The sequence below is a fragment of the Mytilus edulis genome, chromosome 14 (genome assembly GCF_963676685.1).
Source record: "Mytilus edulis chromosome 14, xbMytEdul2.2, whole genome shotgun sequence".
Taxonomy (NCBI): Eukaryota; Metazoa; Mollusca; class Bivalvia; order Mytilida; family Mytilidae; genus Mytilus; species Mytilus edulis.
This window is the reverse complement of record NC_092357.1, coordinates 18,332,798-18,452,698: the sequence shown is the minus strand read 5'-3', so window position 1 is coordinate 18,452,698 and position 119,901 is coordinate 18,332,798. Positions and strand designations below refer to the sequence as shown.

Sequence of the window (119,901 nt, the reverse complement as noted above, 5' to 3'; positions counted from 1 at the left end):
CAGATATTATATTCAGAACGTGAACATGCTTAATGAGAAATGTATACTACGATGAAATAAATTGAATATAAAAAAAAAGATGTGGTACTATGATTGCCAACGAGACTCTCCACAAGAGACCAAACGACACAGAAAATAACTATAGAGGTCAATGTACTGCCTTCAACAATGGGCAAATCTCATATCGTATAGGCAGCAATTAAAGACGGGTTAAAGAGACCGGGTTAACATCCCTCTTATAGAGTAACATATATGATAAATGCATATTATTTTTACAAGCACTATATATCAAGAACTGCATACGAATAGGCAGCCACTCAGCTATAGATGGCCCTAGGATTCATTTCTGTTATATCACAATTACTGAAACAGTAATTCGATTGAAGCTACAAAAAAAAAAGATGATGATGCAGAATATACGAATTCCATCAGAGAATAACACCAACATATATCATCTAGAGGTCACCTCATGGTCCCAAACACAGTTGATACTATGTGTGTATATACGATCATGTTTTGGCTAATTATAAAGCATAATATAAAAGTGCAAGTATATTACGTCGACATAATGTGATATTAACGTTGTAGAAACGTAATTTTACGTTTTACGTCACCACAACGTTAATGTATGATGTTGCGATAACGTGATATAAACGTTGTTGTAATGTCAGGAATAACGTTGTAGAAACGTAATTTTACGTCACCACAACGTTGATGTATGACGTTGTGACAACATCGACATAACGTGATATAAACGTTGTTGTAATGTCAGGAATAACGTTGTAGAAACGTAATTTTACGTCACCACAACGTTAATGTACGACGTTGTGACAACGTCAAGAAAACCATACACTTTTACGTAAATACAACGTAATAACCTGACGTCAATGCGACGAAAACATGACATTGTCACGACGTAATTATGACGTAACATTGTTAGCTGGGTATAAGCAACAAACTGATTGGGGAGTGCGCCTTTTCAGAGGTAAATAAACTGACTCACATCACAACAATTAACTATCATTGTATATACATGTAATTATTATTATGATTTTTCCTGCTATTATGACTACATTGTGTCCTCACTTTTCCTGTTGCAAACGCATATATATATATATAATAATTTCATTGAAACATATAATCTAACGATAAAATATAAAATAAATTATAGGTTATGATTATTACTGTCGTACTGAAATGACAAAATTGTTTCATATTTATGATAAAATGGATTGACCCTAGCAGGGAATCGAACCCCATTCTCCTAGTATAAAAAAAAAATAGGCGTAATTACCAATATACCACCAAGGTTTCCAATCCATTTACAAATGCAATAAGATTGTCACTCAGTTTGAATTTTAATCATCATTAGAAAAACAAAATTTATCAGCAAAAAATGTATGCATTTCGTATGATGTACATGTATGATGAACTGTGAGTCGCAACAAGACTATTTACAAATTATTCAACCAATAAAATAAAAAATAAAGGCCTTAAAACATCATATTTGGACATATATACTTCTAAATTTGCATTTATTATAAAAGTGAATATTATTTAAACTTGATAAAATATAAAATTATTAAATTTCAGGATGGTTGACAGAAAACCAATACAGTGACAAGTTTGAGGAACTTGAAAGCTCCATATTAAACGAGAGATTATGCTTTTTCTATCCAAGCCTGCAAACAAAAAAAGGGACAGATTACTCTAAATCAGCATTAGTCAGACATGAGTATTTTCACAAACGCTACAATAACCGGGGGAACATTTACGATAAATTTAGTTAGTAAAGACTTACCCGATTCTCCTTGCAACATGCCTAGTACGTCCACTGCCATTGACAAATTCAACTGACTGAAAAATGCAGCCTGAAATGTGCGTGTCAGCTGAACTATTGACCTCAAAGTCAAAGGAAAAGACGTTGATTTATAACGTTTCTGTTATTTTGTGACTCAAACATTGTTTTAGTTAATAAATTTGTTAATTTCTGTTTTAATTTAGAATTTTAAAATTAATACAACTTGTCAAAATTAAACTGGTTTGAACTAGTTGAATACAAATCAACAGGGAGGTTGATGGAAGAGCCTACACACATACCGTAACCTTATACACAGCAAACATAGAAATTACCGTAAATGTCCTAATCAGAATCGAAATAATTGATGGCAGCTATACTTTATTGTATTTTTAACATGGGTAGGCATTATATTCGTGTTATTTTAGCCCTCGCTATCGCTCTGGCAAAAATAATCACGAATATAATGCCTACCCATGTTAAAAATACAATAAAGTATAGCTGCCATCAATTATTTCTTAAATAAAATGCAAAGAAAGTCAAAATAAAAATGCTCTTTCTAGGATACTGTGGCACCGTATCGTCATTTTTGTTTACTCAGGAACATCTCATTCTTAAATTTTTCAAGGGGAAAATATAAAGGTAGCAAAATTATTGTCGTGGCTAAATAACTCTTAACTGACACAATTTCAATTGTCCAACCCATCAACAGACTTTATTCCCATAATTTTCACTAAAACGTGGTATTATTCACGTTATTTTACAATTATGAAATATTTACTAATGTCAATATATTTTTTAGAACCACAGTACTATTTTTTGTCCTTTAAATGATATCTAAATTTGTTTGTTTCGCCTTTTATTAAAAAAAATTGCTATGCGTATAAGCATAAATACTACATACTTGCGCGACGCCTTTTAGTTTTACTGAAAACTGCACAGACTAAGAAATGTTTTTACAAGTGCAAAATGTTCTATGATAGAGATATCATTTTGTCAGACACTTTTCTTTTTTCGATTTGGTTCTTATAGCATGCCAAAAATCTGTATATTTAATAGAGTTTAACATTAAATTAAGCGTTTTACTCTTAACAGACGTATAACCAACCCGATTAACAGACCAATCGCCCATATAGCCGCATACTCAATATAGATTAACCGATCAATCTCTCGGTAAGCCGAGTGTCGGCCGTGCATAAGCAAATTAGCTGTAATAATTTTTTGTTTGATGATATAATCAAGATTGTTGCCTGAATGAATGCCGTGCAAATGTTATAGATTATGAGGCACATTTGCTTTGTACATTAATTATGTAAAAAAGTGATTATATGCAAAGAATAAGAGACAAAAAGTACTTGTAGAATGCAGTAATAATAACTAACGAATTTACAAACTTTTTAGAAATGATGTCCAAATTGGCCATCATCATCATAATACAAAGATAAAAATTAATGGAAAAAAATCATATACAGATACTGTACTTCTTTCATGTATCAAACTGATAAAAAAAATACTACCGAGAAGAAAGGCCCATGCTTTGTAATGTACTTACGGGATAAAAATAACGAATAATATGTTTTTAACCATAAAAAAAAATATGTGGACTTTAACGGTGCTTTTTTGTGGACTTTAGCGGAACTTGTTATTGTGGACTTTAACGGCGTTTTCTTGTGGACTTTAGCGGAGGTCATTTTGTGGACTTTAACGGAAAGTTTGTGGACTTTAGCGGCGTTGTGGACTTTAGCGGAAATTAGTTGTGGACTTTAGCGGTGTTGTGGACTTAAGAGGAATTGTGGACTTTAACGGTGCCACATAGCCTTTATTTTAATATTTAGTGAGCAGTTTTCATGCACTATAGTATACAACTGACATACTGTAGAACAATGGCTCAGGCACATATGTCTTTAAAGCAAGAGCAAACATACACACAAAAGTTACTTCAAATAATTGAGGGAAAATTTTAGTGCAACATATTGAACTGGTGAAAAGATGTTTTGGAACATGTTGTCAATGAGCCACAAAAAGAAGACAAAACAATTAAGCTCTTATCACCACCTTGTTTGAAAGAAAGTTACTGTTTATTATAGTTTTTTCTGTAATTATTGTCATGACTGTATAAAATAAAACCAATTATATCAAATTTTTAAAATCAAATATAAAAACGGAACATTAGGTTGATTGCTGTCATAAGTGAGAAAAAAAACACATATGTAAGGTATAAGAAATTGAGTAAGTTAGGGTATGTGATCCAGTGGCAAATATTACATGCATATCAGAGCAAGAGCATCTTATTACGGAAGCGTATTAGCGCCACACATTTTTTTTTTATTTTTCTTCCTATGTTTGCGTTAAACGCAAACCTTTGCGTTATAACGCAAACATTTAGCGTTATATCGCAAACCTAGGAAGAAAAATTAAAAAAAAAAAATGTGTGGCGCTAATACGCTTCCGTATCTTATTGCTGCATGAACATTGATGTATTAAAAGCAAATAAGTGTTCTATTATTATTTGCCTACAAAATAACATTTACATTCAACAAAAAAATAATAATAAAAGACAACAGAAAATATGGTTAAGAATCAATACTTTGGTTTGTATAGGCTCTAACCAAGCAAAAATAAAATAGTTTTACTTACTATACGTTTTACCTAATATATTATATATCGTATATCAGATACATGTATTCTATCACAAAGTGATATTACTTTGAATAAATTTCTCAACTCTTTTAATCCAAATAAAGTAAATATATTGTTAATATTTTGTTTAATGAAGGTACATGTATGTATTTCTTCAATTTGGAGATTTGAAAAAAATCGTTAAAAGCGGTATTCATCAGATGAAGATGTTTTAAAAATATTATGTATGTCTTGGAGACATGTAAAGCATAGTTCATAAAACTCACATATCAATAGGTCATGGTGGTAGGGACAAAATGGTATTAAAAGTACGCAAATAGAAAGTGTGCAAATGTTTCATACAAAGCTTTAGAACTTTACAAGGAACTTTGAGAGGAATGCCAATTAAAAAAAACGTTGAGCTGCTACAGTAAAGGCATTGTCGTGAAGTCTATAATAAGCAAAGATTTCAATTTTCTGAGTACAGGTTGATTTGATACAGACATGCATCGAAAACCAGGGCAATTATGTAACAGTAGATGTCGCCCAAACTTGCCAAAAATAAGTAAATTCACAGTGGTCTAAATATCCGTTTACATGCCTTTTACTCATTATCATTATACACTAGTTCTAGCTCATAGTGTTAGAATAAACAAATATATTTCAAAATCATTAGTGATCATTAGTTTATTTTTATATTAAAAAAAATACATTTCTAATAGCAAGTTATACTTAATTGTAATCAGGGATTTTACAAAATCCCTAGCTCTATTTCAGTGATTTTGTAAAATCCCTAACAATTTCAGGGATTTTACAAAACCACTGAAACTGTTAGTGATTTAACAAAATCACTGATTAGTCCAGTGATTTTGCAAAATCACTGATTTTACAAATTCCCTGTAACATATACACATTGTATACTTATATTGTATTATGAATAAGACATCATATTCTACTTGTGTCTCGTCCATTTTACTTGTGTTTTACAGCAAATAAAATGTGTTTAATCTAAACTAATGTTTGGTCGATACAAGTTATGATCATTCTTTAAGACAGAATCAAATTGAATGATTATAAAATCGTGACTGTAGCAACTCCTCATATATATTTTAATACATTTTGACATAGCTAATCATATCTCATGAATTGTTAAGACATTGTCAGCCAGAAAGTTAAATATGATGGCTATTTTGACATTCGGCAATCCTCGGTAGAATCGGCCGAGTTGAGACGAATGGCTATTTTGAACGTCTCTACTTGACACCAAAATTAAAATCTGTAGAAGTTTATATAGTTTTATAGAGTGGTGTTTTCAACTATGTTCTTCGAATGGTACAACATGTATGAATAATATTTAACTTGACAAGCAACAGGACTGCTCCATTATATTTTCTACAATATGCAATGTAAATAAAGTGCACAGAAGATACACTTATTACTTAAAAAAATCCACAGTGAATTCAGTGTGCACGTAAATCTGCATGTGCATTTGGCGCCGATTTAAATGTTTAAACCTGCTGCATTTGTTTGCACCTGTCCTAAGTCAGAAACCTGGTGTTCAGTGGTTTTCCTTTATTGGTGTGGTTCATGCGTGTTTCTTGTTTCTCTTTTTTATATAGATTAGACCGTTGGTTTTCCCGTTTGAATAGTTTTACACTTAGTCTAGTAATTTTGAAGCCCTTTATAGCTTGCTGTTTGATGTGAGCCAAGGCTCCGTGTTGAAGGCCATACCTTGACCTATAATGGTTTACTTTTATAAATACTGACTTGGATGGAGAGTTGTCTTATTGATACTAATCATCTTCTTTTATATGACAGTTCTTGTCCATTCATTTTTGATGCGTTTTGTTATTTGATTTTGCCATGTGATTATGGACTTTCCGAATTGATTTTCCTCTAAGTTCAGTATTTTTGTGATCTTACTTTTTATCTACTTGACATATTTAAAGAACAGTATGTTGGGCAATATTATTATAACGACAGTATTGTCAGTATTAATCAAGATAGATGGCAATGCTTAGATTCAAAATTTCAAATTTATCTAGAGAAAGAGAGGCGGAAGATTTAAAACGGAAAAGTCGAAAATAAATTGACAACGCCATGACAAAAATATGAAAAAGACCAAATGGCAGTATACAACACACAACGCAGAAAATAAAGACTGAACAAAACAAACCCCACCAAAACACCCGAATTAGAAAACATGAATTTGTTAAAACTGAAGATTACACGATGCATGGTTTATGTATGTGTAATAGTTTATTGAATACAAATATGACCATTGATAAATTACTATAACTGCATTATTGAGATGAAAAAGCACCTGAAAATAAAATAAAAATATAATTATATAGCAAAATGTAAGAAATTGTAAACTGAAACAACAGGATTTGAAATAGATCACAATTACAGTACAACGTTGTTCTTTTTCGTTTGAAATGTTTAACATTTGGTTACGTCGTTAAGTTTTGTATCTTTCTATAACGTATGGGTTTACCTCATTGTTAAAGGACGTACCATTTACTTTAGCAGATGGTCTTACTGGGAATCATATACCACATCTCTTTATTTAAAAACATTAGAAGATTCGATAAAAAAAAATGAAGGATGGGTACAAAAATGTCTGCAAAATTTTAAACATTTTTTTTTCATTACAACTTTTATTTATAATTACACTATTAGTTGTTACGTTATGATATGGCACAAAAATCAACCAAAAGAATCGATTTGTTTTGGCCCCAGTTTTTTTTTTAATGTTTACATCATTGAAAAAGCTCCGAATTATCTCCCTTTGGTGCAAAAATGCCAGGTTTTTGCATCAAAATTAAAATATCTTTTTAAACTCATCGGTGACATATATAATTTACTTAAACTAAAGAAATGTTAGCGGTTTCTGTAATTTAGTTCTTTTTTTCATTTCGATATTACATGACTGTCCCTCTATTTCTTCTATTAGTTAAACAGAAAAAAGTACTTTAACAACTAGAGGCTCTAAAGAGCTTGTGTCGCTCACCTTGGTCATTGTGCATATAAAAAAGGACACAGATCGATTAATGACTAAATTGTGTTTTGGTGATGGAGATGTGTTTGTAGATCTTATTTTACTGAACATTCTTGCTGCTTATAATTTTCTTTATCTATAATGAACTCGGCCCAGTAGTTACAGTGGGAAACATTTTGTAAAAATTTACAAAAATTTACAAAATTTATGAAAATTGTTTAATATTGACTATAAAGGGCAATAACTCCTTAAGGGGTCAATTGACCATTTCAATCATGTTGACTTATTTATAGGTCTTACTTTGCTGTACATTATTGCTGTTTACATTTTATCTCTACCTACAATAATATTCAAGATAATAACCAAACGCTGCCAAATTTTCTTAAAATTACCAATTCAGGGGCAGCAACCCAACAACGGGTTGCATGATTGGTCTGAAAATTTCAGGGCAGATAGATCTTGACCTAATGAAGAATTTTATCACGTAAGATTTGCTCTAAATGCTTTGGTTTCAGAAATATGAGCCAAAAACTGCATACCCTATGTACTATTTTTAGCGATGTCGGCCATCTTGGTTTGTGGGCAGGGTCATCGGACACACTTTTTCAACAAGATACCCTAATGATGATTGTGGACAAGTTTGGTTAAAAATGTCTTTATAGTTTCAGAGGAGAAGATTTTTGTAAAAGATAACAAAAATTTACGAAAAATTGTTAAAAATTTACTATAAAGGGCAATAACTCCTTAAGGGGTCAACTGACCATTTTGGTAATGTTGACTTATTTGTAGATCTTACTTTGCTGAACATAATTGCTGTTTACAGTTTATCTATATCTATTATAATATTCAAGATAATAACCAAAAACGGCAAAATTTCCTTAAAATTACCAATTTATGGGCAGCAAACCAACAACGGGTTGTCCGATTCATCTAAAAATTTCAGGGCAGATAGATCTTGACCTGATAAACAATACCCTTCCCCCCACCAACCCATGTCAGATTTGCTCTAAATGCTTTGGTTTCAGAGATATAATCCAAAATCTACATTTTACCCCTATGTTCTATTTTAGCCATGGCGGCCATCTTGGTTGGCCGGGTCACCGGACACATTTTTTTAAATTAGATACCCTAATGATGATTGTGGTTTAATTAAATTTGGCCCAGTAGTTTCAGAGGAGAAGATTTTTGTAAAAGTTAACAGACGACGACAACGACGACGGACGCAAAGTGATGAGAAAAGCTCACTTGGCCCTGCGGGCCAGGTGAGCTAAAAATGCATGCTTCTTTCGAAGGCCGATTGTGAGCTTAAAAGAACGGTGACCCCATTTTTTTATTTCATTTTTCTTTGAGGTATATGATTAAGTTCATTTATAGAAAAAAAATCGCATACATCTCTGTCTTTCTTTTTTTTATCAGACGGAAGTTGACGTTTAGTTCGACTCTGGGGCTGTACTACCTCCGCTACTTCCGCTGCTGCTGTCGTTGTCGCCACAGAACAACAAACAAAGAACCACTGCACCAAAAACAGCTTGAAAAAAGAAAATAATCACACATTAAACTGTGTTTGGGCTTGGTTACATAATGATAATATAGACCATCATATTTGATGGTTGTTTATTTACAATTATCTTATCTACAAAAGGAGTTTGTATTAAGTAAGGTCATTAATTTTGCTATTTTGTAGTATTCTATAACAAAATTGGTATAATTTTCAATAATAAATCTAAATAAATTAAAAAATTCAGTCCCAAATAGCCGAGTATAATTGTTTCTACGGACAATATTTATTATTGCTACATGTTAGATTAATTACTCATTAGAATTTTATTTTTCTTAACACAAGTTATATATGACGGTTATAAAATTTGTAAAATAAACATTTATTAATGATGAATTCTTAAAAATCCTTATTGAATCATGCGATACTATTTCTTCAATATGTTTGTGTGTGTGTGTGTTTTTGGTGAGGGATTGTTCTTTAAAGTTTCAAATTATTCTTGCTGATAAATAAATAGTAATTATAGTAATAGTGAGAAATGTGAATAATGTTTTAAGTGAAACATATTCAATTTGTTAATTTATAAAATGTTCTGCAACAGTTTAATGGACTATTAAAATATATCGTAGAATAAGTCTTACTTTTTTCAACCCAGGAGATGCCGCCGGATGGTAATACACCTCCAGTGGCAAGAATACTGTTACCATCGTAATATTCTGGAATCTGTCCTTGTACCACACTTATCATCAATCCCAAGGTCAAAATAATTGGAATAAAAAAGGTCATGATGGTATGATTTTTTGTACAATCTGAAATTAGAGTCATAAATGATGCATGCATTTTAATGAATAAACTATGGTCGACACATGCAACTGGCCATGGCCGTTCCAGAATTTAAAGGACTATAGGTAATTTAATTGCTGGTAACCTAAAATGAAAATAACGTCTCGTCATTGATCGAATTTGCATTGTTTAGGACGTTTTTTGCCAATCACTACGGTTTGGTCTACATACACTTTTGAGAATATTTCCCAGAATACATTAGATTCTGAGTTCGCTCAAAGTCGTTATTTGTAACAGCAGATATAAAAAATCATTATAAACCTGATTGTAGTTAGGAATGAACATTGTTATTGTTCGTTAGAAACAACAATGTTCATTCCTACAATTCAGGTTTCTACTGCATTGAACTAATTTTAAATCACTTCAAAAGATAACCTTATCCTAAACAAATTTTGGTGTATTGCTCAATTTATGTTTATTTTTGTATTTCACAGTTTTACACGCCTCCGGGAGCGTGATTTTCTCGCTGTGTTGAAGACCCATTGGTGACCTTCGGCTGTTTTCAGCTCTTTTGTCGGGGTTGTTGTCTTTTTGACACATTCCCTATTTCTATTCTCAATTTTATTAGTCCATTAAAATACATTTTTTTAATGTTTTTAGTCCATTAAAACACTTCTTTCTTGCAGTAAAAATAATAACCGTTTAGAAATATGTTGCCGTAAAAAAAATATAAAATTAAAAAAAGATGGGCTGTTGAAAAGTGTGGAAGGCATCTCTGTGACTTTGAGATGAAGAACAGCAATACAAGCGCTCTTCCTTTGCATTTTGTGTGTTTTCTGCTGTGCATGAACTGATTTTGTGTCTTGGATGAAAAATCCATATCCTTTGTTTTACTATTGCATTTGAGATGTTAGACTAGTTTTGACTTGACAAATAAGTCAGTTTGAAAAATTAGGACTGCATTATTAAGAATGAATTATTACAGTGGATAATTATCGTCTTACCTACTTAAGTCTATCCAACTATCCCGTGACTTAATAAAATGGACAAACATCCCAAACCTTGTGTGTATTAATATCTTCCTATTCAAGTATAATAAATCTTTATATTTGTACATAACGGAACCAAAAACATCCCTTTGGCGAATAGTTTACTGGGTACAAGTATGTTATGTGGTCAGTCTTGACCGCGCCTCGTTCCATCAAAATATCACCTTATTCGAACGTTAGGCCTTAAACTTGACAAACATATTAAACCATCTTGAATACACGTTTCAGCAGGAGAGTGACCAAACGTTCAGATTAATCTAGTTATTTTGCAACATATTTGAGGGCCTTGGTCGAGTAGTTTTCATTTGTAAACTCTTTTAATTCTTTAGACAATCTTCTTTATTATTCATGTTTTTCGATCATTCTCTATTTTCTTATATGTATAAGCTGGGACTGTTATTCTATTTTAGTTTAATAGTCCCACGTATAAACACCCTATATATTTTTTTTAATTTTTTTTTTTTGGAAAAGGGGGGGGGGGAGAATGGTGGGGGCTATTTTCTCTCTTCTTTATTTTGATTTTTTTTTCCAAATATTTTTTGTTCTGTTAATCCTATCGAGAATCGTTTCATTATTAGTAGTTTTTAATCCGATCTATGACTTCTATATATATTTTGACATAGATATGATCCAACTTCAGAGGCTGATCAAATCGGCAATCATACATTGTACCACATAACTTCCGTAAATGTCGGAAAGCCAACAATCTTGCTTTGGAATTTGAAAATACAGTTTTAAGGGCTAGATAATTTTATACCATCATTGTTCTAGGGCAAGTTAAGGGATGAGTTCAATTGGGAAAACTCTGTAAGTTCCGCGTCTCTACAATTTGTAAATTGTACTTATTTCTATTCTATAGCACATGTTACATATTTGTTTTTCATTCGATAACTTGTACATAAATTAGGCCGTTTGTTTTCTCGTTTGAATCTTTAATATTTGTTATTTCGGGACTGTGTATAGCTGACTATATAGTATATGGACTTTGGTCATTGTTGAAGGTCGTACGGTAACCTATAATTGTATTTTTCTTATTTGGTCTCTTGTTAAGAGTTGTCTCGTTGGCAATCATACCACATCTTCTGGGTTTTTTTTATACAAATTAACGAATATTTGGCCAAACATGAAAAGAGTAGAGAAAAATAGGCAAAGTTCAATAATGAATAGAGGAAAATGGTTTAAAAAAATTACAGAAATAATGAAACGAAGGACCCAGTCTCATCCAGATCCTTAAAAATGACAATTTGTTGAGAGGCGGCAAAACACAATTTTGTTATGTGACCGTGACGTCATCACCGTTTTTTTATTATTTACTCCGAACATTGGTTTTTTTTCGCAGCATCAAGTACAAGAAGGTTTCCGAGAGCTTTTAACTTAAAAAAATATGAGGCGGTATAAATGACAATGAGACAACTCTCAACAAGAGACCAAATGACATGAAAGTTCACAACTAAAGGTTGCCGTACGTCCATTAACAATGATCAAAACCAATACCGCACAGGCTTGTATTACAGGCATATATTTTGACTGATTTGAATTTTGGAGTTTTAACCTCAATTTTAATCACCGCAGTTAGGCTATTTCGTTGCGGCTAGTTTTTATTGGTGGTGGAAGCCAGAGTACCCACAGAAAACCACCGACCTTCGATAGGAAAATACAGGCCTAGAAATGACAAATGTAAAACAATTCAAAGTATACATTCAACGGCCTTGTTTATGTTCAAAATGATGAACGAAACAAATATGATAAACAGCTACAAACGACAACCACTGAATTACAGGATCCTAACTCGGTACAGACACATACTGAATGTGGCGGGGTTAAACTAGTGTGAAGGCCAAACGCTGCCCCTAACGTGGGACAGGGACAGTGCTGTAACAACAACAAACTACAAAAGTCAGTTGAAAAGGGGGAAAACTCATCCGATCGATACAAAGCAAAAAACATCTAACTCATAGAACACATGTAAGGCATTAATGCATCCCCACAAAACAGAACCACAAAGTTAGTACAGATCTGAGAGTACTCGTAGTTACTGACAGCTAGTTCAAAGCCAATAACAACTTATAAATACTAGTAGATAGATAGTTCTTGATCTATTGATGATATTTAACATGTGTTGCTACGATATCTCTTTTTGACTTTGAGATATAATCCAAAACCACTAGAATTGCAAAAGTTTTCTTTTTGTTGAGGTCACGACGTTATGACTTCTCCTCAGTCTTAAGTTTTCTATGTTGTATAAAAAGAAGATGTGGTATGAATGCACCAAGCCCAACAAGACAACTCTCCATAGGAGACCAAATGACGTCGCAATTGTGTTTTGTTTGCCATTGGGTTGTTGTTGGTCATTTTTTTTTAGTCGTGGTGTTGTCACTTTTATTTTCGACTTGTGAGTTTGAATGTCCCTTTGGTATCTTTCGCCTTTCTCTTAAGCTAGGATAGGAGCACAATGAGGATTATTTGTAGAGGACAGAACAATTACCACTACTACGTTTCAATAATAATAGGCAGGCCTGTGCAAAGGTTTTAAAGAAGATTTTCGAAAAAGGCAACTTTCGATGGCAGACGACGACGGACGCTATAGTGATGTTATAAGCCAGTAAAGCCCTTTTAGGACTAGCGAAGCTAACGAAAGAACAAAAATCCTTCAACTTTGAAACATGACCCGTTAGTATTTCCGTCATTAGGAAAACATGAACTTTACCGTTATTGTTAGAAAAGAAATGCGTATGTAGAATTGTTGCATTTACTGTACAGTGTGAAAGTGTCCATGTTTAAAGACAGCAATAGCTGCTCTTTCTGGACGGTTTTTAGATATCAGTGGCCTTGTATAGCATATCATAATAAAACAATGGATTCCAAAGATTTTTTATAAACATTTTTTGTTCTAGTATCTAACAATTTTTTATATGCTTTTATAGTTTATAACCACTAAAAGATGAATAGTGATTACCAATCATGTACTGTCCGGTATATCCTTCTAGGACCTTAACGAGTACTTTATCGTCCTTTTTAATTTCGAGAACAGCATTCTGACTTGATGATATGTGATCCGCCACACTATTTGCTCCCGTGTAGTTTTTTATTATCACATTTCCGTTTAGAGCCAGATAAGTGACGAAGTATTTGTGATTATGAGTTAGTACGGTCCAGGAAAATATGTAGATACCATTTGAAGGAGCGGTAAATATCACAGTTGACTTATCGTATCCGTTGCCTATATTTGTCACAACTGTATGGTATACTACAGTAGATTTCGCAGGAATATTTATTAAAGCAGATATAGTTTTAGCCATAAACGCAACTTTATCTTGTGCTGAAAGAAATTGAAATTTCTATTATTATATACTTTGTTAAAGTTGACAATATAAATTGTGTATTAAATGATGCATAAGAGAAAAAAACAAAATTAGAAAAGGAAATAAAAAAGAGAATAGAAAAAAACCTAGATGCCTCCATAAACAATACACCGGTGTACCCGGAACTAAGGAGATTCTTTCATTCTTATATTAACTGATGTAGGGGCGTAACGCTGATTGATCTTTATCACGTGTTTAGCCCCGCCAATTATGTATGTGCCTGTCCCAAGTCAAGAGCCTTTGATTCGGTGGTTGACATTTGTTGCTGTGTATCATATTTGTTCTTCGTTCATTGTGTACATAAATAAGCCAGTTAGTGTTAGTGTTCTTGTTTGAACTGTTTTTCATTTGTCATTCGAAGCCTTATATAGCTGACTCTGTGGTATGAGTTTTTCTCGTTGTTGAAGGACCGTAGGGTGACCCATGATGCAATCGTTGTTAATGTCTATGTTATTTGATATCTAGAAAAGGATCGTGAAAGCATACCTATATTTTATATAGATTAGACCGTTGGTTTTCCCGTTTGAATGGTTTTACACTAGTAATTTTTGGGGCCCTTTATAATTATAGCTTGTTGTTCGGTGTGAGCCGAGGCTCCGTGTTGAAGGCCATACCTTGACCTACTTTAATGGTTTATTTTTATAAATTGTTATTTGGCACTCATACCACATCTTCCTATATCTGCTACTATAGGAAATTTAGCAAAATAATACTGTCTGTCATGGACAAATTTAGCAAAAAAAATACTATCTGTCAAAATGGTTCAATATTCTGATCAGTATCAGAGAAAATAAACATTAAAAATAAACATTTTTAAACTACACAAGGTAGTTTACTCCTCAACATTTCAATGCAATTACAAATCATAGTATACAAACAGGATTTTTCCAGATTTGACAGAATATACAACATTTCTTTGAGACATTTCATTCCATTTCGATGATTCAAATGGCTTTTACAGTTATATATATATGGTGTTAGCATAATAATTAATCAGAAATTTTGCGAAATGAAATATCTACAAGAATTTTTTTTTCGGATTGTGAAGATTGACCGAATGACAGTTGACTTGTGGAGACTTGTCTCATTGGCAATCATAGTTACGTATCAAGTCATCTTATTTTTTAAATTTAAAAATATCATACCTGTCACAGAATCTCTTCTTGAATCTTTTCCTGTACAATCACATTTTCCATTATTGTCCTCAACGAGTTTAAGTTGGTATTTGATACTCTTCATAAGACCAGCATTTCTGGAGCAGGATTTATGTACATTTACCATAAGTGTCATAACACATGTCAGTAGGATAACTTGGAATAAACTAAAAACAAGGCTTGACGTTTATTTGTGTATCACATTCATAACAAGTTTGAGCTCATTATTGCAATTTTTGTGTCTAAATTATGTCTTTGTCAACCAAAAGTTGTTTTATAACATTCGGGTATTAAAATCATGAACTATCAAAGACATAGTTTTAATCAAACCGAATTGCTTATCATACGTGTTGATTTCTAACAAACTAAAAGTGCATTCTGACGTTTCTATCTGTTTCAAAATAGTATGCCTGCCAAAAGAATAGTATATAAATAACGGAACTAAACATGCAGAAAAAAGGAACTTTTTTTTTAAATTTTAGATAGGCCTATAGTTCATTGAAAAATTGGCGGGATATGATTCTTTCTAGATTATTCTTAATTTAATATTGGCACCATTTTCAAAGACTATAAAAAAGAACAATGTGTTTATTAGATTACAATTATGACTAAATGTAATAAAATAATCAAAAGAAAAGTCAATCTCCCATACAGACAGAGTTATCGTCCTTTCCTCCTCAATCTTTTTATAGCATTATGTAGAATATCTGACACAAAGTTTAAAAAAAAAGAAGAGGAGCAAACATTTTTATGCATGTATACAGAGACATATATGTCTCTCTGATGTATATGATATTTTAATAGTTTGGAATCTTCGAAAATTATTGAGAACGAGGAACTAATAAATAAGCGCACTCTACATGATGAAGTAATATATATCAATCAAAATTTAAACTTATGTTTTCCTACGAAATTCATCTTGCTATAATTTGTCATTAAAAAAAACCAAATATTGAATAACATAAAATTTGTAATATTCTTTATATATATAATTTACAACGTGGCTTGTGCGACTAGTGGAGAAAGACCTGGGCACACTTCCGAGGCACAATTAGATTCCATAATATATCAATGACCGGTCCGCTCGGGATAGTATTACACTCAGATTTGGTAGTTAATAACAAATACAATTCATTTCTAGTATATTCATGTTGAACTTTACATGATGCAGTAAACGCGAAAATAATTGAAATTAACGGAAAACTAATAAAAAATAACGGATTTTGGGAAAAAGGGATAGGGCTTTAAAAGTTGTCCTGTCCACAAGTACCTATGCTCATTCATACTTTATGCTTATAAAAAGAGATATCTACATTCAATTACACTAGTGTATGAACCAGGCGGTGGGAAGGGGACAAGGGATGTATTCCCTTTACATTTGAAACTCATACAATACCGATATTAGATTATAAAAGAAAACTGTTTTCTTCAATTTCAAAAGTTTGCTCCCCACTTTCCAGTCCACCCCTACTCCACTGTGTTATATGAATACATTTAGTATTATGAAAATTGGACAACGAAAAATTACTTTGGAAAAAAATATAAAACAAACTACCATACCTCATTTCGATATGTTGATTCGGTACCTGGTCTTGTTCGGATCAATTTCCTTGCATCTGTTTTGATGATATTTGGGCAATATATCAAGTTTGTTTAACACTATTGCCACATATGCTCCTATGTTAACACGCAAACTTATCATTTTGGTAATGTAGAAGTTGAAATCAATCCGAAGAAAAGGAAGTAAAAAATATGCCTAAAATTTGCAAATTTATTAAATTCTAGTAAGTGCAAATCCATGAAAATATCCTGCACTGTTGAGATAAGTATTAAAGAGACCAAAGAGAAAAAATGAATAAAGTCTATCAATGATCCGTGTTGAAGGCCGTACTTTTACCTATACTTGTTTACTTTTTTCTGACATTGTGACTTGGATAGAGTGTTGTCTCTTCGACACTTAGACTTTAAAGGAGTTGCAATTTCTTGATAATAAAAAAAAAAAATATGTCAAACATCTCTTACAAATTTGATTTTCGAATTGTTCTATAGGGGGGGCAAGGGGGGTCCCAATAACAGCAAAACAGCAAATTGATTTGGCTCATAACAGATAACAAGGAATTAAAATGGACAAAAACAGATAACAGTAAATGAAATATTAAAATAATATGATCTTTGACAAATCAGTATTTCTTATTACAGATATAATCCTTTGTAATGCATTCCATTTTCTATGACTGTTTTTAGTATAAATTTATGTATCTAGAATGTGTTTAAATTACAACTCAATATATTATAATATTTTTATACGCTCGTTAACGGAACGTATTATGGTATACTGTTGTCCGTCTGTTCTCAACATGTCGGACATTAACTCAAAAACTCTTTAACCAATTTGCATTAAACTTTGGGAAATTGTTTATTTCTATTGACGTAAGCTCCTTTTTTGCTTTTTTTTTTTTTTTTTTTTTTTTTATAAATTTTAGATTTTAAGTTTCTGGGTAATGGGTTTTTATTCAATAAAATTGGTGGGTTTTTTTTCTTCAGTTTTCTGATAATATTTCAAAAATGCTTTCACAAAGCAAGGAATTTTGGTGAATTGTTTATATCTATTAACATGAGGTCACTTTCAATTTTTATAAATTTTAGATTTTACGTTTCCGAGTTAACGGGTTTTATTAATTAAAAAGGGGGGATTTTCCAGTTTTCAGACATTAACACAAAAATGTTTTCAGCAGTTCTCATAAAACTTTGCTGAAATGTTTATATCTATTATTGTAAACTCCCTTTCGGTTTTTATTAATTTTAGATTCTATGTTATTACGTTAAGGGATTTTATTCATTAGAAAAAGGTGGTATTTTCTAGTTTTCAAAAATAACTCAAAAATGCTTTCAGCAGTTCTCATGAAACGTTGGTGTATTGTTTATATATATTGACCGAAGCTCCCTTTGTTGCTAATAAAAAAAAATGACCTAAAAGAGTTTGAATATTCTGACTTTTTCTAAATGACCATCTAATGAGGTGTGTGAATTTTTCTTAATAAGACTATGAGGCAAAGTGGTATATAGGGTAGAAAGATCAAAAGCACCAATTATAAGCATGCAATTTATCAAGTACTTCGAACGAATTTTGACACTCCAAAAGCAATTTATTCCACTTTTTCAAAGGCCTTATTTGAACAATTTTTTAACATGTTTTTGATTGTACATGTACCAAGTGTACTAGTAAATAGAATACATAGTTTAGTAGGGAAACAATGGCTTGAAACGAAATAAATCTTTGTTTGTGATGAGTTATGTGCAGCTTTGGACGCAAGTACATGTTTGGAACTTTCATTGTACAATGCATTTGGTTCTGCTTTACAAAGAATCACAGAACTGAGTCTATGTACCATATTATATAAAAGGTTAAGTGGTTGTTAGGACCTAGTCCTTAATTGAGATCCTTGTCAGATATTCCTGGCCATATGTTTTCCTTTTTGTCATATTAAGAATTGTTTTAATTTAATATGTTCGTAGGGGAAACACGGAACATTATTCTCATACAAAAAATTAAGATAATTCTAAATACACATTCATAAAAAAAAATGGAATTTATTACAAAGGATAATCATAAGATATACTTGAATTGTCCTGGACCTCACTTCTGTGATGGGTATATGTCAATGGAATCCTTCTCTGAATACGGGACAAACATATTAGTAGTGGTAGACCCCAATGTCCAATGATCTTCAATTTATACCGAATATTGACTAATAAAAAAAATGCTAACATTCCAATTTTCAATAACAGTTAACAGAAAATACATTATCACAATAACAGATAACAAAAAAACTAAAAACCCAATAACAGCTAACAAAGAATAAGACAATAACAGCTAACAGCAAATATATTTTCAAAATAACAAATAACAAAGAATTAAATTGCCCCATAACAGCATAACAGTTAAACCCCTTGCCCCCCCTCTTCTATATTCGCACAAAAAAATCACTAGCAATAATTTTGAAGTTAAAACCAATTAGTTCTTTTACCTCCATTCGCAAAACAAAAAAAACAACAACATTCAAGTCTTTGATCTAGTTGCAAAAGACGACAACCCTTCTTTAAACTGTAAATTATCAAATAAGACAAACCGAAGACAGTCTAAGGTTGAAACACAAGTGTATATTTAACGGTCCAGGAAATAAGTTTCCCATAAGTATTCAATTCTCATATCTGTTCTTATGTATGAAAACCGCTGAATTCTTTTTGATATTTACCTGAGAGATCCTAATTTTAAACACAATTATAAAGACTTTCAAAGGTATTTGATAAGATGAAGCAAACATTTTTTTTTATATGATTCATGAACACGAGTGATGTACTTTTAAATATATCTAACAAACAGCAATGGTTAAGTCTTGGCAGCTCAATCGAGATTGGTATTTGTTTTCCCACAAGCTCGCAGTATCATTGAGTAAAGTTGGAACCTAGAATAACTTTGTTCAGACTCACAATAATGTCTTCTGGAAGAGACATCAACGTTTCAGTCTAGAACAGAGCAATGCATATTCATATGAATTAAAAAATTTAAGGTCCTTAGTTCACATACCCAACGCCCCCATCTGGACACTGGACAAACAAAATCTCACAGCTAGGACATATCCTAGTCCTAAGTGGGTTTATCAAACATGTCATAACTGCTTCCTCTAGACGGGGTTTAGATAACAATGGCCATGTATATAAATAAATATCATAAAATAAAACCATTGAATCATAAGATTTTTTTAATAAATATCTATCTGAAAATTGTGTTTTTATTTTATGTATAGCTTTTATAGTTTATAACCACTGAAAGTTGACCAGCTATCACCAAGCATGAACTGTCCGATAAGATCATCCTGGACCTTAACGAATACCTTATCGTCCTTTTTAATTTCAAGAACAGCTTTCTGAGTTGATGAGATGTGCTCTGATCCAACACGTCCTCCTGTGTAGTTTCTAGCTATCAGTTTCCCGTTTAGAGCGAGGTAAGTGAAGAAGTATTTTCCAAAATGAGTAACAACGGTCCAGGAAAAGTTGTAAACACCATTTGAAGGAGCAGTAAATGTCCCAGTGGATTTGTCGTATCCGTTGCCTAAATTTGTCATAACTGTATTGTATACTACAGCTGATTTGCCAGGGATATTTACTAAAGAATCTGAATTTTTAGCCATAAACGCAACTTTGCCAGGTTCTGAAAGAAATTTAGTTGAAACATGATACTTTATTTGCTAAATTAAAACAAATTGGATAAGACGCAAGTAAATCATAGCTGAAAAAGATGTGAGTTAAAATTAATTCCTGAATATTGCATAACATGGAATATTCTGTTTATATTTATTCATAACTAGTGCTGCATACATGTATGTATACGTATTATCGTCTATAAATATATATGAATTATTTACCGCTGGACGTTAAAGATCACTAAAAGAGGCTTCAAAGACTCTGAGTCGCACACCTGTAATGATTTGCTAATATCTTTCAATAATGTTTTTTTTTTTTGCTTTTCAATATATATATCATTTTGTGGCTTAAAATGTAATATCAATGTTCTTTGTATCTGCCATATTTTCTTGAAAAAATAAGGGATCAATTTACAATTTCGGTCATAAAATTCATTAGTAGATTTTATTTTGCTGTTTACAGTTCATCTCCATCTATAATAATATGAGATAATGCCGAAAACTGCAAATTTCATTAAAATCATCAATTCAGGGGCAATAACCAAAAAATCAGATACCCGACTTGGATGAAAATTTCAGGGCAGTTAGACCTTGACATAAGGAATACTTTAACTTTTGTCTGATTTGCTCTAAATGCTTTTAAAAGTTTTAAAGATATTAGCCAAAAACTGCAATTTACCTCCTATGTTCTATTTTAAGCCATGGCGGACATGTTTTTTTTAACGAAACAAAAAAAAGATCACATTTTCTATAGAAAGGTGAGCTAATAAATCAATCATGCACGTATACGTATTGTAAAGATGAGATCCCTTTTAACTTTTGGCCCATTTTTCGTGATTGCACGTGGCAAAACTAGTTGATAATTAACCCCATCCTTACCTGGGACAGTGGTGAAACACCACAACATAAAAACACACTATAACTAGAGGCTCCAAGAAGCCTGTGTCGCTCACATGTTATGTTTATTTACAATTGATGCATGAAGTAATGCAACCGTTATACTTTTGCTCTAGTTTAAGAGATACAAGTCAAAAACTGCATTTTCCCCTAGTATATTCTATTTTTAGCAATGTCTACCATGTTGGTTGGCAGACAGGGTCATAATACACATTTTAAAAACTAAATACCCTAATGCTTATTTGTTGCCAAGTTTGGTTAAATTTGCCTCAGTTGTTTCAAAAGATTACAAAAATAATGAAAAAATTGTTAAACTTGACTTTAAAGGGGAGTTACCCCTTATGGGGTCAATTGACCATTTTGGTCATGTTGACTTATTTGTAGATCTTACTTTTCTTAACATTATTGATGTTTACAAATTATCTTTATCTATAAAAATATTCAAAATAATAACAAAAAAACTACAAAGTTTCCTTAAAATTACAAATTCCAGGGCAGCAACCCAATAACGGGTTGTCCGATTCGTCTGAAAAATTCAGGACACATATGACCTAATTAACAATTTTACCCCTGTCAGATTTGCTCTAAAACATTAAATCGCAAAAATACTGAACTCCGAGGAAAACTCGAATAGAGAGTCCCTTATCAAATGGCAAAATCAAATGATAATACGACACAAACGAAAGGACAACAACTGTCATATATCTGACTTGGTACAGGCATTTTCAAATGTAGAAAATGGTTGATTGAACCTGGTTTTATAGCGATAAACCTCTCACGTGTACGACAGTCGTATCAATTTCCATTATATTGACATTGATGCATGTCAAAATGTCACAATTGGGGTACAAAAAAAACCACGGACCCCACCAAAAACTAAGGATGATTTCAGGTGCTACGGAAGGGGAAGCAGATCCGGCTCCAAATGTGGCACCCGTCATGTTGCTTATGTTGTTACAAAACCGGTAAATAGTCTAATTCGGTTGGTAACATTCGTGAAAACGGAAGGGGATGATTGTAGTTACGACATGGGGAACATATCCGATATCATCTGTATAACGAATATTCCATAACGTTCAACCAACTCGTGATGGCGTCCGTAATATATACGAAGTGATGATTACAACTTCACTAAATGCTTTGGGTTTTTAGATATAAGCTAAAATCTACATTTTACCCCTATGTTCTAGGGCTCCCATCTTGGTTGGTTGGCTAGGTCATCGGACACAGTTTTAATCCAGATACCCCAATAATGATTTTAGCCAAGTTTTATTAAATTTGGCCCAGTAGTTTCAGAGGAGACGATTTTTGTAAAAGTTAACGACGAAGACGGACGACGACGGACGCCAAGTGATGAGAAAAACATCAGATCGATAGAAAAACATCAAGCTAAAACACAAACAGGACGTGGCACGGTGGCAGGATATATATCAATTATCCATCCCTTACAACAAAAAAGACAATAAGTACAGATCTGAGAGTTCTGTTTCGTTAAGATTTGGTCTCTGGTGGAGAGTTATCTCATGTCAATCAAACCCATCTTTTTCTTTTTCTTATATGCAGTGTAAAAATATCATACCTGAAACTCTTCTTGCACAATCACATTTTTCATCATTGTCCTCAACGAGTTTAAGTTGGTATTGGATACTCTTCATAAGACCAGCATTTCTGGAGCAGGATTTATGTCCCGTCACCATAAGTGAAAGAACACATATCAGTAGGAGAACTTGCCAATGGAATACACTGAAAATGAGGCTTTATGTTATTTAAGTAAAGAATGCTTCTTCTTGTAATTTTACTGGGTTGTAAAAGCATTGACTGAAGCATATTTTTTTTCAATCTAAAAGTGTGCACATGGTCAACGCATTCAATTCTTATTGTTACATTATTTTATTAGGATCGTTAAAACACCATTTCTATTAAGATTTTTTCTTTATTTACCTTTGCACATTATTTGGGAAGCTCGTGTCATCATGAATGTTACATTTCATTTTGAAATAAAGGTTAATTTAAGAAGGATGCGAATTACTGTTAGCCAATCAAAATAACGTAATATATTGAAACATTTACATGTAATGTAATTATAGAGAAGTACATCCATAAAAAGTGTGTGCTCATTATTGCATTACTTTTTTTAAAGCAAGTAATGTTTTTGTCAATCAAAAGTGTTTTTTTTTTTATAACATACGGACAGTAAAATTATAAAAACTGCCAAAAACATAGATTAAAATAAACAGAATTGTTTATCCTGTGTTGAAAGACGTCTGCATGGTACTGTCAAAATAACAAGCCTTTCAAAAGAATGGTATAAATTGATAGTAAATAAATAACGGAAGTTCGGAAGCTATAAAGCAGAAAAGGGGAAGTGTCCGTGTCCCTTTTGTAAGCCGCTGAAAATTTTTTGGGAAATTTTTCCCTCTAGATGATCCTAGATATTTGTTGATATAACATTGGCACATTTTTTCTTTCCGAAACTATAAAGAATATCATTCTTCTTCCGTTAACACCCATATATCACAACCACTGATAATAATCATACTAATAAATAACAAAAAAAGAGTAAAGTGCAATACCACACGACAGAGCCGAGGGCTGGTTTAATAACAACCATTAAATAATATTTCTTGTATACAAATTACGAATCAGAACGAAAAGTCATCATATACATATATATATATATATACTAGTATTTCAAGCTTTCAATACACACAATCATTTGTAAATCAATCAATCTCTTGCATGATACAACATATCACAGTCAGGAATCTACTTCGTCAAAATTATCTCCCCATTACGCCAGTTAATTTTCACAATCGTAGAAATGGAAGCCATTGTAGGGATGACGCGCTGCCAATTTTGCTCTTGAAACCGATTAATTTATCCGCATAGCATCATTACGATCCTTATATGTCAGTTGTATTATAAAAGACAAATATATCTACTGCTAATGAGCATCAGTTAATGAACTTGTCTGCATTGATTCAACTTAAAACTATAATTGTCTAATCGGTTGTCAGGTGAAATTTTAAAAATTTCATAAACATTTAAAAAAATTCTAATTAAATATTTCGTGGAAGGGCAGACTAGATTTTTTTAGTGGTTGAAGACTATAAACCTAATAGTTATCACACACAAAAAAATGATTTTTTTTCGAAGATATGCATTTTCATCATCCAACTTGAAAGACTGTCGTCAAGTACTTTTAGTAAAAAAAAAAAGAAGCTATTTCACCTACTCTGTTTTTATGATTCATTAGATAGGTATTTCACTTGACCCATATATTTCATCTTTTGGTACTGTGATTTTTTTATGTTATAAAGTCAACCAGTAGCTTTAATATATAAAAATATTAGAGTCTGAAGCGAGATGATGTATCAAATATTCTTGCTTTGTACGTTTTCAAGACAAATATTCAACTCAAACACACCCTAACATAAAAAGGTGCACTCGATTTTCTCTTTTCGATACAATTGTTACTCATTTTTTAGAATTTTTTCTTGAGTCACATAATGGAAGGGCAGAAACGAAAATTACTGAACTAATAGATTAATATGTTATCCGTCCGTGGTAATTTTTTCAAAAAAATCGGAGGTTATGCATTTTCTACATCCAACTTGATAGATACCCATGTCGTTGACTTGATATCTAATAGACCACTTTCGAGTTCATCCGTCACCGGAAAAAACTCGTCAATTATACACGCCTTTATCATCGTCATTTGTGCGTTTAGGGGCGTCGTCACTTCCTTCCAATGTTGAGCGAGTGGTTGGAAAACTATAATTCTATATTGTACGAATTATTTGGCAAATATGAATTCTCAAAATTGACAATCAACACTGCTGTCATTAAGGAAATGTCAGTAAGTACCTACAGAGCAACCATTATTTCTAGTTTATCCTGCACAAAGACGATCACTAAGACGCTTGATGAACGTAAATAGTGCAGGGATACAGGCGAGCCCCTCTATCTGGTAAATGACGTCATAAAGGCGTGTATAATTGACGAGTTTTTGCCGGTGACGGATGAACTCGAAAGTGGTCTATTGTTCTGCTTAACTATGTAATAGATAAATTGAAACCTTATGCAAATGGTGTTTTTAAAATAGAACAATTCGTAATTGAGAAGAAAATTGTCATTTTATTTGTTTCAGTTAACTTTTAATCTTTTTGTTACTATAGTAAACATTACAGTAAGCATTTATCGCCTTCTCTAACAAAGAGCTTCGATTCTTTTGTTCTGTTTCAACCGGGTTTCCGCCTGTATGGGCAGACAATTCAGAAGAAAATAATTTCATTCTAATTCATAAAATCAACCGACTGAAATTATATATATATTTGTTAGTCTAAGATTTAAATTATGGCTTTAAAAAGTATTGTAAGTTATTAATCCATTTAAAGTATAAAAAGAAATACATATACAACTTGTCAAGATAGGTGGAGAAATATGCTTTCTTAAGATTTTTATTATTAACAAACCAGAAATTGTCTTATCATACAAGTTTCAAAATTGGTGAAACCTTCGACTATTTTAACAATGTCATCTATACGATACACAGAAAAGGGAAAACACGTTGTTCATGTTGTTGATATGTATACTTCTACTAGTGTAACCACCAAAAAAAAGGGGGGGGGGCGGTATGACAAAAGGGAGGCAATTCATTCACTTTAGAAAACTGACAAACTCCTACAATACCGATATTAAATATTTATAACAGAAGTTTTTTCTACGGTTTCAAAAGTTTGCCCGCTCTCCCCCTACTTTCCAGCTCATCCCGACGCCACTGTGTTGCGTAAATACATTTAGAATTACAGACATTACAGTAAAATTGACAAAAGACAAAACATAAAACAAACTATCATGCATACCTCATTTTGATCTGTTGATTCGTTAACTGGACTAGTTCTCATCAGTTTCAATGCATCTGTTTTGATGGTGTTTGGGCAATATGTCAAATATATATGTTTAACACAATTGCCACGTATATTCCCGTATGTTAACACGCAAACTTATCATTTTGGTAATATAAGTTGAAATCAATCCGAAAAAGAAAGAAGTAAAAAAAAAAGGCCTAAAATTTGCAAATTTGTTAAATTCTAGTATGTGCAAGTTTTTTACACTGTCACGATAATATGTAGGCACTGGCTACGGTTACATGGAAATGTAACAATAATAAAAATATTATTGTTACATTGGAGACTAATTGCCGGAATGCATGGTTGGGTAAGGAACTGTTTAATTACGAATGTAACAATAATTATTGAGGCTACGGTTACATTACGTTATTGTTACATGAAAAACAGCAATGTACGCTAGATTTTAATGCTTAATTCTTTCATATGTACTAAATAATACTTGTAATAATGATAAATAATAAATATTACTATTCAACAAAGTGCGGTGTTTAAAAAGTTTTACGTATAAATGGTTTTGATGTTCTTAAAGATACTACTCCAGATTAGGAGTGTCAAAGACGAAACATATAGTTCAATTGTTTCACTTTTAAGTATTTTAAAACTGCACACCTACTCTTATTACTGTCATTATACTTTGAACAATGGATGCAGAGATTCCTAGTACCGACTTTGTTTAGGGTGAACAATTTAAAACTTGGGATGCGTTTTAAACGAAACTGAAACAATATCAAGACACACATTTCATACAGCTATACTAACGCAGTTCTAAAAAAAATGATACATCAAAAGCAAAGTTTGCTAACTGTAACTTAAATACTGGGAACTTCTGTAAGTACATGTATCCATGGAGGACGTAATTTCGTTCATCAAAAATGTGTTGGACTTAAACATGCTTTAAAAACTACTTACTGGATTGGTCATATCCAACTAAGTTAGACATCACGTGACTTTTGTGACGTATAATAGCCGCCATTATGTATTATATTTCCCCATATAAAATGCATATATGCTTCAATAAAGTTTAATTTTCTCATAAACCTGATCCGTTTTCTTACTTTTGCAAATCAATCCTTGATATTCAAACATATTTCTATCAAGCAATGTTGGTCCTAACAGTTTAATTTTTGATTAAATTCGGTCAAATCTGAATCGTAAAACATGCACTTTTTCTCGTCATTTCTCCGTTGACTCAATGCTAAATTACCGATACCCATGTCTACTTGTACAACAAATAAAAAAATTCTGTAAATAAAAAATAAACTTTGCAAATCGATTAAGTATATTCAAACATATAGCTGGCGAAGAATACTACTTAAAACAGTTTAATTTCAGGGCAAATTCGGTCAAACATCGATTTAAAAAAGGGAATTTTCCGGGATTTTTCAAAATGGCGGCTGATGTATCATATGGAAATGTTGCATCAAATCAAGGATTTCTATAGTAAAACTTTCCTAGATTATATTTAATTTTTCCTAAAGAATCTCTGATGTTTCTGTTATTTTCCTTTGGTGATATTTCGATATCATTGATTTCAAAATTTCTTAATAAAAAAAAAATATTTTAAGTGTGACACGGGAACATTTATTTTGACAGATATTCATCCAGGAGATACTGTTACCAGAAAATAGTTTACAATATCTATAATAAAAAAAATGTTCTTCCTCTTTTAAAAGTGTTTTGAGAAACTAGCTGTCATTGTTTATAAAAAAAAAATACAGTAAAGAAATTGTATGTAATAAATTTATGTATTGTAAATATAAAATAAATGTCTTCAACTTTTATTATTTAGTACATATTACTAGTCCATTCGTATATTGCGTTTTTTCATGTAACAATAACGCAATGTAACCGTAGCCTCAATAATTATTGTTACATTCGTAATTAAACAGGTCCTTACCCAACCATGCATTCCGGCATTTAGTCTCCAATGTAACAATAATATTTTTATTATTGTTACATTTCCATGTAACCGTAGCCAGTGCCTAATATGTATTAAAGAGACCAAAGAGAAAATATAGATTAAGTCTATCAAAGTTCCGAGACGAAGGCCGTACTTTGACCTATAATTGTTGTCTTTTTACGCAAAGTGACTTCAGTAACAGATAGAAAACTCAGAGTTAGAATTTATAGAACAGAAAAAGGGGCAGTGGCAAATATTTCGTGTATAATTCAAACACAGAGCATCCTTTGCCAAATAAAAACAACCTTCATTTCCTTTTATGTGCTTTTGGACTTTATGTTATGAAGTGTAGTTTCACTTTCCATATTAGGTATTTATTATTACATAGGTTGCAATGAATTACTTTGATTTCCCAGTTAGATAAAAACCGATAATTTCACATGTGAAATAAACGTGGTTATTTCACTCTCTGACGTCATACAACAATAGGCGTTGTCAAAACGTCGATAACGTCGGATCAAAACAAATTGTCAATGCGTAGGAAAAAGATATAGTTCCTTACATTTACTACATTAATTTCATTTAAAAAAAGCCATTTGCCAATGTTATAAAAAGAATAACTAATCGCGCAGCGCACGAGTTTAATCCATAGCGGCGTTCGGTCACAAGTTGTCTTATTTTTGATATTCAAATACGGCGATTAGTTATACTATAATTCTCATGCAAGCTTCGCGTGGTAAAAATCACGTGATGCAGGAATATAGTATCTTGAAGTTAGTTGCCTGTCCGGTACACGAATAGCTATATATAGATCGGTTAGAAAGCAAAGTTTTAATTTAATCGGAAACCTTAATTTGAGGGTTGAAAATAGCACAAACAAACAAAAAAAGGGGGGGGGGGGGGGTCCAAAGGGAATATTTTTATCTTATGAACTCTACATGTGAAAGAATAATTTTTTTATTTAATTAAAAGAGAGAAAAACAAATGTAAGACAAATTGTGAATGGTCTTTCTTCCTTTCTCCCATGCCAAGAAATTGTCTCCGTTGCAATTCTGCAAATACCCATGGAGCAAATTACAAATGTACATGGATGATTAATATTGACCATTTGGTATAGTGCCGTATTCTAAACGACACGTACATGAAGGTCATAAATTAATTTGTTGAATGAAATCAAATCTTTAACTACTAATGGGTGTCGTAGGAGGTCGACCGGAATTTTTAGCGAGGATTTCTTGGCATGGAATGGAGAGTTGTCTAATTGACACCCATACCACATCTTCTTATTTCTATTAAATTAATATTAAAAATATTTAAAGCTGAGGGACTCTTGGAATACTCCAGTGCACGTTGATTTGGTTACGATATTTCATAGCTCTTTCACAAATTCAGAAAAAAATCCCATATTTTGTACTTGGAGGATTTATGATAATGAAGGGAGATTCTGGGACAGGAATTTTGGGGGCTCAAGCACCTTAATTATGTATTCCTCAATAATATCAATTGTTCCAATCAATGATTGTCTATTAACCAACAAATCAGAAGTGGACGTTAGCATAAGCGTTAGGTTTTCAACTACAATGAGAAAATCCCACACCGTATAGTCGGCTATACAAATTGACCCGACGTGAAAAATATGAATCAATTCAATTGAGAAAACTAACGGACTAATTTATAACTGAACAATTTATTGTATCCCCTCCCCCATTTTTCTGTAGTGTTGGCTCACTATTCCGTCTCTATATTTCAGCAGCCTATTAGTCTCTTTTCTGTTTTTTTTTGCCTAGTTTTCTGCAGTCTCCTTTCATTATTAGTCTCATTGATTCTTTATATTTCAGCAGCCTATTAGTCCCTATTTGTTTTGACTATTTTTCTCTATTCTTTTTTCTTTAGTCTTGGCTCTTTATTCTCTATCTGTATGTAAACCCCACATTTGTTTACCTAGTTAATAGAATCTTGAACATATCAAGGTCAATTTAGGTTATAATCAAGTGTATAGTGCCCTCTTAATCATGTTTTAACTTTTGTGTAGTCATGTATGGCAGAACTGAAGGAGCTTGACATGACCAGGGAAGAAGCCGAAACAAAAGCTAAAGACAGAGTTGGATGGCGAAATCTTGTGGCGACCTTATGCTCCGCCAGGAGTGAAGAGGATAGGTAGGTAGTCATGTATGAGGGTCTGAATGGATGGGCGATTTCTGTATTGTTCAAACTTTAGGTAAACTTTCTCGATCTTTCTTTATATCTTATTCGCCTATTTTTATCTTTTTTTCATTTTGTTTGCACAAAGTTATATAAAAAAGAAGATGTGGTATGATTGCCAATGAGACAACTGTCCACAAGAGACCAAAATGACACAAACATTAACAATTATAGGTCACTGTACGGCCTTCAACAATGAGCAAAGCCCATACCGCATAGTTATGTATGTTTTCCCTTTATTCTCTATACTGTAAACCCAATCCTAACCCGCATGGTTTGTTTTAATCATCCCCATCCCAATCAAGGTACTCCAGGATTTATCAGCCAAGAATTAATTGATTCTGATTACCAACTTTTTCTTTTATTCAGCTTGAAATTTTCACGAATAGTTGCTTCACTACTAAATCATTGAGTCTCTAGTGGATAGTTGCCTCATTATCAATCATACCACACATGTTTATTTTTATAAAACATAAATCCTACCACTTTCTTACTGTGCAAAAAAGTATATATGCTTAAACTAAAAGCCTAAATGAGAATAAATAATTCAATAATTTTCATCTTTTATTATGCATCAAACTGAAAAATCACAAATAAACAAATAACTTTAGTAGTGACATATAACAAATATATATATTATTCAACAATATGTATAAAAATATATAAAATAAATAGAACAAAAACTGTTAAGTTACAAACATATATATAATCTTGGGACGGAATGAAGTTAATTTGACTTGACATAAAGTGCAAAAAATACACAAAGTAAGGCTTATTTTGTGTGGAATAAAATAGAAAACAAGACATATTTATTCAAAAATATAAACTTTTTTTCAATATTCAATTTATTTCACTAATACTGGTATTATAAATGTTGCATAAAAGTGAACTTTTTATTTCAAAAATATTATTTCACTAATACTGGTATTTTATGTACGTAGCATAAAATGTTATATAAATCAAGCAAGTCTATAGTGCTCAAAAAACAAATATTCTCAATCACATAATCTTCTCTGACATACATAAACAAGTTCTATAAATAACCCCAATACTTCTTGGACGGATTCAAGTTTATTTATTCTCACAAAAATATATCTCTTTTATAGTCATTATATAATTCTTTTAACAATGCTATTCACTTAGCTTTGTATGTAATATAAATATAATACTTTATCAATTTAATGCTATTTCAAACATAAATAAAATAAGAAATTTATATGAAACAAATATATATCACAAATATATATCAAATACTTCAATTAAATTTATAAATGTCAAAACATACAAATCAAATAAGAAATGCACACTAAGCAAAAAACCATAGAAGTCCTAATCTTGTTATACTTGAAGTAGAAGAGCCACTCCACCAAGGACCCATTTACTTGCTTTCTCTTTGGACTTGAGATTAAAGGTCCAGACGAATGTTGGTCCTCTACTCTTGGTCTTGTATACTGGACACTCATAAATGTTCCTGGTGTCCATACGGTCAACAGGTATAGCTTTAATAAATATGACCGGCATAGCAGGGGCCAGTTCCTTAAGACGAGCCTCTCCGATCATGCTGGTCTGCATATCCCACCGAGCACCTTCCATGTATAGACCGTGGACGTAGGCACCTTCCCTGGGAGGTCCAGCCATATCTTCTCGGGCCTTTTTAGTCACGTCACATTGTAGGACCATACGATCAAGTGGCCACTCGTTCTTTCTAGCCATCTGCTGCATAATAGCAGTCAAGAATGATTGAGGGTTGAAGAAACCACCAAGCCAGACAGCCGCTGGGAGTTGGAAGTCAGCAGTCCAGGTTTCTAATTCCTTAATCCTAAGCAACAAGTCAGCATACCATATACCAAGGCCATGAAGGGATGGGTAGGCCTTCTTAGACCAATTCTCTGGTACTACATCCAAGTACAAGGCATTACCCAAGGCTTCCATGTCAGCTGTGATAGTTAACTCTCCCTAAAAAGAATATTAAGTAAAGGTTCTTTGATAATCATACAGTGGCAGATATTTCATACATATTTATACCAAGATTACGTGTTGAAGACCATACTTTGACCTATAATGGTTTACTTTTACTTGTTGAAGAAGACCATACTTTGACCTTTAATGGTTTATTTTTACTTGTTGAAGAAGACCATACTTTGACCTATAATGGTTTACTTTTACTTGTTGAAGAAGACCATACTTTGACCTATAATGGTTTACTTTTACTTGTTGAAGAAGACCATACTTTGGCCTATAATGGTTTACTTTTACTTGTTGAAGAAGACCATACTTTGACCTATAATGGTTTACTTTTATTTGTTGAAGAAGACCATACTTTGACCTATAAAGGTTTACTTTTACTTGTTGAAGAAGACCATACTTTGACCTTTAATGGTTTACTTTTACTTGTTGAAGAAGACCATACTTTGACCTATAATGGTTTAATTTTACTTGTTGAAGAAGACCATACTTTGACCTTTAATGGTTTAATTTTACTTGTTGAAGAAGACCATACTTTGACCTATAATGGTTTACTTTTACTTGTTGAAGAAGACCATACTTTGACCTATAATGGTTTACTTTTACTTGTTGAAGAAGACCATACTTTGACCTATAATGGTTTACTTTTACTTGTTGAAGAAGACCATACTTTGACCTATAATGGTTTACTTTTACTTGTTGAAGAAGACCATACTTTGACCTTTAATGGTTTACTTTTACTTGTTGAAGAAGACCATACTTTGACCTATAATGGTTTACTTTTACTTGTTGAAGAAGACCATACTTTGACCTTTAATGGTTTACTTTTACTTGTTGAAGAAGACCATACTTTGACCTATAATGGTTTACTTTTACTTGTTGAAGAAGACCATACTTTGACCTATAATGGTTTACTTTTACTTGTTGAAGAAGACCATACTTTGACCTTTAATGGTTTACTTTTACTTGTTGAAGAAGACCATACTTTGACCTATAATGGTTTACTTTTACTTGTTGAAGAAGACCATACTTTGACCTATAATGGTTTACTTTTACGTGTTGAAGAAGACCATACTTTGACCTATAATGGTTTACTTTTACTTGTTGAAGAAGACCATACTTTGACCTATAATGGTTTACTTTTACTTGTTGAAGAAGACCATACTTTGACCTATAATGGTTTACTTTTACAAATTGTGACTTGGAGGGAGAGTTGTCTAGTTGGCACTGATACAACATCTTCTTATATTTATTCATTGAAAGATATGATTATATTAATTCATAGTTCTTCATTTAATGTATTTGGTAAAACTTTTATACATATTTATACTCCATTAAAAGCTATGTTTATATTTATTTATTGTTCTTTGCTTAATTTTCAGTGGCAAATATTTCATACTTATTCATACTATGTGGTATGGGCTTTGCTCATTGTTGAAGGCCATACAGTGACCTATAGTTGTTAACTTCTGTGTCATTAAGTCTCTTGTTGAGAGTTGTCTTATTGGCAATCATACCGCATCTTCTATCTTATATCCATAAAAAGATCTGATTATATTAATTCATAGTTATTTACTTAAATGTTCAGTGACAAATATTTCATACATATTCCAGACAAATATGCATCAATGGTTTTTTCAGTATTTTCATCTTGGTGATGAAATGGTTTAGCTTCATAATAATTGTCAGAGAAAAAAAATTTTAATGGCTTATATCTCGAAAACAAGCACATATATCCTTCATTTTGTTCTACTGTTTTTGGTTTCTTTTTTCATAGACTATCAATTTATAAGTTTTTTTTAAAGAGCTTGTAATCTAAAACAGAAAAGCTAACATCTGAAATTTTATTTTACTGTACCTTTAATCCAAGGTCAAGTTCTCTAAGGGTACGTTTCATTTCTGAGGTCAGACCATTCATTCTCTCCGTTTCCTGGAAGGCTACAACCACGTATGGTGTTCTTTCTTCAGGAGGTACTTTACCCATAATTTCTAACATGTTAAACTCTTCTGGAAGTTTCTCTGAAATCTCGTCTAATATAGTCTTAATCTGAAAAGAGATAAATATACATAAAATTGAGAATGGAAATGGGGAATATGTTAATGAGACAGCAACCCAACCAAAGATAAGACAACAAATAACAATCTTCATATTTTTTTTCGTAACATTTATATAAATAAGTGAAGTGTAAAGAAATAAGGCTATTTTCTTAAAATGGATGTGTGGTTGTGGCAATTTATGTCAAAATTCTTCTGATTAATTTTGCATATATCAAATGAAAAAGGTCTATTGAAGATCAATAACCCATATCCAAAAACACTTTTTCCATTTTAATGGAATAACCCATTAGATGTTTTTGAGGTTTTATGTTTTTTATTTTCTATATTTAAGACTTAATTTGGGGTAATTTTTTAAAAGGTTATTGATTTTCTAACACTTAAAACCATTGTTCACATTTTCAATGACTTAAAAATACAAAAAAATACATTATATATTGTAAACCAACTGATTATTTTTTCTTTTGCATTAATCCTTTTTTAGTCAATTTTGTAATAATCTGTTTTTTTAACATCATTACTAAAATAGAGAATGGAAATTGGAAATGTATCATAGACACAACAATCTGATCAAAGAGCTGAAAACAGCCCAAGCCCACCAATGGGTCTTCAAGACAGTGAGAAAATCCTGCACCCTGTATTTATAAAACAGAAGATCCAAATATTTGGCTCAGTTTTGCTCATTGATGCATGTCTTACAACCACCTATAGATGCTAATAGTTATCAAAAGTACCAGGATTATAATTTAATACGCCAGACGCGCGTTTCGTCTACATAAGACTCATCAGTGACGCTCAGATCAAAACAGTTAAAAAGCCAAACAAATACAAAGTTGAAGAGCATTGAGGACCCAAAATTTCAAAAAGTTGTGCCAAATACGGCTAAGGTAATCTACTCCTGGGCGTAAGAAAATCCTTAGATTTTTGAAAAATTCAAAGTTTTGTAAACAGAAAATTTATAAAAATGACCATATAATTGATATTCATGTCAACACCAAAGTGCTGACTACTGGGCTAACATCTACGTAATGTAGTCTGGTGAATAGTTGTCTCATTGGCAATTATACCTGTACCACATCACTTTATTATAAATAAGCAAACTTACCTTTTCCTCTCTACTGACTCCAGTACCTCCGGAGGCTCCAGCATCTCTAGGCTGCATCTCAAATACAGTCCTGAACAAGTTCTCCGATATAGTGGTCAAGAACTCAATCTCAGCATTTGGATGGAGACCATATAAATATGGACTTTCTTGTGGTAGACATTCATCAATGTAAGCATGGTATCCCTTGTAGTCAGAGTTGGGTGGACTAAGGAAACCTTGGGCCAAATACAGTTCACCGTCAAGCTGAAAAATACAATTGAAACAGTAAAGTTTGTCTTAAAAGAAATTCTATTTTGATTATCTTCTTTCACTTTGGAAAGAATAGATTGTTATAAATCTAATATGAGAATTTGGCTAAAATTGGTGAGCATGAATTTGGCAGCTAATTCCCCTTTCAGGAGTCACATTAATAAAACCTCACAATAAATTCTAAATTTACAGGATATATGCATTTAATATTAAAGTTTTCGTTTTGCAAATCTATTCAATGTTTTGAAAACAAAATCAGACTTTCTTTTATAGTTAATTTTATTAAATTTCAATCTTCTTCCCTTTATGAAAGAGAAGTTTCTCATTTGAATTGAATTTTTCCCTGTCATTGCTTGTATGGTTTGAACCATGATTTCGTGATTCAGGCAAATTTTGTACTCTAAGTAAAGAGTTAACTTTATGACCAAGACCCCTTGTCCATCTGGTCACAGATTTTTAACTCACCATATCAGGATGCATGTAGACCTCTAGGTAAGTTTTACAGAGACGTCTATCCCAATCATCTGTGATGTGTCCACCGTACATAATCTCTCCAAACAAGTATCTCAAATCTTCCCATGGGACCTTAGCATTGGCTTCTAAGTAATTGTACAACACCATAGCACTAATGGTCAAATCTCCAGTGTTGTATGGGTACACTCTGTTCCAGCCCTGGGGTCCAAACTTACGTCTCTCACAGACAACAGCATGGAAATAGCACAGTGAGAACAGAATACTCTTAAATTCAGTCTCTCGGGCACACATCTCCATTGTATTCTAAAACAAGACAAATTGATTCAGTATTATCTCCCTTGAAATAATACAAAAATAGTTCAAAATTATCTCCCTTGAAATAATACAAAAATAGTTCAAAATTATCTCCCTTGAAATAATACAAAAATAGTTCAAAATTATCTCCCTTGAAACAAAACAAATATTGTTCAATATCATCTCCAATTTTTGCTGTTCCTTTGCTTTAAGTATGTTTTTTGCTGAGCACATACTGATTCTGTGTCATGGATGGATACCCCATATCTTTTGATTTTCTATTTAAAGCAGTTTGTGTTTCATTCTCTAGAAAATAAATAGCTATTCTTGTGCAAACAAAATGTACAGTAAATAATATTCATAAGTCAAAATCACTTCTGTAGAATTTAGTAATGCAATCAATTTTAGTTGTATGATATTTTTGAAAAGAGACCCTGGACAGTAATGAAAGGAGACTTAACTCCAAAAGAAAAAAACAAATTACCTGGTCAAAGTTGTCCAAAGCTTTATGTAAATTAGCAAACATGCCAGTTGGAGGTTCATTGGTGATTTTTATGGCAGCCTCTAGGATACCCTGTGGTATAATGTGGTATTCAGGTAAACCTGCTGGTTCAGCACTAATAAACACACGATAGCTGTCGTGACTCTCTTCACCATACTTCTCTAGCTTCTTTTCAAGGGTAGCTAACCACTTTTGCACCAAGTGGACATTCTGAAAAAACAATTACGCAAATGTTGTTTATTTTGATATTGATGATGAAAGTCATTTCTTTCTGTCATGTGGTTTAACAAAGACTGTTAGTGAACAATTGCTTTAATATCATAATACTGTAGAAATAAATTATAATAACCTAACAACTTTGATTAACAACGAGACAGTTCATTGCTCAAAAATTTTAATCAACCAAGGGTAAAATTCTCTTAACATTTCCAGTGTAATAATACTATAGAAAATAATTTTGATTAGTTAACAAATTTTATTATTAATTTTGTACACCAAAAAAAAAATGAAATGTGTCATTAGTTGAATTTCTATTGTTTAGAACATTTTAAACAAATCACAATGTTTAGGCATACACTATTAAATAAAATATTACCCAGAATGCATTAGAATCGGAAACGGTGAATTGTAACTTACCTGTAAAATAACCCAGTGTCCCTCTTTGGCAGCAATATCTAACGCTTGTTCAGCAACAACTTCCTGACCTTGACCTAGTGAAATGTTATGGAAGTTTTTATCATCATCAGTAAATTTAAGCTTTTTCCCGATAACTTCCACATCCTTCAAGGGATTGACACCAGGGGACAGGATAAAGAATATTGGTGTGCCGGGACCTGATTCCTCGTAAGATGATGCAAAGTCAACACTCCTTCCTTCTGTGTATTTGTTTCCAAGTTTCTCTGTCACAAAGTCACTAAAAATAAACAATGTATAAATATATGTTATTCATTCTCTTTGTTGTTTCTGCTAAAAAAAAAGTTCCATCAAAAGTAACTTTGGACAGACCAAACTGACCTAATAGTCAACCAAATGATGGTGGTCCATTAGAGGTGGAAGGTGGTTCAAGTGGTTAAATAAGGTCCCTGAAAGCATATTTTAGTCATTTCTGGGTCTTTTATAGCTGACTAAGTTTTGAAATTATAACTATGTGTAATATTTTCAAGTGATAAAAAAAATTAACAAATAATTGAAATAAAAGAAGGAGAGGCCTTAACTTTTGGCTAAAATTAAAGAATACTTTTTTTTTATTTGGCTATTAATGAAATCATTGATTAATTTTTACTAGAAATCAGCTGTGTTGGAAAAAAATCAAGCTTATGCAAATGCATGTATACACGTACATGTATCATACTTTGACTGTTTTTTGGAACATTCACATACAAATTAAAAGAAGATTTTTTGTAGACTTCTTATATAAACTTAATTTTCAAACAGTAACAGATTTTGTAAAGACACTTAACAACCCAATATATCGGATAAGCTTATAGATGTATTGATAATCATTTTCATTTTCAAAGATACTTTACTTCGCGTTATACCAATTCTAGTGCATTTCGCAATTTTCTTATTTACTTGATGTAGATTAATAAAGATTTACTTATTTGCAATGATTTATATTCATGTTATTTTTCTACTTGCAAAAGTCACTAAAATAAATCGCTTGCGAAAATAGGTCGGTTTACAGTATATATTATCACTACTTACGTGACAGCATAACTCATTCTGTCCGGTCTCAGAGCTCTCATCATACATACAGTATATATTATCACTACTTACGTGACGGCATAACTCATTCTGTCGGGTCTTAGAGCTCTCATCATACATACAGTATATATTATCACTACTTACGTAACAGCATAACTCATTCTGTCAGGTCTCAGAGCTCTCATCATACATACAGTATATATTTTCACTACTTACGTGACGGCATAACTCATTCTGTCGGGTCTTAGAGCTCTCATCATACATACAGTATATATTTTCACTACTTACGTAACAGCATAACTCATTCTGTCGGGTCTCAGAGCTCTCATCATACATACAGTATATATTTTCACTACTTACGTGACGGCATAACTCATTCTGTCGGGTCTCAGAGCTCTCATCATACATAGTTTACAGTATATATTATCACTACTTACGTAACAGCATAACTCATTCTGTCGGGTCTCAGAGCTCTCATCATACATAGTTTCTGAAGAGATGTTTTATTCTTCCATTCCTGTGGGAACTTCTCCTTCTCTGGAGCTTCACTCTCTACAAACTTCTTCCACCTCTTAGCTGAGCCTTCAATGTCACGGTCCAAGTTACGGAAGTCATCCATGTTAGACATAGCCTGTTAAAATAAAGGTAACTAGAATAAAACAAGAATGTGTCCACAGTACACAAATGCCCCACTCACACTATTATTTTCTATGTTTAGTGGACCGTGTAATTGGAATAAATTCTCTAATTTGGTATTACAATTAGAATGATCTTATCAAAGGGAACATGTATACTAAGTTTTAAGTTGATTGGAATTCCATTTTATCAAAAACTACCTTGACCTAAAACTTTAACCTGAAATTTGCACTATCATTTTCTATGTTCAGTGAACCGTAAAATTGGGGTTAAAACTCTAATTTGGCATTAAAATTAGAAAGATCATATCATAGGGCACATGCATACTAAGTTTCAAGTTGATTGGACTTCAACTTCATCAAAAACTACCTTGACCAAAAACTTTAACCTGAAGCGGGACAGACGGACGAACGGACAGACAGACGGACGAACAGACGCACAAACCAGAAAACATAATGCCCCTCTACTATCGTAGGTGGGGCATAAAAATAGGTTCCTGGAGAAAACAGTTATTTCATAGTGCATTTCTTTTAGAAAAAAAAATCAAATTTAAACAAGAATGTGTCCCCAGTACACAGATGCCATATCCGCACTATCAATTTCTTTGTTCAGTGGACCGTGAAAATGGGGGAAATCTCTAATTTGGCATTAGAATTAGAAAAATCATTTATAAGGAACATGCGTACTTAGTTTCAAGTTGATTGGACTTTATCTTCATTAAAAACTATTTTGACCAAAAACTTTAACCTGAAGCAGTACAGACAAACTGACGAACGAAAGATAAATAATACAGTGGATTCAGTATTATTCCTATGATACCAATATTTATCCTAGTTACGAAATTAAATTTCCATGAACATGCAAGTTTTCCTTATTCCACGAAAATTAGTACCCACAAAAATAAATGAATCTACAGTATCCCCTTACTACCTTTTCATCATATTAATTTCAATATTTGAAAATAAGATTTTTATATTTTCAACCATGTGAAATGAGTGCTCCAATAAGGAGAAATTTACCTAGAAAAAGATTACAAACCTTAATTCCTCCCCAGCTGTTATTATTCATGAAGTCTACAGGGCTTGTCACATTGGGAGTAGCAGGGAATCTTAATAAGAAGTCCAATTCTGCTGGATTGATATCTTTAGCCATCAGTAATATCTAAAAACAATAGAAATAAATTACAGTATACACAACTCAATTAATACAAAAACTCACAATGAAACAGAATGATTAGTGGAAATTTGGAGTGAATACTCTGGTTTGATTGGTGGAGATTTGCAGTGAATACTCTGGTTTGATTGGTGGAGATTTGGAGTGAATACACTCTGAATTGATTGGTGAAGATTTGGAGTGAATACACTCAGATTTGTTTGGTGAAGATTTGGAGTGAATGCACTCTGATTCCATTGGAGGAGATTTTGAGTGAATACACTCAAATTTGATTGGTGGATATTTGGAGTGAATACACTCTGATTTGATTGAAGGATATTTGGAGTGAAAACACTCTGATTTGATTGAAGGACATTTGGAGTGAATACACACTGACTTGATTGAAAGACACTTGGAGAAAATACAATATCATTTGATTGGAGGAGATTCTAAGTGACTACACTCTGATTTGATTTGTGATGATTTGGAGTAAATACACCATTATTTGGTTGGTAAAGATTTGGAGTGAATACACTAGAATTTGATTGGTGAAGAATTGGAGTGAATACACTTTGATTTCATTGGTGGAGATTTAGAGTGAATACACTCTGGTTTGATTGGTGGAGATTCTAAGTGACTACACTCTAATTCTATTGGAGGAATTTGGAGTGTAAATACACTCTAACTTGATTGGTGGAGATTAGAAGTGAATACACTCTGACTTGAACTTTTACAGTATTTATATTATGAATTAATAGAGTGGTACAGTCAAATCTGTACATGAAGTTTGTCTGCTGTTCCAAAGAATAGTGACCTTTCACCATAGGTGACCTTAATTTGAGGTTCAATTGCATAGGTATTTTTACAGCAGGATTAGAAAAATTTCAGGTGACCAGACAAGACAGGTTTTCCAGGTTTTACTGTACTTCATAGTTAATCACCAATAATCACTAGTTTTCACTGTTAAATTATCACAAATAAGTGAGACCCTTTACAGTCAATCAAATACTCTCTCTTACTAACCTGGAATGTCATCTGTGCTGTGAATATGATCTTGTCTCTGGTGAACAGACCTCTAGCTGTGTACATGAATACAGAGTATGTTATACAGTCAATCAAATTGTTTACTCTCTCTTTCAATTCTTCCGATGGTTCTGCCTTGTCTATAGCTTTCTCAAATACAACACTGAAAGCCTGAAAAAGAAATAATTGTTTTACTTCTTATGAAAATATATCAGCATGTATACTAGGATTATAATTTAAACATCATCAATTCTATGACTGCTTTATCATACAAATTTATTTGAGAAGTTGTTAATTCTATTCCAATTGTTTAATAGCACAAAAAACTACAGGTAGTAAAATCAATCTTCCTCAGGTAAACACTTAAAAGGCCAAATTACCTACATACAGTGGATTGACCATTTTGGCCATGTAACTGATTTGATTTGATTTTTGATGATCATTTTTGCCATTTGTATTTTCTCTCTATCTAGTGTAGATTCCGAAAACAAAAGACAAAAAAGGGAGAAAAAATAATCATACAAGGGCAATAACTTCAATTAGAGTTGCGTGAAGATCTGGAAATGTTTAAGTATTTGTAAATCTTGACTTGCTGATGATTTAGTAAAAGGACTACAGCTGTATAAATAAGTAAAAAAGAATTTTCTAAAAAGCTTCTTTATAAATTTCGGTAGAATTGAATGAAACTTAGAAATATGATCCCAGATTATGATAGATAAAGTTTACAGTAACTTCATAAAAATTCAGCTTACCTTAAGTGAGAACTGGTACATTGGATTAATTTTGTTCAGGTCATTCAGGATGAAGTAAAGAAGAGATGCCCTACTAGCAGCTGGTCTGTAATTCTCTCTGGCGAGGTTAATGTCAATTTCTGTCTTCTTTGCTTCTATAGCTTTCACTTCAATCTCAGCTGCAGTTCTCTTAGTATGTTCAAGATTTTCAACCAGCGCATAATCACCCAAGAAGTTTCCTTCGGCAGCAGATAAACGAGCCAAGAGCGAGTCTTCAAGTTCTTTCAGTGTGATTTTGAATTGATTCTGTTGTCTGGTCAAGTCACCTTTGAGTTTTTCTAAATCAGGTCTTTCCTTGCTGACGACAGCTGCCAACAACTGATCTTCCAATCCATCTCTTGTGACGGTAAAGTTGATGAGAGTTGTCTGAGCTTGCATTTCTGGTTGGTAATGAGGATTAGCCAATTTTGTCTGCATAATCAACTTGAAGTCAGGATGATAATCAACCTCTTTGTCACCCATCTTTATGGCACGACCTTTCTTGATTGTGTTACGACCAATCAATGGATCCAATACAGGATCCACATTTTCTCCGATGTTTTCAATAAGAACCACATCACCGTTAGCGACAGCCTTCTCAATTGCATCAAGATAACCCTTCTGCCCAAGACGAATGATTTTAAGATCATTTCCATATTTGGTTTTGATCCACTTAATACCTTGTAATTGAGGATCTATCATCAGCGGCCATCTTTCACAGTTTGACAAAATGGTGGCATTTTCTGTTGACATTCTGTCGCTAGGGAGACTTTCATTGTTCCAGGAAGCAACCTGAGCATCATCTGTGAGCAAGGTCAGTGGATCAAGGTTCTCTGTTACTGGAATTGGGCTCTTCAATCCCTTCAAATATGGAACCCAGTGTCCGTCCATTAGATCTAGACGGTATTGTTTGGTGAAACAACCGACATATGACACAAACGCAGTGGTCAATAATACATCACCAGGGAGAGTCTTTTCTTGTATTTTGAAGTTACCAATTGCTTCAGCCCAACGGACATTTTCTGATGCCAAGCCTCCAACCAATCTGTTGGCTAACTCAATAGTTTTAGCAGTCATTTCAGCCTCTTGTTGACATCTGAGCTTTTCATTGGTAGCTTTTTCAAATTCTGCTGTAAGTTTGGCCAAGTCAGCTTCCAGTGCTGCTAATTTGGCTCTAATAAGACGCAACTTTTCGGTTGCAGCGGCTAATTCAGAATTAGCTTGTGCTAAGGCATTACGTTTGGGTTCTACTGTGCAGTATACCTCGTAGTATGTGATGATGTTAATTACCCATGAGCAGAGACCAGCAGCAGCCAGCGACTTCCCTCTTACGAAGTCAGGGTTAAATTCAGGGTCTTGCATATAGGGTGCTACAGCCTTCTGACAATTTTCATGAATATTGTCTTTGTCATAGTTGACTAAGTTATCCAAGAACTGGTCAACCTATTAAGAAAAAAAAAATATAAAAATAACTGATTAATTGTTGTTTGTTTAATATCTAGTGGCAATCATTTCATGTATATTCAGAACAAGTTTATAATGAAAGATGTCATTCAAAATTTCACACAGCTAAATGGTTTGATTTTTGAAAAAAAGTAGTGCATATGAACTTTCCATAATTAAGGGTATAATTTTTTTTATGAAATTTCATAGTAAAAGTGGCACACTTTGAGTCATAAAAGGAGTTCCTATGTCAAAAATAGTATTATAATTAATATTAATAATCTATATATTTTTTTTTTCTTTCAATGATACATGTTTGTAGTGTTTAATGTCTATGTTTTGTGAAATTAATATGCCTGTCTGTCTGTCTGACTGTTTTTTTGTTTTTTGTTTTGTTTTTATGTATTTTAGTAACAATCCTATTGTTTGGATTTTACACTAATAAAATTCTTATTCTTATTCTTATGGGAAATAGTATTGTCTATAGTTACAAAAGTTCAGCCTTCAGTGACATATAGCTGTTAATTTCTGTGACATTTGGTTTCTTGTGGTAAGTTGTCTCATTGGCAATCATACCATTTCTTCTGTTTATATATAGGTCTGCTTTAAGGTAAAACTAAAAAACACATTTACCCACTTTCTAGAGAATGTAACAGCTTTTCATGACTACTCTCATCTCGTTCATGAATGTACTCTTACCTTGTTCATGACTGTACTCTTGGCAGCTTTCCAACTTTTATCTTTAGGGACTTTGCCTCCTTGTGCCATTAAACACATGACTGCACCCAGAGTATTGATTACAGCTGGTGGAGGAGAACCAAAAGATTTCAATTCTGTCAGGTTAGTCTGGTAAAAAAGAAGAGAAAAAATAATAATAAATAAAAAGTAAAAAGATAGTTATCTCAACATAGGAGCCTATAGTAAAGTGATTGTTGTCAGTTCATGTCTGTCATATCTGTTTTTTTGTAAACTGTTTGCTAATATAAAATTAGGCTATTAGTTTAAATGTTTGAATTGTTTTATATTTAAATGCCCTGCAAGCAATATATTGCAGACTATACACTATAGGTTTTTCTCATTGTTGAAGGATGTAATGCAGCCTACAATTCTTTAAATCAACTTCATTTTCAATCTGGTGGATATTTGTCTCATTAACAATCATACCACACCTCCGTATTTTAATAGTTAAATTAATTTATCAAGACTTCAAAATATCAATGTTATTTCAAAGAGTAAATTAATACAGTGATTTTCTTACCTTTTACAAGGACCTGGGCCCTAGGCAATTTGGAAAATGTATTGTATATTACACTTGAATTGGGGAAAATATAAATCATTGTTTTCATCATAGTTTAATGAGGTTATTTATTAAAATTTCAATTTTCTATCATAACCAAATTTCAACATATCATTTTTTTTTTTTGGTGCATTTTTATATAATTTTTTTTTTACACCAATAAGAAAAAAATAGGGTTTTTCTATTTGGGAATGGGGCTTAAAATCAGACCCAAAATAAAGGCAGGAAAATCAATATAATATAAAGATTTAATTACCTTGTTGAGAGTATTCAAAGCTTCTTGGGCTGCTAACAAGGCTGGTTCTGCTTTTGCCAAATCTGTTTCACAGGCTTTCTGTTTCTTAGCGACTTCCTCGCTGAACTTGGACACTTTTCTCTCTTCTTCGTCAGCAATCGCCTTTTCTTTTGACACTTTTTCTGTTTCAGCACCTACGACGCTAATCAATTTGTTAGCATCTTCGTTTTTCTGGGCTAATTCTACTTCCTGTGATGCTAATTTCGATTTGAGATCGTCTACTTGTGTAGCGGTACTTCTTAGTTTTTCCAAACCATTTTCTAGACGAACAATCTTTCCTTGTAGGTCAACATTCTGTTTCTCCAGTAAATTCTGATAAAGTTTGATTTGTTCTAAGAAACTTTTTGGTGTGGTGTAATTGTAACGACGTTCATTTGTGAGATAAGCATGTGACATGGTGTTGACAGAGGTATGTACATATCCCATAAACTCAGAAATAGATTCTCTCATCTCCGGCTGCAAATGAAGATGAAATGTACATCAATCTTGATACATAATAAGCTTTTTATTATATCATAGGAGTTTTTTTTTCATACAGTGATCATTGTGAAAATAAAACAATTTAAAAATTCAATTAAAAAAGCTACTTATAATATATATATATAAAAAAAAAATCATCATTTTAAATGAATCATAAAACCCTTTGATAATACATGTATATTCATATTTTCTACTTGGATGACAGAGAAGTGATATCTTATTAAAATGTTTTTCTTATCTCAATTGAATTCTTTGCATTATCTTTAAATTGGAATTCTGATTTAATTACATTACTCATTTTCGGAGCAATCAAGATTTAACTCTAACATACAAGTTTTATCATAAAAAGAGATTTTGGGTATATGCCAATTAAGCAGAAGCCCAACAGCACTAAAACAATAAAACATCTACACAACAATTAATTTACCGATAACATTTCTATGTCTTCTAAGAACCTGGCTGACACAGAGTTGAGAGCTTCCACAGGCCACTCATGGAACCAGTCTATACAGGTACAGTTGGTGACGGCAGGGAACTTACGACTTCTAACTCTCAGTGCTGATCCAACAGGTGAGAAACACAAAACAACCTAAAATAACAAAAAATCAATTAGTTCAATATATTTTTACATGCTCTTAAAATTGACAAAGTATCAATGATTTTCACATACTGTAAATTGTGAGTTTTTTATCAATACAAGTAATGCCCAAGGGGGAGTATCACAATGAGAAATTGTCTAAAACTAATATATATTTCTGTATGCATATTTCATAAATCATTATAATTATTTCTCCTTGTGGAAGATTCTTTGCAATAATAAATGCATGCAATTATTTCAGCATTCACAGAAATAATTTTCCAATATTCAAGGTGTTTCAATGTTAAATCAAAAACTTCTATCATTGAAAGCATGTACCTTACTATCTAGAGATATATAAAACTAGTTTCTGGTGATAATAATGTTATGAAAATTGTTAGACCAATACATGCATATATACATAACTAAGTCCTCTGTGCACATATTTTACATTTATTACTTATCCATGAATATAATCTACCAAAAAAAATTCATTTGAGGATTGTTGATCAAAAACTTGAGCTCTAAATTAACTTCCAGGTTTTGTTGACGAAGTATACCAATCCTGACCTTGATCAACAATCAACACAGAAACATGGAAAGCATGAAAAATAAGTGAGATGATTTTTTTTATTTTCATTACATTCCCATGTTTATTCAAATTTGTCATAACTGTATAAAATTATTTGATTAATAAATAATTTGTTCTTTTCCTACATTAATTGCAGAGGTTAGACAATCTTTTTTGGAAAGCTGATACTTGTTTTCTTTTATAATCATGAATAATTACCTTCAGAGTCTTTCTGACTTTATCAATAAAGAAGCTCCAACAGTTCTCTCTAGTATCTTCTATTCCAACCCCCTTAACTTCATTCCTGATTCCATTAATTATATTTTCAATCTCATCATCAGGGAAGAGATCTGGGATTTCACCGGAAGCCAACAGATCGTTGATCAGTACCAAGAACTTTTCGTCAGCAACCTGTGCGTCAGTCATCAAGAAGACCATGCCCATGTTTTTAATACCAGCTTTCATGTAAAGGGCAGCAATGTCAAGCTTTAAATCAGCAATACTGTATCCTTTTCTCAATTGGATCTGAAACACGTCCAAACTACTGATGAACGCGGCCAGTCGTGACAAACTCTGTTTACCGCTACCACCCACACCAATCAACAAAGCATTACCACGAGGCGATTCTAGAATTCTGTTGATTCGGCAAATATGAGACATGGCATCGGCAAACAATACAAGGTTCATAACTGCATTCAATTCATTGTAATTATCTAACGACTCTACCAAGATTTTGTTCAAACTTTCAAAACTTTCTACGATATTGTATTTGGGGTCACCGATACCATTAGCAAAGTGACAGAATATCAGAGGTACTTTTTCTAAAGCGGTTTCATCAATGTCTTCAAACGATTTCTTGACCACATCTTTCACTAGTTTATCGTATGCCTCCAAGTCTGCGGTTTCAACTAGTTTGTCTCTGTACACTCTCTCAGCCTCGTGTTGCCATAGTCTCACTAAGTCAATGGGAGTTTTAGCTGCATCTGGCATGGCAAAGAGGATTCCCTGTTAAAAAAAAAATTAAATTTATTTTTATTTTTCACTCTTATGAAAATTGATAAAACCAAAATGAAACTTTTGTTTTCTCTTATTTAAGTTAGTAAGTTATCAAATGATGAAAAATTAATATGATCCATTCCAAACTTAGAAATGATGAATGTCCATCCAATCAAATTTAAACTGTAAAACATACTGCATTTAAAAAATTTCAAATTTTTGAAACAGGACAGATCATATTTTTTTAATTGAAAATCATAAAAATAATTCTGAATTAAATTAGGGTGATTGATTTTTGGTTGCTTAATGTCCAGTGGAAAATATTTCGTGCATGTTCAGGGCATTTAGTTATGTTTAAGTAAGAAAGAAGGAGCACATCCAATATGTTTTATGAAATAAGGGACGACATCAAAAGTTCAATGTAGGATAAAAAAACTTAATTCATCTAGTTTTTTCACTGACTCCCCTCTTAACTACATTTTGGAAAAATTGATTGACCAATAAGGATATATATAAAATCGATGTCAATTTAGCAAAACTAGCAGCAATTTTGACACCCCCCCCTCCCCCCAAACTATTTGAATTAATTTTTTTTATCCTTCATTGACTTTTTGATGTGGTACCTAAGTTGGTCAAGATTTGTTCTAATTTACTCACCTGGAAAATGTTGGACAAATCTCTCAAGTTGAAGATATAGTGAAATTTGACAGCCGTTGGTAGGAATGTAGAGGTTATTCTATTATGAAGCGTCACTGCTCCGGAGATAAGTGTCGGGGCATATTTCTGTACACCTGCGGCAAAGTGGTTGAGCGATAAATGTTGTGATAGGATGCTGGTATAGATTGTTGTCAAGGCATCGGAGTTAGGGAAATTCACAGAGAATACACAGAAGTGGCGCTGAAAAAATGGAGAAAAAAAAAATCATGTAGTAAAATTCAAAAAAACTTCTGCTCTTTGGTTGGGTTGTTGTCTCTTTGACACATTTTAAGTTTCCATTCTTATTTTATCTTTCCACCAAGATTTAACCATAATGTGGAATGAATAGATGCTATAAATGTGTTGATTGATTGTTGTTTGCTAAACGTTCTGCGGCAAATATTTCTTGCATGTTCAAGAAGACTTTTAATGCATTGAAAAGCACTGCAAATATCAATTGTTTAGCAAAACAACTTCATTATATAGATATTTTCGAGGAAAACTTTTTTTTATAACAAATATATATTATTTTTTTCTTCCGCTTGACCATTTCAATTATAATTATGTAAAAAATTCAAAATAACCAAAGCATTGAATGGAGCAAAAGATGAAACCAGGATATAAGGTACCCTAAAAATTTGTCTCAGACCATTAAAATTGATATTTATGAGAATGAACTGAATCCAAAGTGACCCATAAAACAAATGAGGCATTACTAATTACCTGTAAACAAGAGTCAATTGTAAAACTACCAGCGGTAGGGTTCATGCAGGCTACATATTGTGTATTATTGTATAATTACCTGTAAACGAGAGTCAATGGTAAAACTACCAGCGGTAGGGTTCATGCAGGCTACATATTGTGTATTATGAATTTCTTTCATTGACAATTTCTGTCTGTCGTACCAATGACCGTGGTCAATATGTTGTCGGATCAAGGTATGAGGTTGTACTGTGAAGTATTTATCAACCTCTGGCATGTTCATATCATCCACAAAGTAGATCAACCGACGAGTTCCTGGTGGACCAAAGTTTCTACCGGCTTTCTTTTCCAACGGTTTCTCCAGAATACTTTGCAACATCGAGGACGTAGTATAGAAATTAAATGGTACATTGGCTATCATGAAATCTTCGGAAAGTGCCGATAACTTGTCTCCCATAAGTACTGTTTTACCGGTACCAGCATTACCAACCAACATGACCGGGCGTTTCTTCTCGACTAACATGTCCAAGAAGTATTTGACTCTGGTTGTTTCAGCTGTGTGTACTAATGCAGCCTGTATGTAAAGAAAATATTGTTGTTAAACATTTTGTAGATCCATCATTGTTAATCAGATTTTCATTTTTTCTTAGGTAGGTTGAAGAATCACGTTACCTACTTTATTGAACTTACTGAGTTATTGCCTACATGTGCAATGATCATTCATGCACATATGGTATTAAAAAGATCACCCAACCTTTCTTAAGGGAGTTCGCTTCTCAATTACAAAGTAATTAAGTTTTCAAAACACTAGTTTATATAGATAGGGGATTAATAAAGGAATCCAAAGAGCCAAAAAAATATATAGGTCACCGTGCTTGTTTTCGAGATATAAGCCATTGAAATTTTGGCGGGAAAATATTCTCTCTTGACTTTTCATAGCTTTATTATTGACAAGTTAAAGTTCTCTAAACTGTTAAAAAGTAATTAAAATTTTATAAGACTTTTACAGATGGCTTATCCTTGTACATGTAAAAGATTTACAAAAAGAAAAATGGGGGTCACCGGGCAATTTTTTTCAAGGCATTCAAATGGATAAAACCAGAGGATTCCGAAAATCTGACAAAAAATCTAAAACATGACAAGCCAGCTTCCTTAAATCAATTTTATTTCAACTGCATGTAGCCATGTTTAAATTGATATCCTTTTCAAACAAATATTTTTACCCTTGTTTCAAAATTCCAATAGGGAACATACATTATGTTATTGTAGTTAATAAACCATTTTGTAAAAACTATTGTGAAAGTAAAATGTCTACAATGTAGTTAAGAAGGATAATAAACAAATTTACTGAAGAAGGCCAGTGGCCGAAACGTCTTACAAGATATTTTTACAAGAAAATATATACAACACCTTGCAACCTGATATATGACAACACCATTTTATAAACATCTGTCTTTTTTAGCTAAAAATGCTTTTTTTTTAAAATCAGTACGGTAACCTATTGTAGTAAATTTCTGTGCCATTTAATCTCTTGTGAAGTGTTGTCACATTGGCAATCATACCATATCTTCTTTTTTATATATATTGTTTTTTGAGGGGGAGCGCTTAGGAGATAACTGTATTGTATTTTAAGCTCTGACGGCATCAATTGGGGATTTGATGGTCGCAAATTAAGTTTACTGGCGACGCGTTAGCGGAGACAGTAAACGGGTATTTGCGACCATCAAATCCCAAATTGATGCCTTCGGAGCTTAACATACAATATTGTTATCTCCATTCTAATGAAACTGACAGAAAACAACGTTAAAACATGTATTTAAAATCTGTCATATGCCGTCTGCGCTTGCGCGTACGTCCCATAGCATCAATTGTCAATTGATGCCATGTAAGAAAGTGACGTTATCCAATCAAAATGAACGTTACAAACGTTGTTGCATTAGAATCAACATTTAAATTTTTCCTTTTTCAAACAAAGTATTTAGGAGAACTTATTATCTTACCTGCAATGGCATATCTGGGTCCATTTCAAATGTGGGAATTCTCTTGGTCCATGGTTCAAACTTTTTGGTCTCTTGGTCTATGAAATAGTCAAACACTGTCCCAGCTATTGGGAATTTGACTGCCTTAAATTCAGTTACCCACCATTTAGTGAATTCTACTCTGTAGTCTACCAGCTGTAATGAAAATAAAATTGTTACATTAGTTTCAACGACATATCCTGATTTCTCAGTAAAATAAAATCCAAGAATCAGTAATCAATACAATTTTAGCTATCATTAATGTGTTTTCAAGCAACTTTTTTCTGTATATGAATTTTTGGATTAACTTTTCTATCAGTACCAGTAATTTTGTACAGGCATTAAGCATAGTTTTTGATTGGCCTTATTGGATTTTAGAGTTATTTTCCTTTTGCCAACATAATATAGGTTAACATGTAAAAATGTCTTCATTAATCCATCGAATTCAGATTGAAGCAATTAGAATCAAATGAATTATGAATTAAGGCTCACTAATAATACCCCTGCTATAAGTAAGCAGGAAAGAGGAAGTTGGTTAGCGATCAATATACAAAGTTACCTGATCTTGGAACATAACACCACCAAAGGCCCAGACACAGGCAAAGACAAAGTATAATTCATACAAGTCCTTAGGACAATCTGGAGGTGTATTCTCCTCTGTCAGTAGACACTCTAGTAAGAAGGTCAACATCTGGATATGGCTGACTTCGGCAATAGGGGTGATCTTCTTGAATCTGATTCGAAGGGTCTCTAATAGAACTGGAACATATTTGTCGAACAAGATTGTCAAATTGGCTTTCTCTGACTGTACCTCTCGTGTATCAATCCAACTTTGGACATATCTGTCAGAAATATTTAAAATATGGTTAAACAAGATCTTCAAATTGGCTGTTGCAATTTACAAAATAAAAAAAATTACCAACATATCTGAATTAACAGTATTACTTCATTATTTTATTTTGTCCCAAAACTATTGAAGTACTGAAATAATCTAGCACATTTCAAAAATCCTGTCCTGAAACAGTTGATTGGATGCAAAACTCCAATTAATCTACCATCATCATTTATGTACCAGTATTATTTAACAATAATTCCAATATTTTTATGAACATGATGAATGTGGAAAATGTGACAATATCTAATTTCACATTAATAAAAACTTGCATTAATGATTTAAGTAGTTATTTTTTATATTTGATTTTGTCCAACAGTTATCAAAATACTTACGGATTCCATCCTACATCAGTAGGGTTAATGAACAGGATACCAGCTCTAGACACAGTAGCTGGGGTAGCAGTTCTCAAATGACTGATCTCAAACAACAGCCTCATACTGGGTGTCAGAGGGATTCTCTCGTTACTGGCAAGTGTCAATACTTTGTTGTCGTCCATCACAGTGTTTAGGGATTCAATCCACATAGGATCAATATCTCCGTCAAGGACAATCCACTTTGGTGAATCTGTCGTCAGGTTAGCTAGATCTCTCATGATCACTGAGAATAAACCTGAGGAAACAAAATGTGACAGTTAATTCATTTTTTCGTCAAATTTTTCTAAATACTGATTTAAAATTTTACAGAAATTAAGATTCAATGTAAACCTTTCATGAACATTCTCTAAAATCTAAAATAGATTTAGATATAAAAAACAAAAACTAAAAATCCTTAGAACAACATGCCCCGCTCAGTTTACTACAATTTAAATCAAACAGAACGACTCACAAATCAGGAAACCTAATGGCGCTTTACTAATAGTTCATTAAAATTTGATGCAGTAACTGAGTAAAATAAATAAATTTTAACAATGTATTACCTATAAACTTTAACACGACTGTTACCAAATTTCTTAAAATATCAACCTAATTTATGTAACTTCCATCAATTTTAGTATTTTTTTAAAACAGTAACAAATTGAATCTAACTTCAGGTAAAAATTGGTGCAAAACAAAATAAAAAGATCTACATACCATCCTTCCATTCCCTGGTAGCTGGGTTAATGATACCAAACAATTCATTATTGGTGACAGCCTTGGGATCCAGATCAATGGCCTGTGGTTTCCTGCCAGCGTTTCTGTAAGTTCTGATGAGTGATCCCCAGACCTTACTTTTACCCACACCGGCGTTACCCAGACAGAAGACAGAGTGACGTACTTCAAACAATTCCTGGAGCTGGACAACCTGCAGAAGATAAAACATGTGATTTAGGGCTAAGGAACACTTTCACCAAAAGCTGTTTTGGAACATTGAACAAATTACTCATGAACATGAGCAGAGTCTGCAGATAGCATGAGAAAATAATCTCTTCCACCTAATTTACTTTTTATGCAATAAATATAGAGCATAATTTTCAGACAGAGAGATATATTGTAATAGTTTTCTAAGTTGACGACTCTAATGGATTCATTGTTGTTATTTTTAGGATACTAAATTTCACAGATTTTGTCAATAGATGTATATGTGAACCACCAAATTGGATGTTCAACAAATTAAAAAAGTTTCAAAGATTTATTATGCAGACTTTCGGAAAACCTTGAAATCAATTATCCATGAAAATTATAATTTTCCTTTATCCACAAAAATATATGTAATAACCATAACTGTGATAGAAAAATACCTTGAGAATGAAGTTCTCCTCCGGCTGTAGTTTCTGGTCAAGGATGGCTTGTTTGATCTTCTGTTCAAACTCCATGTCCCGTTTCCTGGGTACGTTAAGAGCTGGGAAGAGATCACCAATGAGACCCATGATAATCGGTACATCATCTGTGACAATCTTTGGAATGTTGAAATCTCTCAAGGCTCTCATCAATACCTGTCAGGTAAGATAAAAGAATTTTAGAAATACGAACACATTTACAGCTAGAATAAAAAAATCTCCATTCAAAATTTCAAATACTTGATGTTTCTTTAGGTTAAATAATGATGATAGTGATTGTTTTTAATTTTGATATAAACTGTCAATTCAATAGTTTTTGCATAATTTACTATAATTAGAATTGTTGAACAGTGGACAATCATATATATTACAAAAATAATTATCGCAATTTCAGAAAATAGCCCATACTAATAAATTTCGCATATTCAAAATGCAAGTTTTTATTTTTGGAAAAACTCTATTTTGAAAATAATCATTGCAAAAGTTTATAAATATACAATATATAATGTTTTTTGTCAATATTTTCAATATAACAAAATCAAAATAAATAAATAATTGATAAGATACTTTAACATGAATGAAATTTAAGCCATAATTCTCACCTGATCTTCTGGTCTGTCAGGGTCACTTCTCTTCAGGGAACCTGCCACTACCAGTACCGACTTAATGGCTCTCAGACCCCAATCGTAATGGTCCTGTTTAGACAGAAGTTCTCTACACAAGGTATATAATGTGATGAATTTTCTGGCTAAAAGACGAGCTTCAAGGAAACCCTCAGCTACCAACATGATTTCACAAATCAGTTCAAAATCTGGGACAACCATAGCACATGGTCTGAAATTAAAAACACATAATGTCCATTCCCTGCTTTCATGATATTCATGTATTCATGAATAAAGTAGAATATTCATGAATATTCATGAATATTCCACTTCCATTCATGGTTACTATTCCAGTGTCAAAATTATTCATGAATATGAAACATGAATTAAGTGGAATATACATGAATTCTTAATAACTGTTTGGAGACAACAAATAAATGTTCTTAAAATGCTAGTCACTTACTATATCATAGTATAATCAAGTTTCCTTCATTCAAAATTGTTTTTTTGTGGTAATAAAACCCTTTTTGTCAATATGAATAAACATGAATAAGAATGAATGTTTGGACTTAGAATTTTTTTTGCATACATTTCATGAATAAGAATGAATAATGAGGAATAAATTTTGGACTTAGAATATTTTTTCCATTGTGTGACAAACATGAATAAGCATGAATAAAGCTGCATGATAATGACTCAGAACTATTTGTGGTAAACGGCATAAAAATTGATAATGAAATTTGTTCTAGGACTTTTGTATACGTATATTTTTACTTGATTGTTGATGCGGAATAACATACATGTACATGTATGTATTCCACAGTTAAATGAAAAAAATATATGATAATTTTAATAGATAGCTCATGTAGGTGATATTCATAACATCTTCATACAAAACACTGCCCCTGCGAGATGAAATTCATGAACTGATGAACCACCATGAACTGTTCATGAATGTTCATGAACAATGCATGACTGTTCATAATGAGTTCATTAAGTTTCGTTCATGAATTTAGTTCATGAATAGTTCATAAAATGCAGTTCATGAATATTTTCTGAACTTTAATGAACTGTAAGTCAGTTCATAATGTTCATAAATTGTTCATAACACATGTTCATGAACATTTTATGAACTTTAATGAATAAATGAATACATAAAGTTTATAAAAAAATTCATAAATTTGACTGTTATACAAGTTCTCATAAAATTTGACATCCATTACATTGTATCATGACATCACAATTAAAGTGCTTTTAGCATGACCTCTAGTTTATTCATTTACAGATCTTGAGATCATTTTGAGACAAAATTCAGTTGAATAGCAAAAGTGTAAATACATGTATGAGGGGGAGGACAGGGGTAAGGGAGACAGGGAGGAAGGGTGTAGGAGAAAGGAGAAAGGGTGTAGGAGAAAGGAGAAAGGGGGTAGGAGAAAGGAGAGGAAGGCTGGGAGAAAGAGAAAAAGTTGGAGAAAAAAAATAAAATATGAAAAAATAAAATATCTCTCTTTTTTGTGGTAAATTAAAGAAAATAAAATAATCATTAAAAAAAAATCATTTAACAACAGATATTAGCTCAGCACCTTTTTCTTTTTTTCATACTATGCCAGAAGAGTGTTACATTTTTAGAGTCATACAAAATTTGGGACTCACTTTGAAGTTTTGTAACTTACTTTGAGCTGGAGATGTTTCTCATGTTTCGTTTTTACAATCATGACAAATTTGGTAAACTTAATTTCTTTCTTCTAAAGATGTAATTTCTGATTGTCTCTCAAAGTTCAAACATGTGCCTTTCTTAACCATCATACGGCACATAGAGGAACTTGGAAAATAAGGACAGATTAATGACAATTCATTCTTTCCCAAACATTGCAGACTGGTGTCAATAATTATCATTATTAATGAATTACGTTTACCTATTGTAAAACGCTTCAATGACTTTGACAAAAGATTACAATGTAGACAAATGATTACAAGTGACTGGGAATAGAAAAACGTCATAATGACGTCAGCAAAATGATGTTTTTGACGCTTACAATACAAATGGATGTTTGATGAGGAGTGAAGTAATATAGCTGTCAAAACAAAGCAGATTTGTTATCAGATAAGTAAATTATATATATTTTGATTATATTTTTTTGCTGAATAACTATTTGTTGAAGCATTTTATAACAAGAGGCTCTCAAGAGCCTGAATCGCTCACCTGAATTTTTTTGGTTTAATCTCTCATCAATGATTATTTTGGCTTTTCAATTTATTTAAATGTTCTTTGAATCGTCCTATTTTCTTCAAAAGCAAAAAAAAATCATTTTCTCCTATGTTCTATTTTAGCCATAGGAGCTATGTTTCTTGACATACAAGGAAATGAAATATAAAATTTATACTAGATACTCTGAAACTCTAAAACTCATTTAGCCTAAGTTTGGCTGAAATTGATACAGCAGTTTCATAAGAGAAGATTTTTTAAAGTAAGTCAATATGATGAACAAATTGTGAAAAAAGTCTTTAAAGGGCAATAACTCCTAAAGAGGTCAATTGACAATTTTGGTCAAATTGACTTATTTGTAGATCTTACTTTGCTGATCATATTTGCTGTTTACAGTTTATCTTTATCTATAATAATATTCAAGATAATGACCAAAAACTGCAAAATTTCCTTAAAATTACCAATTAAGTGGCAGCAACCCAACAATTGGATGTTTGATTCATCTGAAAATTTCAGGGCTGATAGATATTGACCTAATGAACATTTTTACTCCATGTCAGATTTGCTCTTAATGCTTTCGTTTTTGAGATATAAGCCAAAAACTGCATTTGACCCCTATGTTCTATTTTAAGTAACGGCGGCCATGTTTTTTGACGGATCAAAAATCAAAGCACACACTTTGTGCAGGATAATCTAAGGAACAACCATGCTAAGTTTTAACCAAATCCATTCAGTAGTTTCAGAGGAGAAGATTTTTTAAAGTTAGCAAATATGATGAACAAATTGTGAAAAATTGTCATTAAAGGACAATAACCCCTTAAGGGGTCAATTGACAATTTTGGTCATATTAACTTATTTGTAGATCTTACTTTGCTGATCTTTTTTGCTGTTTACAGTTTATCTTTATCTATAATAATATTCAAGATAATGACCAAAAACTGCAAAATTTCCTTAAAATTACCAATTAAGTGGCAGCAACCCAACAATGGTTTGTTTGATTCATCTGAAAATTTCAGGGCTGATAGATCTTGACCTAATGAACATTTTTACCCCATGTCAGATTTGCTCTAAATGCTTTCGTTTTTGAGATATAAGCCAAAAACTGCATTTGACCCCTATGTTCTATTTTAAGTAACGGCGGCCATGTTTTTTGACGGATCAAAAATCGAAGCGCACATTTTGTGCAGGATATACTAAGGAACAATCATATTAAGTTTCATTCAAATCCATTCAGTAGTTTCAGAGGAGAAGATGTTTGAAAAATTGTTAACGACGACGACGACGACGTCGACGACGACGACGTCGACGACGACGACGACGGACGCCAAGTGATGAGAAAAGCTCACATGGCCTTTTAGGCCAGGTGAGCTAATAATTATTGATTAATTAAAATAAATATAAAACACCAGAAAGTAGCCTTTACATTTTACAGTGTTAGTTTAATGATTTCCATTCAGGAATAACTGATAGATTTGTACAATATATTGTATTTCAAGGTAAAAATAATTCATGCTTCAGCCACTCTTATGATTGTGTGTGGGTAAATTAAAAGGGGAAAAAGGGGGGTAGGTACATTATTTGAAATGTCATGAAAAGGCTGAAGTGATATTCATGTTATTAATCTTACTCTATTGATATTTTAATGAAAACAACATTTATTAAATTAAATTATTACATTGTATTATACCTGTTAGAAACTTTTTAATCTTGAGTGCTTATTTATAAAAACAAATATCAAGGACTTTTGATTCTTTGTGGAGTGATTTTTGATTTTGCAGGGGGAAACTCAGATGCATTTATTGATTAAAAGATCTGTTCAACTGTGAAGAATTTCAAGCAGAACAACTGCACCAAGATGTTATTTAGCATTTCTAGTTGGAAGTCCTGATACAGCAATTTTAATTACAGACAGGAAGAGAAGTTTACTTATGATAATAACACAAAAAATGAAAATTCAAAAAAATCCTTTTAAATTATTTCATGAACTTTAGATGAACAGTTCATGAACTACAAGTGGACAGACAATGTTCATGAATTAAATTACTAATGAACAGTTCATAAACACAGTAGTTCATGTGTTCATGAATGATTCATGGACTGGTATGGTTCATGAACAAATTCATGAACAAATTCATGAATCATTCATAAAAAAATTCATGAACTATACATGAACAGGACATGAACTACAAATGGACAAGCGTGTTCATGAACTATAAAATCATGAACAATTCATGAATAATAAAAGTTCAAGAACTATTTTTGTTCATGAACTTTAATGAACCAAAGAGTTCATGAACACTTTCTGTTCATGAATAGTTCATTATTCACTGGTTCATAAACGTGCTTGTCCATTTGTAGTTCATGTCTAGTTCATTAACTGTTCATGAATCTTATGAACAATTCATGAATTATGTTCATGAATCATTCATGAATCATCCATGAACATTCATGAACTATTCATAATCATTTCGCAGGGGCATATGTCAAGAAAATAATAAGCAACAAAAGTGACTTTCAGTCATGTGTCATAGATGTTTTCCTGTTCATTTTTGGAGAAAACTAGCGGGTTGGGTAAAGTTAATGAAAGGAAGAAAAGCCAATGCAAAGGACGACGTCAAGCCAGCATTAGATAGGCCTACATAAGAATTATTGACAATAACAATTTTTGAACAATTCCCAGATAAATGAGAAAAAATATCATTGCATAATTACAAAATGTTCAAAAAGCTATCCGACTAAACAGGTTTGGATTAAATTCTAGATTAAATAGTGGACAATTTTGCTAGCTTTTAATGAAAGTGATTGTAAAATTCATATTTCACAGCTATCATGATTAAAAAATATTTCAAACTTAAATGTCTGTATTTGCTTTTGGTTTTCAAAAAACCTCTCAAGGACACTTATTTCAATATTCATGGTTAATCTAGAATATTCAACCATTCAATATTCATAGTTATTCTAGAATATTCAACCTTTCAATATTCATGGTTATTCTAGAATATTCAACCTTTCAATATTCATTAAATATTCAAGGTTATTCTAGAGTATGTATTTAGCATTCAAAATTGGGATAGATATATATTTTTCATTCATGGTGATTCTAATCATGCATTATTCATAGACATCCTATTTCATGTTCATGAATATTCTACAGATAATTATTCATGTTTAATCGTGGTTATTCAGTTCATACAATATTCATGTATATTCAAGCTTATTCAGCTCATACAATATTCATGTATATTCAAGCTTATTCAGTTCAAACAATATTCATGTATATTCAAGGTGCCATTTAACATTCATGAATATTCATGAATATTCATGAACTGTTACCTTGAATATTCATGAATATTCATGAATAATTCAAGGTCAGGAAAGCAGGGTTACTTTTAATTCAGAAATTTATGCATGCATTTATTGCAATCTTGTCATTTTGGACTTAAATGCAATTTTAATTTTTGAGATATTGAGAAAAATACTGTTTAATTCTTTAAAAATTCAAATGCAAGTTTAATATATTGTGATTATAGCCCTGTTACATTTTTCGCGATAATAAAAACAATGCAATAGTTTCTGAATTTACAGTTCATCATTTAAAAAAATTAAAGCTTCAGGGAAGTGTTCACCAAGTTGACATTGTATATGTATGAACAGAGCACCCCTGGATATACCACATTAATAGATAATTAAACCTATTACAGGTGACATATCAAATCAATCCAATTTAATAAAATAATTCAAATGCAGTGATTTTATATACTTACAGTTACTATAATTATTACAAGTTGTATTTTCATTACCTATTATGTCAATGGAACACTAACATGACTAAGTGAATAAAAGAAGCTATTTTTTTATCAATGGTTTGATCATTTCCAATTAATCTAAATGCACTGATGTTGTAAAACTCTAGTAGTCCAGTTTTTACTGCATAGCCAGTCTTAACCTACCTAAACAAAGCTTTTAGATTCTCTGGTAATTCAGTTCTTCCTGCGTAACCAGGGTTCATGGTGATAAAAAGACCAACGGTCCAGACCAGTTTGATGACACTTCCCTGAAAGTTGAATTCTTTCTTCTTTTCTTTGATGGCGTCCTGAATACATTTGACCTGTACGGCCACTACAGACAACACTTCAACAGCAATTCTATTGAACTCATCAAAACATCCCCAAGCTCCAGACTGGGCCAAACCTTTGTAGATGTTACCAATGGACTGCAAAATAGAAATTTATGAGAATCTAATTTTTTGCATAAATTTTCAAGTTTATTTAACAACTCAGTGGTCAGCCCTTGTGTTGACCTTAAATATCATTGATATGGTCATTTTCTGTAAAGTTCTTTTTAGGAAAACTTTAAATTATTAGAAACTCTAAAGGTTTTATTACCCTACAGTGTTAGACACATGGCCTTTTCGGCCTTCCAACTCTTTAATATCGCTATTCCATTAAAATGTATGTGGGAGAATAAGGAAGTTTAATATCGCTATTCCATTAAAATGTATGTGGGAGAATAAGGAAGTTTAATATCGCTATTCCATTAAAATGTATGTAGGAGAATAAGGAAGTTTAATATCGCTATTCCATTAAAATGTATGTGGGAGAATAAGGAAGTTTAATATCGCTATTCCATTAAAATGTATGTGGGAGAATAAGGAAGTTTAATATCGCTATTCCATTAAAATGTATGTAGGAGAATAAGGAAGTTTAATATCGCTATTCCATTAAAATGTATGTGGGAGAATAAGGAAGTTTAATTATTGCATGGGTCTTTTTTCAGTATGCGTCTATTCTCTTTTGTTAACCTTTGTTAGTCTTGTATTATTTTAATTTTAGTTTCTTGTGTACAATTTGGAAATTAGTATTGCGTTCATTATCACTGAACTAGTATATATTTGTTTAGGGGCCAGTTGAAGGACGCCTCTGGGTGCGGGAATTTCTCGCTACATTGAAGACCTGTTGGTGACCTTCTGCTGTTGTTTTTTTCTATGGTCAGGTTGTTGTCTCTTTGGCACATTCCCCATTTCCATTCTCAATTTTATCTTATTTGTTGAATTTAATACTGTCTTATTGATGATTACCTCACATCAATTCATATTCGTAAAAATTGTTTTATATCAATACCTTTAAGAACCAGTTAACACTTGCTTTTATTCAATTTGATTATTTATATTTTGCAAGTCTTCTGATCATATGAATGTTTTTTTCCCCTCAAAATCCTGGTATGAAATATGAATATAATCAAAGTCCACAATACCAATTAAACTGATTACTTATATTTTGCCAGTCCTATGATTATATGAATGTTTTTATGTTTTGCCAGTCCTTTGATCATACAAAGGTTTTTTTCTCCTTTAAATCCTTTAAATCCTTCAAAGTTTGGTTTGAAATATGAATATAATCAAATCCCACAATACCGGTTAAACTGATAAAAGAAATATTTTACCTTGTAGTCCATCTGTTCTGAACAATTAAACACATAGACCATGATACCAAGAGCACGGCCCAAATCTTTGGTGGTCTCAGTTTTACCAGTTCCTGCTGGTCCAGCGGGGGCGCCACTCATAATCAAATGGAGAGACTGGGTAAGGGTGATGTAACATCTGTAATAAATATTTTCTAACTTTAGAAATATCTGCAAATTAAGTTGAAGACTTTATAAAAAAGAATGTGTCCATAATACACAGATGACCCATTCACACTATTATTTAAAGATTTCCATATTTTCAATTTGACATAAAAAAAAATACAAAATTCATGTGTTTTGATTTGAGAAATTTCAAACTAAACTTGATGAAATGTTAGAATCTATTTATACTCACAACTTACAAAATTCAGTGTGTAACTCATGAGATTACATACCTATCAGTCAGAGGAGTAATGACAAGACGAGGTGTGTTGCCAAGATACTCATGAGAATATCGGAACTGGGCATCACAAATGTTGGCAAAGCAATCTCTCTCATTGTCGTCCCACCTGTGACGAAGTTGACTCAACCAACTGAAGGCCTGGGCGCTGTCTACCCTCGATGCTACCAACTTTATTAACACGTCACGAGCGTGCACATCAATAGTACAGATAGTCATAATTTTCTGACGATCCCCAGAATTCAATTTGCCGATCAACAACTGGATGAGTGCATTCAACTGTGTTACCTAAAAAGATGGAGGATACAACAGTAAAATCTATTAAATCAAAGTGCTTGTAAGCACTAAGGGTGAAAGATTGCTATAATTTTTCAGTGGGAAGTAAAATTAAATATTTGTTTGCACTGTATAAAGTATTGATTGTAGTTAATTTCAAGTAAAATTATGTACTAAGCAAATTAACACCATTTCAAAGATTACTTTAAACAATGACATCATTGAAATTTTTACTTTCACTTTATTAAACATTTAAATTGGTGGTTGACCTTGAACTACAAGAATCCACAGTAATACCAAGGACATATGTTACCTGTTTTTTGTTGTAATCTTTCAGGGCATTTTCATAACCTTCCTCTAATCTGGCAAAGGCAATGTTGACTTCTGTAGTCCACCAAATCTGTGTGCCACACAATGCCACTTGAGCAGGGAAGTCAAAGAGCCACTGTTCTCTTGGTTTTTCTTCATATGAGCTAACAGCTTCAGTCATCTCATGTCTGACTGTACTACATTGGGATTGTAATAGTCTCATTAACCAGACCTCAACCTAGAAAAATGTACATGTCAATTGATATTTTAAAGTGTGTCTTTAATTGTAATGTTACACTTTTGTTTCAGATAAGGGTGAAGAAAGGTTGATACCTATTAAAACCTGCTGCAATTGTTTGCACCTGTCCTAAGTCAAAAATCTGATGTTCAGTAGTTGTTGTTTGTTGATGTGGTTCATATTAAAGTGTTTCTCTTTCTCATTTTTTATATAGATTTAATTTAGAAGTCAGACTGTTGTTTTTTTCAGTTTGAATGGTTTTACACTAGTCTCCAGCACTCTAATACTCTCTATTCTTTACTTGTTTGGCCTAGTTTTTTTTTATTCTTTTTTTTTGTAGTATTGGCCTATTATTCTCTATTCTATAAACCCCATCCAGATTCTCATATATTGCAAGAAAAAAGTTACCATTTTGAGAGGAAAATGGCACATATTATTTGATTTTATTTCTGATTTTTTATGCAACTATGCAAAAACTGAAAATATGGAATTGGTGTACCTGCCTTGGTCAAGGCCTTTTTTAACATTACTGTATATATAAAATATGAAATTGGTGAGCTGGTCAAGGCCTTTTTTCACACTACTATAATACTTACTTGACCATTCAGATCACATGGTTTATCCATATCAACGTATTCTCCATCTTTACTGTGCATACCTATGGCCGATTTGATCTTGTTTCCCTTGTCATCCTCCTCAAACTTAAGGTTAGCCAAACTATCAAATAATTTGGTCAAATGACGGGCAACCTTAAACGTGAGATAAAGTATTGTAAAAACATAGAACTTAAGGTTAGCCAAACTATCAAATAATTTGGTCAAATGACGGGCAACCTAAAATGTGAGATAAAGTGTTATAAAAACATAGAACTTAAGGTTAGCCAAACTATCAAATAATTTGGTCAAATGACGGGCAACCTAAAATGTGAGATAAAGTGTTATAAAAACATTATGTGCATGCTATAAATAGCAAAACATTGATTGTATTACAAAAACATTATTTTTATTACAGGTATTTTTATTTATTGTCAAGATTTCTGAAAACTTAACTGTAGTAAATTTGAAAATAAAAAAGTGGTTGTTGTTTGTTGATGTGTTACATATTTGTTTTTTTTTTTTTTTTTGTACATTAATTACTAGGCTGCTAGTTTTCTCCTTTGAATTGTTTTTATATTGTCATTTCGTTTATAGCTGACTATGCGGTATGAGCTCATTGTTAAAGGCAGTATGGTGACCTATAGTTGTTAATTTCTCTGTCATTTGGTCTCTTATGAAGAGTTGTCACATTTGCAATCATACCACATCTTCTTTTTTTATATTAATCACAGCAAAAAACATACTAATAACGGAAATTTTGGTCTTATACCAGTTTTCTCTGTAAATATTAGCCTCAAGTTTTCTTTTTGTCTTAAATGTGCATGTCATATTCCATTGGACATTCAGTCACCGTCAACAAAATTTAATCAGTTACTTTACAGAAACACAATTCAAGCCTAACAGTTAAAACTTTACATTATTTAAGTAAGTTGCTAGTTTTTTTTTGTACAGAAATTTGGCTTCAATATTACTTCTTTCTACCGAACTTCAAATGTTTTTTTTCAAACTAAATGGGTTATTAACTGCTAGGTTTTTTTTTACAGAAATTCGGCTTAACTATTACTTCTTTCCACTAAACTGCAAATCTTTGGTTTCAACTTACAACTGGTGGATTATTTCCATTGGACAAAATATCTAGCAAATCAGCTGACGATACGAAGTAGAATCTTGGGAATGCCAATCTCTTGGTTTCTAGATACTCAGCCAATGCCTTCTCACAGAGTGTCAGTTGCCCCTGTAGAGCCTCTAATCTCTCAAACAAGTTAGGCTGGTTGGTAGCATCTACAACGTTCTTTGTCTTCTCAACTTCAGACACTAATTCCTACAAAGAAACAAATGTAGAATTTCAATTATAGGTTATTCTTGCATAGTAACAAATGTAGATTTCAATTGTATGGAATATTCTTAGTACAATATCTCGAAAGAAATGTATCTTCATTCCTCATGAAACTAATACAATGCAATAATTTGCGTTCTTCAGTACTCTAAAACAGACAGTTTTGGATAATAATGCATGAGTATCTCCTGTGTATAAATTATGAATGGTTTCTACATACTTTGGATTTTTTTTATTTTTGTGGGTACCATTTTTTGTTGTTTGAGGAAAACTTGCATTATCATGGATATATATTTTTGTGACTTTTGCAAAGTTGGCATACATTCCTTCAAATCAAAGAGCTGATAGCTCTGAAGTGGAAGAAGGTGAATAAAAGGTAACTTGAATTACCATAAAAGCAGCCCCACTTACCCAGGCTGCTTTGTTCCATTATCGTTAAAATGTATTTTTTTCTTCAAACAAGAAAAGGTCATAAGTACATGGATTTCCCATCCGTACAATCATTTTCTATGTTCAGTTGACTATGAAAATTAGGTAAAATCTTTAATTTGGCAGTAATTAAGAAGATCATATCAAGAGGAACACATGTGTACTAAGTTTCAAGTTGATTGGATTTCAACTTCATCAAAAACTACCTCGACCATAAACTTTATAACCAGAAGCAGGACGGACGGACAGACTAGAAAACATATTGCCCATAAATGGAGCATAAAAATAGTAAGACTTGTTACATACCTGCCAACTTTTGAAAGTTCCCATATGGGTTTTTACTGCACAACAACAAAATTAAAGGTTACAATTTTTAGCGATGTATTTTGCAAGATCTGGATTGTCTAGAAAAAGTGTCATATTTGTATGAACTTACATGACTTACATGCCTTTTCCTTAAGTCTGTTTGCATAATTCTAGTTATATATTAAATCGGTAGAAAAATTATACATGAAGCTAGCAGAAGCTAGACTATTAGCCTTTTTTTTTATCTTTATTAATGACTATTAGCCTAGTTGCACATATTGTATGATGACTTCTAACCAGTTATAAACAAATTTAATATATAAACTTCAATTTAATCCTTGAAAGGAGGTCTAAATTAATAAAATAATTTATAAATTTTAATTTTTTTATTTGTCCAAAATCATTTAAATTCATTTAATCAACATCCTTTTATGATTATTTGATTAAAATATTAATCATTTATAGTCTTTTTACCATTTACATTTTTCAAGTGAAGCCATATAATTATACATCTTCTTTGATGTTCAAGTAAAATTTAACACAGGTGTCAATTACACCCGTACAGTAGTAAGAAATGATCAAATATTGGCGTCTGAAAAATTTCATACACGGGAGTTTTTTCTCCTAAACGGGAGGTTCACATGTATGTTACGAAGGGCATCTAATTCACATGACAAAGGAAACCCATGAATAAAGATAACACTTTATATATCCTTTTTATTTATATAAAAATAAAATCTTCTTGTCTGCAGGATTGCAAATTCGTAACTTCAAGGGCGAACTTGTAAACAGGGCGAGTTGTACCGATACCAAATTCACGCATGCGTAATACAAATATCTACAGTTAAAACATCCTGTTACAAGTAAACAAATTACGTTCATGTGGATGAGATGAAATCTAATAATTTACATAAATAAAAGGGTCATATTTACGATAGTGATTGTTTTACAAATTAAATGATTCAGATGCCCAATCATGTGTAAAAATCGGTGTCAGGAATGTAAGTTGTTTTGAAATTGTAATACACGAAATGAATGCGGCATACGGAGACTCAAAGCCAATGGTCGGCCCCTTAAGTCTTCAGAAGACTTGACGTCTTCTTCCACTAAAAAATCAAACTGATTGTGACAAATCACATTAAATTTTGTCCAAAAATAACAATTACAATTAATTATCTGAGATATCTGACAAATCACGATAAAACTTTAACCAATTTGACACTTACGGTAACAGAAAATTACCATTTGACGCCCGACAGTAAAGGGCATTCGTACCCTCTAAAATAGGGGATAAAATTCTACAAACCTTAAAATCACTGTCAATTCCATCAAATCTTTTTGAATCCTCAGGTAACTGGTTCCTGATATCTTCTGATCCTATGAAGATACTTTCTAAATGAGACCAGGTTCTCTGTACCTCCATCCAGATCTGGATCACTTGATCAGCAGTCGACAGTTTTTTCTGCCATGATGATACTTCTTGTAAAAAGTGAGCGATGAATTTGGACGACAACATATTTTGTAATTGTACCTGAAATGTAAATTTTTAAAACATAACAGATAATTGAATTAATCTTATAACAGAAACCAAATGTTTGTACAGTTAGTTTTTAGTGGTGGTCAGTTAAAATTTTATTAATTTATCAGAACCTTTTTTTTCAAATCTGGTGTTGAAACCAAATTAGCTCATTTTTGGCCTCAGGTAAATAAAGGGTAAAGTAGTATGGGCTATTGCAGGATGGATTTCAGTGCTGTGGTATTGGGACAGATTCCCATGTTTATCTGTTCAATTTCACTGGTTTTTTTTGTCCAAGATTGTTTATTTTACCTTATAATGTTTTATTTTACCTAATAATGTTTTATATTACCTGATAATGTTTTATTTTACCTAATAATCTCTATTATTGCATAGCAATATAATATTTCCCACAGAAAGCAACCAAAAGTTAGCGTGCAATAAATCTTCAAAATTCATGACGTCATCAACGACAAAATCTTAGTTTAAACCAATTTTTACTTTCAAACATTATATTGCTATACAATAAAAGGGTTATTGCATGAATATTTGGGAATATTGTCCCTTGTAGAACATATATTGCACTCGCAAGCTCGTGCAATATAAAATTCTACTCAGGACAATATTCCCCAATATTTATGCAATAACCCTATAATATCAGATGGGCCTGTTCAATGAAATAACAAATTGGCGTCTTAAAATCACAAACTGACCTGGTTATCTTCAAGTGTATCGATCAACTCCTCACTAGTCTTCAGCATAGTAATCTTTGTCCTGGGATGTGGATCATGTTCAAATTCCATTGATGCCCACGTAACGTCCAATTCTTTCAGGACCTTCTCCATGCTCATTTCTTTCACAGCTTTGTCGACAATACCTCGTACCTCATCCTCAAAGTTATGGAGGTTCAAGGAGAGTAAATCGGCAAGGGTGGTCTTGTCGTCCATCATAAATCGTACCTGTCAAAATAGTACCATTTCTATCAAAGTATTTTAATTTCAAAATGAAAAAAAAAAGAAGATATTTATCAGTAATATTTTGCATGATAAGTATTGACTATCTTTATTGCAGCTGATACCTTGATTTTTAGTTTTTCTTATTTCTTTTAAAATTGTATGGTAAATTTTTGCATCCTAAAAAATACCGAAGATTTACATTATTGCAAGATTTGCTAAGAAGTAGAGAAAAACTTGACTGATGTCTAAAATGATAATGTGAAACAACTTATTTTTTCAGGTATTTTGTATTCTCAGTAATTTCTTCCTGGCCAACTGGTTGTAATTATTTTTGTGTTATATTTGTACTCATAAATATCTTTAAATTAATCATCTAGGAAAAAAATAAGTCAGTGCAGTATTTGAGTTCTGACATCTTAATAAACCTGTAACCTACCTTAGTGGCAGCCATAAGCTGTTGCCAATGGCGTTCTCTGATGGCATCATTCTGGAGCTCACCAACGGCTCGGAGAGATGTCAACATGTTCTTTACGCTATCCTCCACACCAGTGTAGGAGTCCCAGGCTCTCATTTCCTTGTCGAGAGATCGGATATCTTTGGCGAACTTTTTACAATCCATGTCCATCTGTTCTACGTTGATTTCCTTCCACGTTGTCGTTTTCCAATCATCAAAACTGCTTCTGACCATGATGACATAGTCCCACAGTGTTTTCAGAAGTTTTAGTTCTTTACGACATTGTTTAAGCTGTTTGAAATCTGGGACGTTGACTTCAAAGAGTCCGGCAGCATCTAATAGTTTAAGCATTTCTTTTTCCATACCAGATATCTCTTGATGGTACTGAAAAAATAGAGGAAAGAATTTGGTTATTTTAAAAATCTGTTGTTCTGCTGGGATAAAAATTATCTATTCCAATTTCCTCTGTTCTGAATATGTATGAATTGTTTGCAAACAGATTAGCAAATAACAATTAAATAAATCAGCTTTCTTCATCAACATTTTATAAGACTGAATTTAAAAAGAAAACAAGTCATGAGTGTTTTGTATCACTGTTAAATGTATTATACAAGCTCATTTTGAATTTATAGTTTGAAATTCCTAAAATGTTCTATCTTAATATAAAATAATATAAGGGTTAGGGCAAACAAACCAATTCTTTTTTATGGCCCAAGCACAAAATATTTTTTCCCAAAAAATAAATGAGGACAACTAACAAGAATGTGTCCATAGTACATCCGCACTATCATTTTCTATATTCAGTAGTCAGTGAAATTGGAGTAAAAACTCTTATTTGGCATTAAAATTAGAAAGATCATATCATAGGGAACATGTGTACTAAGTTTCAAATTGATTTAACTTCAACTTCATCAAAAACTACCTCGACCAAAAACTTTAACCTGAACCAGGACACAGGAAAAAAACAGACGGACGGACGGACAAAAAGTTGCACAGACCAGAAATCAAAATGCACACAAATAGGGCATAAAAATAAATGAGGACAAATAAAAACTTACAGAATCAATGCTGTTATATGGTTTTTCACAGTTATATCTAAATGGTGGTATGGAGCGGAAATGTTCCCTGAACTTGTGTTGGTTGACGTCAAATGTGGCGGTGTTACGTCTAATATTAGCCACCTCAGTAGCCTGTAGTGGTGCCACCTGTTGTTTAACAGTTATAGCAATCTTCTTTGTATTCTTCCATTGTTCAGGTAATTCCTATAAAGTAAAGAGAGAATGATAAAGAATATTTTAAATTAACATAAAGAGCCCTTGTCCCAAAATAGCTGTATAATGCTATAGACCACTTTGGAATTTGTCTGGAAAACTCTTCAATTATACACGCCTTTATGATGTCATTTACCAGATAGAGGGGATCGACTGTATCCCTGCACTAATAACGTTCATCAAGTGTCTTAGTGATCGTCATTGTGCAGGTTACACAAGAAATAATGGTTGTTTCATAGGTATTTAAGCACAATTCCCTTATGACAGAAGTGTTGATTGTCAATTATGAGAATTTAATTTGACGACTAACTCGTGCAATAGAGCATCATAGTATTCCATTCACTCGCTCAACATGGGAACGGAAGTCTCTAAACGCAAGAATGATGTTCACTAAAACCTGTTATTTATATAATTTACCTGTAACTTATATAATTTACCTGTAATTTATTTAATTTACCTGTAATTGAAGATGGACATCCTCAGACATCTCCTGATCAAAAGTTTTCAGTAGTTCTATAGTCTGTTTCAGCGGCTCAAACATCTCATCTGTAGTAGCCTGTCTTTCCTTGACAGCCAGTAGGTATCCCATACATCCCACCAGCCCATTGTAATCACCTTCCTCAACTTCCTGTTCTAATCCTGCATCTGTTGTCTTGATGAAGTCAGTTAACTCCTTCAAACTTTAAATAAAAAACAAAGAAAATTATATTCTGCACTGCAATGTGAAATACATTGATTTTTTTACTATTTGGGGAAACAAATCAAATTACATAATACCATACATCCAAATCATATTACTTACTAACTAAACAATAAGCACATTCCATTTCAACTGTGTAATTTCTATTTATTTACAAAAGATCTCATATTAGTCCAGGACATTAAACATTATTTCAAAGAATAAGGACAATCTTATTCTTGTTCAATTATGTCTGCATGCAAGCCTATAGAAAATACATACTTAAAATTGAGAATGGAAATGGGGAATGTGCCAAAGAGACAACAACCCGACCATAGAAAAAAACAACAGCAGAAGGTCACCAACAGGTCTTCAATGTAGCGAGAAATTCCCGCACCCGGAGGCGTCCTTCAACTGGCCCCTAAACAAATATATACTAGTTCAGTGATAATGAACACTATACTAATTTCCAAATTGTACACAAGAAACCTTTATCTATAGGCTTGCATGCAGACATAATTGAACAAGAATAAGATTGTCCTTATTCTTTGAAAAAATGTTTAATGTCCTGGACTAATATGAGATTTAGTTGAATGTTAAAAATTATGTTTACCTATACACACAAAATTCACAAAAATGGTAACCCACAAACAATAATGAATTCACTGTACAGAAGAGAATATCTTACCTATTGGTCACATGATCAATCAGATGTTGTTTGAAACTGTAACTCCATCTTTTTATAGTGTTTAATAGAGCTTGCTTGAAAGGTTTAGAATTAACTCGGAACCAGCTCTCAAATAACTGAGTAGGCTGGATTTGTTCTGCCTCTCCGTATATTTTCTCATAAGTGTCAATCTATAAATAAAATTGAATTTAATAAGGTCCATATACATTCATACTATAGATTTTTTAATAAAATCAAAACAAATTTTATTTTTTCATAGCAGTGAGCAGATTAAAATTTGAATATATAGAATTAAAAAAATAGGATAAAAACTGCCACCATAAAACATTTTGGTTAAAAATATCCATGAGCAATACATATATCTGCAGTGAGTTTATGTAGGTTTTTTTTATTAGCTAATGTTCAAGTAAAAACATACTCTAAGGAGACACTTTTTACATTTCCAATGGGAAATACTACACCAACACCCCATTACAATATAGATAGGTCTTGATTTTCAAAGTCATCTGAGATATTGCTGATGTAATTTTTGACCAAACCTTTATTAAATTTTCATGACTAGTTTAGTGGTCACAGCCAGCCTTTACAATGTAAGATGGATAAACAGCATTTCCATAGCTTTGCTCTATTTCATGGATATGTTGCTGGTGTAATCTTTGACAAAAGTTTATTTAATTCTCATGAGTACTATAGTGTGAGAGCATTAAATATTTTGGAGGGATGGGCATACAGATATCTAGAGCTCCCGTTTCACTCCAGGGAAGAGGGGGGAAAAAAACCCAATGAGAATGTATAATTCAATCCTACCTGTTCTTTGAATTGTTTCAGTGTTGGTGGATTCTCAGGGACACTGTCATCAGCATGAGCTTCAATCTCTTCTTGTGTGAGTACATGGTTATACAGTAAGAACTGTCTCATAAACTCTGTCCTGTCGTCAACCCAAAGATAGGAATAATTATCAAATGAATTCCTATACTCGACAGCCTTGTTCATAATGTTAGTAATTCTATCCATGAGTTCGCTTCTCATGTCAGACAACTCTTCCATTTCCTCTAAATCGGGTTGATAATTTTCGACTCCGCTGTGAGCAGCAAGACGTGGAATCAGTGAAGCCTGTTTGTAGATGTCTCCCGCAAGGCTATCAACCAAATCATAGAATCCATCAGCTACTCCGTAATCTAGAGAAGGAATGAAGATCATTTCTGGTACTCTGAGTTCTAATTGTGCTTCAAATAATGGATCTACATCAATCTTAGGATCTGTATTGTCTAGTAAGAATTTAATACTGCAGTGAATAGTGTTAAAGAATCCATCGACTACCATTTCATCTACATAATCTACATAGGCCTTCCAGGTGTCAGAACTACCACTGGCTTTGAAATATTCTAAGTTTTGCTAAAATAAAAGATGAATTTTGTCAGTTTTGTAGGGTTTTAACATTAAATCAATTTTCAAACAGTTGAAGAATTTAAGCATAGAGTAATTTTTTTTAAAATCAAAAAGGTTGACAGATGCACTGATATTCATTTGCAGAAGGTTGGTTCTATTTAATACAGGTCACATTTTAGCATTTTGTATTATGATATTATTATGTATTGATGGCAAAGGCTCTTTTCACAACAAATCTTATGACAAAAATTAATCATCAGCAACATTGAAATGTATTTTTTCTAGCAAGTATAGTAGACTGATTATAAGCACAGTAGGTTTTTCGTAATTTCAGTCCTTATGATGCACTTACATATTTTTTGTTCTGGAGCAATAGTGGATGAATGTGTAGATAAATAACTTAAAACTTTAAAACTTCAATTTATACAAATAATTACTTTAGGCATATTTTATTAATAAATTAAAATTAAGGTTCATATTTATGACCCAAAATATTTACTGTGAAAAAATGCTGCCTTAGCTAATATTTGGCCATATTAATCCCATCGGATATTTGTTTTGATGGCTGAAATCAATCGGTCTGTAAAGATATATTCTTGTGACATGTTTAGCTTCCAATTAATCTTACCTTTAACAATTCATGTAATTTGTCCCCTAGTCCCTTAATGTTAGTGTAACGCTTTTCAAGTCTTTCTTTTCTATCATCTAAGTTCAATAGAGAATCATGTTTTTCTTCTTTACGTTCAAACAGTGGTGTCTTAGCCCAGGTGGACATCAGTTTCTTGATTTCCTCCACATTGTCCTTGGCCTTCTGTACACGGGACTCAAGGTCTATGACTTGGTCTCTAGTTTTCTGGATATATTCCCATACTCCTGAAATTTTCATTAGCAATTATTAAATAACATTTGAATATGAGTATATAGGACACCATGCCAAGCTTGAACAATCACATTTCCATGAAATCTCTGTCAAAACCCTTTGCATATATTATTAAAATTCATTTTAGAATTGAATGCTTCTTTTTGTAACTTCATTGGGGTGTAAAAGCGTTGACCGAAGTACATTTTGTATGAAGTGCAGAAGCGCTTCGTACTAAAAATGTGAGCATGGTCAACGCTTTTACAACCCTATGAAGTTACAAAAAGAAGCATTCAATACTTATAATTACATTTTTTTAGCAATGATCATGAAAACACGAATTTTATTATTGTTTTATTTAATTCACCTGTGCACTTTATTGTGGGACCACATGTTATCATGAATGAAAAGTTTTATTGAGCAATGCAATTGCTTACGGAATAACATGTGATGTGCAGTTAGCCAATCAGAATAAAGTATCATAATGAAACATACATCTAATGTAATTATATCATTATATATGTTCTGTACTTAGTGTCAAATTGACTTGCACCAAAACTTTAATCTCAGGCTTGATAAATGAACTATTTGTCACACAGAGGAACTAAAAGCTCCTATTGTAGGGGGATAAAGGAAGGAACTGACAAGACTAATGTAATCATTTTTTTAACCTCTACTCATTTTTGTTATAAATATATTCTCCTTAGACAATTCACTATAGATATATATTAGAAGATGTGGTATGTCTGCCAATGAGACAACTCTCCATTCAAGATACAATTTGTAAAGTAAACCATTATAGTTCAAAGTACTGCCTTCAACAGGGAGCTTTAGCTCACATTGAACAACAAGCTATAAAGGGCCCCAAAAATGACTAGTGTTAAACCATTCAAAAGGGAAAACCATATTTGCTTACCTTCACTCTCCCAGTTTAGAGATTTTTCAGCTTGTTCTAATTGGACATCAATATCCTTCAACTGGTCTTCAACCAATGGAAACTCTACTTCTAACACAGTGTTCCTGACTTTATTATAGAGATGGACGCTAAGATCTAAGTTGGTTACAAAACGCCAGAAAGTATCATTCTTAGCGAACATGGCTTTAGCAGATTCTGGTATCTCCTGTTCTTCACGGCCGTCCAAATATTTTACTTCTCGTAGCACGGCAGTCAGCTGTGGGTCAAAGTTAACTTGTATAAGATTTGTCTCTTCGTTCCTGACTATCAGAGGTTGACTCATATTGAAGGCACATGCTTCGCTTACACTGGCTGCCCATTCTGAATAGACTTCAGCGTCCCAACTAAAATAAAAAAAAAAAAATCCAGTATGATTAAAAGTCAAGGAAAAGTTTCCTCAGCATTTGACAGATTTTTTATTTGGCAATTTTGTATTTTAACTTAAAATCGACAAACAAACAAAATTACTTTAATGTTTATTTTCTTAAAATAAACTGAAAATTCTTCAAAGAAAAGCAGATTTTTTTTTATAATGTCATTTGATCACTGTATGTTTTACAATGTGTATGATTTTCCCACGTCATAATATGGCAATTCTGTGACACTTGACTAAAGATTTTGAGCACTTGACCTATCATGTCAAACAACAATCACTTTAACCTTGTCATATCAGACATTTTATTGTGTGATGTCAAAATTTTTAGAAAACTTTTTTGATATATTGTCACGATAGACTAAGTGATAAGGTGTTATAAGCAATAGCATATATTAATTATAATAATACATAGGTGAGGTTTTTTGTTCTGTGTTGAAGGCCCCACTGTGACTTTGAGATGAAGAACAGCAATAAAAGCTCTGTTCCTATGCTTTTTTAATGTTCTTTTGTTGTGCATGTATGGATTTTGTGTCATAGAAAGACAGCCAATATCCTTTGTTTTTCTATCATATAAAAAAATATTTGACAAAACACCTACCCATTCAAAAGTCCTAACATTTCTTCAAACTTGGTATAAACTAATTTTGCATCTTCACCTTGCATACATCTGAAAAAAAAAATAAGTCAATGTTTGAATATACCTTTACAATGTTAAAAGAGGGTGGTAAAGGGGGGTACTGAACACGGAAACACATGAAATAAAAATCGCAAAAACGTAGCACGAAAAATAAAAATCGGGGAAAACGAAGCACGATAAATAAGATCGTTAATATGAAGGAAACAAGTACCAGAAGTTATATCCAGTCGTTCTTGTAGATCATGCAGCCATTAGTAATGAACATTGAAGACCTTGCGGTCTCTTTTTAGCGTCCGCTACTTGCATCTTACTTGATAAAAAATTGAATTCATAGACTAGCAATTTGATGGACTTCATTAATACCATACATATTGCAAAAGCAAAAGTAGAATGGTAACAATATATACATCAATTTCTATAAGTTTACACAAGACGTGAAGTTTCAGAAGGTATTATAACACACTGACTTTTTAATCAAATTCCGGACCTGCACAAGAAATTAAGAGCACTGACACGAAGCACGGAAAATAAATAAGGGGAAACACGAAGCATGCAAATCAAGCCAAACACGAGAACACGAGAAATAACACGTTAAAACACGAAAATACGTGAAATAAAAAGGCCGAAAACGTTGCACGAAAATAACCCTTTACCACCCTCTTAAAAAATACTTCATATCTTTGAAATCAACCCACAAATTCTTTAAAAAAAACATTTGTTTTAAGTTCAAATTTATTTAATAAACTCATTTTAAAATAAAGCTTAAATTTTTCCATAAAAGCCTGAAAGGCTAGAAGGCTATCAATATAATATAATGACATACATGGTATTTGTCTAAAATGCATTCCAATCATGATATCCCAATACATTGTACTTGAATGGAATAACCGTTTTTAATAAAATGCTTGATATAATATAAACTTACGCGTGATCTATAGATTTGAAATCTTTCATGGGAATAGAAATCCTCTCTCTGAGTTCATGAGACCATCTCAAACTACCAGACACTTTAGGCATGTTCTTATGTAAACCAGCTTTTCCTTTGCCTTTCTTTATGGCGACTTGTGCATCATAGATAGCCTTGGCAGTATCTAAGTCATTGTTCATCATATCTATTATAATTGGGTATTTAGACTCAAAATCTGTCTTGATCAATGGACGCTCCAAAAGGGTACCCAAAATATCCAATAACTAAAATAAAAGATCAAAAACATTATTTTGTTTTCGTTTTAAAAGACATGTTAGTTGAAGAAAAGTAGGCTTAAATTGCACCTGTGAAGCTTACCTGCCAACTTTTCAAAATTTCAAAATATTATATATTTTTCAAAATTTAAATCAAAATTCTTTAGTGTCCTTAAAATGGCAAATTTTATACCGTGCACCTAGAAATTTATGTGGATAGCTGTATAATATATTATGTGAACTTTAAGATCAATTTTTACATACAGCAGGAATATTCATTCATACCTTGAAGATAGATTCTGAGGTTGAACAGTCATCAAATGCTTGGCAGACGACTGTGGCTAGTCTACGGTCAAAGTCACCTATCTTCTCTTGGAATCGGCTATAATCTTCAAGAAAATCCTGTACAAAAAGAATATCATGATTATAAGTAAGAGGTGAAAGAATTAAAATAAGACAAAATCTTCAATTCTGTTCAAATTCATCAAAAGAGTTGAAGGTATATACCAAATTTGTAAACATCAGACATTTTCTTTATAGTTTTCATTTTCTTAAATCCTTGAAAAGTTAAAATCAGTATTAAGTACAATAAATTAGGAACTTCTATTTGGATCTAGTGTAAAGAAATGAAATTCTATACAGAGAAGCAGACAAAATTTGTGAAAAATAATGATGATAAGGGTAAAATCTAGCTACAGATTCTTATTTATACAGATTACATGCATTCATGCTTATTATGTTATAGTATATCTCATGTAGCATATATAATATAGAATTAATGAAAAATGTCCTGTGTAAGGTACAATATTTCATTAAATTGTGATGCCTAAATATTTTTATCATAACTAAAGATTACATGCATTTGCCTTCTATGAATGTTTCAAATTCAAACATTATGAAAACTAACCATGCAAAAAAAAAAATAATCTACTAAAAAAACAGAAAACTAAATGTGTGTTTTTGTTATTGTTATGTGATTTCCTGATTATACTCTCTTAAGGTAGCTATATTTTCTCTAGTTTTACAGTATAAAATAAACAATACAAAACTAGTAACTATAAGGCATGAATCTATCAATCCAATAAAGTTCTAATAATTAGAAAGTCAAATGGTTCACTACTTTCTAAATTAAAATCTCCCTTATTTTTCATATTTAATGAAAATAAAGTTCAAAATACCATAAAAGGTACAAAAATAAACTGCACATGAAAAGAAAATCATGTATGGTTTTAAAGAGATAAGAAATAAAATGAATTCGTGATAGGTTAAATAATGATTGCAGGAACTCAGTCATTTGAAACCAATTTTGATGGCATTTCTTTATTCACAAGGGTGTATCAATGAAAACAAAATAGATGAGCACGGAGTTATCTGTCCTTCTTAAGTATTGAAATGATGAAAAAAGTGATATATGGCAGATTTGAACATCTTTGCTACCTACAAGTTAGATATTTTTATCACCTTACATTCTATTTCTAGTTGAACAGAGGCCGTACTGATAATGTATCATAGTTGCCATTTGCCAACACACGTACGCCAACACATATGAGAGTGATTAAGGGTCTTGATTATTCGTTAGAGAATCAAAAATTTCTAAAGGTTATTTTACCATCAGCTTTAGTTATGTATAGTACGCATTTTTAACCCCCAAAATAAGGTATGTAGGGGGGTGCATATTATACACAGCTATAGACGGTTTTTGATTTTCAATTGTAGAGGTGTGCATTATGCTGTATTTTTTTTCTCATTTCTGGTTTTCAGACAGATTAGACTTGGAGATGGCGACTATGATATACAAGATACTAATACCAGAATATCTAGCAGTTAATTCATTTCTACTCCCTACAGATATACATATGTATCCCCTAGTAATGGTTTCAAACATTTAAATACAGTTGAACCTCATATTTGAACTTGGATTGCTTGTTTGGTTTGTTTTTGTGTCCGGTCATTTTCATCAATAATTCTCAATATTTAACAGTCAACATAAGTTGAATTAAAATTACATAAAAGTGCAATGAAAATTCTTTTGATTTATAACTGCAAATTACTGATAACAATTTGTACAACTTCTGGGAACGAAAAACAATGAAAATTAAATTTTTTTGGCACAAGAAAATTTCATTTCAAACAATCAAGATTCTACTGTATATAAATAGTAAAACCAATTTGTCCTTACCTTTCTTGATAAAGTGATCACTACATTGTGGACACTTGATCTTACAACTAGAATTGACATATATATTTTATATAAAAGTTTTCTGATTAGAATAAACAACACAAAACTTGAGTTAACTGATTATAAAACGAAATGAAGAAAGAGTACATCCTCCTGTTAAAATGACTGATTTATTGTTGCGTTTTACTGCCGGTTGGGAGAAGACCAAGTGACCATATTTCTATACCCCAGTCACCCCAATGGGGATCCTGTTAAAATGCCTGATAGAGTAGATATGTTCCAACCTCAAATAAATGGTGAGAGAACAAAAGGACACAAAATATAAAGGGTCAGTAAGGGTCAGTCGAAAGCTATGAGTTGAATGAAACTGACAACGTCAAGGCATGAAAAATCAGATGACAAAAGACAACAAGACCACTAAATACTACATAGTAAATATTGGCTTATTATTCAGGTGCTGCTTTTAAAAGTTGCTACATGAAAATGGAAGGTTCACAATGGAAAAAAGCTTAAAACATGGAACAGTTTTTTGCTGCTAATTAGGATTGATACACAAAAAATAAATTTCAACACATTAGTTTTCAAGCATATTACCACACTTACAAAAAACACAACAACAGGTATATGATATTTAAAGCATTACACAAGACAAAAACCATGCAATTTTTACATATAAATATTGCAGGAAAACAAAATCTACTACGGAAGGAATTCAAACTGTCTTTCAGAGAAAGCATATATCTATAGCTTGGGTTGTAAATCTTTAGCAATTTATATTCTTAATTTGTTATCAAAATAACAGTCAGATACACTCTTTACAAACATTCTGAGAAGCTAGGTTCATAAAACATTTGAAAGCATCAAAAGTAGATGGCACCGTTTGTTAATTTTCTAGCTTATTACTCCTGATCACGGTACACCACTGAGTTAGGTGCCAAGTCAGCATTCTTACCTTATCTAATGCCTGAAAGATTTATCACTAAGTATGTAAGTACAGACAAACAAAAGCATAGGGTGTTGGAAAATAATGTTTTCTTGCCAAATAAAAAGTTTTACATTTATGGCAAATTGTCTGGATTTTTTAACATTATTATGTTATTATAAGAACATTTGTCCTGAAAATTGAGGAAAATGCTGGTGAGTTTCAATAACTATTTGGAATTGTAACGTAAAACTATTTATTTGGCTGAATAGACTGAAAAAAGAATAAAAATTAAAGCCAGTAAACAGTGATAAAAAGAAAAAACACAGTGCAAAAATTAAAATGGCTTACAAAAGGCATATGAAATAGGTCTTTATCGAAGATTTTTTTCACAAGCAAATTGAATATGTATATAAACCAATAGATTTGATTACACTTTTTATCATTAACATTTCAAAATATTGACCAGTGAAGGTTCTTAGCATACCTCAATATATGCAGTCTCTTCTTTTTTATATTTACCTTTATTTCAAATCTTGTTCGTTACACTTTTTGGTTTTCATGCATCTTCACTTTTTTTTTTAAATTTTACAGTTTTTACAAATTAATAAATAAGATACATGTAAAAGCCAAAATTAGAACAAAATTGAAACAAACTATCAAATAAAAAATTTCTGTGAAATTAGTTGAAACTTGATAAATAGAGGGAAAAATTGATAAATAATGAGAAGACAATCACATGATCATAAATAAAAACGTACTGGATTACTAGGGTCCAGTGAATCATAACTCCTGGTTGTGAAAGTACTGTAGACTGCATTGAACTCCTCAAACAACTGTACAACTTGTTGACTCAGCACTTTTCCTTTAACTCCACCAAGTTCTACTTTCTCTAGCTTCAGAAACTCTTGAGCTGTTTCCATCAGTTCCTATGGAATAAACATTATTTTGTTACCGTATGTGGTCGTGTATAGTCCGCACTTTTTTTCATTATTGAGACAAAAAGAAATTTAAAAAAAGACATTTCTTTCCATTTTTTTTTTCATTACATGTATTCATGTATTCAATAATGGTTAAATATCAATATGTTTCATTTCATAATTATGGATTTTCTTATAATAACTGTGGATTCATTATTATTCGTGGGATATCAATTTTTGTAGATTTCGTGGGTAAAGGAGAATGACGAATTCAAATTTTCAATGAAATACAAACGTTCCATTAGACTTATATGCTGATATGCAGACTTTTAGCAAAACAACGAAATTAAATACACAAAAATGCAATAGTTAATGTATCCATGAAAATAGATACCCACGAAAATAAATGAATACACATTATATAAAAAAAGAAGCCTATCCAAAATTCCCAAGATTGAACCTGTAATACACATTATATAAAAAAAGAAGCCTATCCAAAATTCCCAAGATTGAACCTGTAATACACATTATATAAAAAAAGAAGCCTATCCAAAATTCCCAACATTGAACCTGTAATACACATTGCACATGGAATAAAGAACCTCAGTAACATATCCAAAATAATAAATCGGAAACAGAATAATAAATGGGTAACAGACTTTTTTTTATTGCAATAATTTTAAAAGTTGCATATGTTTATATGAATTAAACAGAATTTTTGTCAATATAGCAAAGATTTAAATCAAACAATAATTTCTGAATTTATAGTATGTATTGTTCCTATAAATATCTACAGATCATTCTTTATATATTGCCTTACCAAAACAGTTTCGACTCTCTCTTTAAACTTGTCATATCTGGCAAACACCAGTTTAGGGGTAAACTCCCACTCTCTAGGTTCTTCCCCTTCACCAAAGTAAGACTTCAGTTTGTTCTTGTGATCTTCATATGTCTCCTTATAAATATGGAGCACCTCCACAGATTTCCTGACCTTGCCAATGGTCTCTTCTAGCTCACCTTTAAACAATTCTGTTGGCTCCAAGAAATTTCTAGCCTAGAAAAAGAATATATAACATAAGTTATATTTTGCTGTTGTTGTTGTATCTATTTTTTTTTTAAAGTTCGAACTGCGAAGTTTTACCCAATAAATGATTTTTTTCAGTTATTGATATTTATTGTCTTTTCTTTTTTTTCTTTTGTCTTTAAGAGTTTTCCTTGAAAATTCTTACAAGAGTGCACACACTGAAATGTCTCGCCTTCTTTACTAATCATTGATAGATATTATGTTGAAAGTCCTAAGTATAAAGCGTTATTACAACTGTCACATAAACTTAACATTAAACAAGATAGTTAAACAAAGACCAATGAACCATGAAAATGAGGTCAAGGTCAGATGAACCATGCCAGGCAGACATGTACAGCTAACAATGCTTCCATACAACAAATATAGTTGACCTATTATTTATAGTTTAAGAAAAATAGACCAAAACACAAAAACTTAACACTGTCCAATGAACGCAATTGAGGTCATGGTCAAATAAAACCTGCGGGACTGACATAAAGATCATAATATATTTCCATACACCAAATATAATTGACCTTTGGCATATAATATAAGATAAAAAGATCAAAACTTAAAAACTTAACTTTGACCACTGAACCATGAAAATGAGGTCAAGGTCAGATGACATCTGCCCGCTAGACATGTACACCTTACAATCATTCCATACAACAAATATAGTAGACCTATATTGCATAAAGTATGAGAAAAACAGACCAAAACACAAAACTGAACTATAACCACTGAACCATGAAAATGAGGTCAAGGTCAGATGACACCTGCCAGTTGGACATGTACACCTTCCAGTCCTTCCATACACCAAATATACTAGCCCTATTGCTTATAGTATCTGAGATATGGACTTGACCACCAAAACTTAACCTTGTTCACTGATCCATGAAATGAGGTCGAGGTCAAGTGAAAACTGTCTGACGGGCATGAGGACCTTGCAAGGTAGGCACATACCAAATATAGTTATCCTATTACTTATAATAAGAGAGAATTCAACGTTACAAAAATTCTGAACTTTTTTTTCAAGTGGTCACTGAACCATGAAAATGAGGTCAAGGACATTGGACATGTGACTGACGGAAACTTCGTAACATGAGGCATCTATATACAAAATATGAAGCATCCAGGTCTTCCACCTTCTAAAATATATAGCTTTTAAGAAGTGAGGTAACACCACCGCCGCCGCCGTCGGATCACTATCCCTTTGTCGAGCTTTCTGCAACAAAAGTTGCAGGCTCGACAAAAACTAATTGTTGTTACAGAATATAAGCCTTCTTTTGATTATTTTTTATCTTTAGTGCTAAAGAATAATTTTTTTCTTTAATCTTATATGGCCATACACATTATTTTCATTATATAACTGCACTTTAAATATTTTTTGCATTTAATATCTTTTTTCAATAGGTATGTATATTGGTGATCTATAGATTCTAACATCAACAATCACATCTATATCATAAGTTCTCTGAAAGATAGTTGTTTCATTGTCAATCTATCACCTATTCTAATTTTTATATGAACAACTTTATATAAAACTTTCATGATTATTCATGCTTTTTTCTTGCCATTATGTTAATGTTGTTTTTGTCACAAATCATATAAGTTGGTTTATATGGCAATATAAAGTTTCATTAATTTGATTGACTGTAAAATGACAAAGTAATAATATAATTACATGGTTGATAATCATGTTACACATTTCCTGAAGTAGGACAATAATTCTAGCTGGAGTATTGTAGTACTGAGAATGGACCCATATCAAACACACTGTGTGCATCATAGGGGCCATTAATGGACCACTATCATCAAACTCAGACTGTTCATAGTCCTCAAAGTGATGTCTTGCTGGTCTCAGGTAAATGTTGATGTCCTTGGCCTCTTCAAGTGCTGTAAATGTATAAATAAAAGTCAATAAAATGAATAGTATTGTAATTCATTGGCCATTTTCTCTTATTTCTTTTGATCCTACTGCCTAATATTTTTTATATAGGACAGGATGTGGTACTGTGGATTCATTATTATTCGTTGGATACCAATTTTCGTGGGTTTCATGGGTACAGCTAGGCGAACCACGAATTCATATGTTCAACGAATTACAAATTTTCGATAGGCTTTGTACACAGAAATCGGGAAACCATGAATTCAAGTATCCACGAATATGCAATGTTTCCTCAATCCACGAAAATTGATACCCACGAAAATAAATGAATCCGCAGTACTTGATAATATTAGGTAATTACATCCGGTAACAATGCAGCAGTCATGTTTTTATGTACAGTACAAATCAATGAAATGCTTGCAAAGTCATTCGTTCAATTGAACAAATCTAGCAATGTTTTATATGTGGTGAAAGAGATTTATCCACAACTGAGTGTTATTCAATTTTTTAACAAAGGACTATAAAAAGAATAAAGCCATTTTCTTTTTTTTTATTCTGTTACATTATAGCTTGAATATCAGCTCTCGGCAGAGGGCTGTTTTCTGTTCTTTGGTCGGGTTGTTGTTATAATGACACATTCTTGCTAATATTAATAATTAAAAACAAAAATGCAATTATTTTGTAAGTCTTAGTTCTAATGGTTGATGACACCAAATTCTATCCATGTCATAATTGGTAAGTTAAGTCAAATTATCCAATTAATATGGAAATTGTCACAAAATGTTTCTAGTAAATCTCTTTGTAATAAAAGCTTAACCCTATCCTCCATAATTACGCCTTTTGACACCACCCCTTTTCTCCATAATGACGCCTTTTGACGCCTGTGTAGTACCTCAGTTGAAACTCTTTGACTACAAAATGTCTGCATCATACTTATAAATTGTATCCAATATGAAAAGGATATGCATGAGAGTATCTGACTTGAACATCATTGATGAAATATTGGTTTTCACAATGCATTAATACTTTAAACCTGATGATCTTTTTATCAAAAAATCCTATGCGAATCAAGTACGTTAAAAAAAAAATCCATGGAGAAAAGGGTAGACAAAGATGGAATATTAATGAGTTGGAATACAAACCTGCTACAACATCTCTGAAGATATCTTTGAACACTGGAAAATAACTGCTCTGTGTCCTCTCCAATACTTCAGCCATCTTTCTTACTTTTGGATCTCTCAGCTACAAACACATATTAAATTATTACTGACATCCAGAAGCACCCAAACTTATACAGAATCTTATGTGACGAACGTATACAGAATCTTATGTGACGAACGTATACAGAATCTTATGTGACGAACGTATACAGAATCTTATGTGACGAACGTATACAGAATCTTATGTGACGAACGTATACAGAAGCTCATGTGACGAACGTATACAGAATCTTATGTGACGAACGTATACAGAATCTTATGTGACGAACGTATACAGAATCTTATGTGAGGAACATATACAGAATCTTATGTGAGGAATGTATACAGAATCTTATGTGACGAACGTATACAGAATCTTATGTGAGGAACGTATACAGAATCTTATGTGAGGAATGTATACAGAATCTTATGTGAGGAACGTATACAGAATCTTATGTGACGAACATATACAGAATCTTATGTGTCATAGAACAAAGGATAAGACATATAACGTATTTGAAATGTGAAATCAAACATTTTTCAAATTGGATTAAGGCATCAGCATACAAGACTCATTTAAAGTTGGGTACACATATAACAACACATGGATTGTCTCCCTTAACAAGACAAATTTCAGCTAAGAAAAGACTCAAAATGAATATAAATATGTCCAGTTGTCCATCACAAATATAAATATGTCCAGTTGTCCATAACAGATATAAATATGTCCAGTTGTCCATAACAGATATAAATATGTCCAGTTGTCCTTAACAAATATAAATATGTCCAGTTGTCCATAACAGATATAAATATGTCCAGTTGTCCTTAACAAATATAAATATGTCCAGTTGTCCATAACAGATATAAATATGTCCAGTTGTCCATAACAGATATAAATATGTCCAGTTGTCCTTAACAAATATAAATATGTCCAGTTGTCCATAACAGATATAAATATGTCCAGTTGTCCATCACAAATATAAATATGTCCAGTTGTCCATAACAGATATAAATATGTCCAGTTGTCCATAACAGATATAAATATGTCCAGTTGTCCTTAACAAATATAAATATGTCCAGTTGTCCATAACAGATATAAATATGTCCAGTTGTCCTTAACAAATATAAATATGTCCAGTTGTCCATAACAGATATAAATATGTCCAGTTGTCCTTAACAGATATAAATATGTCCAGTTGTCCATAACAGATATAAATATGTCCAGTTGTCCATAACAGATATAAATATGTCCAGTTGTCCTTAACAAATATAAATATGTCCAGTTGTCCATAACAGATATAAATATGTCCAGTTGTCCTTAACAAATATAAATATGTCCAGTTGTCCATAACAGATATAAATATGTCCAGTTGTCCATAACAGATATAAATATGTCCAGTTGTCCATAACAGTAGTCAATAACAAATAAAATTTATGTATGTCTGTTATTTAAGTCAAGTATAACTTTTGGTGTTAATCTGAAATTCATCAATAAAGTCAAAAAATGAGAATACATGTATATATATGCTCTGTTAATTGTTCAATCTGCACTTTTTCTGTGTGTATAAATTTGATATTAATATCTCTGGTATAAAAAATTTAACAACATAACAGTGTTGTCACAATTTTATGTTAACTAATGACTTTTTGTTGTATTGGAACATTGGTCTTTTGGAAACTTATCAAATTTATGAAATCAAAAACAGTAAAATTTTGATAATGATCTGAGCTGAAGTACTTTTTAGTATGGCTAGCATAACTGGGTCTGCATAACTTAGCTTTTACCTGATCATAGATGCAATCCAGATTGGTGGATTTATTTTTCCAGAATTCTATTTCTACAAATGGTGTTGGGTTAAGACCCTCTAATAAAGGCTGAGCTGAATCTTTCTTTAGAACATCTCTAATCTGATGTGTCCAGTCAATGACTACTGACTCAATGGCATGGATAAGCTGTCGGTCAATACTGTCCGCTCTGAAAAAAAAACCAATTCATTTTCAGACCTTCATAATTGCATTTTATCAATATTAGACCAGAAGAGAAACTTCTTTTACCTTTGTCAAGACTAATTTCTCTAATGCTAATTAACAGTATCACCAACCTTTCTCCTTAATTAATTATTGTATTCTTGCACAAATAAAAACACTGACCAATACAATATTATAGGTTTTTTATATATATATACAGGGGAGATAATTTGTTTTAAAGGGTGATTTTAACCACTAGTCTTACAACTTTACAGAGACTTTGATATGAAGAATGTAGAACCTTTCTTTTGATGAGTTTTTGGGAAAGGAATACTTTGGCGTCCTGAGGTTATTATATTACCTATATCATAGCTTTATCATATATGTCTGAACTTAACCATAACCCATTTCATACCCTAATTATATCCTAGATGTCAACTAGCCTTCAACCTGAGCTACAACGACCCCAAGAGTAAAAGAAAAAGGACAAGATTTAAGGTCAATAATAATTACAATTATCACTTTATTTCTAAGTTATGTCCTTAATAAGGTTATCCAAGTAAGCTCTTTGGAAAAAGTCATGTGACATATTTATGATAACATACTTATCATCATCAGCATCTACTTTCTCAGCACCGACAGGAAGTGGCAGCAAGGTTTTGCCCTTTGCTTGTCCTGACACCACATATACATCACTTTTAAGTCTCTGAGAATGGCGGGAGACATCAGCAGAAACAACTTGTGGCCAAGATTCATGGTTTCTGTCATTGGATAACAGTGGAACTAATACCTGCAAACAGAAATATCAGGTAATACATTGCACTGTATTATGTATATATACAAAAATTAATTTCAAGCTTTTAGAAATTTTTTAATGGGTACCACTTTTAATGGATTTTTGATTTCATGGTATGGACAAAGTCAGCATGTTAGTTGATATATATTTGTTCATTTAAATTAATGGTTCATATCTTTTCAATAAAATCCCCCAAAATTGATATTTGATAAGAAAACAGCAAAGAAAGAGTCAAAAGAGTATAGGACCATGAAAGACTTTAAATTCAACAGCCATTAAAACTGATTGACTGTTAGCTGCTTAATGTCCAGTGGAAACTACATTAAAACAAAACTATGGCATATCATATACAAAACTCAAAAATTCCAATCTTATATTGAGTAATTTTAATAAATTAAAAAAAAATAATCTTTTTATTATGTAAATAAGAGCTCATTTGGTCAGGGGTAAACATCAATAGTTTATGATATTGTATATTTTAGGGTGTATCAATATTCACAAAGTTTTTGGTATATTTTATTAAGGTATATTTTTCTGCGAACACAAATGCAGCTTAAATTACATGCATATAATAATTAAAACCTTTGAATAAATACCACTTGGATTATACACCTGTATATGCATGTTTACCTTCTTTACCTTACATATTAAACTCAATTGAACTGTAAAACTGTTAAAATAACACCAATGATCCATACAGAAAACAAATTAAGGATAAAAAAGGACAAAAGGTTACAAATAGTGCTGTAAGTAAAATTTGACACCTTTATTGTGTATATTCATTGAAATTACGATTCGATTGGATAGTAACATGTACATGTATAGAACAGAGGTCGTTTAGATTATTGAATAAACTTTGTTTATTTTGTTTCATTTTTTTTAAACAAATAAACAAAGACCTATTTATTGACATTTAAATATTTTAGGTCTGTTGGGTAAATCTTAATATTTTTGGAAATACAGGAAAATTAAGTTGTTCACACAAATTCATCAGAAATACATGTTTACCAAATTCGCTAAAAAATGACACATGAAACAAGATACGTATGGTTATAATTAATTATAATATAAATCAAATGGCATTTTACTGCTTTAATTTCTTTCCCAATTAAATATAATTTAAATTTTAAGATCAAATCAATGTTAAAAAAAGGCAGCCTTAAATGCACATCCATCATGAAAACTCATATTTATCTTGGTGAACACAATTTCAATAGAATGAAAATGACTGATTCCATATATATGATTTATTCCATATAAATGACTTGCAATACAATCTAGACCTGTGTAAAATCAAACAAAAAGGGACATAACTCATGAATATGTTAGTCAACCAAGTTATACTGGAATATAATAAACTTCATAAATCATTAAAAAATTCTGTGCTCAGGTTTGGTATAAATGAAACAGAAACAAAAATAAAAATAAACAAATCTTTTAAAACTTTTACTTTTGATTTCATTTTCAAAGTTTTATATAAATATTCTCTGATAAATTTCTCATCATACATGTATCTCAGGTTTTTTTTTTTAGATCTAGGTAATTTAGCTATGTTAAAAGAGACCAAGTCAGCTTGTCTTTTGTTGAGTACCGTAGTTTGACCTCTAGATGTCTTTGGTTTTTAAATGATACCATAACTATCAAATAGAGATCTTAATTTGGCTATTCTCCATGTAATCAAGGGCACATCTAAGGAATGACACATTTAAAATATGTCAAAGCAAAGTTTGAATAGTCTTTTGATCATGTTGATGATCTTAAACAAAATTTTCTGATAGAATATCTAGTTGTATTTTAAATAAAATCCATTTAAACATGGTAAATACAATTGTTTTTTTCCTATTTTTTTCATACACTTTAAATTTTATTTTGTTTCCGTTTTTCTTTTTACAGGTAATTTTACGGAGTAAGAAATATTCCATTTTTCTCAAAATTTTCAGAGGTTGCTTAAAGCTAGAAAAGAACATGTAGGAAAAAAATAACAGGACAATTTGATCTGTGTTAAATAACACCTGACATTTTTTTATAATTACAAAATATATTGTTAGTCTCAGGCTACTTTCACACTGCTCCTGTGTATGTTTTGTGTGTTATCTTTTTAATGAAACCTTATCAATTGTTTGATATGCATTCAATTCTGTATTTATTAGTCAAATTACAGCTTTAAGTGTTTAATAATAAATGCATTGGTTCTTAATCATTAATGTTCAAAAATCAAATTAAACTTGTTTCAAACTTGTCTGAGCCACTGTGTAAACATGATCGTACATAAATTATTGCAAAAAAATCTGAATGTAAAGGGAAGAAAGAAAATTTAGGTAAATGAACTTATCACTCTACCAGGGGGGGGGGCATTGATAAGTAAATCAATTTGCATTACATCATGTTTATGAATAAACTTTTTATTTATTACAGTTAAAAACTTGACGACCAAATACAAGTTATGTAACTTTCATTAGATAATTATATGGTTACCAGTTTAAAGTTTTGTGATACAAAAGATATCTCACTCAATGCCACTGATGAATAATTAATTCTAAAATGTATAAGAATTGATTAATTACCTGCAAATTATTTTCTTGCTGAGGTGTTCAATATTCTTGTAATGTTAATAAAAGACCAAAATTTAAACCTTTAATTTCAATTAAGATAAAAAAAAAATATGAATTCTTAAAATATGTAAATTTCAGTCTCCTGACAGAAAAAGGATTCTTCTTCTCTTTTATAAAAATTAAAAAAAAAAACATGTACACTGATAGAAATAAATTATATACCCTCCCCTCCCCTTAAAAAAAGAAATTGATTATATCAAAGTACCATGTGAAGGGCTACATGTGAGACAACGTTTCTAAGGTATGCAATGGAATGTTTCTTTAAGGAGAATCAACTGTCACAGTCATCAAAGAGACAAGTCATTGTAGAGTCTATTATACATGTAGATTCTGTCACTGTATTGAATAAGGTACAATATTTCAATTGATCAAATTTTGAAATAACAAACGAGCCAGGGGATTTATATATTTGAGATATACCTATTGAAAACAGAGATATAGTGCATCACTTGAAATACACTCGTAACAATGCCAATCTTTAATACAGTCAGGACGTTTTTTTTTTTTTTTTACAAGATATATGATGAGCTACATGTACTTTAACTATTTTATTAAAAATGAATGACTTGTCTCTTTGACATAATAGAATAAGTTATTTTCTAACATATGCAATGAAGTTTTGATTAAAAAAGATAAGAAAAAAAAAGTGAGGTGGGGGGGGGGGGCTTGTGGTGTTGATGAATTTTCATAGATACCTCCCTTTCATGGAAAGAAATTGTATATTAAGTTTATTTCTTTTAATACTTTTTTTTATATGTTTAGTATCCTTTTTACTTGATATTTTACATATATGCCAACTTGATCCAAAAGTCTTTCTATCTTTTACTTATAAATGTTATTCATACTTTATTCATGTATTGGATTTTTTATTATTATCCAATACAAATTAGATTTAGTTCCGGGCTACTTTCATGGATAACAAGGATCACCCTATATTCCACTAGAAGGTCTTAATAATTCACTACTTTCTCATATAATATCTCAATATGATTTTGTATTGAAACATGCAACATAAAGCTATCTACCTATTGTAGGTTGTTTTTGTACAAGGTCATGTTTATAAAACAATTGTTTGATATTGATTTTGACCTATTAGCTTGACTAATTAAGTAGTTTCTAAGAAGGAATCAACTAACATACATATTGAGGGTGTAGATGGGGTTTACTGAAGATAATTTGTGTGTCAAAAAGGGGGAAAAAAATAGAAAAATTGGTAAACTTATATAGATTTGAGTTTTGGTGTTTGATCGCCACTTTTAGGCACTCCTTTGGAGCTACCAGTATTTCAAGGTGGCAAGCTTTTATTGGTGGAGGAAGCTGGAGTGCCCTGACAAAGCAACAGACCTTGGTTAGGAAAATTGAAAATCCTAGTCTATTAAGATTGAAGTCTAGTGCACCTGCACAAGTGGGGTTTGAACTCACAATCTCAGTGTTGATCATCCATGACTGGCTAGTGATTACAGTAGTAACTACTTAGACCCCTCAGCCACCTAGGCCCCTAAACTTATATAGAATAGAAGATAATGGGGCGTTTTAAAACAAAGAATTGAAACTGGGTTACAAATATTGAGAAAAAAGGCAAAAAAATACAGAACATAGAAATGAACAATCCCACTCTTATATAGATCCCCTTGAAAGATAACCAGTGGATAGTAAAAGTATCCCGAAACTACACCGTGTACATGCTAAATATTCCATTTAATAATATTGGTAATTTTAGGGTAATCAAATTTATACGGTCTATTTACATGTATAGAAGTACATTTTCTCTACCAGGAAATCAAATGTTGATTTATTAAAAAAATATTACATTAGAGCCAATTAGTTTGGTTCACCTATTGATTATCTAATTGCCATCTGAAGCCATTGATTCCTACACTAATAAAATCATATCAAATTCCTTTAAAATTCTGGGGGCTCTGGTAGGGTACCCCCATAGGTCACAATTTCAAATTACAAAAAAAATCTGAGGTCACTTAAAATTAAGCAAATAAAAGTCATTTAAATAAAACAATTTCTAATATTTTTAAACGTCACAAGGACTTTTAGATGAAACTTCAGGACCCAAGGTTGTTCATCAAATTCCCAGAAGTTGCTGGTCAGATTTGACCATGTTGGAGATATAGCCCATAGCCTTATAACTAAAGATTCTACTTTTGTTTTTATAAAAATGAAGTCTCAGAGGTTTACAAAAATAAAAAGATGGGGTATGATTGCCAATGAGACAACTCTCTACAATAGAATAAATGACACACAAATTAACAGCTATTGGTCACTGTACCACCTTCAACAATGAGAGGAAACCCATGAATTAAAACAATTGAAAATTACATATATACAAGTTATTTTAATAGGTGCATAACATAACAAAAGTACACCTGAAAAAACAGTTTTTCATCAACCCCTCAAAACTGATATAAAAGGTAATATAAGAACTTCTGATAAAACATATTTATGTGCTATAATGTGAATTTATCAAAATAACAAAACTATACCTCATCTACGAATGCAGAAAGTTGATCTAAGGGAGCATATGAGAGATCACCATACATCAAAGCCGTCCTCATATTGGTGTCTTTGTTGATATTGTTTCCCGTCATCTTGACGAAATAGCAAGCTTTGGCTTTTGGTTTCGTTGGCCATTCTAATGTGGCCACTAAACTACCAGTGGGCTGTCCAATAACTATAGACTGACAGTCGGACTTTTCAAAGAAATCCATGAACATTTGTCTGGTTTCTTCCAAACTATACATCTTTTGAAATTTGTCTGGTTTAATTTTTAATGTCTTGATGACATAGTCTGCCATGAATTCCACACGCGCATCGTGTAAATCTAAATCTGCCGCCGACATGGTGGCAGTTTTAGCAGTCTTCACTCACTATAGAAAAATAATGTCCTTTCCAATGTATTCCACTCCAAATCAGAATATATCCTGTATACCAGACCTACCCTGTACTTCACAGATGTAATTGGACCATGTGATTCAGTTTGTACGGTAACTTGTTGTGTGTCGTCTGCAGGCCATGGTTACCAGGATCAGGACCATTGTCATGCAAACTGGGTTTTAAGTTCTATAAGTAGTACAAGGCTAAAATCAATATATTAATGGTCATACTCGTTGAACCGCTAAACTAATTATATACAGGTATATTGTCAATAAAATACATAAACTGATTTGAAAAGAACTTATATATTGTCAATAAATTATAAAGTAGATTTAAGAAAGAATTAAGAGATTAAAAATGCCTTAATATAATCAGGGATTTAAAACATGTCTTTTAAATGTTAAGATTTGATCAAATTTTACCTTGTATCATGTAGGCTCAGCATGGGTAAATAATCCATTATTGATTTAACAGTTATTTAAACTTAAAAGAATGCAAATCATATTGTGCTTTTCTTTTATTTAGTGTATTGATATGTATTCATGATATTGTGAATGTCATATGGTTTAAAGTTTCAAGTCTACGTCAACTGGGTTTTTTATTACTTGTTTTTTTCATACAAAACTTTAAAGTTTCTTATAAATTGAAATTATAATAAGTTAGAATTTAAGCTGAATTAATGTATAAATCTGCTGTAGTTAGGAACAAAATCTTTGAAAAAAGGGGGAGAGGTTAATATTCCATTACTGTGTCTGTAATATGAGTGTCATGTTATTTTTAAGATAGCATTTTAAAAATAATAATTAAAAAAAAAACATAAATTGACCCCGCATTATATTTCAAAACTTCTAATTTTTATTTCGTCGAAAAGAAAGAGATTAAAAAAAATTATGAAATATTTAAGCACCCCCCCCCCCCCCTAAAAAACATTAAAAAAATAAAATCTAAGGATCATGACCTTCAATAACCCACAACAATATTCCTTTTCAATTCATGATCTACACATTGGTTAGCGAATTTTGAATTAAATTAGTTAATTAAATCTTCATTTTTTCAAGTAGAAAGACTTCACATTAAAGTATAGGCATAATATACTCTTGAAAAGCAGAAATAGACTAAATGCACATAATGCTGTAAAATGTAAAATGACATCATTAATTACCATAGACCTTGTCCCCATTCCCTCAATAACAAAGGTTCTTAAAAAAGAAATTGTCTGACACCATTAAGGCAAAGTGATTTTTGCATGACATCAATAGTCCAATTAATCAAGTGTTGCAAATTCTCATACCAAGTGTCACAGATTCCCAAATAGTTATGATGTCTATAATGGTCCCAGAAATAAAAATTCTGTCATGAAAATTTCACTGTAAGTTATTTTTAGTGAGCTATAATTTTATTTTTTTCATGTCAATTACCACATTGTCTTTATTATAATGGTAAAATCAATGTGGATATCTCATTAAATTCACTCAACTATTTCAACCCTCAACTATTTGTGCATACCTGTGCAAATTTTCAACCACTTCCTAAAGTTTTAGAAACTTCTACACAATTGCAATATACCTACTGTAAATGATATGGTAGTGATATATGAATGATTTCAACCTTCCCAGGTACAAAGTTAGATTTCTCCATTATGTTTTATGTACTTTAAATGTCCATATATCAGTATATATATATCTTTTTAACAAATTGTCATATTAACTTAATATTTTAAGTAAATTTTATGCGATCGTCTGGTTAGAATATAGAAGTTTGCTAAGACTAAATAAAAATATATGTGTGGTTCCAGTTACCCTACCTACCCTATTTTTTAACCTTAATAATAGCCTACACTAAAGATTTTGCTATCACCTTTCATTAAGCACTGGTTAAGTCAGAATATTGCTCCCATAGACTCAATGTAATAAAAAGGCATAACATAAAAAAATCCCTACCTATCTACCCCAAATTTTTTTAAAACTGTAACTGGAACCACACATACTATTTTATTTGGCCTAATTAGTACATTGGGAGATAACTCCTTCCAGACTAATATTTTTTTGCTAATCCTATTGTTTTACAATTTATAGTCTATTTGTTTTTTCATTGTAATCTAATGGTTAAATACAATTAAAGATTATTAAATGTTTGTAATGTTAAGTCATGTATAATTATGTTATTTAAAAGTATAAATTAAAATTAATTAAGTGTTTTTCACAGGTGATTTTTTCAATTGTAATGTTACACCTTAACAACTAGATGATTGACATTAAATTTATTGATTTTACTTTTTAAACTTTTAGTACATGTACCTGTATTTGTTATATTTGAGGGTCTTGAAGGGGTTTTACAGAAAAGAGAATGGTGACAAAAATAAATACTTAATTGACAAAAAAGGCATCAAATATAAATAATAAAGGTTTATGTGCAAAGTATAAGGAAAAACAGAGGGAAATAAAATAATCAAGTAATAAAATACTGATTACAGAAATGAACAATGTACAGTGATGATGTACAGCTACTGAAATAATCTTACTACAGAAAATTTTACAGAAATAAGCAATAAATACTATTTTATAATCTTTAGTTTCATGATTTCAGACGTAACACATCAGAAATAAGGACTCCCATCTATACCCTCATATCAAATATTTTTAAACTTAATCTAATATTGTATTCATATTTTTCACTGACAATCATGACAATACTGAGTTAATAAAAAAACAACTATTCGATAACTTGAGGGGCACTTGACACTATCAACATTAAACTATTAGAAATATACCTTTTAAGTTGAATCATAGGTTTTAAATTTGAATTGTATAAATATCTGCCTAATAAATCAAAACTTATTTTAAATACTGACTTTGAAATGAAGTTGTTAGGAGTTATACATTTTTATAAATTTATGTAAAACTTGAATGTACAACTGTTTATGAAATATATAATATGCATGTTTTAAACATTACAGGATTATAAAGTGATATGACGTCATGCAGTCATGTCAATGCCGAACATGAATTTTGCACAATGAAATAAATCTCTGCAAATTCAAATCACAAATAATTATAATCATTGCTGTTTTTTATTTATCTTTTTTGATGTGATAATTTTTCATCTCATGCTACTTAACTTTCCTGAGATGAAAATTATTGTTATAAACTTTGGGGGCATGTGTCGTTGCCAATGTAAACATCAACAATGTCATATATAGGCAAAATTGCGATAGAAAGATAATATCAATAGTCTTTCACGCTAGAATATCAATAATGTGGTCATTTTTTTTAATAAATTTCCTGTTTACAAAATCGTTCAATTTTTCAAAAAACTAAGGATTTTCTTATCCCAGGCATAGATTACCTTAGCCGTATTTGGCACAACTTTTTGGAATTTTGGATCCTCGATGCTCTTGAACTTTGTACTTGTTTGGCTTTATAAATATTTTGATACAAGCGTCACTGATGAGTCTTATGTAAACGAAACATGCATCTGGCATACTAAATTATAATCCTGGTACCTTTGATAACTATAGACACTGTTTCTTGGCCACATCAGTGTTGCCCTTCCATGAGATTGAAGGTGAGAACCAACCTCTTGTTTGAAAAAAAAACAAAGATAATTTATAAATATACAATTAGCCTATTTTTTATAATGTATAGTAATCCATAAAGCTTAGCATAGAAATATGTGATTTCATATAAATGTTACTAAATTCCTAGTTAAACAATAATTGGTCATGTTTTACATGTTTTACAAAAATTTAGAACATATATATATACTCACCCTAAATAACATGCCTTTTCGTCCAAATGAAAATAAGTATTTTAATTCCCTTCTAATATTCATAGCTCATGATTTTCCTTGCACTTTGAAATGCTAAACATGAATTACTTTTCATTAATATTATAGATTAATTATGAGAGAGAACTCTATAACTGTCTGAAAATTTGTCTTCCAACAAGTACATGTACACTGTAGTTGGAAATTATTTTGGTGATGATTGCTGCAATCTATTATACTAAAAACCAAATTTTTAATCATGACTAAATTTTTTAAGTAATGTAACAATCGGTATTTTTTTCCACATATTTCATGAAAAAGTTACAAAGGAAAATTCACTCTATCAAAATAAAAATAATTGTATGCTCATAATATAAGAGAATTCTTAAGATATGTAAATTACATTTTTTGTACCTGAAAAAAAGAAAAAAGTCTACTACATTCATGACATTGTACTACAAAACCATTTGTCATTATTTTCTATTGGAAGAAAGACAACTTTCCTTTCCAAGTATATGTATGAGACAGTTATAATGCGATTCACTTCAAGTATAATGTAGACTTTAAGTAAATGCCCTGGGGTGGCCCACCCTTATCTATAATAAATTTTTACAAGATTTCTTCCTATTTGTCAGATAGTTTATCATTGTTTATGTTGATAATCTTCCCTGAGCTACATTGGAATATATACTGTTGATTCACTTATTTTCACGGGTACAAATTTTCTTGGATAAATTTGCTTTCGTTATTTAATAAAATTCTGCATAAACCCTTACCGAAAATATGTTATTTGTTAAACATTTAATTTCCAGGTTTTACCTGTACCCATGAAATCCAGGAAATTGATATCCAACGAATTTCTCTGAAATTTCAGTTTATATTAAAAATGTCGCAGCTGAAGATTGCATGACCATTCAGACATGTCAAATAAATACAAAAAATGAAGATCATGTCGATTGTGTTTAGTTATTTTTGAAAATAAGAGTTGAAGCTGGGACAAATCCTACAGTTTGTTTTAAACATTTTCAGTTACTAGCCCCCAGGAAAATGCCGCCAAAAAAGCATGAACATGGGTGAGTCTCCCGCTAAATGTGTGAGACTTGGCAGCCCTGCATGTACCAAATATAATAATAATACATATTAAAATAAATTTCTTTTTGTAAAATTGAGAAAGGAAATGGGGAATGTGTCAAAGCGACAACAACCCGACCATAGAGCAGACAACAGCCGAAGGCCACCAATGGGTCTTCAATGTAGCGAGAATTCCCGCACCCATAGGTGCCCTTCAGCTGGCCCCTAAAAATATGTATACTAGTATGTACAGTGATAATGGACGTCATACTAAACTCTGAATTATACACAAGAAACTAAAATTAAAAATCATACAAGATGAACAAAGGCCAGAGGCTCCTGACTTGGGACAGGCGCAAAATTGCGGCGGGGTTAAACATGTTTATGAGATCTCAACCCCTCCCCCTATACCTCTAGCCAATGTAGAAAAGTAAACGCATAACAATATGCACATTAAAATTCAGTTCAAGAGAAGTAAAGGAGGGTAGTTATGCCTTTTTAATACGGTCAGGCATCAAACTGCCATTTTGGGCTACCGTTAGCGTCAAATTGATTAAAATTTTACAGTGATACAACAAAATATCCTTCTCGTGATTCGTCAGAGGTCTCAAATGATTAGCGATACCGTTATTTTGGGAAAAAATTAACGTGATTCATCAAAATCATTTGATTTTTTATCGTCTAAAAGAAAGTGTATATTTTATCATCATGTACCAAAAATTACCGTAAACGTCATTTGGCTAGAATTTTTACCGTTTTTTTGGTCATGAAGTACCCCCTTACCACCCTCGTAAAGGAGTGCATAGAAAACCCGATATTGAGATTTTAATAGCAGAATATATTTGGTTAGAGTTTATCTTCTTTTGTAAATTGTGTTAATGATTGCATGCATATTATCATGCACATGTGAGAGAACTTTCTGTTTTATCAAACTTTTATGTTAATACCTGAACAGTTTTTTAGCCGGTATGAAACTTTAGGGGTGGATAGGTGGTAGGGACAGAAACGGTGATTTTAAGTTAGAATTCTCACATCTCGATACACTGTACCACAGTGAACTGTGATCAACGCACGGTACGTTGACATCATCATGTGCTATTCTTGTTTTGTTAGTGGGCAACACTCTTTGTTCTAGCAAGGGGCTATGGTTTTTTTTTTGGAAAAAAAAGTTTGTTTCCAGTTTTTGGAGAAAAAAATAATTTGTTTTGAATTCTGAAAAAAAAAAATTGTTTGTTACACCCTCAGCTGCCACTATATGTAATGCTAAAATTGAAAGAAAAAAATTGTTTTCGACTTGTCGCGAAAAAAATAGTTTGTTTTTCGCCGCAGGTGAAAAAAAACCCACAATTTTTTCAGAATTCAAAACAAAATATTATTGTTACATTGGAGACTAAATGCCGGAATGCATGGTTGGGTAAGGACCTGATTAATTACGAATGTAACAATAACTATTGAGGCTACAGTTACATAGCGTTATTGTTACACGAAAAACAGCGACTGTACGAATGTACTAAATAATAAAAGTTGAAGACATTTATTTTATTTTTGAGAGTCTGACACATTTTTGATGAAACCACTCCAAGCAGTCATCACACACCAGTGATGCCGCATTGTGAACGTCTGTATCGCAGTAGGCAAATCCATTCTGCGATATTCCTTTTAGAAGATAAGGCAATCTTTAATGTTTGCCATGGTTCTGGTGAGAAATACTTTTTACTCTAGCAATGTTGATATTCTCATCCAATATTTTGGTTGGAAGCATGTGGTGTAGTTTCATGTCGTCTATCAATATGATCACAGTGCCGTCCATTACGGATTTTAGGTTTACCTCAGATTTTAGTATACAACTTAGCAGTTAGCAAACTTTGCTTTTGATGTATCAATTTTTTTGGAGCTGCGTTTGTATCTATAGCTGTATGAAATTTGTGTCTTGATATTGTTTCAGTTTCGTTTCAAACGCATCCCAAGTTTTAATGTTTTCATCCAAACGTGACAAAATTGGTAATGCCTGAATATCTTCATCCATTGTTCAAAGTGTAAAGACAAATACGTAAAACTATTTAAACACCATTTGTTGAATAATGATATTTATTATCTATCATTATTACAAGTATTATTTAGTACATATGAAAGAATTAAGCAACACAACTATAGAAGATATAAATTTAATAAATCTAGCGAACATTGCTGTTGTTCATGTAATAATAACACAATGTAACCGTAGCCTCAATAATTATTGTTACATTCTTAATTAATCGGTTCCTTACACAACTTTGCATTCCGGCAATTAGTCTCCGATGTAACAATAATATTTTTATTATTGTTACATTTCCATGTAACCGTAGCCAGTGCCTTTATAAATTGACTGTTTCCAAATCTTTGAATTTTTGAAAAACTAAGGCTTTTCTACCTCAAGAATAGATTACCTTAGTTACTTATATCACCGTGTAGAACGCCACATGCGGGGTGTCGGCTATGTTTGACACGGGGTGGCAATTTCGAAGCGAAGAAAAACTGTCAAAGCAATTTAAGTTCAAGTATCAAAATTTCTTTATTTAGAATTCTTAGTACCATATAATGTACTGCACGGAAGGAACTGAAGCGCAATCTATTTCCTGCAAGCACAATCAGTCGTTTTCAGTGCTCTGTTTTTTCAAACACCTCCAGTGGCGGATCCAGAAATTTTCATAAGTGGGGGCCCACTGGCTGCCTAAGAGGGGCCCCGGTCTCGTCACGCTTCAGTGATTCCCTATGTAAGCAACCAAAAATTTTTCTCAAAAGGGGGGGTTAATTTATATTTTCTTTTTTGTCTCTTTAATACATATTATCTTGACGGTGGAGGATATTTTCATAAATTCGCACATGTATACTACAATCTAACGAGGTTTCTGTTTTTAAGCCTTTTTTACTTTCTTTTTTTTTTTTTGGATTGATTTCAACTTATATTACCAAAATGATCAGTTTGCGTGTTAACATAAGAGCATACGTGGCAACAGTGTTAAACATATATATATTTGACATATTGCCCAAAAACCATCAAAACAGATCCATTGAAACTTATCAGAACTAGTCCAGTTACCGAACCAACAGATCAAAATGAGGTATGATAGTTTGTTTTATGTTTTGTCTTTTGTCAATTTTAATGTAATTCTAAATGTATTTACGTAACACAGTGGCGAAGGGATGAGCTGGAAAGTAGGGGGAGAGCGGGCAAACTTTTGAAATTGAAGAAAAGTGTTTTCTGTTATATTTAATATCGGTATTGTAGTCCTGAGTTAGTCAATTTTCTAAAGTGAATGAATTGCCTCCCCTGGTTGTTACACAAGTAGAAGTATACATATTCAACAACGTGTTTTCCTGTTTCTACAATGTATGTATCGTATAGATAACATTGTTAAAATAGTTGAGGGTTTCGTCAATTTTGAAACTTGTATATTAAGACCATTTCTGGTTTGTTAATCATAAAAATCTTAAGAAAGCATATTTCTCAACCTTTCTTGTATATGTATTTTTTTTAGACTTTAAATTGATAAATAAATTACAATACTTTATATTGATTAATAAAATAAATTACAATACTTTATAAAGCCATTTCTTAAACCTTAGACTAACAAATATATTGATATTCTTTATAGTTTCGGAAAGAAAAAAATGTGCCAATGTTAAATGTACGAAAAATCTAGAGGGAGTAATTTCCCCCCAAATTTTCAACGGCTTAACAATGGGACACGGACACTTCATTTTTTTCTGCTTTATAGGTTCCAAACTTCCGTTATTTATATACTATCAATTTATATCATTCTTTTGAAAGGCTTGTTATTTTAAACAGTACCAGTTTCGACCCAGGATAAGCGATTCTGTTTATTTTAATCTATGTTTTTGGGAGTTCATAATTTTACTGTCCGTATGTTATAAATATAAAAACACTTTTGATTGGCAAAACTTAATTCCAATAAAAGAGATTCAATAATGAGCACACACTTTTTATGGATGCACTTCTCTATAATTACATTACATGTATGTTTCATTATATTACGTTATTTTGATTGGCTAATAGTAATTCGCGTCATTCTTAAATTAACCTATATTTCAAAATGAAAACCAATATTCATGATGACACGAGCTTCCCCAATGAAGTGCAAAGGCAAATAAAGAAAAAAACTTGATGGAAATCGTGTTTTCGTGATCCTAATACAAAAATAAAATAATAATAAGAATTGCATGCTTCTTTTAGTGTTTTTATAGGGTTGTAATAGCGTTGACCGTGTGCACATTTTGAGATTGAAAAAAATGTGTTTCGGTCAACGCTTTTACAACACAATACATTTACCAGATGAAGCATTCTATTCTTAAATAACATAAAGCCTCATTTTCAGTGTATTTCAAGTTCTCGTACTGACATGTTTAATGACACTTATGGTCACGGGACATAAATCCTGCTCCAGAAATGCTGGTCTCATGAAAAGTATCCAATACCAACTTAAACTCGTTGAAGACAATGATGGAAAATGTGATTGTACAGGAAGAGTTTCAGGTATAATATGTTTACACAACATATAAGAAAACGGGGACGTGGTATCATTGCGCCAAATGAGATAATACTCCACAAGAGACCAAATGACACAGAAGCTTACAACTATAGGTCATAGTACTCCCTTCAGCAATGAACAAAAAGCATACTGCATAGTCATCTATAACTTTGAAAGGACCGGAAAACTCCGTTGATAATTCAAACGAGCACACAAACGGCTCGTTTATGTAAAATGAACGAATAAGGATACACAGCAACACATGACAATCACTGAATTCAAGGCCCATGTCTGATGTTTATGTTATTGCCTGAATTGAAAATTTAAAGGAAATTTTTCAGTTTTCAGGCATTATCTCATATTATAATAGATAAAGATGAACTTTAAACAGAAAAAATGTTCAGCCAAGTAAAATCTACAAATAAATTAAATGAACAAAATTGCCAATTGACCCCTTAATTTTTTTGTTCGTTCCTCTTGTTATCCATGTAGTGCTGTTACAAAATTTTGCCAATTTACCACTACATTTCTTTCCAGAATTTGATTACATATAGTTAAAAATGTTATCTTTGAAAATCTTATAAAATCCTTGTTTTTTCATCATTATTAAAAGACAAAAAGGTGCCAAATGAATGTAAAATGTATGAAAACTATGGAGAGAATAATTCCCGCCAAATTTCAGCCAATGTAGGCTGAATGAGTTTCAGAGTATCTTGTATAACTTTTATATTTTATTTCCTTGTACGTCAAGAAACATAGCCACTATGGCTAAAATGGAACATATGGGTGAAATGCATTTGTTTTTGTTTTTGAAGAAAATATTGCAGATACAAAGAACATTTATATGGCATTTTTTATTCATATTTAATTCATATATTTCTATAGACGACAATTCGTATACATATGTAGCTGCACTAGTCATAAATAAATTTAAAACAGAATATTCCAGGTTATGAAATATTCAGGAATTAGTTTTAACTCAACAAAAATTTCAGGTATGACAAATTATTATCCATATAGAGAACTTCATATTACTTACTTTATCTATAGAGATGACTTCATAAGTATTATTTACTTGTGTCTTATCCAATTTGCTTTAATTTAGCAAATAAAGTATCATATTTAAACTAAATTTCTTTCAGAATCAGGCAAAGTTGCGTTTATGGCTAAAAATTCAGCTACTTTACAAAATGTTCCTGCGAAATCTGCTGTGGCGTATAATAAAGTTATAACAAATTTAGGCAATGGATTCGATAAGTCCACTGGGATATTTACCGCTCCTTCAAATGGTGTCTACATATTTTCTTGGACCGTTCTTACCCATGCTGGCAAATCCTTTTACACTGATCTCTCTCTCAATGGAAACCTGATAACCAGGAACTACGCGGGAGCGAGGGTGTAGCAGATCACATATCATCAAGTCAGAATGCTGTTCTCGAACTTAAAAGGGACGATAAAGTATTCGTAAAGGTTCAAGATGGACATACCGGACAGTACATGTTTAATAATGACTGGTCATCTTTCAGCGGTTATAAACTATAAAAGCTATAATATTACATAAAAGTAAAATTGTCATATAGATATTTATTAAAAATCTTTTGATTCAATGTTTCATTCAATGATTTTATATATGATATTTACTATACATGGCCACTGATATCTAAAAACCTTATAGAAGAACTATAATAATTATGATTGTCTTTGCATGGATAAACATCACACTATAAGTGCAACATTTTTGCAAACGCATTTCTATTAAAAAAATACGGGGTAAAACATGTTTTCCTAATGGTGGAAATACTTACATACATGTACGTATGTTTAGAAATTGATGGGGAGGGTGGATAATTGTCCTTATTTATCTTTACTAGTCAAAACGGGGCTTTACAAGCTTATCAAATTACGTTGCGTCAGTCGTCGTCGGCAATCGAAAAGTGCCTGTTTAAAAAGAACTTCTTTAAAACTCACGCATAGATCACCAAATGTTTTTGAAACGTGGTAGCGATGGTTATGACCTGTCCTCTACAAGTAATCCTCATTGTGCTCCTATCCTATCGGATGAATACATGTCCGCCACATCTACACATATAATTTTACACTGTTGCAATTCTGATATGTTAGATTATATCTCATTTAATTTTATCAGTAGATCAAGTACTATATATCCATTAGGGAACGACCATATAACTTATTAAATTGCTTCGCTGAGCGCAGCTGAATATGACCGCATATATCCAACCATGAAAAGTTGGGGCCAAAGTGGACACAATATTCACGCTTGAAACAAGTCTGGATTTGGATTGTAATTAAATTTTTGACGCATAATAGGTTTCTGTGACACAGAATAACTGTCGTCGTGGTAGTCAAAGAACTTCAAATTGGATTTATGATTTGAAATTAAATTCATTTTTTCTTATGTGCAATACACTATGCTGTTGCGAATTGCCCCCCCCCCCCCAAAAAAAAAATAAATACCGCATTTTTTGGCGTTTGTGCAATTCACTATGCTGTTGAATATTAACCCCCAAAGAAAATATTTTAATAATTTTTCCTTTTAATTTCTGAAATCTGAAATGATAAAAATGGTCCCCCTCTATTTTTTTCACTCCCCATTTTCCCTTGTCCCCCCAAAAAAAATCTTTCCCTCAATAAATGGTCAGTAACTCAAATCAAATTTCTAATGGAGTTTTCAACCATAATTATCCATTTAAATACCCCATAAAAGTTTTAAAATCATAGTCATGGCTAAAATTAATATTAATTAATAGTAACTGCTAAACTTAATATTAATTAGCAGTAACTGCTTGAATTAATATTAATCAATAGTAACTGCCAAAAATGAATTGACAGCCAATCACTTCAAGATAATCATCATTTTCTTAATTCATAATTTACCTCCCTTACACTGCTTTTCAATTAAATATCAATTGTCCTTTAACCAGAAAAACCTTGTTTTCCCCCTTTTTGCCCCTAATTCCTAAATGGGTTGAGCCATAAGCCCCCAAAGTCAATCCTGACCTTCCATTTGTAGTATGGAAACTGTTAGTATAATTTCAGAGAGATTCATACACTTTAACACAAGTAGAACAAAAAATATTATACTGAATGATACGACGCCCAGGATAAAAAGGTGTCAATCGGCTGTTGTCAAGGACACAACAACACCGATTTTATCAGGTGTCCCCAGGATCATCTTAAATGATGTTATGAAAATGACACATGTGCAGTCTTCTGAATCCTCATTGTACTATAAAAATTCAGATAAGTTTGAATATATTCGGCCGTGTACTGTTCAACTTTCAGATATTTTAGATTTCAATGACAACCATCAATATTGCTCTATTTCCAAATGTAACCGTAAAAATTGTAAAACCTGTGATATACTAATAACTGATACCCACTTTCAAAGTAATTTAACCACCAAAAATTACAATACACATAGTCATGAGGATTTGAATTGCACTGCTTCCAATATTGTATACGGTATTGAATGTACTCTTTGTGGATTGATCTACGTCGGGGAAACTCGACAAAGACTCAATTTTAGGATGAATGATCATCGGTCTAATGTAAATGATCCTAATAACAACAAATTTCTCTATAAACATTTCAATCAGCCTGACCATTCTATTGTTTCAATGAAAGTCCGGATTATAGAGAAAATATATCATCCAACAAATGACCCCATATTGAGTACACCATATCGTTTACAAAGAGAAGACTTTTGGATGAGAGAGTTGGGAACAGCCATTCCCTATGGATGCAATGACAAAATTGATGGTGTAGGTATTTTGTCTAGTCCCAGGTGTAGTACCGTCAATACATTACAATTATTTAATACTTCTGCTCGACGAAATAGAAGTCATGGTCACAGAAAATATATACCACCTGCTGTATACACCGTGACAATTGATAGTCTATTAACGTCTGTTCAAAAACCTTTAGGAATTCATCACATTAGAACTAAATTATTCTCCATTCCATTGTCAAAACTTTCTTTACTATTTCAAGATGCCAAAAATACTTCCGTTACTGATTCTCGTTCTGTTTTGTATAGATTAGTTTCAATTATCATGGACATTGCTAACCATAGACTATTCAAACCCGTATCCACTACATCCAACAGTGAGGAAAAACGTTATTTTTTTAAGGTAGAATTCGCCAATAAAGGTTTAGATGCTGTAAATATTAGCAATATTTTCCATCAAAAATCTGTACAAAAAACTATACCTGATTACTTCAAAAAAAAGCTACACCTGTTATTTCTTATACTTACACCAAGTCTATTTCATCCAAGATTTTCAACCACAAGCGAGTTTTAGAGGCTTTTAACCTCAAAGATACAAAATCCAAGCCTCCGGATTGCTCATGTACATCGTCACAATACAATTACAGTCCAGCTGGTCATATCATTACTGGTGACCTTGGCATCATTACCAATGGACAACTAAGAGAGTTGTTAGCCAAGGGACCAAAGTATAGAATTCCCCAGCCCATCAACTGGAAAAAGAATTTCAAGTTACTGATGGATGCAGTTGAGGACTATGCAAGACAATGGGTAAAGCGCGAACCAGACGAACCAGAACTGGACACTTTGTCTGAATGGATCAAAGCTATTCGATCATGCATTCAGAGGCGCATACATAAACTACGATGTAATATGAGCACTAGAGTTTCTAACCCTTTCAAGAATCCGGAGGTTGTGGATGCTTTATCCTCTTTGCATGAAAAATATGTCGTTGTTCCAGCAGATAAAGCCTCCAATAATATTGTCTTCATATGTAAAAAACATTATTTGCAATGTCTCACTACAGAGCTTGGAATTGATAAAACTACTGGTAATCCTACATATTCTTTAACATCATTTACCAAGGACGAAATTTTACAAAATCATAAATATGTCCTTCTTTCTTTTGGTATCAACATCAAATAAAACGAAGAAAACTTGCCCTCATTATACTGGATACCTAAATTACACAAAACTCCATATAAAGAACGATACATAGCTGGTTCTTCAAAATGTTCGACTAAACATCTTTCTAAAGTACTGACTACTAGTCTTTCTACAGTTAAAGATGGGCTTCAAAAATATTGTGAGGAGATATATTCTACCAGTGGTGTTAACCAGATGTGGATTCTCAAAAATTCCAAAGATCTACTGCTTAACCTTCGATCACAATCTTTGCAATTTTGCAGCAACATAAAAACTTTTGATTTTTCTACGCTATATACTACTATTCCCCATGCTCAGTTGAAAGATCGACTTCACCATCTCATAAAACAGAGCTTTTTCTATAAAAATGGGAATCGTAGATACAAATTTCTTGTTTTGGGTTACAATAATTCATATTTTGTGAAGAATCGCACTGAATCTTCCAGAAAATATACTGAAGATGATATTATCAAAATGCTGGACTTTTTGATCGACAATATATTTGTTGAGTTTGGAGGATTTATATTTCAACAGACAATCGGTATTCCAATGGGTACTAATTGTGCACCCCTGCTGGCTGATTTGTATTGTACTCGTATGAAGCAGAGTTCATTCAAAACCTTCTAAAAGACAAAAAGAAAAAGCACCTTGCGAAATTCTTTAATTTTACTTTCCGATATATTGATGATGTTCTATCATTGAATAACCCATACTTCAGCCAATACTTACATCTCATATATCCCAGTGAACTTGAAATTAAGGATACTACTGATACTAGAAGGACTGCTTCATACCTTGATCTTTTCCTCAATATTGACGTAGATGGACGACTTCACACGAAAATCTATGACAAACGGGACGATTTCAACTTCCCAATTATCAATTTCCCATTTCTCAGCAGTAACATACCATCTGCCCCTTCGTATGGTGTTTACATATCACAATTGATACGTTATTCGCGTGCTTGTTCACACTATACGGACTTCATATACAGGAGTGTGCTAGTTACGCAGAAACTTCTCCAACAAAGTTATGAGGAGGACAGATTAAAATTGACACTCCGTAAATTTTATGGACACCATCACGAATTGGTGGATCCATACGATGTGTGTTTAACCAAACTAGCTAAGGACATTTTTACCACATGGTAGATTGTGGTTTGTCATTACGTCGTCTAATCTTTTAATTAAAAACGTGACTTATTCCCGATTGTGACTGTTTTGCTGAGTGTGAATTCGCATTACTATAAGACGTGTTACGGTACTTGTCTATCCCAAACTCGTGTATTTAGTTTAAATGTTTAATGTTATATTTGTAATTCTCATCGGATTTTGTCAAATGTGTTGACGTCTTTTCTATTATATTTATGTGTTATGGAAACAAAAATTAATCACCGCCGTCATTTATTAGATTTAATTTTGGTCAACATAATCTGTACGATAATTTACGTTTGAAGTTGGATTCATAACAAACTGCACATATATATATTATAGTTAATTGCTATTAATAAGTATTGCAATATGCATTGTGTTTAAATGCAATATCAGTATTTAGTTCTATTTTAATCTTAATCAATCCTAATTCTATCTTACTTTTGAGATATAGTTTTTCATATGTGACGTAATTTTTCTGCTGTTTCAGAAATTTCATATATTCAAATTTTTAATGCCTTTTCACCATCGTATGTGACGTAATTTTTAATGCCTTTTCACCGTCGTATGTGACGTCATTTTCATAATTTACTGCGTTGAGGCCTGGACTGAGTCGGGTTTGTCTATTCTGTGTTGGTCATTCATTATGTATTCGTGTTTGTTTTATGTAATGAGTTAATACTTCAGTTTCATTATGTATATCTGTTATATTCATTTGATAAAATTTACTGTTTGCAATATCATTAATTGTTCTAAATAATTAGGATGTTCTTATCCCAAGCATACAAACTTAGCCGTATTTGACACAACCTTTTTCAACTTTTGATCTTCAGTGCTGTACAACTTTGTACCTTTTTTTTTCGCTTTCGATCTTTTATATCTGGGCGTCACTGGTGAGTCTTGTGTGGACGAGGCGCGTTTTTGGCGTATTAAAATTTTTAACCTGATGCTTTTTGTTATTCATTAATCATGTGTTTCTTTGTCTAATACGTTTTCCTATTTATTTGTATTGTAGTCCTGTAATATTATGTTGTCATTTCTATGTTATATTTAACATTGCCATTAAAGTGCGAGGTTTGGCATGCCACAAAACCAGGTTCAACCCACCATTTTTTCCTTTAAAAATGTCATGTACCAAGTCAGGAATATGGCCATTGTTATATTATAGTTTGTTTCTGTGTGTGTTACAATTTAACGTTGCGTCGTTTGTTTTCTCTTATTTTTGAGTGTAAATTGACATTGCGATAAGACGTGTCACGGTACTTGTCTATCCCAAATTCATGTATTTGGTTTTGATGTTATATTTGTTATTCTCGTTGGATTTTGTCTGATGCTTGGTCCGTTTCTGTGTGTGTTAGTTACATTGTAGTGTTGTGTCGTTGTTCTCCTCTTATATTTATGCGTTTCCCTCAGTTTTAGTTTGTTACCCCGATTTTGTTTTTTGTCCATGGATTTATGAGTTTGAACAGCGGTATACTACTGTTGCCTTTATTGTCTGGAAACTGCAAAAATGTTTACTTTTGGCCTCTTTTTTTTTACCCTAATTCCTAAACAGTTGGGACTATAACCCCTAAAATCAATCCCAACATTTTATTAGTGGTTATTAACCTAGTGTTAAAATTTTAACGATTTGTATTTACTTATACTGAAGTTATTATCCGGAAACCATCTGTTTTCGGACGACGTTGACGACGACGACAACGTAATACATATATACGACAAAAAATAATAATTTTGCAGTCGTATAAAAACCACTATGTACATGAGTTGGGGAAGTGGTGATCCCGAAAATACATGCAGGTCTTGGTGGGGTTTACAGAATAGAGAATAATGGATAAAGTATATAGAATGTAGGACCAAAAATTTAAGAAGAGAGAAAAAATAGACCGAACGAAGAATAGACAATTTATTTAAAGATTTGTAAATAAGGCATGAAGACCCATCCATCCAAACCCTCATACAAAACAGTACTATACACAGTATATGATAAGCGTCTATGGAAGATAAGTTTTGCTATAATTTAACTGTATTGACAGACACTGAAAGGGGATTCAGGGGAGTAAAATCAATGAGACAGGGACTAGAATTGCCCATGGGAACATTAGTAAATAGTGTGCTTCCATGGGAAATTCTACATTTCCAAAGGGAACTTTTCCCCCCCATGAAGCAATCTTTTTTCTTTGGAAACATTTCTTTTCCAACAAGAAGATATATGTCACCAAATAGTCTCTTCAACTTTGAATATGTTTGATAGAAATAAGATTTGATATTAGTTCCAATGAGACAACTCTCCATTGAAGTCACATTGTGTAAACAGTAAACATTTATAGGTTTACGGCTTTCGTCTCGAAGCCTTGATAGACTTAAATTATTTTTTCTAATTGGTCTCTTAAGTACATATCGTGACAGTATAAGATATTTTCTTAAATATGCACATACTAGAATTTAACAAATTTGCAAATTTTAGGCCTTTTTTTATTCTCTTCTTTTTTCGGATTGATTTCAACTTCTACATTACCAAAATGATAAGTTTGCGTGTTAATAGCATAGGAGCATATGTGGCAATAGTGTTAAACAAATTTGATATATTGCCCAAATATCGTCAAAACAAATGCAAGGAAATTGATCCGAACAAGTCAAGGTACCGAATCAACATATCGAAATGAGGTATGATAGTTTATTTTATATTTTTTTTCAAAGAAATTTTTCGTTGGACAATTTTCATAATACGTAATGTATTCATATAGCACAGTGGGGTTGGGGTGGACTGGAAAGTGGGGGAGCAAACTTTTGAAATGGAAGAAAAAAGTTTACTTTTGTAATCTAATATCGGTATTGTATGAGTTTCAAATGTAAAGGGATTGCATCCATTGTTCCCTCCCCACCGCCAGGTTCTTACACTAGTGTAATTGAATGTAGATGTCTCTTTTTATAAGCATTAAGTATGCATCAGCATATATAGAATCTTGGGGACAGGACAGTTTTTAAAGCCCTATTCCTTTTTCCTAAAACCGTTATTTTTGTTTTGTTTTCCTTTAATTTCAATTATTTTCGCGTTTACTACTAGTATATAATATGAACATAAATATACTAGAAATGAATTGTGTTTTTTATTAACTATCAATTCCAAATGTAATACTATACCGAGCGGTCACTGATATCTTATGGGATCTAATGGTGCATCGGAAGGGTGCTCATGTCATTTTTTACTAGTCGCACAAGCCATAATGTAAATTATATATATATAGAATTAAAGAGTATTATAAATCTTAAGTTATTCAATATTTGGCTTTTTTTTAATGACAAATTATGGCAAGATGAGTTTCGTAGGAAAAGATAAGTTTAAATTTGGATTGATATATATTACTTCAACATGTAGAGTGCACGTATTTATTAGTTTCTCGTTATCAATAAGTTTCGAATATTCCTTACTTCTAGTATTAATATATATTGTATACATGCATAAGAATGTTTGCTTCTCTTGTTTTTTTACTTTGTGTCAGACATTTTACATAATGTTATTATTTGAGATATGATGCCCGCTACTTTTCTTTTGATTATTTTATTACATATTTGTAACCTAAAAAAAATTGTCCTTTTTTTGTTTTTGATATAAAATGGTGCCAATAATATTGATATAAGAATAATCTAGAATGAATCATTTCCCGCCAAATTTTCAATGAAACATATGCCTATCTAAAATTAAAAAAAAGGCCATGGAAGCTGGAAGTTCCTTTTTTTCTGCATTTTTAGTTCCGCTATTTATATAGTATCAGTTCATTATACTATTCTTTTGTCGAAATACGCGTGAACATTAAGAAATAGCTTATTTTGAATAATGGAATGGATATTTTGAAAAATGGAATAGACTGCTGCAACCCTTCAGCCCCTAATTACATACATACCTTGTACCTCATTCGAAAAGAAAACAAAAGACATATAGTTAATATGTTCCGCAACGCTTATAAGAAGAGTAATACAGACCCTTCGGCCCCTTTATACACTACTTGAAAGCTTATAGAAAGAGGGATAAAATGGCATATTAGTAAGCTTTCGAATTATGTATAATGTGTTTTGGAATTAGGGGTTGATGAGTCGCAATAACATTCCATTATTCAAAATTGGCTATTTCTTAATTTTCACGTGTATTTTGGCATTTAGGTCATCGGTAACCTCTCTAATTGTCATTGCGGCACATACTATTTATAACATTTTGTTCCCCTTTTAATAAGCTTTCAAATGGTGTATAAAGTTTTCATTAATTTGTGGCTGACGGGTCGCTGAAGTTCATTCCATTATTTAAAATAAGCTTTTTCATAATGCTCACCCGTATTTCTATTTTAGGTCCTTCGTTACTCCTCTAATATGCGTTGCGGAACATATTGACTATATAACTTTTGTTCCTATATTGATAGGCTTTCGAATGAGGTATAATAACAGCAAAGGTAACGTGAAAATAAAAAAAGATAACTTTGAGTATTTTAATACTTATATATATATATATATATGAGGGGGAGGACAGGGGTACCCTTCTCCCTTCTCCCACCCCTCTTCTCGTTTCTCCTACCCCTCTTCCTTTTCTCCTACCCCTCTTCTCCTTATTTTATTTTTTTTAATTTATCGGAAAAAAGAGAGATATTTCATTTTTTCATATTTTATTTTTTTCTCCAACTTTTTCTCCTTTCTCCCAGCCTTACTCTCCTTTCTCCCTGTCTCCCTTACCCCTGTCCTCCCCCTCATATATATGTTTTGGTATTCAGGTCGTCCATACATTGAAAAAAGGAATTTCGGTTAAAAAAAGTTAGGGATATAATAATACGAGATCTCAATATAACAGTTTCATTTTCTCGAGATAACGTTATATTTTTTTTTATCGAGATCTCGATATATTAAACCGAGATAACGATTTAATAATCCGAGATCTCGATATAACAGTTTCGTTTTCTCGAGATAACGATATATTAAACCGAGATAACAATATAATAATCCGAGATCTCGATTTGATAAATCGAGATAACGATTAAAAATCCGAGATAACGATTTTTAAAATTATCCGAGATCTCGATATAAAAATCCGAGATCTCGATGTAATAAATCGAGATATCGATATGATAAATCGAGATAACGATTTAATAATCCGAGATCTCGATATAACAATTTCGTTTTATCGAGATAACGATATATTTTTTTATTGAGATCTCGGTAAAACGGTAATGTTTTATCGTGATCTCGAATTAAAAAAAATATTTTCTTATGTTTTGTGTGTCCCCTTACGGCTTCCGTTACCAAGGCCCTCAAATATGTTGCAAAATAACTAGATTAATCTGAACGTTTGGTCACTCTCCTGTGAAACGTGTATTCAAGATGGTTTACAGTGGCAGATCCAGAAATATTCAGAAGTGGGGCCCACTGACTGACCTAAGAGGGGGTCCGCTCTATTCACGCTTCATCGATTTCCTATGTAAGCAACCAATTTTTTTCCCAAAAAACGGAGCCCCTGCCCCCCCCCCCTTAATCCGCCTCTTACCTCTCTCTAGTTTTCCGTGTTGCAGATTTTGAGGCTTCATATGCAAATTTCTGGATAAAAAAACTACTTTAGACGACTTCCCTCTGCATCATTTATATAGAATTGAATTCCTTTTATTGAATTTAAACAAATACAGCTTCATACTTAAAATTAATTGGTTTGAAAACTAGTTTTTATCAAAATATAAAGTGTCTTATATGACTAAAAAACAGGCAAAATGAAGTACTTTTAGTTTTTAAAACTGTTATCATAATATAGCAGATGTGTTGGAATTAAAAAGTATCAGATAAAGACAGATTTACATGATTCATATGAAAATCTATTCGTTTGTTATTGGAAGCCTCTACCCCTTGAGATGCAAAATCTGACACCCCAATCGACACTTTATATTTTGATGAAAAACTAGTTTTAAAAACCATTAATTTTAAGTATGAAGCTGGTATTTGGTTAAATTCAATAAAAGGAATTCAATTCTATATAAATGATGCAGAGGGAAGTCGTCTAAAGTAGTTTTTTATCCTGAAATTTGCATATGAAGCATCAAAATCTGCAACACGGAAAACTAGGGAGAGGTGTTTGAGAAAAAAAGAGAACTGAAAACGACTGATTGTACTTGTAGGAAATAGATTGTGTTCAGTTCTTTCCGTGCAGTACATTATATGGTACTAATAATTCTAAATAAAGGAATATTGATACTTGAACTTACTTTGACAGTTTTTCTTTGCCTCGAAATTGCCACCCCGTGTCAAGCATAGCCGACACCCCGCATGTGGCGTTCTACACGGTGTATATTTGGCAAAACCTTTAGGAATTTTTTGTCCTCAATGCTCTTCATCTTCGTACTCTATTTGGCCTTTTAAACATTTTTTTGATTCGAGCGTCACTGATGAATCCTTTCATGATAAATGAAACGCGCGTCTGGCGTAAATATAAAACTTTAATCCTGGTATCTATGATGAGTTATGATGGTGAAATATTCAGTAAGAAACTCGTATCATTAAAATATTTATTTCCAGGAAACTGTGACACAATACTGATCAATACGTACTACTTCAGCAAGTTATGATCAGTGATGTTGGTCAGTTTTCAACATTCACATGATCAATGTGTATGTATGCTTTTTGCATTACTTGATATCTTGAGTTTATGATTTTTTATCTTTTTCTATACCAAAAAACTTGAACTTTTCTGTGGGACATTTTCTGTGTAAAAATCATCACTGATAAACAAGATTTTGTAACTACTACTAGTAATCCATTAATTTTTTGTGGACCCTGATATCAAATGTGTGTTATCGTGACAGTCAAACCTGGTATAAAGGTCACCTCCATTGACAAAAAACGCGGTCTTAGGGTCAGGCCACTGATCGAGTCACCCTCTTGTTACCCGTTGTAGCAATAAATATGCATTTCAAACCTCAATTCAAAGTTCACCTCTCTTATACGGTCTGTTTTCGCTCGTCTCGAAGGTGACATTATATAAAGATTTGTCTAAGACAAACAGTATGACATAGTTGATATATGATTTGTTTAGGAAACATTTATACTCCAAATGAATGTTGTTATCAAAGGTACCAGGCTTAAAATTTGATACGCCAGACGCATTTTTCAACTCACAAGTGACGATCAGATCAAAATAGTTAGAAAGCCAAACCAGTATAAAGTGGAAGCAAGGGAACGAAGGACTTAAAATTACAAAAAGTTGTACCAAATACAGCTAAGGTAATCTATTCCTAGAATATTAAGAAAATCCTCTATATTCGAATAATTCATACTTTTGCAAACAGCATTTATAAAAATGACCATATAGTTGATATTTATGTCAACACCTAAGTGCTGAATACTGGGCGTGGACGAAACTTCCACCATCAGTGGTATCCACCCAGTGGTGTACATAATTATCTATTTCAGTCTATTTCGATGACCTAAAGTTGTAGATTTCGGTGTCATTTGGTCTCCTGTGGAGAGTTGTCTTATTGGCAATCATACCACATCTTCTTATTTTTATATCAAATTATGACGGTACACACTTTAAATTAAAAACACATTTATTATAGTGAAATGCAATTATAAACTAACAGTTAAATATCTGTACATGTATGTGCACACTGCTGATTGCTGAAGAAGTTTAAAAGTAGAACTATTACTGTTTAATAAGTCATAAGTATTTTTTAATCTCTCTAAATTAAAAATTCCCCTTTCCGTTTGAAGATTTACTTCTTCTTTGATGTGTATCGGAAGATATGCGTAATACTAGTATGTTATTTAGAAATTTCTTCAACTTGCCCTTCGAGAAGACAGAATGAATAAAACATAAACCAGGGGCGGATGCAGGAATTTTCGAAAGGGGGGGTGCTAACCCAGGGCACCCAGGGCAAAGGGGGGGGTGCAAAACATATGTCCCTATACAAATGCATTGATCGGCAAAAATAAAGGGGGGTGCGCACCCCCGGAACCCCCCCCCCCCCCTGGATCCGCCACTGTAAACATTTCTTAGTTACGTTCAAAAAGTAACAAGTCACATGCATGTATACAAGTTTAAAAGTAGAAGTAAAAGTATTACTATTTAATAAGTCATATATTTAGTAATTCTTAATCTCTCTTGATTAAAAATTCCCTTTTCCTTTTGAAGACTTACCTCTGCTTTATATGTATCGGAATATAACTATGTTATTTAGAAAGGACAAGGTGCCCTATTTTCTCAGTTTTCAAAATTTTGGTTTGAAAAGCTACGTATTACGTTAAAATATTCCCTTAGGTTTGAAGTTTGTTTGTATGAACTTCAAAACCATTAATTTCAGAAAATGGGTGAGGTGAGGGGGGTTAAAGGGCATCAAAAACGCCAAAAGAAGGAAAAATTACGATTTTTGGCCATTGTTTCTTAAAATTTAATTGTGTGCGCCAACGTGACCTGGAGAAAATTATGGCGATTTAGACAGCAAAAGCAGTTCTTCCTGGGTCACCTTGGTGCAGCCACTAAAAATTCGTTGTACGGAACACCTGGAAATTAAATAATGATTACAAAATTTGAATAACAGAAAGATTACCCCCCTCACCTCACCCAATTGCTAAAATTAAAGGTTTTGAAGTTCATAAAAAAGAACCTTCAAACCTCCGGGAATATTTTAACATAATAAGTAGCTTTCTTAAACAGAATTTGAAAAATGAAAAAATAGGGTGGTGGGGGGGGGGGGGGGTAAAAAACGAGCCTTATCGTACCTTGTCCTTTCTTCAACTTGCCCGTGGAGAAAATAGAATAAATAAAACACAGACTGTTCTTAGTTACGTTCCAAAAGTAACAAGTATAGGATGCATGTATATACAGGTACACATCACGCAAAACAAACGAAAATAACCTCAGCACTATAAGTTCCATAGTACCTAGTTACAGTTTGCCATAGCAGTGCGAGGTTTGTATAGCCACAAAACCAGGTTTAATCCACCATTTTGTTCTTAAAATGTACTGTACCAAGTCAGGAAAATGGTTGTTGTTATATAATTATAGTTCGTGTATGTTGCATTGCCGTTTGTTTTTCTTGAACTTCAGTGTTTCTGTTGTTTCGTTGTTTTCCTCTTGGGGGGACGACCATTTGGTATTTGGGGGGGGGAGGTTTGTACTGTGGTTATTTGAAAATAATAATTTGACTTGTATTGAATGTATTGAAAATACATAAGATTCTCCATGAAACTCTTCTTTTTAAAAAACAAATAATCGGGAAACACTTCCCAAATCTTTTAATTTTAAAAGAATAAATATAATTTATATATACTTGAAAATGGGTTTCATTTAACTTGAGGCAAGGATTTGTATAGTAAGACTTACTATACAAATCCTTGCTTGAGGTATATTGTCTCAGGAACACTTACCTCACTTTTATTAAAGAGCCGTAATTACATTGAGGCAGTTGCCTCATGTAGGAAATTTTAAATTGTTTTCACGGAGAGTGTCTTGCAAGAAGCAAATTCTGTTCTCTTTTTTTTGGGGGTCCATGTTTCTTATTTATTTTTGCAGGATAGAAAGTCACAGAACAAAAAGTCACAGACAAAAAGTCTCGGACAAAAAGTCACAATTCAGTTTTGAGATAATTTTTCTTTAAACAAGAAAACACTAATTGGAAAACTAAATTATTAATGAAACAACTTTGTAATTTAAATTTATTCAATAAATATCAATCATGGTCAAATAATTGTTATGAAAACAAAATGTCAAAGTGACTTGGTACTTAAATGGCTTCATAGTGCCAAGAAATACATGGGCAGTAGGGCGAATTGCATTTGCGCCAATTTTTAAAAATAATAATCTTTCTTTTGCGTCACAAGGTAATATTTCATTTGCGTCAAAAAAATAAAAACTTCTTTTGCGCCATTTTACAGATAATACAGGTAACTAAGATATAACGGAAAAGTTAAATAACCATTGTTCTAAAATGTTTATTTCTACAGTATAACGCATTCCCCCTAGATAATAGTTCGACGATGGGTGGAAGAAAAATCGGACTATTTACATGTATGCACATTAGAGGCAAATTTCAAGACTTGAATACATCAGAACCGTCGTTTATAAGGTTTACTCCAGTTTATAGTGCTTTCTTTTACGAATATTTGTAAGTTTTATGATCAAGATTATTTATAACAGAACTGTGTTTCATCGAGGTTTTAACATTAGTTCCGAGGAATATGTTTAATGATGCAAACCAAAACTGCCTTTATTTTAAAAAAAGTTTGTTTTTTTAAACTATTTTTATACTATTTACCATCATTTACCTGTAATATTGGCGCAAATGAAAGTTTTTATTTTTGGCAAAAATGAAATATGGTATGTGGCGCAAATGAAAGATTTTTTGGTGCAAATTATATTAAAATCAAACAGCTACAGCTAGGTCATCATATGGAATTAAACTCATAGCAAAAAAGCCACACCGGTGTTATATAGCCATTCTTCCCCCGTGCCAGTTTTTCCCCCGGGGGAAAGACTGGCATGATAAGATATATGTTCCAGACCATATGAGTATTTGGAGCGTACGGTCCGGACCGTATACGTATACTCGTATGGTCCGACCATACGCGTACGGTCGGACCGTATGAGTATACGCGTACGGTCCAGCTGATCATACGTTTTGGGATCATGTGGGTTAAATTTAAACAAACATTTATCAAAATCTTTATTTTTAGTTATACAAATTGTTATTATTACAAAATAGATGGCCGATGATAAAGTGAATAAGCGAACAATTGAAATTAAATATTTGCTTAATTGTATATCCGTGAATTCTATTTTGTTACTCTGGCCGAAGGTGACACTTGCTTCTAATAAGAACGTCGTATTTTTTACATT

General features: G+C 32.1%; 3 protein-coding genes, 1 long non-coding RNA gene and 1 pseudogene across 5 annotated transcripts; 1 reads left to right on the top strand and 4 right to left on the bottom strand.

Annotated features, from left to right (window-relative positions):
* Positions 1-6,661: 6,661 nt before the first annotated feature.
* LOC139503189 (uncharacterized) lies at positions 6,662-9,721 on the bottom strand. The gene is made up of 3 exons (XR_011659055.1): positions 9,558-9,721; positions 8,809-8,946; positions 6,662-6,740 (listed from the first exon to the last, which is right to left on the bottom strand). It is a non-coding gene; the product is annotated as an uncharacterized lncRNA (long non-coding RNA).
* Positions 9,722-13,644: 3,923 nt separating this feature from the next.
* On the bottom strand, positions 13,645-16,829 carry LOC139504017 (complement C1q tumor necrosis factor-related protein 3-like). The gene is made up of 3 exons (XM_071294070.1): positions 16,825-16,829; positions 15,256-15,431; positions 13,645-14,067 (listed from the first exon to the last, which is right to left on the bottom strand). The coding sequence occupies exons 1-3, from the start codon at positions 16,827-16,829 to the stop codon at positions 13,667-13,669; spliced, it is 582 nt and encodes a 193-aa protein (XP_071150171.1). The 3' UTR covers positions 13,645-13,666.
* A 3,180-nt stretch (positions 16,830-20,009) lies between these two features.
* Positions 20,010-23,114, bottom strand: LOC139502913 (complement C1q tumor necrosis factor-related protein 3-like). Its single transcript, XM_071292579.1, has 2 exons — positions 22,945-23,114; positions 20,010-20,476 (listed from the first exon to the last, which is right to left on the bottom strand). Exons 1-2 carry the CDS (start codon positions 23,060-23,062, stop codon positions 20,076-20,078), a joined length of 519 nt encoding a protein of 172 aa, XP_071148680.1. The 5' UTR covers positions 23,063-23,114; the 3' UTR covers positions 20,010-20,075.
* Positions 23,115-30,931: 7,817 nt separating this feature from the next.
* Positions 30,932-99,428, bottom strand: LOC139502400 (dynein beta chain, ciliary-like). 2 transcript variants are annotated; one of them, XM_071291845.1, is made up of 49 exons: positions 99,375-99,428; positions 97,094-97,169; positions 93,201-93,777; positions 87,903-88,087; positions 87,115-87,304; positions 85,273-85,372; positions 83,927-84,138; positions 82,000-82,233; positions 81,021-81,188; positions 77,444-77,560; positions 76,902-77,167; positions 75,938-76,006; positions 74,925-75,307; positions 73,778-74,022; positions 72,568-73,155; positions 71,761-71,930; positions 70,851-71,073; positions 70,181-70,384; positions 69,105-69,506; positions 68,426-68,671; positions 67,503-67,727; positions 65,228-65,446; positions 64,126-64,278; positions 63,296-63,529; positions 62,702-62,994; positions 62,286-62,442; positions 60,794-61,056; positions 54,638-54,869; positions 53,997-54,191; positions 53,350-53,560; positions 52,612-52,888; positions 51,944-52,226; positions 51,367-51,540; positions 49,467-49,940; positions 48,626-48,865; positions 47,192-47,977; positions 46,252-46,413; positions 45,306-45,800; positions 44,452-44,598; positions 42,292-43,752; positions 41,540-41,710; positions 40,403-40,525; positions 39,166-39,359; positions 37,661-37,937; positions 37,007-37,234; positions 36,220-36,531; positions 35,506-35,748; positions 34,204-34,392; positions 30,932-32,336 (listed from the first exon to the last, which is right to left on the bottom strand). In XM_071291845.1, the coding sequence occupies exons 3-49, from the start codon at positions 93,555-93,557 to the stop codon at positions 31,719-31,721; spliced, it is 13,395 nt and encodes a 4,464-aa protein (XP_071147946.1). In that variant the 5' UTR covers positions 93,558-93,777; positions 97,094-97,169; positions 99,375-99,428; the 3' UTR covers positions 30,932-31,718. The 2 variants fall into 2 exon arrangements, with proteins under 2 accessions (XP_071147946.1, XP_071147945.1); XM_071291844.1 differs by lacking the exons at positions 97,094-97,169; positions 99,375-99,428 and adding an exon at positions 95,162-95,341.
* Positions 99,429-101,414: 1,986 nt separating this feature from the next.
* Positions 101,415-104,563, top strand: LOC139502781 (complement C1q tumor necrosis factor-related protein 3-like; annotated as a pseudogene).
* The last annotated feature ends 15,338 nt before the right edge of the window (positions 104,564-119,901 follow it).

What these genes read in the sequence shown, in the direction of transcription:
- LOC139504017 (XM_071294070.1), bottom strand. An exon ending in AAGAAGAGATTCTGTGACAG is followed by an intron (nt 14,068 to 15,255) that starts GTATGATATTTT and finishes AATTTCTTTCAG; the next exon opens with CACAAGATAAAGTTGCGTTT.
- LOC139502913 (XM_071292579.1), bottom strand. Translation starts at nt 23,062, where the DNA reads ATGGTGACGGGACATAAATCCTGCTCCAGAAATGCTGGTCTTATGAAG. An exon ending in TTGTGCAAGAAGAGTTTCAG is followed by an intron (nt 20,477 to 22,944) that starts GTATGATATTTT and finishes AATTTCTTTCAG; the next exon opens with AACCTGGCAAAGTTGCGTTT.
- LOC139502400 (XM_071291845.1), bottom strand. Translation starts at nt 93,557, where the DNA reads ATGTCGGCGGCAGATTTAGATTTACACGATGCGCGTGTGGAATTCATG. An exon ending in AATTACATGAATTGTTAAAG is followed by an intron (nt 73,156 to 73,777) that starts GTAAGATTAATT and finishes CTTTTATTTTAG; the next exon opens with CAAAACTTAGAATATTTCAA. An exon ending in AGCTTATGGCTGCCACTAAG is followed by an intron (nt 68,672 to 69,104) that starts GTAGGTTACAGG and finishes CTATTTTGACAG; the next exon opens with GTACGATTTATGATGGACGA.